The sequence below is a fragment of the Ceratotherium simum genome, chromosome 5 (genome assembly GCF_057802395.1).
Source record: "Ceratotherium simum simum isolate JZ-2026a chromosome 5, ASM5780239v1, whole genome shotgun sequence".
NCBI classification, from domain to species: Eukaryota; Metazoa; Chordata; class Mammalia; order Perissodactyla; family Rhinocerotidae; genus Ceratotherium; species Ceratotherium simum.
Genome location: NC_141904.1, coordinates 40,100,874 through 40,222,769, shown reverse-complemented (window position 1 = coordinate 40,222,769; position 121,896 = coordinate 40,100,874). Strand labels below are relative to the sequence as shown.

Below are 121,896 nucleotides of genomic sequence, written 5' to 3'. Positions count from 1 at the left end.
GGCTTGCTCTCCTTGATGTAAGAACCTGGCTAGGCCTTCTGGAAGCAGAGACTCCTTGCAGTTGGACAAAAAGAAGAGGCATGCTAGAAGAGGTGGCACGGGCCTTTCCTAAATATCAAACTGGAAGATGTTGGGAAAGCATTGGAGAAAGAATACATAAAGTCTCTTAAAAGTGGAAGGACCAATGATGTCTGGGAAATGCAAGTAGCTCCAACTATTTTGAGACTAGCAGTGTTTCCCAAACTTTGTTTCATGTTATAATCACCTGGGGAGGTTTTAAAAATCCTGATGCCCGTGTCATACCCCATAACAATTAAATCAGACTATCTGGGAGTAGGAGCCAGACAGCAGTATTTTTTAAAGACCCTGGGGTGATTCTAGCGTGCAGCCAAGTTTGGGAACCACTGGAGGACAGTGTTTGTGTGAGGAGGCTAAGACTGGAAGGTAGGGTAAAACTGTGCAGAGTCGCAAATGCCTAGCTACCTAATCTGGTCTCTAGTAGGCAATGCGGGTGCCATTGAAGGCTTTTAAAATGGAAGTGATGCAATATGATATTTGAGAAAGACTACTGCACAGAAGAAATGGGAGGAGGTGAGACTGCAGAAGCAAGGAGACCATTAGCTAGACTGATAGGCTAGTTCTTGACTCAGAGTAAGCAGCATAGAGAAGTACACGGGCTATGTGCATTAGGTGTCTCCATCTGTCACCAAATCCTCGCTGCCTCATTGGAAACTGTACTGTTCCTCTCGCTAAAGCACTGTAGTGTCCTTCTCGCCGCCACTGGGCCCGCTTGGTGTGGTGGTCCCCCAGGAGAACGCAAGAACCACCAGGAGGCAGTGTAGGCCAAAGCCTTGCCCCCAAAGAGGGTTGCAGGCTTCGCTCTCTGATTGGGCCAAATCTCTGGCGTGTAGGAATGTAATCCCCGTCCCAGAGAAGTTGAGGTCCAAACAGCAGCAGTGAGTGAGAGGGTTTGCCGCTTGTTGCGGCGACAACCAAAGAGGAAATGGCAGCCTGAGGTTGTCCTAACCGTCCCCCAACTCTTTGGGTCATCACTGCCCTTCCAGGAGTTTCCTTGTTAATTCCCGCCTTCGGTGAGTGGTTCACTCCTCCGCAAGCGCCATGAACACAGCTGTGAGCATCAAGAAGTCGGGGGCCCCTTCCCACCTGAATCCCCAACCTCCCCACCATGGAGGACCGAGCACACAGTAAGTAGTCGCTATCCAACGAATGACTGACTGAGGCAGCCAGGAAGCGGGAGCTAATGGGCACGGCGTTCCTTGACCCGCGGGCTTGTCTCCCTAGTTTCTTTGCCGGAGGGGGACGGGAGGGAAGGAGAAGAGGCGAGCCAAGGCCGTTAGCTGACCATTTTCTCAGTTTCCCCGACAATCGCGGCGGGCCCTAGCTAACGAAAGCCAAATTCACCGATGACCGGAACATGTCGGAGGGGTGTGTCTGTGTGTGTGCGCTCAGTCCCTCGAGGTCACCGGCTCGAAGCACTCGTTTTTCAAAGGTGGCCGAGAGCCACCCCATTGGAGCACTCACGCATAATGGGAGACAACGAAACGCCTCTTTTGAACACAGTGACAAACACCCCCTCCCACCCAGCGGCGACGTGCACGTGACAGTTTTCGGGCTCTCGCAACTACGTGGAAACTTGGAATAGGTCTGCGGCTGTACACAGCCGGGACGCCGGGGTCCCCGCGCCCCAGCCCCTGCGCGTCACGGCCCAGGAGCCGAGCCACCGGGAGCAGGGGGCCCCGCGCCGCCTCTGCCCAGGGCCGCGGCTTTCGGGCTTCCGCACCGCCCGCCGCGCCCTGTTCACTGGGAAGCGGCTCCCGAGGCGGCGACGGCGGCGGTCCCGGCGCGGGCCCTCCGGCCCCGGCCATGTGGGGCCCGCGGGCAATGAGGTGCGTAGCGGCGCGGAAAGTGCGGGGAGCTCCTCCAGCCTTCCGGGCCCCGCGCCTCTTCCCGGCCGGAAGCGGCCGCGCGCGGGGGCTGGCGACCTCCAAGGCGGCGGCCGAGCGGGCCATCCCCGTGGGCCCCGCGCTCCTCCAGGTGCAGACCCGGGCCTGTCGCGCGGGGTCGGGCGCTGGGGGCGGCTCTAGCCTTCCTGGCCCTGGGGGACGAGGTCACGGGCTGCTGCAGGACTGCGGCGGCGCGCGGCCTGCCTCGTCCCCACTTGGGCACCGAACCTGCCGCTCCCGGGCCCACCTCTCACATCCTCCGGGGGACGCCGGGGCCGCTAGCACGTTCTGATGAAAGGACCAGCGGACGCGCCCCGGGGCGCGCACTCGGGCTGGCCGGCGCCGGGGCGCGGGGCGGGATTTGCCGGGAATTGAGCGCTGTCCGCTTCCTGGCTGGAGGAGGTTCGCGATTCCAGCCCCGGGCAGGCCTCTTCCCCAGCCCGCCCGATCGTGAGCTGGGCTTGCCGCAAAGGGGCTGCACGGTCCACCGTCCTCGGCTCTAGGAGTCTGGGGGCGGGGTAGCAGCAGGAGCCCAAGGCTGAGAAGCGGAGTCCCCAGAAGCCCAGGGTTCTGCTTCCTAGCGTTTCAAACGTGGGCTCGGAGCCCACAGCCCGGGAGGCGCACTCCGCCCCCTTTAGCCGCGCGCCCGCTGGGAGCCCTGCGTGTTTGCAACCCGGCTGAAATAGCACCTATTTTGCGGCGTGCAGGGCGGGCCAGCTCCACTCCCAGCCTGGGGCGGTTCTGGGCGGCTGCTAGGTGCTTGGTGCTTCCTAGGGAAAATTTTCAGGGACATGTGCAATATGAAAAATAAAAAAATTTTGAAACAAGGGGAGAGAAAGGGGCTCTGAGGTCTCTAGTCCCGAGCCCAGGTGCTGTTGGCCCAGGCAACCCTTACGCTGGGGAGAAAGAGCAGGGAGCAAAGGTTCTTGCGTTCCAGCGTCAAGGTTCTCCCCACCCCGATCCCGATGCCTCATGCTGAGCTTTCCGAGTGCCAGGCACCTTTTTGTGGCAAGGCTGTTACCCGGATGGCTTGGTCTTTTGTTGAGCAACCTGTTTTGTGCCTTATAGAAAGTACTACCTTGTAGGAGAGTCAGAAGTTTTTTTCAACTGTTTTCCAGTCAGCACTGTTTCGTAGAATTGCAGGATGGGTGCTTGAGTTCTAAGTACTCTTTGCTGGCTCCTGCGTCCTCTACAGGGGATGGAGGTGCGATGGGTGTGTGTGGCATTCACCCCCAAAGTCAGATTCCACTGCCTCAGGCCTATAAGGTTTCTTAGTCTTTTTTTGACCAAGACCCACAGTAGAGACCCCACCCACCCACGTACATATGTAAGTCTAGAACTGCAACAAGAGCTTCACCATATATTATTCTCTCTGCAGGGTGAGGTATAATGATATTTTGTGTTTTCCTTTTTTTTAAAAAAAAGTTAATTATAATCCATTAACTTGATTTTATGACCAACTAACCAGTTTTAGGTGGCAACTGCAAGCTTTCTTTGGGGCACCCCCAGAGAGGCTGAGGAGAACATCCCTGGAAAACTGACTTTGGAAGGGAGGGCTTGGTGTAGGAGAGATGAAGGAGGCTGAAATTGATAGTGAGTGGTGCAAGTGCCATAGGACAGGGCTGCGTGGTTCACACGAGTAGCATTGGCAAAGGCAGGCTGGGGGATGCTTCTAGTTACTCTGGTTCGGTGTCTCTCCACACCTAGCTGGCCACCTGACATAGGGCCCGTGGGGACTTGTGTGAGTGCTGGGGAGGTAGGGAAAAATGGTTCCTTGCTATTATGCCTTTTTTCTTTCTTTTTTGAGAGAAGAAAGGGTGCTGCAAGGCTGTCACAAACTCTGACTTTATACATTTGAAAGGGGATTCTTTAAGTCTCTACTCAGAATTTTATAACTGCAGTGTCAGGAGCGAGGCCATCATCATTTTATAGATGAAGAAACTGAGGCCCATCACCTGTTAGTCGTTACAGCTCATTAGTGGTAGATCTGGGACTAGACACCAGCTCTCGTGACTTCCCAGCCCATGGCTCTCAGGGACCAAATAGAGACTTTGCCCTTGTGGAGTTCTTAAACTTCTTTTTGCTGATTAGTTCTGTTTTCCTGTGCTTTCTACCAAAGGCCCATTTCTATGGTATCTACCCTCTTATTATTTTATTTTTGCTTTGAGGATGAAGATTCTTTTAGCAGCCAGAATAGAGCCTGCAGGCCCCTTGTTTGGGTCAGGAAGGTAAAGTAATCCTGAGGATATTTTTAAGAACTGAAGTGGAGGTTAGGGTGTGGGCCTCTGGCCATTGTCAAGAATGTGGCATTGTTTTTACTGACCTTGAGGAACAAGCTCTCCTCTGCCTTTCCAGATGGGGAAGTGGAGGTGACAGGTCAGTGCCTTGCCTCCAGCTTCCAGTCAGTGACACGGCTGACCACAGGCTCATGGCTTTGTAACAAATTTCTTTGGAGTGCAGCCTGAGATTTTAAGGCCAATAAATCCTTCTTAATAAGGAATCTTGACAAGAAAGAAGAATTTGGGGGAGATGGACAGTCTCTATAGCAAAGATGACACTTTAAGTTACAGCAGAGATTGATGGTGGGGACAGTGGCAGTGGCAGGGACAACGTTCAGGTTTAAACTAAAAAAAAGTATTGAACCAGGTAAACAGGCATCTCTGAAACCCCCAAAATGCCCACAGTGCTCCTGGGAGATTATTCATTTTGCCTGATCAGACATTTTTCTTGGTCTCTAATTTCGTAAGTAATGATTGCCTTGTTTCCTTGTTTTTGTAGAAAATATGGAAGCATGAATGAGCTTTATCTATGATACCTTGACTCAGTTTACCTGAATTGACTCCATCTTTTGTCTGGGTGTTGAACCTCAGTATCAGTACCCACCTGTACTCACCATGGCACATTTGTCTGAGCTCCTATGAGCCCGGTGAGCTGGTGGGACTGCTGTGTGTCTGTTGGAGCCAAGCCAAGTCTGAGTTTAGCTATGCCTGTGTTTGAAGTTCTGATGACATTTAGATTGAGATGTTTTTATTTTTTTAGGCACTGGGTCTCCCTGTCAGTGGGGCAGCACTTGGAAAGGGGACAGGCTTGCTAGCCCTAGAAAATGGTGATGACATTTTGGAGGTATAGGGGCAGAAAAATTTTCCTTCTTCCCTTCTAGGTTCTTTGGCTGGTCTATTAATTAAATTGACATAAGACAGATTAACAGGAGAAAAGCAAATTTAATTTTGTATGTACAGGAGCCCCATAAAAAATGAGACTCAAAGAAGTGACCAAAGCAGGAAGCTTTTACACCTTATAGACAAACAGTAAATTTGTGAGGAATTGACAGGACAAAGGAGTTTGGGCTTAGGGTAGTAAATTAGTGAAGAAGTACCAGGATTTGTTTACGTAGCCTTCTTGCCCCTAAATTCCCTATCTCTAGTTATAAGGATACCTTCTACCCTCCTGGTACAGGGAGGGAACCTTTCACCTGGGAGATTTATCTCCTGCTTTCAGGGAGACAAAGAAGGGTCAGTGTTTCCTTCTTGTACCAGCTGTTTCTCAGTACCTTTAATTCAAAATAATCAATATACCAAAGTGGCATATTTTAGGGTGGCATATTTTGCTCCCCTTCACAGGAAACCAGGCCATTTTGGAGGAAACTGCAGAACACAGAAAATATAAAGTATTACAGTGCTCTATTGGGCAGTTTGATTCACTGTGACAAGAATACTCGGATCACGGCCTTGAACTGGGACGAGCTTCACGTCCAGCTGTGGCTTCCAAGGCACTTTCCTTTGGTCATCCTTGAGCCAGCTCATCCTCTGCCCATCAGGCTCCACTCCACCTGGGTGCTCAAAAATGGGTGACTTTGAGGGCTCACTCAAGTCTGAACTCACTGGCCAGGTCCTGAGGGTCTCCATTATCTGGCTCTCTCAGACTTTCTCTCTAATATGCACTTTCTCCTCCCCTCAATGTCTGACCTCTTCCCAGCTCTTTTTGCTTTTTGTTTTTCAGGTCATTTCCACTCTTCATGTGTCGGAGGGCCCTGTATTGGCCTATGGAGGATGTAAACATATTAGACATAGGTGCTGCTAATGGGGGTAGAAGAGAGTTAATGGGCAGACCCGTGAGAAAGGATTAGTGGAGATGCAGACAAACACTCCAAAAGAGTTCCAACCTCCTGAATCCTTCCCAGGAGGAAGTATGGGAGGTCAGTTTTGAGCATAGACAGATGCAGAGAACTTCTAGCAGGCAGATTGAGGGCTGCCAGGAGGGAGGGAGGGACAGTCTAGGTAAAAGGAGCAGCTTCTTATTAAGAATAATGGTGGGGCTGCCCTGTGGCTTAGCGGTTAAGTGCGCGCGCTCCGCTACTGGCGGCCCAGGTTCAGATCCCGGCCGCGCACCGACGCACCGCTTCTCCGGCCATGCTGAGGCCGCGTCCCACATACAGCAACTAGAAGGATGTGCAGCTATGACATACAGCTATCTACTGGGGCTTTGGGGGAAAAGAGGAGGAGGATTGGCAATAGATGTTAGCTCAGAGCCAGTTTCCCTCAGCAAAAAGAGGAGGATTAGCATGGATGTTAGCTCAGGGCTGATCTTCCTCACAAAAACAACAAAGAAAAGAATAATGGTGAGGGGCTGGCCTGGTGGCGCAAGCGGTTAAGTGTGCGCGCTTCACTGCGGCAGCCGGGGGTTCGCTGGTTCGGATCCCGGGCGCGCACCGACGTACCGCTTGTTGAGCCATGCTGTGGCGGCGTCCCATATAAAGTAGAGGAAGATGGGCATGGATGTTAGTCCAGAGCCAGTCTTCCTCAGCAAAAAAAGAGGAGGATTGGCACATGTTAGCTCAGGGCTGATCTTCCTCACAAAAAAAAAAAAAAAGAATAATGGTGAGCAAAAGGGCTTATACTATAAACATCAATGTAATAATAAGAATAGTTGACCCTGTGCCAGCCTGTATGTTAAGTGTGTTTCATATATTATTTTATTTAATTCTCACAGAAATATTATGAGCAATCCCCATTTTACAGATCTCCCTGCACCAGAATGTAAGCTTCATGAAGGCACAGTGTTTTTGGTCAGTCTTGCTCATTCACATATCCCAAGCGTCCAGCAGAGTGCCTGGCACACAGTAGGCACTCAATTAGTATTTTTTGACTGACTAAGGAAACAGGGAGTCCAGTCATGTAGGGGATACTGTCCCTGTTTTCCCGCAAGGAAACTGAGGCCTAGGGTTAAGTGAATTGTCTGTCTACCTGACACCAGGCCTGGAAGAGGTGAAGTAGGACTTGATCTCAGGTTTTGGAATTTCCCTTCTATGAGGAGGACACACTCATATCCTCCTGGTGCTAGCCCCAGCCTTGTTACATTGCTGTGCAAAGGCATGTGAGAGGGAGGGAGCCAGGTGAATTTGGGATTGTGTAGCTACAACATGGGGGTACGTAATGTTGGAGAACGCTGGAAAGGTAAGTTGAAGGATGTGTGTGTGTGTGTGTGTGTGTGTGTGTGTGTGTGTGTTTTAACAGCTCTGTATTTTATTTAGAAGGCTGGGAGTGTGGATGAATACATTTTTTCAGCCTGGCCAAAATCCATACTTTTTTCAAGGCCAAGTTCAAGGCCCTGTCTCAGGAAACTGTCAGCTGGTGTTAGAACTCATGCTAGACCTCACGTCCTCTACTCTCAGCACGGCTAAGGGGCCTCCCTTCAGGCATGTGCCCTTCCGGGATCCCTCTCTGGGGGAGACTCCGTTTATGGGGAGCTCCTGGGCACTCCACACCCTCCCCATACCACTGTGGATGCTGTTTTAGCCTCTCCATTGGGTTTGTCTTGCCTTTCATATTGAGGGGGAAGCAGATTGCTGTGGTCTTGGGGGTGGGAGGTGGAATGGAGGGCATTAATCAGCATTTCAAGTATTACAGTGGAGCTCAGGGAGGGATCTGGAAGAGAGGAGGACTGGGCTGCTATTATTCAGCTCAAGTTCTGCTTTGAATGAGAAAGCACCTTTGTTCAAGGGCCATCCCGGGAGGGCCTTGTGTCCTCCTTGGGGCTGCTCCCAACGTCACTACCACCTACAGCTCCCAGGTAGTCTGAGGGAGGGCGGGGAACCTCAAGGAGGGGAATACGGCAAATGTTGGGCCGCCTGGACTTAGCACAGAGACCTGAGTCAAGATTTAGGAGCAGCCTGTGCTGCCGATGCTTAACTTCTTCATTTGTCTTGAGGCAGAGTGTGGAATGCGAACTTTCTGGGTTTTCTTTTGCTGGGATTTGATTTTAATTTTAAAGGCCGTCCTTCCTGTTTTCCCCAGTCACCCTCACCCTTTGTTTACCTCATCTCCCCTGGGCTTTGTGGATGCAGATTTTGGCAACAGACTTGGGTTTGGGCCTTGCTTGGAGAAGTCCCTTCACCTTGATTAAACCTGTCTCCTGACCTGTAAGATTGCGGTAATAATGATGCCTCCCTCATCAGCATTGTTAGGGACATTCAGCGAGAAAATTCAGGAGAAAGGCTTAGCATAGGGTCTGGAAGTGCTCAATGAATTCTACCTGTTATCACACAGCTGCCGGACCACTCTTGTTTAAATAGCGAAATGGAAAAATGCCAGGCTGTGGCACATACTGAGGAGAAATGGTGCCTACCACTGGCTACCAACTGGGAGGGAGGCCTCCTTATGGCCTTCTACTTTGGAGGTCGAGTGATCGGGACTCCACTTCAGAACCAGGAGTTGAAATGGATCCCTCTTTGCCCTTTAGTGGTATTTCTTGAGCATCTTCCAGGGGCCTGGCATGGTTTTAGGGACTTAGAACGTCTGCCTTTCACGGCCTGTACCATCTGCACACTATCTAAGACTAAGGTGTGCTGTAAGGTTCTTAGCTCGTCCTTCCTTGAGAATGGCTTTCTTTAGTCTGAGTTTACCTTCTTCTTCCTTTTTATTGGAGTTAAAATATTCCTTCCTTTGTGAAATTATGGGGACAGCAGATAGTACACTTTTTTTTAATGTTCTTATTTGGCAAAATAAGAGTTGTCAACCGTATTTAGGTTCCCTTCAGTTTCTTTTCTGTGTGTGTGAATGTTACTGTTTGCCAGTTCCAAAAGTCTAGGAGCCACTGATTTACAGGATTATTCTTTGCTTTTAGCATTCCTGAATCTCCAGGACTATAATTTCACACCGGGATATGTGGCCCTGTTTGCTGGCCACATATTGAATTCTCAACAGGTGCTTATAAATCTGTAAACATCTTTCGCCTTTGTTTTCCCCAAGTAGCCAACAGCTTTCGCAGTTTTATTTTGGTTGGACTTATCTGGTTGTTTCTAGTTTGTACTTTGTGTGGTTGGCATTTATTAAATGTGTCCTCCAAGGGCACAGCTGACAGTTCAACATCTTGGCTTTCCAGGAGATAGTCAGAAATCCAGAACCACCAGTGAAATCATCTAGTTTGAATTAAACCCCCCAAACCTTTCTTTTTTTCCCATTCCTCATAAGTAAAGAAACAGCCAGAAAATCGTTTATTCATGCAACAACGCTGAGCCCTTGGATTGCAGAAATAATAAGACTTAGTAAGACTTAGTTTCTGCTTCAAGAGCTCAGTCTGCTGGGGAAGGAAGAAAACAAAGTGTGGAGCATGGAGCTTTGAGACCTAGCACAGGGGTGGGGGCAGGACACCCCTGATACAGACTCTTGTTTAATGTGAAGTTGTAGAGGGGGTGAAATGGGCAAGCCACTCTCGCTTCGTTCCTTCCTTTCCAGTGAATGAAAGAGGAAACAAACTATGTAGGCAAAAAGAAGAAAGTTTTGGAAGCTGATGTCTTTGGTAATTAGGGGAGGGGCAGGGGAGCAGCTAGGCCTCAGAGGCACTGGAATGTGTAATTGTGGGGCCCAGAAGCCCCTCTTTCTCCTCTCTTCTCTGGGTGTAGGTATCATATTCTGTTACCCCAGACTGGCTTCTTCTCAGGGTTGGGGGTAAGGCCACACCTCTCTGGAGCCTCCTACCCTAGCATCCACCACCAGAGCAACTCCTCTCAAAGTTCCAGTTCAAAAATTCCTGGGGAAGGGCCCCGGCCTGCAGGTCTGGCACACAGAGCACTCGCAAGGGTGCTTCGCACTCCCAGCTCTCCCCTGAGAAGGCCTCGGTGGGGAGCTGAGCAGCCATCCCAGAGTGTGCTTCCTATGGGCACTCCAGCTGCAGAGGGTTTATTAGGGCCTGAGAGCAGATGCTGGGCCCTTCATCCCAAAGGAACAATCACAGGAGAGAATGATGTGGGGCCGTTTTCAGACGTTACAGCGCTGACCCCTCCCACCCTTCATCCAAGGCCTTGAGGCTCACAGATTTTCTCAGCTGTAGCGGCTTAACTGACTGGCAATTTCAGGGAACCCCTTTGAAAACAGGCAAATGCTAGGGCTATGTTTTTTTACCAAATATTTTCTCTTTGCTGGGTAAACAAAGCAAAGGTTCTGTAAATGTTGCTGGGATTACACTTGGATTACATGCAGGGATCGTCTCGGCCCATACCATAACCTGCACCATCGTGGGCCAGGGGCAAGACCCGGGTTCTGGTCCTGGCTTTCCTGTCCACCCACAGGTGATGTGGACCAGGGCGCCAGGGTGGTGGCCAGGAGGCAAGCCGAGGTGTCGCGCTGCTCCTGCTCACTGCTGTGTGACCTTGGTCAGGCCCTCGAATCTCTGAGCCTTGAGTTCCTTGCTCTGGAAATTTTAGTCCACCCATCTCACTTTATTAAGTCCTTTCTATTTATATGATTCTCTGAGAGAGGTGTTGTATTAGTTTCCTAGGGCTGCAATAACAAATTACTACAAACTGGGTGACCTGAAACAACAGAAATTTATGCTCTTATAGTTCAGGAGCATTCTCCCCATTCCCATATCTACTCCCCAAAGATCACTGCTCTTATTAGTTCCTTAAGTGTCCTTCCAGAAATTCTCCTAATAGATCAAGTGTACACACACACACAAATATATCCTTAAGCTCTCCATGTTGCTCTACAAATTGTTCTCCAATTTGTTTTATGCAACTTAATTGCATATTTTGACATCTCTGCCTCTTACTCTATGTAGATCTGCCTTAACGTTTTTAACAATTGTATGGCATTCTGTATTAAGCTGTACCATTCTTTATATAAACGTCTCTGGTTGTTGGACTTTTGGATGTGTATAGTTTTTACTTTTACAAAGAACAAGCTAGTGAACATCCTGATGTACTTGAATGAAATATGTTTGTAGAATAAATTCCCAGCAGCTAAAGAGCTGTGTGGAAAGTTTGTGCATTTAACTTTTTTTTTGATTTTTATTTTTTTAATTGAAGTATAGTTGACATACAATATTGTATTAGTTTCGGGTGTACAACATAGTGATTCAACATTTATTTACATTACAAAATGATCACCCTAATGAGACTAATTACCATCTGTCACCATACGAAGTTATTACAATATTGTTGACTATATTCCCTATGCTGTGCATTACATCCCCATGACATTTATTTTATGACTGGAAGTTTGTACCTCTTAATCCCCTTCACCCATTTTGCCCATCCTCCCACCCCCTCTCCCGTCTGGCAACCACCGATTTGTTCTCTGTATCTGTGAGTCTGTTTCTGTTTTGTTTTGTTGGTTCATTTGCTTTTTTTGTTTGTCTTTTTTTGTGTGTGTGAGGAAGACTAGCTCTAAGGTAATCCATTGCCCATCCTCCTCTTTTTTTGCTGAGGAAAATTAGCCCTGAGCTAACATCTGTGCCTATCCTCCTCTATTTTGTACGTGGGATGCCGCCACAGCATGGCCTCATGAGCCGTGAGCATGTTCATGTCCAGGATCTGAACCTGTGAACCCCGGATGGCTGAAGCGGAGCATGTGAACTTAACCACTATACCACCGGGCTGGCCCCTGTTTGTCTTTTTTTTTTTTTTTTTAATTGTATTTATTTATTTTCCCCCAAAGCCCCAGTAGATAGTTGTATGTCATTGCTGCACATCCCTCTAGTTGCTGTATGTGGGACACGGCCTCAGCATGGCCGGAGAAGCGGTGAGTCGGTGCGCGCCTGGGATCCGAACCCAGGCCGCCAGCAGCGGAGCGCGTGCACTTAACCGCTAAGCCACGGGGCCGGCCCTGGCCCCTGTTTGTCTTTTCTTCAATTCCACATATAAGTGAAATCATACGATATTCTTCTTTCTCTGTCTGGCTTATTTCACTTAGCATAATACCCTCTAGATCCATCCATATTGTCACAAATGAGAAGATTTCATATTTTTTATGGCTAATATTTCATTGTATATATATATACCACATTTTCTTTATCCGTTCATCTATCGATGGACACTTAGGTTGCTTCCATATCTTGGCTATTATAAGTAATGCTGCAATGAAAATAGGGATGCATATATCTTTTCAAATTAGTGTTTTTGTTTTCTTTAGATAAATACCCAGAAGTGTTTTGGTTGAATCATATGATAGTTCTATTTTCAATTTTTTGAGGAACCTCCATACTGTTTCGCATAGCGGGTGCGCCAATTTATATTCCCACCAACAGTGCACAAGGGTTCCCTTTTCTCCACATCCTCACCAACACTTGTTGTTTATTGTCTTTTTGATAAACAGCCATTCTGACAGGTGTGAGGTGGTATCTCATTGTGGTTTTGATTCGCATTTCCCTGATGATTAGTAATATTGAGCACCTTTTCATGTACCTGTTGACCATCTGTATGTCTTCTTTGGAAAAATGTCTATTCAGGTCCTCTGCCCATTTTTTTTTTTTTTTTTGGTGAGGAAGATTGGCCCTGAGCTAACATCTGTTGCCAGTCTTCCTCTTTTTGCTTGAGGAAGATTGTCCCTGAGCTAACATCTGTGTCAGTCTTCCTCTATTTTGTATGTGGGATGCCACCACAACATGCCTTGATGAGTGATGTGTAGGTCCATGCCTGGGATCCGAACCCACGAACCCTGGGCCACCAAAGTGGGGCATGCAAACTTAACCACTATGTCACCAGGCCGGCTGCCCTCTGCCCGTTTTTAAATCAGATTATCTGTTTTTTTGTTGATGAGTTGTAGGAGTTCTTTATATATTTTGGATATTAACCTCTTATCAGATATATAATTTGCAAATGTCTTCTCCTATTCAGTAGGTTGCCTTTTTGTTTTGTTGATGGTGTGCTTCGTTGTGCAAAAGCTTTTTAGTCTGATGTATTCCCATATGTTTATTTTTGCTTTTGTTGCCCTTGCCTGAGGAAACATATCCAAAAAAATATTGCTAAGATTGGTATCAAAGAGTTTACTACCTATGTTTTCTTCTAGAAATTTTATGGTTTCAGGTCTTACATTTAAGTCTTTAGTCTATTTTGAGTTTATTTTTGTATTTGGTGTAAGAAAGTGGTCCAGTTTCATTCTTTTAATTGCATAGTTTGACATTTCCTCTTTATCTAGATCTGCCTTATAGTTTTTAACAGTTGTATGGTGTTCTGTACTAAACTGTACCATTCTTTATATAAACGTCTCCAGTTGTTGGACTTTTGGATGTGTATAATTTTTGCTTTTATAAAGAACAAGGCAGTGAACATCCTCATGTACTCGAAATACATGACATACGTTTGTAGAGTAAATTCCCAGCAGCTAAAGAGCTGTGTGAAAAGTTTATGCATTAACATATCTATAGACGGATGCTGCACCGCTTAATTCTGCCATCAGCAGTATGTGAGAGTGACTCTCTACCCATAATTTTGCTGATTTAGGGTGTTAAGCTATTTTGGGGGCTTTTTGATGTACAGAAGTTTTAGATTTTTTATGAATTTATGTCTATCACTGTGTGGTTTCTGCTTTTGGTATCATCAGAATGGCTTTCTCAAGTGTGAAGATTACATACAATTTTTTTTCATTACATTAAAACTTTTTTGAATTTATGTAATTCAAGAATCAAAAAATATAAAAAGATTACAATGAAAAGGAGGGAGTAGGTCTCTCTCCTCAGCTCCCCCTCAACCCCTAATAAGATTAAATAATTTTATTTCTAGTGGATCCTTCCAGAATTTCTTTATGCATATACAAGCAAATGCGAATATATATTATTATTCAGCTCTTCCCTCTGTTTTTTAAGATTTTGCACAAAGGGGAGCATAATGTACACACTGTTTTGCATTTGCTTTTATAAAATATATTTTGGAGATTATCCCAGATCAGTGCATAGAAAGCATCTTCATTCTTTTTTTTTTCCTTTCTTTCTTTTTTGTTTTTTGAGGAAGATTGGCCCTGTGCTAACATCTGTTGACAATCTTCCTCTTTTTCTTTTTTCTCCTCAAAGCCCCAATACACAGTTGTATATCATAGTTGTAGAGTTGTAGCTCTTCTATGTGGGACGCCGCCTAGGCATGGCTTGATGAGCAGTGTGTAGGTCTGTGCCCAGGATCCAAACTGGTGAGCCCCAGGCCGCCATAGTGGAACGCATGAACTCAACCACTATGCCACTGAGCTGGCCCCCTTTCTTTCTTTTCAAACACTGTGTAATACTCCACTGGGGGGAGGCTGCCTATAATTTATTAAACCAGTTCCCCTGTTGATGGGCATTAGAGTTGGTTCTAGTCTTTTATTATTACAAACATTTTGACAGTGAATAATCTTGTACATCCGCCATTTCCTGTGTGTGCAATCAGTTTGTAAGATTGATTCTCAGAAGTGGAATTGCTGGGCCAAAGGCCAAATGTGTGTTTCACTTAGATAGATATTGTCAAATTTCCTCCTAGAGCAGTTGAAGATGATCTAAAATTTGTACCTATATTTTCTCTTAGTGCTTTTATGGTTTCTTTTCCCCAATGCTTTTTTAAAAAATGAAATATTTGCATGTAAATAAAGGCATAGATTTTAAGTGTACTGTTCAATGAGCTTAACAAAGGTATACACCTGTGTGGCCACCACCCCAATCAAAATATAGAACATTCCCCTAGAAAGTGCACTTGTGCCCCTTTCCAGTCAATAGCCCTCCCCCCATAGGCAACTGCTCTTCTGATTTCTTAGATTTGCCAGTTCTAGAACTTCATCTAATTGGAATCACAGTCTATACTCTTTTGAGTCTGGCTTCTTTTGCTTGGCGTAGTGTTTTTGAGGTTCTTTATGTTGCTGTGTGTGTCTGCAGCTTGTTCCTTTTTATTGCCACGGTGTCTTTTTTACACAAATGTTTTTTCATTCATTTGGAACGAATTTTGGTATATGATGTGTGTTAGTTTTCTATTGCTGCCATAACAAATTACCACAAATTTAGTGGCTTAAAATGCCACAAATTAATTATTTCACAGTCTGTAGGTCAGAAGTCAGGGTTAGCTTGGCAGGTTTCACAAGGCTGAAATCGAGATGTTGGCTGGCGGGGCTCTTATAGAGTCTGCAAAGAATTCTCTTGCAGGCTCGTTCATGTTCGCAGGATCCAGTTCCCTGCAGCTGTAGGATTGAGGTCCCTGTTTCCTCACTGACTGTCACCCAGGAGCCTCTCTCAGTTTCTAAGGCCACCTACATTCCTCGTCGTGTTGTCCCCCCTCCATCTTCAAGGCCTGCAGCAATGGGTCGAGTCTTTCTCATATTTCACATCTTCTGCTGCGTCTCTCCTGCCTTCCTCTTCCCCTGCATCTCTCTGACTCCAACCAGGAAAGTTTTCTGCTTGTAAGGATTCATGTGACTAGATTGGGCTCATCCAGATAATCCAGGGTAATATCTTTGTCTTAAGATCTGTAATCTTAATTACATCTACAAAGTCCTTTTGCCATGTAATGTAATGTATTCACAGGTTCTGTGAATTGGAGCATGGAGATTTTGGGAGGAGGTGTCCATTATTTGGTCTAGCACATGATATGAAGTAGAAATTTAACTTCTTTTCCAGATATTTAGCCTGTTGTACCAACTAATTCATTCTTTCTCGATCTATTTAAAAAGCTACCTTAATCATACATGAATTCTTTTATAGTATATATTTATTTCTGTATATTCTGTTTTGTTCCATTGATCTGCTTACTGTCATGTTAGTATCACACTAAAAATTAGGTAAGTTTGATAAATGTGTTTTAAAATGTTAGAGAAGATTTTCTGTTGATACTTCTCTTTTTGTTAAAAATATCTTGGCTATTCTGGGTTGTTTTCTCTTTTAGATGAACTCGAGAATTCTCTCATTAGTTTATTTAAACATCTTGTTTTTTTTTTAACTGAAATTTTGTTGAAAATATACATTAATTGAGTAATATGGAGAGGATTTGACATTTTATAATAGCGAATTTGCCCAAACAGAAACATGTTGGGTATTTTTGAAAGTCAAGGCTAATTTTTTGAGTAAAGTTTTGTTTTTTCTCCATGTAAGTCTTGCAATTCATATTAGTGTTAGCGGATATTTTATAAGGAACTTTAAAAAAAAAAGCTCCTAGGAGATTTATATGTCTATACTTACATATTTTTTAATTAAAAATTTTCTTATTACCCTGGTTTTTCCTTGAAAATCTGTGTCTGTTCTCTCAGGTTCGACAGATACAAGTTATTTTATTCCTCTGTTAATTTAAGCCTGTAAACATCCAAGGGCAAGGCAGTGTGAATATAATTAACCTTCCCAGGAGTCTGGCTTCTGCTTTTCTTCACATAGTGAAATGTCCCATTTGTAATCTAGAATTTAACAAAAAGCATGTTTTGAAGTAGTGGTTAGTTGAGGGACAAGAGTGAGTCAGGTCTTAATATGAGTATCAGGGGACACTTAGGACTTTAAAGATGGCTGTACTGAAAATTCTGAACAGCTAGTCAGTCAGTAGGGATCAACCTTGAATACTAGAATAAAACTATTCTGTCCCTCTCTCAAACAGAAAACAAGTTGCTTCCTGAAATGTCAGAAAATTTTCTTCACGCTTGCTTTGCAAGGTCAATAGTGGTTTTATTGGGTTGTGCCTTGGTTTTGCAAGTCTTTGCTCTCTTAAGGGAGAGAGTAGGATAGAAACTTAAGGTTCTGTATTTTTGGGGAAGCTATGGAGCAATGAACTAGTTTCTAGTTGTAGTACTGTGGGCACTAAACAGGATGCTTGGAGGGGATATGGCCTGGTTTACTCAGCACGACCTGTGACCCCACATTTTGTGCAAAATATGGTGCAGAAGTAATTTCAAGAGAGCTTAGTTCCTGATTGCAGATATTATTAATCTCTATGCATTAGATGTTGTATGGGATAGAAAGACACGATGCTCAGAGGTGGGAATAGAATAGTGCAAGGAGCGTGGAAATATCCAGCCCCCAGGGCATAGACTCTGCACACCAAAATTTGGGGAAATACCCTCATACATCTACCACTCTCACACACAAGGGATTAAAGGCTAAATTTCTCACTGAGTTAGAAAAATAATATTTCAGATGTTGCGCCCAGGTTACTATTCTTTACAGAACTACACTGTCCTATAGACCTTTCTCAGTGATGGTGATATTCTATATCTGCCACTAGCCACAGGTGACCACTGAACACTTGAAATGTGGCTACAGTGACTGAGGAACTGAAGCTCTCAATTATATTTAATTTTAGTTAGTTTAAATTAAAATGTAAATAGCTACATGTGGCTGGTGGCTACATTATTAGGCAAAGTGTTCCAGATAGAATAGTACAGTGTGAAGTTCTAAATCGTGGTGCTTTTAGCTCTGAGTAACAGAAAACCTAGTATAAGCAATAAGGATATTTATTGGCTCCTTTTAGGACACCCTGTTTCGCAAACCCAGCAACCCCTGCCAACCACCCCCTCCCTGGCCACCTGCCATTATAGAGCCAGATGCTTGTTTTCCCAGATTCCTGTTTATGACCAGTGAAATACATGGAGAAGTCTGCTTGGGGGCTTGGGAAAGTTTTCCTCTTTTATAAAAGTGATGAGTGGTAGTAGGGAGCCAGATGGTTCTCTTCCACCCCTCCATCCTGCCTTAAATGTAATGCCTGGAGTTTTAGCAACCATCTTCTTCCATGAGGGCACTTAGGATGGTGTTGCAGAAAGATGAAGAGCTATGCTCTTACCCCTGACTTCTGATTATTTGAGAAAATTACTCCTCCTGGTTCAAGCCACTGTTAGTTCCCTATTCTGTTACCTGCAGCCAAATGCATCCTAACTGATGCACTCACAGAAATAGAAGGCCGGAGATAGGGCAGGCCTCAAGATTCCCTCAAACCGATGGCTCCCACATATTTTCTTGTGATTCCCTGAGCTCTGTCCTCTTCCTTTCAGTGTTGGCTTCATCCTCAGGCTAGAAGCAAAATGCAGCTGAAGTGCAGGGCTGCACACCTACACATTTCAGTGTCTAGATTCATAGCCTCACCCCTACACTGGACGGTGCCCCAAGTGACAGAGAGATTTGCTTATGGAAACTTATTAAGAAGAGTGAGAAAAAATGTTCCCAGAAGCCTCCAACAAACATCTCTTTAAGTTTCAAGGGCCAGAACTGAGCCCCACACCCATTGAACCAGTCCCTGGTGGGGAGATAGGATTTGCTCATTAGACCCTCCTCAGGAAATAGGGGTGGGATTGGCTTCCTATAATGCTAGGGCTCTGTGGGGAAAGGGGTAGGTAACAGAAAGAAAACTGGGGTTCAGTTAGGCAGGAGTGGCCGCTTTAAAGGCCCCAGGCATGGTTCATTGTAGCCAAATGAGTACAGTGTCCAAACTTCATAAGTTATAGATATCATTAATTGTTATTCAAGGCTAGCTTTCAAGTTTCTGCCATAGAAGTTTAACCTGTTTTTAGTTTTTTACAAAAACATTTCCTGGCACCGTGCTATCACCAGAATCTCACGAAATCTCCTTAGGCACTTATTGGTAAAGCATCTTTAGAAAATTTACTTCCTGAGCTTATTGTTGTTGATGTGCTGTTTAGTTGAATGATAGTTGTTGGGTGTCCAGGTCAGAGTCCACTCCTCTCCCTGCTGTCAAGTGGTGATATTAGTGGTAAGAAAATGAGCTGAAGTGGGTCTGCCATATTGTCATCTAGTGGTTACTTATTAAAAACAAAACAAACAACCCTCTACTTTTAAATTGAGTCTGGCACTTTACGAGGGAGGATATTCATATGGCTAATAACCTTATGAAAAGGCACACAACATCATTAGTTATCAGGAAAATGCTAATTAAAACCTCAATGAAATACTGCATTGGATAAAATGATAAAGACTGATAATACCCAGTATTGACAAATGTTGGCAATTTATACTCCCAACACACTGCTATTGAAAGTATAAATTGGCCCATTGAAAATGGGAGTATAAATTGGCCCACTTGAAAAACTGGCTGTATCTACTAAACTACACAGTCCATCTACCCTGTGACCCAGTGATTCCACCTCTTGGTTATGTACCCAAAAGAAATGCAGACATATACTCACTGGAAGACATGTACAAGAATGTCTATAACAACTTTATTCATAATTATCTCAAACTAGAAACAACCCAAATGTGTATCAATGGAATGGATAAGTACATTGTGGTATATTTATACAATGAAACTCTACACAGTAATAAGAGAAATTAACTACTGATGCACACAATAACATAGCTGAGTCTCACACACTTAATGTTTAAGGAAGGAAACCGGACTCAAGAGTTCCCACCGTGTGATTATGAAGTTCAAGAACAGACAAAACAAATCTATGGTTTCTAAACCATAGATCAGAATAGTAGTGAAGGTGGATTTAGACCAGGAAAGGGCAAGAGGGAACCTTCTGGGGGCCTGGAAATGTTCTCTGTATTGATCTGGATAGGAGTACATGGAGCTGAGCACCTAAGATTATAGCATGTAACACACATTACTGTGTTTTAACTGTATGAAAATGTTAAGAGAAAAAAATTGGGCCTGCTCAAGGTAATGGGTTATGACAGATCCCTACTATATATCTTTTCATTAATATTGCATGGTAATTGTTGATGTATGTTGTCTATTTGATTGTAACCCCAAACACATTAATTGCATAACGTAGGTTTTTTTTTATGGTCATAGAAATTATCCTTTGAGTACTGAAAAACACATGCATATGATGCCTGCTGGAGAATGGGGTGTTTTTTTCAGCTTTACTGAGATATAATTTACAAATGAAATTGTGAGATAATGTAAGTGTACAGTGTGATGATTTGATATACGTATAGTACATTGTGAAAGGATTTGGGCAATGGGTTTTGATTGCCATCTTGTCAGTGGGGCCAGCACCTTAGCATGGCTTTGTAAGTTATTAGTTCCTGGCTGCCCTTCCTTTGCTGGGTGTGCATGTAAATCAGTACTGCCATGAGACAGGGGCGGTTTTAATACCCTGTCATCATTTGGGTATCTTGGTGTAGCATAGTACACATAAGGAAAATAAATAATTTTTCTGTCAAACTTGGAGTAGAAATACAAGTGTGGAAAATATTCTTTTACATTCATGTGTTAGTGTTTCTTTTTCTTTCTTTCTGGGTTTTTGATTTGTTTTCTTTTTACTTTTAAAAATTTTAATTGTGGCAAAAAACATAACAAAAGTTACTGTCTTAACCACTTTAAGTGTACAGTTCAGTAGTGTTAAGTATATCCACATCGTTGAACAACAGATTCCCAGAACTTTTTTATCATACAAAACTGAAACTCTATACCTATCAAATAATAACTCCCCATTGCACCCTCCCCCCAACTCCTGGCAACCACCATTCTACTTTCTGTCTTTATGAATTTGACTACTCTAGGTACCTCATATAAGTGGAATCACATGGTATTTGTCTTTTTGTGACTGCCTTATTTTACTTAACATATATCCTCAAGGTTCATCCATGTTGTAGCATGTGGCAGAATGTCCTTCCTTTTTAAGGCAGAGTAATATGCCATTGTATGTCTGTACACGTTTTATTTATCTATTCATCTGTAGATGAATCTTTTATTTATTTTTAGCACTTCTTTTATCCCTCAGTTTCCTCTAGGGTAATGTTTCTTAACAATTTTTTTTTTGTTATAGCCACCTCCCCAACCTTTTAAGATTTTTTTTCCTATACAGCTTTCTGCCCCCCATGAAATTTTAATATCTCAGATACACTGTATATATATTTGCGTATTGTATGTGTGTCTGCTGTGCTTTGTACATAAAAAGAATAAAAATTTTCACTCCTCAAGAACCATTTTTTTCCCTTCTGGGAGGCGATATTGCCCCATTGAGAATGCATGTTATAGGGAAAATCACTTCCAGACTAAAGTCATAGAGGCAGCCCCAAATTTACTAAATATCCTGCTGATGAAGGAAATGGCACTTGGAGAAAATTTTAAACTCGCCTCTGCTCTCTCTTATCCCACTGACTCTCCAGCCCTCCCCACCGTGTATGCCTGCCCCCCTTAAACAAACAAACGAACAAGAAGAAAAAGGCAAATCCTGACTTTGGTTTGCTTGAGGTAGAGAAGTTTCTTTCCCAGTCCTGGTGTAGGGATGATCTCCTCTCTTCTAAAGTGGAGAATGGCTCTGTGACTGCTGCCATGCTCCACCCCCCTATGGCTGCTGTTGCTGGAACACTATAATGGGTTCATGATGCCATATTTGGCTCACAGGGTAAATTTTCCTATGCAATATATTTCTACTTGGTACATCCTTGACAGTCACAAGTGATCCATTTTCAGTCTTTAATGTATTTTCCAAATGTGTGCTTCATAGAGCATATACTTGACCTCATTAGATTCAGTGGCATCAGAATGGTTATTCTCAGGAGCTAGGCTGTATGCGTGTAAAAGAAATTCAATATTATATGCATTTATATTTGAAACAAAAACTCCTATTTCTGTACTGAAAAATAAAGTTTGATTAAAAGCTTTGGAGTTGATTTTTCCTGCCCTTTACTCCCATGAAGTCCATTAGCAACTCTTATTGGCTCTGCCTCCTGAATTTGTTTTACGTTGGCCCATGTCGCTCCATCTTGTCTGCAGCCAGTATGATCCAATTAGTTCTTATTAATCCCCAGCTTAAAACCCTCTAGTGCTGTACTGTCCAATATGGTAGCCACTAGTCACATGTGGCTATGTAAATTAAAGTTAGTTAAAATTAAAAATTCACTTCTTCAGATGTATTAGCCATATTTCAAGAGTATAATAGCCACATGTGGCTAGTGGCTGTCAGATAGTACAGAATAGAACATTCCCATCCTCACAGAAGGTTGTAATGGACAGTGCTGCTTTCCCAGTTGCATTTAAGATGAAATCCCAAACCCTCTGATGGCCTTCAAGATTTGAAGTCATCCATCTACTGCAGCCATTACCTACTCCTCCAGCCTCGCTTCTGTCCCCTACCCACCTAGTGGTTCTTGAACTGTGAAGCCTAGAGCCTTTGCATATTTTGCTCCCCTTGCCCTACTCTTCACTGGGCAAACTACTCATTTTTTGGATCTTGGCTTAAATGTCACTTCTAAGACCTGCTTTGCCTCCTGCAATACAAAGTTATATTCTCCTTTTGTATACTTTCTTATATCCTCTACTTTTTCTTCTTAAGAAGAAAAATCTGGTAGCTGTAATATTCAGGAAATTATTTATTTAATGTCCATCTCCCTAACAGGCAATGAGCTTCTTGAAGGTGGGGATAATGGTCCTTTCACCATCAAACCCCTGAAGCCCAGTACAGTGCCTAGCCCAGGGTAAATGCTGTGTAAATATTAAAATTGGAGTATATTCTGAAAGTTATAGATCCTCTTGGGAGGCACATATGTGTTGGGTGAGTGTGAGAAAATTTCATCAAAAGAGGCATAGTTTTAAAAACAGTTAAGAGACCCTGAGGGAGGGAGGGAGGGAGGGAGATAGTTATTTATAGTATTTATTTTTTGCTGGGAGTAGGACTTGTAGGATGTCAATTTTACAAGGGCAGTTTGGAGTTGGACTGGTCAACTGGTTTTAGAATCACCATCTTGACTCTGGTGTACATGTAGTTGGAGGTAAATGAGACTGTAAATTAAGGTGGAATACTTTAAATTTGGTGGACAAAGGGGATGGGCTGGACTGGGACAGCCCTAGGTTTCTGGCAGGCCACTGAACTGGGCTTTGGTGGGCTGGGCAGGCTGGTGAGACAGCCGAGTTGGTGACAAGGTGATCTGGTCTTTCTTGTTCCATTTAAACACCCAGGGAGGAGGGGCTTGGGCTCAGCATTTCATACTTTTCCAGAAGCCTTTTGAAAAATTTTGAGTGAGTTTCTTAAGAAAATTCCTATTCTTCTCCTCCTGCATTTGTACCCCTTACCCCAAGAAATAGGGAAAGCAAAGCAAAGAAAGCAAATTGGAGTCCCCAGAATGAGTCCTCACTTTGGATTCTTATTCTGTCTGTGGCCGCCTTCCTGTAGGGAGCGGGCAGGAGTCAGTTTTAAGAACTGTCCTTTCTGGCCTCTCTACCCCCAGCATTCCAGAGTTGATCTTGGATCATTGACTGCTTTTGGGGTCTTTTGAAAGGATTTTAATAAAAAACAAAAACAACACTACCAAAAAACAGAAAAGTAAACGAATTTGCTGTCAAGATTTTAGGTATGACCCAATAACATAGGAAGGTAAAGCCTCTCTCTACCCATTTCAGCTGCCCCCGAGCTCACCTATTTGCAGATTTTGCTCTATTCCTGTAAGTCAGTTATAGAATTTCCTGTGTATTTACACAATAAGTAATAAAAACTACAGCAACCTGGATCTGTTTTGTTTCAGACTTGCTTGTTTCAAGATCTACTCAGTGCATTTGCATTTTTGTTGCTTCCGTTTCCTTGGGTGTAGCTAGGCAGCCCATGACACCTCCCAACAACTGGACCTTGAATTCTATTGGGACGTAGTGAAACTGACTGAAAGCCAGCACTGCAGCTGTGAAACTGTCTCTAATCTCTTAGCTTTCGCACCACTAAGGAAACCGAAAGTACAGAGGAGTGAGTGTCTGGTGCCAGCCAGAATATCACATACGGTAGCAATTTAACTGGGTGCTGACCTGTTAGCCCCTGCTTGGCCCTTCCGAGGTGGTTGAGCTCCTAAAGTCAGTCCACCTAGGTTTGGATTCCAATCCACCACTGTCCATGTGACTATGGCAAGTAGCTTAACCTCTCTTTGCCTTGGTTTCCCTATATGTCAAATGGGGACACAATCATGCCTACCTCGTGAGGCTTCTTGTAAGAATGAAATGACACAATTGATGTAAAGCACATCTTAGGTGCTCAGTACATATTAGCTATTAAGGGTATTGTCATTATGGTAAATTACTACCCCTTGTATTTAACAATTTCATCCTATAAATAGACTGCCTAGTTGTTAAAAAGAAAAGACTCAGCAATTGAGCCCTCTGTGTTCTAAGGCAGAGAGATAAAGCACTCTTCCCTATAATGAGAATGTAACTGTCAATAAATCCCATTAAGATGCAAAAAGCCTTCCATGTGGTTGGCGATCCCCTTTACCTGTGATGTGACTGTACCAAGAAAAGGCAGAAACATAAGTGATGAACACGCTTGACGTTTGCTCACATAACATTAAGGGCTCACTCTTGGTTTCTAGAGGAGTATGAAAAAAACCAAAAATTCTTACCTGAATAGTTTTTATTATATTTGTAAATACAGTGGAAACGTTTTGTGTTTGAATTCTTCAATTAAGCTCTCACAGAGTCTTGTTTTAATAACATTTATGGCCTGATTATTAAGGCAGTACATTGTAGAGCAATTGGAAATTCAGAAAAGCACAAGGAGGAAAATTAAAACCCTGCCTAATCCCAGTGGTGCAGCTTTTATTTTGGAGTATTTTCAATACATTATATGTGTTTAAAATTTAATTTGGGATTATATGCCTTTTTTTTTGGTGAGGAAGATCGGCCCTGAGCTAACATCTGCCAATCCTCCTCTTTTTGCTGAGGAAGACTGGCTCTGGGCTAACATCCATGCCCATCTTCCTCCACTTTATATGGGACGCCGCCACAGCATGGCCTGACAAGCAGTGCGTCCATGCGCACCCAGGATCCGAACCGGTGAACCCCAGGCTGCCACAGCGGAGTGCGCGCACTTAACCGCTTGCGCCACCGGGCAGGCCCCTGGGATTATATGCCTTTTTATATAGCCTGTATTTTTCATTTACTGGTTTAGCCTATCATTAAATGTTCTTTTACAAAATGGCTTTTAAAATAACTGTGTGGTGTTCTACCACATGGATATTCTATAACTGATTCAAATCCATTACGCATTGTGGAACATTTTGGGTTATTTCCAGTTTTTCGCTGTGGTGACCATCCATGAAGCTGAGTCTATCCATGATGTACTGTATTTCCCTTAAGCAGTATATGACAGCCCCCAACGTTTGGGGTCATTCTTTTAAGTATTTTCCAGTGATACCTTGCTGTTTTAATTCTTCCTTTCTTTGCTCACTAGTGAGGGTGATCCTGTTTATCCACTCTCCATAGATTTAGCAATTACTTGTATTTTTTTTGTGAATGGTCTGTTTAGGACCTTACACATTTTGGTCAGGGTATTTGGTGTTTTCATGTGGTGGAAAGGTATTTATAAAAGAGGAGTATTAACCCTTTGGTAGTTGTTACAGCCATTTCCTTTTTCTAGTTGTCTGATCATGACCAGTTTAAAAAATATTCATTGGATGTATGGCTGACAATATTCAAAGGAGAAACATGTTTTTATTATGTTGTCAATTCTTGAAATTTTTTTCATGTTCTCCTCAGTCATCTCTATAAATGTGAGCCATAGAATTGAGAGATTATTGAATGACAAGTATAGGTGGACCTTCATACTCTGCCTTGTTTAGGAATCCTCTGCCTCATTCTGATACCGCTCTGCCTGAGGAATGCAGTGCAGTTCAAAAACCCCATTCCCAATAAGCTCATATGGTTTAAAATAAGCCACCACTTATGTCTACTGGGTCTGCTTCTCCTGTCCCCAAACCCCTCACCAAGATTTGAAATGATAAAAATAATAACAATTATCATCTATCCAAAAATTGTGTTAGCAAGACCCCCAATAGATTGTATGACCCCATAGGTGCATGGCATGTGCAAACACCTGAACTGTCCTCATATTTAAGCCCCTCCCACTGCCTTACCATTCTGGGAGGAGGAAATCCTAAAGGACCTCTCTTCTGACCCCTGCCTTTTCCCTGCCTCCTTGACAGCTGCCTCTCGAAGCTCTCCAAGGCACTCTCCTCTCTCCACCTCTGATCAGCAAACATTCCTGAGGCCCACCAGGTGGGCAGGGCTCCAGGCACTTCTCTCCGACTACCCAGGCCACACCGGAGAGGATCAGTAACAGGCAACTTCTCTGGGTCTGGCATTCAAATCAGTTACACCACAAATATTTAAGTACCCATTATATGCTAGGCTGTAGGGCTACAAAAATGACCAAAACAGAATCATGACCTGAAAGAGGCAGGTGCTTCTTGGCGGGTACAGACGAGTCAGCAGGCAATGACAGAGTCAGGGACAAATACTCGGAGGCTTATTTGATAGTGTTTTAGGAAGGGGAGAAGGGTGGGAGAGGCAGTGGTCATGGCCCTGTGTCCTAGCCTCTTGTATTATTGAGGCCTTTAGAACTGCACCTCTCCTCCCCTTTCCCACCTTCAAAGAGAGTGGAAGGACCATCAACTGAATTTTGCTTGTGCCAGTAGTTGATGTGATACAGTGGTTAAGAGCAGAAACCTGGAATTGGGGTCAGAACCGGAGAATGCCATTCGCAGATCCTTAGGCATGTGACTTGAAGCTCCTTGAGCCTCAGTTTCCTCACCGGAACAGTGAGGACAATGCGCCGTTATGGGCTGTAGTGATGGGTAAATGAGAGAAATAACAGTACCAGTTAATGGGAATAGCTGCCGCTTCTCGAGCGCACGCTACCTGCCAGGTTTATATTGGCTTGTGCCTGGAAGCAGCCTCTATGCTCAGTGCCTGGCTGATCATTAACACAGAATAAATGGAATCATTCTGGCTGCTTCCCCTGGGGTCAGAAAAGAGCTGGGGAAGAAATGGTCTCAGTCTGGTCCCCTGGTGGTGAGGAGGGTTGTCAGGGTGTGCCTTCTGCACGTGGGTGGGGCCAGAATGAACAAACTGCCTCTCCAGGCTATCAGCAGTGCAGATGTGAGGGAGAACGTCGTGCCCCATGCAGCCCTGGCAGCGAGCCTTTTCTCCGTTTCCTCACAGGATGGACCCGACAGCTCATGCTGAGCTGTTGAAAGAAGCTGGCAACCAGGATTTCAAGCATGGGAACTTCTCTTTGGCCATCAGAAAGTACGAAGAAGCCATCCAGGTTCTGGTGCAGTTATGCCCCTGGGGGTAAGTGGATTTTCTCTCCACCTTTTGTTTTTTTTAAAGTAAATGGGGACTCCCTCTGTTGCTTATGTTTTCTTCTCATTTCTTATCATACCACTTAGTTTCTGTTTTCTTTCTCCCCCATTTCCTGTTTGGCTTCTCTGCCTTGTCAGCTCAGAGCCTGAACAGCGAATACTAGAGTGATCAGAGAAATGGAAAGTGAAACACAGGGAACTGTTCATAAACATTGCAAAACTTCCCCTTGTGTCTGGTTACTGGATCAGAGTTCCTGGGAGGACCAGAGTCCCTGAACCTCTCAGTTGTCATTTGTTTCATTTTCTTGATTTTTCATGCCATTTACCCCCTGGCCACAGTACACAGGCTCGGGAACTGAGGCCCCCTCTTCCCCTGCCCCTTCTAGTGACAAATTATGGAGGACCCCAACGGGCTTTTGTTTCTGTAGGTTGTAGCTATCAATATGGTCTGTATTAGAACTTAAAACTGAGAAAAATTTTAAATATGTATTCATTCATCTATTTAAAATATCAATAATAAACCCATTACATGTTAACGTAAGTAACATTTTTATGAAAAATAATTATATTTTCTGAAACTAAAAATTTAGTGGGAAGAGTGGCACATTTTACATTTTTGCAAATCTCTTTAGTGTCTGTCTCAATAGAAGATATCTAGCTTCTCACATCTGCTTCTACATTCAATCCATTGTGATACCACACGTCATGTAGCCTCTGGAAAATTCTCCATACACATGTGAGAGGTGTGTGTGAGAGATGTGTGTGAAAAACATGCATGATGTCTTAGTATTATTGTTGTATTAGTTTCCTGTTGCCGCTGTAACAAATTACCACAAACTTAGTGGCTTAAAACAATGCAAATTTATTATCTTACAGTTCTAGAGGTCAGAAGTCTGAAATAAATCTCACGAGGCTAAAATCAAGGTGCCGGCAGGGCTGGTCCCTTGCGGAGGAGAATCCATTTCCTTGCCTTTTTCAGCTTTGAGTGGCTGCCTGTGTTGCTTGGCTTGTGGCCCCTTCCTCCATCTTCAAAGTGCATCATTCCAGTCTGCTTCTGTCGTCACATCGCCTTCTCCTCTGCTGTAACCATGTCTCCCTCTGTCTCTCTCTCTCATAAGGACCTTTGTGATTATATCATAATCCAGGAGAATCTCTTCTCAAGATCCATAAATTATTCACATCTGCAAAGTCCCTTTTGCCATAAAAGGTAACATTATTTGGAGACTATTATTCAGCTTACTACAGTTGTGAAAATATTTTGACCTTGTGGACTACTTGAAATGGTCTTGGGGACCCCCAGAGGTTCCCAGATTTTACTTTGGGAACAGCTGTAGTAGAGGAAGCAGAGGTTGGCATTTGTGGGGTGCATGCAGCCTGAACTTGTACTGAGAAATGGCACTGAGTGAAATTACTGAACCATGGCTCCCACCTCCTACCTCCTATCACTTTGGTGTCTACACTCTAGCTGGACTTGAGTTGAGTGTAATTGGTTTGGGTCTATAATTTTGCCCCTCCTGGTTCAGATCAGAACTGTGTCAGAGCTGGGCCTAGAACTCCTCATTCAGGGCAAAACATTCGACTTTGTTAAAGCGGTAGTGTTGTATAGTGGTTATGGCCATAGACTGACCCCACACTGAGTGCTCCGATCTCAGCTCTGCCACTTACTAACTGTGTGACCACTAATGGGACTTCTGCCCGGACTCTCTCATGTTGCCTATCACGGACCTTCCTGACACTGTTCCCTTGCCCATCTCCTCCTGCCTGCCTTCTTGCCACTGCCAGCTGAAATAGGGGTTTAGGTGCATGTGTTTACTGAGCAAGTGCTCAGGAGAAGGGACTGAGGGAAGCAGGATGGGGCAGGGGAAGGCTCCAAGCAGGGGGTGTCTCAAGGGAGTCACCTTCAGCCTGATGCCCTGGGGAGCTCTGGAGCATGAGTTGTGCTGCAGAGCTGGTCCCACTTTGGGGCAAGGGGCTGACCTTTTGATTGCCATGTCAGTCAATCATTGGTTATAGGCTGTTTGGCCCTGGGAGTTGTCCTAGGGATTGGGGCTGAATTGGTCAGCTCGGGCTCCATACCAAAATACCATAGACTGAGTGGAAAAATAACAGGAATTTATTTCTCACAGTTCCGGAGGCTGGAAAGTCTGAGATCAAAGTGTTGGCCAATTCAGTTCCTGGTGAGAGCCCTGTTCCTGGTTTGCAGATAACCACCTTCTCACTGTGTCCTCACATAGTAGAGAGAGAGAGAGAGGAAACTCTCTGTCTTCTTAGAAGGGCATTAATTTCATCATGAAGGCCCCACCCTCTTGATCTCATTTAAGCCTAATCACGTCCCCTAAGGCCTCATCTCTCAATACTATCACACTGGAGGCTAGGGCTTCAACCTGTGAATTTAGGGGGACATAATTCAGTCCATAGCAGGGACATTACTTCCTGGGGAGAGGGCAGCTCCTTTTAGGCTGAGGCTAAATCTCTGAAGAGCAGAGCTGGCGGTGGCTGCCCTGGCCAGGGTATCTGGGTTGGACACTTGCTGTCACAGCTCCCTTGGCAATCACCCTCTGACTGCCCCCCGGCCCCTTCTGTGCTTCTGGGGCCTCATCCCTTCACCTAGAGGGAATGATGGGCGGTGAGAGAAGCCAGACACACAAAGCATTGAGGGTGGGGACAATAGTAGAGGTGATTTTTACTTTGCTTTATTTTTGTGCTTCTCTGCATCACCAACTTTCCTATAGTGATTTGTATTCTTTTCACCATTAAAGTATTCAATAAAAAAAGAAGCATAAGCCTTGCTTTTTCCTCTCATGTGTCTTGAATTCAATGGCACCTGGGCTTCTGCTGACATATTGTGGTATATTTTGCGTTTTCCTCCTTCTTCTGACCTAGTTTCAGTACTAACCTTGGAGTTGTATTAGCAGAGGCCTCCTGCCTGCTGCCGTGCTTTAGAGGTCCCCTCTCCTCCCCCGAGCTGTGCCCCTCTCCATAGGCAGGAGTCTGTGGGCCCAGGAGCCTGACTTACCCAGAGCCCTTGCCTCCTCTTTGTTCCACACTGTGGGTACCAGGACCCTGGAATTCCTACCCCTGGACCCTGCTCCCAGGGCCTGCACAGACCTCCTACCCGTAGCCCATTCTTCTGAGGGCTGGGCATGGACAGAACTCGGAATTGTGCCTCCTGCAGTGCAGAACGAAGGCTGAGGTGGAAAGAGAAGAAGGAGTGGGCAGGGGCACGGGCCTGGCTCACCCTGCCCTGACAGAGTGCCTGTGGTTCTCAATTTGAAGCTTGCCTTCCAGTTACTGTAAAGTAGGAGGATAGAACATATTTATTGAATACTTTGTAAGCTGGATTTATGACCTTCAAATACTGAGACTAGCACTGTCCAATAGTACTTTCTGTGATGATGAAAATATTCTATAATATAGAATGCGGCCATTGAGTACTTGGAATGTGGCTAATACAAATAAGGAACTGAATTAAATTTTTTTTTAATTTAATTTTTTTTAATTTAATTTTTTTTGGTGAGGAAGATTAGCCCTGAGTTAGCATCCATTGCCAGGCTTCTTCTTTTTTGCTGAGGAAGATTAGCCCTGAGCTAACATCTGTGCCCATCTTCCTCTATTTTGTCTACGGGATGGCGCCACAGCATGGCTTGACGAACAGTGTATAGGTCCGCGCCTGGGATCTGAACTCGCGAACCCCAGGCCGCCAAAGTGGAGCGTGCAAACTTAACCACTACGCCATGGGGCCAGCCATTGAATTTTAAATTTTATTTAATTTTAATTAATTTAAATTTGAATAGCCGCATGTGGCCAGTGGCTACTGTATTGGAGAGTGCAGACTGGCCATATGGTGTGTGGGCCTCCATTTACACTCTGGCCCTGGGTCCTGCAAATGTTAGGGTGGCCCTGGCTATATACTAGGACTGTGATCGTCCTGCACCTGTCACGGTAGGTCCGTGGGGACGGTGTGGTCATGTGTTCTGAAAGGCCCTTCCTGTGGTAAGGTCTGCATCTATTCAGCGTGAACATGCATGTGGAGTGGCTCACGCTGTGTTTGGACTCTGCTAAGGCTCGGTGGGAACTCCCATCCTCTCCATCCTTAGGACCAGTCACCATCTTCACAGCATCTTCACCAGTAGTCTTTAAAAAAATGAAAAGATCTGTGGAGATCAGAGATCTCCACCAAGGTGAAACTATGGTGTTGAGAACATTTGTCATTAAGAGGTGGAACAGAGGATTTGGGAATGAGGAAGGGCAGATTTGTACTTTGCACAAGCCCCAGGCTTTCTAGGGGGGTAGCGGGTCAGATGTGATAGGCATACTTGGGACATTTCCTGCTAAACACCTTCATGATGGCAGCAGCCAGCACCGGAATGGTGGCCTTCAGGGGTGGTTTTCTGTATTTGCAGAAAGATAGCTTTACCGACCAGCAGTTTGTTCTTTCTCACAGGGCTCCCCGCAGGGAGTTGGCTGTGCTGCTGTGCAACAAATCCAATGCATTTTACAACCTTGGGAAATGGCATGAGTCATTCATAGCTGCCGAGGAATGTCTCCAGTGTGATCCAACCTACGTGAAGGTATGGTGACACGGGGGGCTGCTGCCTCCTTCCTCTTAACCTGCCTCTTTCCTTTCCTTCTTTTTAAAATGGAAATGCTAGGAGTGCTTCTCATTCAATTCTTTGCACTTCAGACAGATGCCCACAGGGCATGTGAGCGGTATCTGGAGAAGGTTAAAACCAGTGATGGCCAGGTGTTGAAATGCCCGTGTAGGGGAGAGCTGAGCTGGGCCTCGTGGTGGAGGGAGTGCCGTGGAGTCACGTGGAGTCACAATGGAGATCACTGTGGAGCTGCTTTTGGTCTCTAGTTACACCAAAACTCATAGTCTGTTCATGTTCCTTGCTGTTGGCAACTTTCATTTTAGCAAAGCTTTATTTCAAATGCAAGCTGGGTGGACCACATGACACTGATTCTTCAGAAAGCATTCCTTACAGTAGAAATCAGCCGCTTTGGCAGGATCAGGGAAATTGGAGAACCCTTTAAGCTGTGAACAAAAGTCAATGAATGATCATATGATTGTTTTTTCGGCTAACATGCTCTGGCACCCACCCTGCAAGGCACCTTCACGTTCTTGGTGCCTCAAGGCAGACAAAAGGAGTCGAGGATATCATCCCAGCCCTTGAGTAATTCACAGGCGAGCTGGGGAGAGGAACAGCATGTGCAAAGTCAGAGGCCTTAAGTTAAATTGCAGTTCTGGAGCCACCTGAGGCAACATGCAATTAAGTGTCAGATTAGTGGTGTAGACACTCCACAGAGAGGCTCTGCGAAAGGGGGGGAGAGCACAGCCCTTTCTCCCTCGTGCTCTGCTGTGTACTGGTTTCAGCAGCTTGGATGAGTTACTTTTCCCTCTCTTAGCCTTCATTTCCCCAACGGTAAAATGAGATAAAACCTGTGTCTTAGAGGAGTAAGGAGACATTAAGTAAAGTTGTTGGCGCTCAATAAATAGGAGTTTGTACCTTATCCTCAGTGAGCTACATTTCGTGTGTGACTACTAGAAACAGAACACAGTGGGAAGTGGGTGAGGAGGTCTGACCTACAGATTTACCACAATCTCGAGGGAGGGATTTTACATTAAACCTCTTCTATTGGAGGATGGATATTTTAGAAATGATTGAATAGTTTTGAAAATGGGAAAGCATTTCTGGGGAATTCTCCTCAAAAGATATCTTAGGATTTCCCGTCCCTTAACTGGGGCAGGGTAGGGAGTAGTTGGGGTTTGCCCACATCCCTGAGGTGGCAGCTGTGGCTGTGGCTCCAGGGGCTCAGGGTGTCCTGGATGATGCTTCCAGCTTCTTCCTTGAGTGGCCAAACCTGCAGCGGCCCCTCACAGCCCAGCAACCAGGACCACTCCCCGATTCTTACCCGGAGGTCCTGGGTAATGTCTCCCTCCTTCTCCATTCTTTCCCCCTGCTCGTCCCTCCCCCAAATGTCCTCTGTAGGAGAAGAAAAACGTTTTCCTCTACCTTCTTTTGTGGCAGTGGCCAGGGCCCTGCAACTGAGACTGACAAGAGAAAAATTAACAAGAGGAAAGCATACGAATTTTATCTGATGTTAGTTTTTATCTGACACAGGGGCCCTCCTAGAAAAGAAGCGAGGACCCCAAAGAAGTGGGTAGGCCTGAGAGCATATATACCATCTTTAACAAAGAGCAATAAGTTGTGGAGATGTGACAAGACAAAGGGAAGGGTTTTTAGGCTTCTAGGGGCTACAAATTGTGGGAAGGTAACTATATGGGGAAACTAAGGGAAGATAAGGGCTATCTTAGCAAAGTTTGCTTGTGCTGGTCCATCTTAGTGCTGACTTTCTGTCTTCTTCATGGCCGTAAAAATTCCCCAGGAGAGAGGATTTATGGCAGTTCTCATTTCTTAGAGTTTCTGCTTTTAGTCAGATAAGAGAAGCTCTGGGGAGGCTTCTTTCTACATCAGTTGAATCTCAAATTCCTTCAGCTCAAAATAATCCTTATGCCAAAGTGTAATATTTTGGGGTGGCATAATCTGATCTCCTTCCCCCCCTTCAGAAGGCAAAGAAGTGGGAAATTCTATATCAGCTTTCCTGATTGGGGGGAAAAAAAAACATTTCACTCCCTTTTTCTGATTGTTGTCTAAGGTTTTAGACTTTCAAATGAAGGTTAAAGCGCATTAATAAATTGGGCCAGCCCCGGTGGTGTAGTGGCTAAGTTCACCGCACTGTGCTTCAGCAGCCCGGGTTTGGTTCCTGGGCATGGACCTACACCACTGGTGGCCGTGCTGTGGTGGCATCCCACATACAAAATAGAGGAAGATTGGCAACAGATGTTAGCTCAGGGCAAATCTTCCTCAGCAAAAAAAAAAAAGAAAGAAAAACAACAAACCACATCAATAAATAATCAGAGATTTGATGTTAAGCAGAATTTTTTAAAATTGAAATCCGTTAAAGTTTTGTTTGTCTACGTATCATTGTTTTTTTTGTTTTTTAAGCAGAATTTTTTAAAAATTATTTTTATTTATTTTTTTAATTTATTTTTTGTTTATTGCAGTAACATTGGTTTATAACTGTATAAATTTCAGGTGTACATCATTATACTTCTATTTCTGCATGGATTACATCATGTTCTTATGTTCACCACCCAAATACTAATTACAATCCATCACCACACGCATGTGCCTAATTATCCCTTACCCTCCTCCCTCCCCCCTTCCCCTCTGGTAACCACCAATCCAGTCTCTGTCTCTATGTGTTTGTTTGTTGTTGTTATTATCTATTACTTAATGAGTGAGATCATATGGTATTTGACCTTCTCCCTCTGACTTATTTCACTTTGCATTATACCCTCAATGTCCATCCAGGTTGTCACAAATGGCTGGATTTCATTGTTTCTTATGGCTGAGTAGTATTCCATTGTGTATATATACCACAGCTTCTTTATCCATTCGTCCCTTGATGGGCACTTAGGTTGCTTCCAAGTCTTGGCTATTGTGAATAATGCTGCAATGAACACAGGGGTCCATGTATCTTTACGCATTGGTGTTTTCAAGTTCTTTGGATAAATACCCAGCAGTGGAATAGCTGGATCATATGGTAGTTCTATCCTTGATTTTTTGAGGGATCTCCATACTGTTTTCCGTAGTGGCTGCACCAGTTTGCACTCCTACCAGCTGTGAAGCAGAATTTTTTTTTTTTTTTTTTTTTTTAAAGATTTTATTTATTTTATTTTTTTCCCCCCAAAGCCCCAGCAGATAGTTGCATGTCATAGCTGCACATCTTTCTAGTTGCTGTATGTGGGACTCGGCCTCAGGATGGACGGAGAAGTGGTGCCTCGATGCGCACCCGGGATCCGAACCCGGGCCGCCAGCATTGCAGCGCGCGCACTTAACCACCAAGCCACAGGGCCGGCCCTGAAGCAGAATTTTTAAGTGCTTGTTTTTTATGAACCCTGTTGGTGAATACCTCCTCTTGTCTTAGAAATTATTTTGTTAGATCCTGATGCTGATTTATTTAGATAATCAAAGTAGAGAAAGCAGTAAGTATCATTTTGTTTCTACTCAAGACTCCTACAGTTTGTTATGTGCAAAACTAGACCATTTTCCTCTATTAATCATTGTAATTTTCCTCTCTCTACAGAAATCAAATATATTTTTTGCCTCTGGTGTGTATTGCCTATGATGTGGAGCTCAGTTAATCTCAATACTTGTCCTTACAATTCTTTTCTTGTATATACCCAGTGGAAATTGTGTTTACTTTGAAAGGAGCAGCGAACAACTTCTGTGTTTACATGACAATCTCACTCTTTTCCAGAGTGCTATAGTTGTAGGATTTTTTCATTCCTCTCTTCTTGCCTGGCCTGTGATTTGAGACATGAGTAAATAAACCACACATGTAGTTGGAACCAGGCCCACTTCCTTCTCTCCATGTCATATGTCAGATGCTGTATAAGTCGTGGATTGAATGTGATTATTTTCTTGGCAGTTAAAAAATGACAGGAAAAATGTGGCACAGAATATAACGTGGAAATCCTGCATCCAGTGCTTGTTAGAAATCTGTGTTTACATAGAAGAAGTGAATTCTCGATTCCACTTCCCCACGTCATCAATTTTTCTTTCCTTTCAACAGCAGGTTAGAAGAGATAGGTGTCCTACAGGTTTGCTATTTTTCTGTTCCAGGGCTACTACCGAGCTGGTTATTCCTTGCTGCAGATGCTCCAGCCTTATGAAGCCGCTCGCATGTTTTTTGAGGGTCTGCAACTTCTGCAGGACAACCAAGACCAGACCCAGATTGCTGATTTCCTCGTGGGAGTCCTCAACACTATGGACAGTAAGTCAGAACTGGGGGCCTCGTTCTTTCTTTCTTTTTTTTTTAATAAAGTCTTATTATTTTATTTGGATGGCTCCTGGGGAGATAATTCCAGGGTGTTTCTTTGTGGCTGATTTATGTAGCTTGAATCAAACTGATTTTCACATTAGAAAGCATTTTGGAAGCTTTGGTGGCACGTGCCTTTGTAAAAACAACTAAGTCTTTTTGCACAGATCACTTAAAGCTGTCTCAATTTTGTTTCAGACTTCTTGTTTTCTGTGTTGCTATTCATAGAGCTCTCCCTATTTATACTACTTGTTTTATGTGATTTTTTGCTCTTTCCTGTGATTTTTTGCATGTATTTCTCAAATACATCGAGAAAATATTCTTGTTTGCTATGAACATAACCTGGCAGGGCTGATGGGGAGTCCTGTGAAAGCTGACGGTGGGTGCTCAGTGACGCGGCTGCGATGCTCACGGCAGCAGAGGACCCGCACACTCAGTCTGGGAGTGACACATGGGGCCTTTTGCATTGCCCATTAGGTTATTACTCTAATGACCCGGCCATGAGATGGCTTTGTCAGTGGCCTGGATTAGGCAAAAACAGAAAAACAAAAAGGGCAACATATTATACTTCTTGCCAGTGACAAAGGGGCTCTTTCTCTGATTATCTTAGCACAGTCTAAAATTCCGCCACTAACCAGGCCATTGTTCTCTGCTATTGTGTTTGATCAAATTTAAGATTGCACTGATTTAAGATGTGCTGTTAATTTCTGTCCTGCTTTGAGAGACAACATCGATTGTAACACATCTCCCAATTCTAGAGATGTTAGAATGTGAAAAATGGCACGTGTTAGAATTGTTGAAAAATGGTCTTTGGCTTTCAGAAGTGGGGAAATCACAACTGACAATAGATCCAACTGTTATAGATCCAACTGTTCCCATTGTGATTGCGGGAAAGCAACTTCTGTGGCCTGTGGATGGAAGCCTACAGATTTTGGCAAGTTTGGCACAGAGAGGGGGTAAGAGCAGTATCAGGCAGAGAGTGGGAAGGGGCTGGAGGGGGGCACAGCCTGTCCCTTAGGCAGAGAAGCAGAAGGTCTCCAGACGGGTGCTGATGGGTTGCAGCTCTCCAGACAGCATTTTGCTGTGACGGAAGCCAACTTTCCTTTTCTCTGAACCTGATGACTTGGCCTATTCTCTACACTTCCTTATTGTCTTCTCTGTGTCTTTTTTTTTTAGAATTTGTCTATATGTGGTCTTAACTGGAGGATCTTTTCCCAAATGTTCTAGACTTTCCCCAAGTTAAAATTTCTAAACTATGGAACTTTCTTTCAGATGACCCCATTCTTTTGCAAAGTTTCTTGCCCTATTTTGATCGTATTTTCACTACTGGATTCTCAACAGAAGTATGGCAATCTGTAATAGAAAAGTTGGCAAAGAAAGAATTATGGCGTGTAAGTAAAAGGAGATGGCTTTCTTGTGGGGAAAGTATATTCTTGATTAAATGATTTCTTTCTGATGGCACTGGGGGATTGTAATTTATTATTTGTTTATCTTGATGTCAAAAAAACTTTTTAACTGTAACATCGTTAAAAATGGAGTCACTGAGATATATTAATCAGCTAGTTTCCATTTTTTTTAAGTTAGCAAAAATACTCAGTTTGTGACAACCTCACTCCTTGCTCTGTGTGTCCATTGTCATCAAAGAAATATAAAGTCCACATGCTAATGGTAATATGGAACGAGGAAAATAAACACCTTCATAATCTTTGTCATACTGCATTTGTTAGTGTGGGCCTAGATGACCTGCCTGTGCTGTTCAGAGGGTTTCTGTATAGCTTTAAGGGACCCACAGGTAGCAGTGAGGCTGTAGGACCCTAACCCAGGACAAGGAATCTATAAAATGGACGAGCAGAGTGGACTGTAGAGCCTGGCTTCAGTGTTACACAAATATCTCCTTGAATCCTAATCTTCCACTTTCTATTTTGGGCTAATTACTTCCCCACTGAGCCTCCTTTTCTCATTGGTAGGTTGCAGGATATAAACCTATACCCTCAGGGTTTTGGTGAGGATTAGCAATAGTGGACCAAGAGCACCTAATATTAATATCAGCTAGTGTTCATTGAGAGCTTACGTTCTTGGCATATGCTAAGTGCCAGTGAATAGTACCTGTCATTGACGATGGCCTGCAAGTGCTCATGAGAATGGGCTGGCCAAGGCTGGGAGTTTGGTTATAAAGGGTCTGGTGGGCTTTCTAGTTCAGAAAAGTCATGAAAACCAAGGGCAACCCATAAGGACTCTAGATCCAGGCAGGCCGAATGACTTGAGCATCTAGAATTCTTAAATTTTTGAAAAGGTCATGGATTCCACTGGAAATCTAATGAAATCAATGGGACTCTTGTTGCATACATGCACAATTATGGGTATAGTTTCAGCGGGTACTTTAGGGGAAATCCCCTAAAGTCCAACCATGGGTAGCCTGAAGCTTACCCCCATATTAAAAGGTCTTGAGAAGGCAGACAGCCAAGGGAAGGCCCAGGAATCCAGCCCAATTGGCAGGACCAATATCCTAACAGCAGTGAGGACCAGGTCATTTTCAAATATTGGAGACAGAGGCATCTTGTGAAAAAAAAGCCAAACCAGCAGTCAAGACTGTCAGAACTCTGAACATGTCATCTAGGGTTGAGTATGGGCCATGGGGCCTGTTTAGGGTGAGCAGTTAAGAGTGGGCATCAAACTGAAAGATACTGGAAGCAAGATGTGGCCATAGGCCCAGTTCCTATGGTCCTACATCCACTGGTAAGAGCATACACGAGGGGAGTTGATTCTGAGGCTGGTTCTTCAGTCATGGCCATACATGGCCAACTGGAACTCTTACACCTGTTGGCATACCTGGATGATCTCAACAGGGGCCTTTCAGGATGTGCTGTGCGACCTAGGAAAAGTTGCTTAGCCTCTCTGGGATTCATTTTCTTTAGCGACTTAGATAGAGTCAGTGGTTTAACAGCTGGCTCTCTGAGAAAAAAATTCCTGATGTGTAGCATTTGCCAATTTCTGTAGTGTAAATACTCTCACCATGGCCAATGTCAAGCTCCTAAAATGACTATAGGACTTGGAGTTGGGAAAAGATGTGCACAGTTGGCTCTCACTAGCTGATAGGAGCTGACTAGCACACCACTTGATTGGGTGTAATGGACCTCAAATACTTCAGGTTTATGAAACAATGATGTGCTAAAGAATTGATTGGGATGGGCTATTTCCAAAGCATTTGATTCTTCAGCTTGCTAAGCTTTAAGAGCTTTGCAGGGAATTACTTGTTTACCCCACTGCCACTAGACTCTCTACAGTGCTGTTTGCCATCAGTGGCTCCTGTCCTCAGCAGCCTTTGGAGAAATGTGGAGGGAGCTTAGCTCTCAGCCAGAACAGGAAGTTGGCTAGACAGAGAGACTTTGACGATCATGGCCCAGGCTATAAAGCTTGGCAAGTAGCTTAAAAAAAGAGACAGGACTGGAGGGTGTTTTGTTTTGTTTTTTCGCTGGTTGGTTTTAAAGCTTAAGATAACTCTTGCTCTAATAACCTATTTGGAGAACATTATTATCCCACCTTTTCCTTTTTCTCTCCTCTTGTCAGTCATTTCTACTTCTGTCAGTGAGAAAAGACCGACTTCCAAGAAATATCCATGTCCCAGAGTTATCACTGAAAAGTCTCTTTGAGGTAAGGTGACTTCTTGAAACATGGTTTCGAGTCAGGCCACTTCAGGCTTGTATTTGGGACCCTCCCCTTCAGCTGCCTCACCACAGATTTGTTATTTATAGTAATCTTAGGCCTGGGCCACAGCTAATCCAGGTTTTACTGATTCTAAACTTCATGGGGGAAGGGGTTTGAAGATTCATATTGATGTCGTGACTTCCATGATTCTTCCTGTGTGTGTGTATGTGGTTTTTTTTCAGAAATATGTCTTCGTTGGACCTTATGAGAAAATGGAACAGGTGCCCCCGTTAGTCCAGTGGCTCATCTCTCTTGGTGCAAGTATTGAGACTATAGGACCGTACCCTCTTCATGCCCTCATGCGACTCTGCATCCAAGCGAGTGAGCGCTCTCCCCGATATACCCTCTCCCCGTTAAACCCTCTCCCAGCTGCCCTTCCAGCTCTGAGGTCTGGGACTCTGCTGAGCTCAAGCGAAACCAGAATGTGCTCACTTGAATGCAGAATACTCAAATGATTTGATTATTCAAATGAGTGGAGACAGCAGGGAAACAGCATCATTTTTATTTCTTCTGAGACCTGGTAGCTACAGGAGGCCCAAACTGAAAGGATTCTGTGTTCCTAGACAGATCCTGGCAGCAGGTTGGAGGCCTGGGACCCAAGGAAAAGACTTAGGACAGACAGCCTTTACTGGGCAGAGCACCTGGGAGAGCTGTGGAGTGTCCTCCCGCCAGCAGAGGCAGCTATGGTCTTTTCCCCCCAGTTCATTTTCTCTCTAGCCCAGAGGGCCAACCTCTATGAGCAGGGTGGGGGGAGGTGGCAGGGGTGGATCCCTGGCTATGTAGCTGATACAATTTGCTTGTGGTTCTTTTAAAGGAATCCTATATTCATAAAATTCTTCTTCTTTTTTAAAATTAGTCTTCACCTGGCTATAGGATTTAAATTTTAAAATATTTTTATTTGATCATTAAAACACACACACACACATACTCTCTAGATAGGAGCTTGTTTTTCTTTTCCAGGCGTATGTGGCATCACTGTTTTTGACATTTATCCAGACCATTTTAGAGCCAGAAGAGGTCAAGAGAACTTGTCTAGACTGCTTCCTCTTCCAGGCTGTGTCATTTCCCCGGGAATGAGGGAGTGAGGGGGTGGCCAGGGACTTGAAGACCTGGGCCCCCGTCTTTGCTTTAGTCAGGTTGGCCCTGCTGTTGTCCATTTCATATTTTGGAGACTCCATGAAAGATTTTATTATTACACAGAGATTGGTGGGTAAAACATTTAAAAGTAAAGTCTGATTAGAAGCAATCTAATCCAGTCCTCCCAGTTTCAAATTAGAAATCTGGAACCCAGAGAAGTGTGCCTCTGGTTATGGGAGTCATGATTCTTCTTGTGTCTGCTCTTTAAGTTAGCTCCTCTGGTTACAGGCCGGTATCGATCAGATCAAGTCTTCAAGTTTATCCCTGATTCGTTTCTCAGAGGAAAACTCTGACATGGAGACAAATGGTGTCCACAGAGTTGGCAGAAGTATGGGGCTTTCCTCCATCTCAGGAGCTCCAAGGAAGGAGTCTGGGAAAAGAATTTAAAATATATGTCCTATGGATAGTAATGGAGTAGGATAATCTAATCGGAGATGCTGACTTGATTACTGACATGGGCAGTGTTGGTACCCCATCTAGATCCTCTTTATGACCACTGTCCCCATCCCACCTGCTGTGAGTGTTGGTGCTTCCAACAGAGAATTGCTCTTTGTCAACAGGGAGGGTCTCCCTCAACCTTGCGTCCCTCCCTGGGGACATTCTGTAGCTCTTGACTGACTGACATGGGGGTACAAAAGGTCAGCCCCTGCCTCAAGGTGGGTCAACGCTGTGGTGCGGTTCATGCTCCAGAGCTCCATGGGATCAGGCTGAAGCCAGCTCAGCTGAGACCGAATCTCTGCTTGCCTCCTTCCCCTGCCCGACCCTGCTTCTCTCACTCTCTTTGTCCTGAGCTCCCTTTCAACAAATCACATGTGCAAGAATTCTTGTCTCAGGCTCCACTTCTAGGGAATCTGACTTAAGAGTATTATGAATAACTTTCTAAAACTCGTCCTTTCAATTTTCAAACTCCTGTGTCTCCCACAGCTGTTTGTGGTGAGTGGCAGTGTATGTTGGATTCCCCATTTGGGTCCCTCAGTGTGATACACATTGATTTGCTTTGCTGATTTTCTGTATGTAGAAAATAACATTAGTAACTCATTTTAATTCCCTTCAGAGGAAAACCGTCTTTTCATGTGGTTAATGGACCACAAGCCTGAGTGGAAAGGCCGCATCAACCAGAAGGATGCAGATGGCTGCACCGTCCTGCATATCGTCGCAGCCCCGTCCCCAGGATACCCCATCAAGCGTAAGTAGCAACACCATGCTGGAGGGTGTGCTGTGGGTTGGATGATTAGAGAACCCACACAACTGACCACTATGTTTTACCTGTTCCATCCTGTAACAGGCTCAAAGGGCTGAACTTTGCCTTGAATTAAACATGATAGGGAGGGTAGGCTGTATGCAGAAAGAAGGTGGGGTGAGAGAAGGAAGAATTGCTGGGCTCCACATGGTCTTTTGGCTTTAAATGGATTCTTTGGGGTCGAATGTCTCAAGGACATGGGCTTCTGGCTGCTTTTGTTCCCTCCCTCATCACACTGTTACTAAGTGCTTTATTTTACGCCAAATTTGTGCTAGTCACCAGAGATACATTGTGAACCAGACAACAGACTGGCACATCATGGCACTTAGAATCTAACACTGGAATTGCATCCTCGCATACCAGCCAGGGCCAGACAGGCCATGTGAAAAAGTGAGGCTGGCCCATGCGAGGAAGAACTGGTTCTTTGACGCAAACATACCTTGTTAGCCTGTGAAACAGAAGACTGTATACTCCCACATGGCTCTCTGATGTCTCTCATTTTTCTGGGAACCCTCAGACCTTTCAGTCTGTGTTTTCTATTTTGGATGGATACAAACATTTTTTTCTATAACAAAGAGTAACTGTAATGATAAATGGTAATGTCCTCTCAGCCCCAGAGGAAGGGAGGTGACAGGGAACAATGGGGGCTTGTGCCTGATGTGATGTGGCTGCAGCCTGGTACTGATGAGGGGAACCAGGTCGTGCTGCCTTCTTCTGATGGCAAGACATGTTGAAAGGCTGGATTTTTTAAAAATATGAAAACTCATGATTATAAAATGTTGGCTCAGGGCCGGCCCCGTGGCTTAGCGGTTAAGTGCGCGCGCTCTGCTACTGGCGACCTGGGTTTGGATCCCGGGCGCGCACCAACGGACTCCTTCTCCGGCCATGCTGAGGCCGCGTCCCACATACAGCAACTAGAAGGATGTGCAACTATGACATACAACTATCTATTGGGGCTTTGGGGGGAAAAAAGGAGGATGATTGGCAATAGATGTCAGCTCAGAGCTGGTCTTCCTCAGCAAAAAGAGGATTAGCATGGATGTTAGCTCAGGGCTGATCTTCCTCACAAAAAAAAAAAAAAATATTGGCTCAAAATTAAAGATGCCTGTGGACTAACAGCCTGAAGGTCTCGAGTTAGGGACCTCTGGTCTGGTGGGTCCTCCTAGGAAACTGCAGTTTTCTCTCCTCAGCATGTCCCAGGAGGAGCCCAGTGAGATCTGCTTCTCTAATGTCTTTCCCCACTGAACTGGGTCCCAGGAATCCACATCTGGGAGAAACAGAGGAAGGGTGTCCAATGGATTTTTTTTTTGAGCTTTATTCATGTACCATAAAATTCACCTAGTTAAAGTGTACTAGTCAATGCTTTTTAGGGTATTCAGAGTTATGTAACCATTGTCACAATCAATTTTAGGACATTTTCATCATCCCCAAAACAAACTCTGTATCCCTTAGCAGTCACTCCCCATTTCCTCCTACCTCCTCACCCCCAAACAACCACTAATCTACTTTCTACCTCTATGGATTTACCTATTCTGGACCTCTCATATAAATGGAATTATACGTTATGTGGCCTTTTGTGACTGGCTTCTTTAACTGAGCATAATGTTTTTAAGGTTCATCCTTGCTGTAGCATCTATCAGTACTTCATTGCTTTTTTTTTTTTTTTTTGTGACCAAGATCAGCCCTGAGCTAACATCCATGTCAATCCTCCTCTTTTGGCTGAGGAAGACAGGCCCTGCGCTAACATCGATTGCCAATCCTCCTCCTTTTTTTCCCTTTTTTCTCCCGAAAGCCCCAGTAGATAGTTGTGTGTCATAGTTGCACATCCTTCTAGTTGCTGTATGTGGGACACTGCCTCAGCACGGCCGGAGAAGCAGTGCGTCGGTGGGTCGGTGGGCACCCAGGATCTGAACCCAGGCCGCCAGTAGCGGAGCGCGTGCACTTAACCGCTAAGCCGTGGAGCTGGCCCCATTCATTCCTTTTTATTACCAATTATATTCCATTGTATGGATATGTCAATTTTGTTTATCCATTCATCAGTTGATGGACATTTGGGTTATTTCCACTTTTTGCCTATTATGAATAATGCTGCTATGAAAATTTGTGTATAAAGTTTTTGTGTTGGGATGTATTTCCATTTTTCTCAGATAGTTACCTAGGAGTGGTATTGCTAGACTATATGGTAACTCTATGTTTAGCCTTTTGAGGAACTGCCAGACTGTTTTCCCAAGTGGCTGCACCATTTTACATTCCCACCAGCCATGCACAAGGGGTCCAATTTTTCTATGTCCTTGTCGACACTTGTGATTGTCTGTCTTTTTGTTGTCCCATGTATTTTAGTACCTTCTTAAAGATAGTGATACGCTGGCAAATGTTTGACACCTGACTCTTAAAAAGAAAAGTCCTGAATTGTAATGTTTGCCAGTTTCCTTGGTATAAATACTCCTGCCACGGTTGATTTCAAGTTACCAAGGTGATGTCCTTGAACGTGGAGCTGGGAAATGTGCAGTGCACACCACTATATTGTGTTTTCACTGTACAGATACATATTAAGATAGATGTAAAGAAACCTCATCATAGATAGTAGCAAAATGTAGTAAAATAATTAGGAAGTGGTGTTTTGTTTTTCATATAATTTATTTAAGTTTAAATAATTTAGTTTTTAATAATTGCTCTGCTTATCAACTGGCTTACAACATTCCCGGACATTCGACAGTTGGTCCTTGTGGACCGGCATAAGCTGGCTCCAGACACCACTGTGATAAAGCTGTCATTAGCCTAGAAATTTATGATTCAAGTCCGTGACTCCCGTCATTGTGCTCTCCTTACACATCCCCGTTCTCAAAATCCCCAAGGAAAATTCCAGACAGGTCTGTTTGATTTGGAAAGAAACACATCTCCAGGTCTCCTGAAATCCAGGGGGCTTGAGCAGTGTTTGTGTTCTATCTACCTGCTGTGCTTTAGATGCTAACTGGATGTATTGATAACTTGGCAAGCATTCTATTTCCCAGATTTAAACCAACACTGTCCAATACAAGTATATTGAGAGCCACATATACAGTTAAAACTTTTCTAGTCATCATATGAAAAAACTAAAACAAGATAAATGAAATTAATTTTAATAATATATTTTATTTAACCTATCTTTCCAAAATATAATCATCTCTCCCTGATTCATTGGAGTTTAATGTAAAGATCTAGTTTTTATCTTTTTCAAATGGTTATCCGTTTGTCTCAGCACCATTTGTTTAAAAGTCTATCGTGACCTCAGGGATTTGAGATGCCACTAATTCTGCACTTCCTGTTCTATTCTGTTGGACTCTTTGCCTATCCATGTGTTACAGGCTTCTTTGAAGCACCTTTTAAAAAACTAGTTTAAAAATTGAAAGTACACTTCACACCAAGATGGCTAAAATAAAAAGAGATGGACAATAACAAATATTGACAAAGATGTGGAAAAATTGGAATCCTTATACATTGCTGGTGGGAGTGAAAAATGGTGTCTCTGCTTTGGGAAAAAAGTCTAGCAGTTACTCAAAAAGGTCAACAGAGTTACCATATGACCCAACAGTATTACTCCTGGATATATACCTAAGACAAATGAAAACATATGTCAAAACAAAAACTTGTACATGAATGAATGTTCATAGCAGTATTATTCGTAATAGCCAAAAAAGTGGAAACAACCCAAATCTCCATTAACAGATGAATGGACAAACAAAATGTGATGTATCCATATGATGGGCTATTATTCAGCCATAAAAAGGAATGATATAGTGATACATGCTACAGCAAGGATGAACCTTGAAAACATTATGCTGAGTGAAGGAAGCCAGAGACAAAAGGCCACAAATTGCATGATTCTATTTATATGAAATGTCCAGAGTAAGGAAATCTCTAGAGACAGAAAGTAGAATACTGGTTGTCAGGGGCTGGGGAAGGGGGGAATGGGAAGTGATTGCTAATGCATATAAGATTTCTTTTTGGGGTGATGAAAATGTTCTGGAAATGGATGGTGGTGATGATTGCACAACTTCGTAAATGTACTAAGATCCACTGAATTGTACATTTTAAAAAGATTAGTTTCTGTATATCGCAACCAAAAAAACATTTTAAAGGTTAAAAAAAATTGAAAATACATGCTCTTGGTAAAAACAAAACAAAATAAAACCCCCAAACAAGAACAACAACAAAGCACTTCAAAAAGATGTGTAATAAAAAATAAATTTTCTTCCTCAAAGTTAACTACCAAAACATTTTTTTGTGTGTCTTGCCAGTATACATTTAAAGCCAAATGTCTTTTTTTTCCTCTTTCAGATATGAATGTGGGCATACTCTACATTCTGTTCAGCAACTTGCTTTTTCCCTGAACAATGTATCTTGGCCATCTTTCCCTAACAGTACCTGCACAATTCTTTCTTTTTTTTTTTTTAACAGCTCACAGTATTCTCTCACATGACTATACCCTACTGATGGATATTTAAATGGTTTTCAGTTATTTTGCTACTGAAAACAGTGCTCAGAGAACATTTTTCTATATCTATCTTTGTGAACTGGTGGGAATGTATCTATAGGATGATTTCCTAGTTGAGAAATTGCTTGTTCAAATAATTTGTACACTCTATTTATTTGGATAGACTCTAATTTTATTTCAATTTTAAATAGATTACATTAAAAAATCAAAAGGTACAAAAGGTATACCTTGGGAGTCTCTGTCCTACCTCTGTCCTCCAACCACTCAGGAACCGATGTTACCAATATCTTATGTTTTCTTCCACAAATATTTTATAAGTGTACAATTAAAAACATATATACAATTTTAAGATGTTAGCATATTGCTATGTATTTAGATTTTGAAAGCTGTTGTTAACCTGAACCCCAGGAAGGTTGCCCCAACAGTGTATGAGATTTTCTACCTCTTGAATATTTTTTAGTACGTGGAGAGTCAAGAACTCTCTGGATTCTTTGATGTGGTCTGAATTTCAAATCCACCATTTGAAATAATTGCAGCACATAGGGCTTTGGAAATCTTCAGTTCTGTTGGCATCTTGGTGGGGGCTGGTTGTTATGATGGTCCTCCTGGCTCTGGAGCAGAGTAGTTCGAGAGGCCCAGGGATGCGGTCCCAGGGAATCACCAGAGCCAGGCAGCAACGGGACCCAAATCTGAGAGATGGTCATCTCCTAGAATTGAAGAAGTGAAGATGGATTGGGACTAGTTGCATCTGTCTTGGTTACAAGCTACAGACACTCAAACAGGTTTAGACAAGAAAAGGAATTTATTGGCTCATGTGACTGAAGGGTCCAGAGTTTGGTCCAGGTGCTCCAAAGTGTCTTCAAGAATCTGTCTTACCTCTCAGCTCTGCTTTCTTCTGTGTTAGTTTCATTCTTAGGCAGGCTCTCTTTCAGTTGAGGCCACCAGAACCTTCAGGCTTATATATTCTGCCAATTTGTCAATCTCAGCCAAAGAGGATACCTCTTCTCAATATTTCAGTAAAAGTCCTAGAAATGAGTCTCAGTGACTTGATTTTGGCACATGCCCTCCATGAACCAATCACTAGAGCCAGAAGGATGGAATGGTCTGATTAGCCGGGGCCTGGTCAGGTGTTCCTCCTGGAGCTGGTGGGGTGGGGCAGGGCCAGAAGGATGGAATGATCTGATTGGACAGGTTCTTTCTGTTCAGGTGTTGCCCCTGGAGCTGGGGCTGGGGCAGTGGTGGAGGATGCGGTGGTGACATGTGTGTGTGTGTGTGTGTGTGTGTGTGTGTGTGTGTGTCTGGTGTTCACTCCCATGAAATCAGGTAGGCTGGGACTGGGGGAGAGGTGCTTTCTCAAAGGAAAACTGGGATGTTGTTATCAGGAAAAGGGGGAATAGACGCAAGTCAAGTGAAAAAAATAAAAAAATCTAGTATATCAGTGGTCTTCAAATTTTGCTTTCTTAGCCCTTCAAAGAATTTTGAAAACCTGTGTACCTCTTTACACATTTTTAAGTCAACACTGAGGATTTTTTTGTTTGTGAGTCTAAATAATTGTAAGAAAAGGTAATTTTCAGAATTTGGTAGATGTTGACATTTTAAAATAAAACTGTTATCTCACTCCTTGACTTGTATATAATAGAACATAAATACTACAGCAACTTGGTGTCTTCTAACATCCATTTAAAAAATTATGGACAAACTCTAGTCAAAAATATAGAATTGTGCATTCCTTTTTTTGGATCATATTTCCAGTTTACTTTTCAGAAAGAAGTTTGCCCTAATATATTTTATTCTTGAAAGTCTTACCGGTCATCCAGTGATACTCTTCTGGAATGAAAGTACTTCTGTAGCTTTAAATTTTAAAAAATTTCTGTGATTTAAGACTCTAAGGGTTAATTTTTTTCTGGATTTAATTATTACAAAATTACTATTACTAAAGATATCATCAAAACAACAAAAATAAATTAAAAATTTCTATAAATGATTATTAAAGATAAAAATTTAGGGAGGAGGTGACAAAAGGATGGATTGTAGAGCCTTTTAAAAAGGGCTTGGCTGGCACCTGATTTTCCCTTACGTTGATACCCTGAAAGTCAGGAGTTTTCACTTCCTTTGGGGCAATACACTATGGTAATTGCAATCATTCTCTGTGCCGTATAATAAATCACCATAAACTTAGGGTCTTATGGATCTTAATACAATATCCATTTATTAGCTCATAGTTCTATAGGTCAGTAGCCTCAATACCTTGAGGCTGAAATGAAGGTATTGGCTGAGGCTGCATTCTCATCTGGAGTTCCAGACCTTCTTTCAAGCTCACATGGTTGTGGCAGAATCCAGTTTCTTGTGGTTGTAGGACTGAGGTCCTGGTTTCCTTGCTGGCTGTCAGCCAGAGGCTGCTCACACCTTCTACAGGCCACACACGTTCCTTGCCATGTGGCCCCCTCTATCTTCAAAGCCAGCAGGGGAGAATTTCTTGTGCATCAAATCCCTCTCATACTTTGAATCTCTGCCCTCTTCCAACTCTGCCCTCTAGACCTTTGACCTTTAGGGTTCATGTGATTACATCAGGCCCACCTGGATAATCCCCTATCTTAAGGTCAACTGCTTTGGGACCTTTATTAGATTTGGAAAGTCTCATCACAGCAGCACCTAGATTAGTATTTGATAGAATAACTGGGAGAAGGTGTGTGTGCACCAAGGGTTGGAAATCTTGGGGGCTGTCTTAGAATTCTGCCTACCACAGTGAGATACTGGATGGGTCAGGAGTATGATTTTTTCATTTTGTCTTATTTTTGTAAAGTGGATGAGGGGCTGTTGTGACTGGGGTGATGGGAAAGGAGAACACTATGAGCAGGATGATACCTGGAGTATAGGTGCCTTGCCAAGGTGGTGAATTTTAGGAAAGCCAGGGTATGGAAGTGGGGGATCAGGCATTGATTCATTTAACTCCAGTGCCCACATAAGTCTTTGTACCCCCAGGGATACCCCTGTTCTGTTCTGAAACACCTTGATGCTTGGCGAGTAGATACATCAAAGAAGCAAATGGAGCTGGCAGCTGGAGTGTTGGGGCTGGAAGGGTGGAAACAGTGACAACAGAAAGACCCTGATGCAAAAGCAATTGCCACTTTCTTCTCTTGTCCCCAGACGGGCTTTTTTTCTGAAATAATATTCTGTTTCTTCTAGGGAATAAAGAAATCTGAAGTCACAGCTTGCTGTTATCCTTACAGCTGTAACTGTTGCCTAGTAACCCGATTCCCCCTTGCCTTGTTGTTGCCAAGGAGAGAGGAGGAAGATGGAGAGGAGCACACTTCTGAACCTCTTAAAAGCTGTTATCCTTCGTGCTCCACACAGGACTCCTTGCTTTGGGGAGTTGGGTGGACTGCTCAAGGCTGGCAGTTCAGGTTCCATAAATGGAGGGACGTTGGTCCCATTGCCCTGGGCTGCTCGGGCAGGGAACTGCGCGGAAGATCACTCATGGGGACGTCTCCTTACGGAAGGAACCATGATAATGCCCCCTTCTCCTTCTGGCCTGCCCTAGGACAAACAGAGGATGTGCAGTTGCTCCTGAGCTTTGGGGCAGACCCAACCCTGCTGGACCGACAGTCCCGGTCCGCAGTGGACCTTCTGAAGAGGAATAAGAACTTCAAAGCCGTTGAGAAAATCCACAGTCACTTGAAACAGCTGGCTGCATGTTCTAAGGACCTATCAGGTACAGCTCCCAGCGAATTAACTTTTTTTGACGGGTAAATGTGGTTCTGTGACATTAGGTACAAATCAGTTGTGTTTTCGTGGTATGTGAAGATGAAAGTGAGACCCCCAATCTTCGGAAAACTTGTTTGCTTTTTATGACAGATAGGATGAGACAACTCTTATTTAGAGAGCATCTATGACATTCTGGGAACTTCACCAGGTCCACTTTTGGGCAGTATGGGTGTTTTTTTTTTTTCATGCATGCACACAGTAAAAAAGAAAAAAACCCAGACAGAACAGAAGATAACAAAAATCAAGCCTACTCCTCAGAAACAACCACAGCCAACAATTTAAAATACACTTATATCTCTATTTCTTGATTTATCAATTTTGGACAGCATCTGTTGACTGACAGCTGTATAAGATCAAGTGCAACAAGTCAGCCCTACTTGTTGAATTTTGTCTAGTAATGTTATTTATGTCATTTACATTCTATTTCTTATCTCTAAGTTTTCTGTGCTTCATCTATAGATTGATCTAAAAACTGACAACCAGGAAATGGCATTTTCATGGTAGTATGATTATGTAGATGTTAACGCTTTCTACAACTAGTGGCATAGCTGGACCCAGAGACAAGAATCACCAAATATCCTGAAAACTTTGCTCTTTAAATGCAGTAGTCTTTAAGCATCCCAATTTAGTGAAATGTATACATATATATTATTGTATCTATGTGTATATGTACGTATGTACCTATATATACTTTTTAAACTTTATTTAGACTTTAGCCCTAGTGCATATGTATATATATATGCTTCTTGTTCTTGCACTCATATATGACTCTGTGGCTCGTGGTGTCTGGTTAGATTTCTCTCTGGCTCTGCCAGAGTACCTGCTCAAGTAAGTTTTTCATGGAGGAGACATGGATAGTAAACTTATGGAGGATTTGAAAGTGTTTTTTTTTTTTTTATATCTTTATATTTATTGATGATTTGTCTTAATATAAGCATCGTATTTCAGCAATTCCAAGTTGTACTTTTTCCCCACATTTTAACATCTTTGAAATTGGAATGTGTTTTACAATCAGTGACATGTCACAGTTTAATGGCAGTTTTCTAGCATGCCTGACAACTCATAGTGTCTTATATTTATGAACTACGCTATAAAACCTTGATCCTCACAACTTTGAAGAAATCACTGTATGTGTTCTAACCCTCATCTGCTATAGATGCTGCTTTTTTTGTTTTTTTCCTGAGGAAGATTCGCCCTGAGTTAACATCTGTTGCCAATCTTCCTCTATTTGGTATGTGGGTCACCGCCACAGCATGGCCGCCGACGAGTGGTGTAGGTCCGTGCCCGGGAACTGAACCCCGGGCTGCCAAAGCAGAGCTTGCAGAACTTAACCACTAAGCCATGGGGCTGGCCCCCCGGCTTGCCCATTGCATTTTTTAATTTGGAAAATCAATTTTAATCTCTAAGAACTTTGTTGTTCTCTGATTGTTTCTTATCTGTGGCAACTGGTGCTTGTTTTATAGTTACTACTTCTTTTTGAAGGGCATTTAAGAATATTGTGAAATTTTTTTTTTTGAAAGAATGTCCTCCTCTCTTTTATGAATTACTTTTGTTTCTTTTGGGGTTAGTTGATTCATTTTTTTGCTTCTCTCTTGTGCTATTGCTTTTCCCTAATTGTCTTCTGCTCTTTGGATGGTTTGTATTTATGAATGAAGGACTAGATTGGTTAATACTTAATAGATGGTTAGTGTGCGTTTACTGAAGTTATTTCGATGTGTTTCTCTGGAAACACTCCCTCCCTGGAATGGGTGAGTAAGTGGCAAGCTGAAGGCAGCCTATAGGGAGTGTATGTGGGTGTGGGAGTGGGAGGCAGCCTGACAGGCTGGCCACCATCACAATTGCTGGAGTCAGGAAAGTGTTACAAGGAGGACATTGAAGCTGCTTTTCATTTAACGCCCCCCCATCTATGTTTTAATTTTCGTTTATTTATTTGAAATATCTTCTGTTGCTTCCACGAGACCATGGGACTGAGGGGATAGAAATGTATTTGCAGGGTCCTTTGTTTTTCACGGATATTCTTTTAAAGCTGTGACATATCATATTTAGTTTCAGTTCACTATTTTAAGGAATTATGAGGTAGTGTATAATAAATCATTGTGAAATGCTTTCTGTAAGCTTATGCCTGTAATCTCAGTTTCAGGATCGTTTCTACTGTTTGAGAAATTGAAACTAACCAAACAGATTTCTTTGCCAATGAATTTCCACATTTTAAAATAACAACAACAAAGGACCACCAATTAATGGTAGAAAACGGCTGATTTGTTTGCAAATTTATTGTTTATTAATTCGAATGTTAATTCTTAGGATACTGTATATGTGTATGTGTGTTACAGACTTTAGCATAAGTCATTCATTTTTGTTTAGTTTTCAAAGTTTTGATTTTTTTAGTTTCCTTGTATAATCTATTATTTTAAAAATAATAGATTTTTGAATATCTTTGACTATCTACTAATCCTAAAAACACCTCATCTTCTGCGAGAGAGTCTTGCTCTCCCTTTCTCTCTCCTCCTTCACCAACTAAATCTGTGGCCCAGGTTTGGAACCAAGAGAAGAGACTCAGTAGAATCACAGCTGGTCACTTTTTTACTTATTAGAATTCAGCTGTACTTGCTTGGCAGAAAAGCTCATGCAAGAGGAATGTGCCTCGTTCCAGGCCTGCTGTTCGGCTCACTGGGTAGTTTGTGATGGTGTGGATGCAGTGAAGCCTAAAGCCCCCAAGCCTCTTTGGTAAACTTGTTGGATGTTTGATTACTTTAAAGCTTTCCAGACCATTGACCATGAAGGTTTCCATGCTACGCTAAAGGAATATTGATAGACTATAGGGAAATGCTGAGTCAAAAAAGCAAAAGAAACTGATAAAAATAAAAAAAGAGGAGGATGACAGTTCAGGAAGGGCTGGCAAGTTGGAGTCTTCCTATATAGTACTTCCCAAAGTACTCCTAGCAGCGGAACCCTTGTAGAAGTCCATCTCGGAATGTGATCTCCGTACAGAATTATGTACTGAATATCGCGGTTCCTTTGTACATCCATACGGCTATATAGAGTTGTATGTATACATTTTGTTTCTAAGATTTTGCCAATTACACAAACTTTAAAACCTAAGGTGGGGCTGGGGGTGCTTTTTAGACCAGTACCATGCAATATACTTTTCCGTAGTGGTAGAAATGTTCTATATCTGCTCTGTCTGATATGATAGCCACTAGTTACATACAGCTATCAAGCACTGGAAATGTGTGTGTCTCATGCAACTGAAGAACTGAAATTTTAATTTTATTTAGTTAGGTGTAATTTTATGTAATTAAGTTAGTGGCCACTGTCCTGGACAGTGTAGTTTTAGACTTCAGCCCCAGAACGGTTTTTCTGTCCAGAGTAGTAGTTGAGAAGACAGTGGGACGGAGAAGCAAAGGGAGGCTTGCATCCATGGGAATAGAGGTAGATTTCCAGTCATAAAAATGAGGATTTTGGGGACTTTAATCCCTCCCCCTCCTCACACATTAATGGGCCAGATGGAAGCATTATTAGCTTTGGGAAGAGCTGCTACTGGGAGGTTGGTACCCTTGTTCCTAACCTGAGTCCAACTTGTTGGGTTTTGTTTTCTGCATCTGTGGTCCTAAGTAAAGCCCCATTAGGACACTAGCTTTTTGTCCCCATATGAATGAACATTCCAACTTGCAGACTAGGATAAAAGATGCTCTCGCCCTTGGCTCCTCCTGGGGGTCACTGTGCCCCATTTTGATGATAATGGTGGTGATGGTCTCTTTGGATAGGGTGGCTTTTGCATTTAGGTGAGAAATAAAGGATCTTGCTGAAGATTTCAGCTGTTCTCCAAATCAGAGCTTCACACAAATCTTTTGGGAACCTGTGAAAATGCAGATTTTGATGCAGCAGGTCCAGGGCAGGACCTGAGATTCTGCATTTCTAGCAAGCTGCCAGGGGAAGCCAGAGCCCACTTTAAGGAGCAAGGCTTGACTGGTAAGTCGTCAGGATTGTATCAACTGTCTTTCCCGGCCTCTCACGGCCACCACCAGATGGCAGCATGTCCACCTTCTCTGGCAGCCATTGCTCAGCTCTTCCCTCTGGACCAAGAACAGCAAGATTGGAGCCTTTGTTTTTCTCTCAGTTATTAGTGATCTCTGATCCACTGGTGCAGGGCCTTTTAGAGGGAGAACAAATCCAGGCCTCTGAAGCGTTTCTCTCTGGTCCTCCAGTGGGGAGCTAGCTACTTTCTGCTCTGTGCTCGTGCAGGTACCCCTAGCACAGCTCTCAGGACACTGGAACCTTCTCTTTGTGTTGGTTTCCTCCACAGAAGGAGCCTGTGACTCAGAGGCTGTGGTTTGTCACCTCTGCATCCCTCAGCACGAAGACACTGTCCTGTTTTCATTAAATGAAGGTGTGCGGTATTGACTTAAAGGATGTCCATGATACTTTTTCCTTGTTGTAAAAGGAATATATTCTTTTTAAAAGAAAAATTTGCAAAATAAAGGAATGGAAAACAAGAGAATATTAATTCTCCATAAACCCACCTGCCCCCCCCCCCCAAATTAATATATTTGTGATTTGGTCATTTAGTTTTATTCCATGCCTTGTACATTTTTATTTTACTTTCTAAAAATGAGATGGGTACATAAATTTAAATCGATAAAATGTGTGTAATAAAACTTACCTGTTTTGCCTTTTTTAGCTTGAAAGAAAGATTTTGGGAAAAAACAAAATCTCTTTTTTGAAGTGATTTATTTCTGTTTTCTAACACTTCTGAGCACTATTGCAACTTCAGAAGATCTTTTAGTTTTTTCTTTTTATTGTGAAATTTTTGTTGTACTTTATTGTTTGTCAGTCACCATATAAATGCATCCCTCCACTCCTTGTGCCCACCCCCCCCTCAACCCCTGGTAACCACCAAACAGTTCTCTCTGTCCATGTGTTGGTTTATCTTCCACATATGAGTGAGATCATGCACTGTTTGTCTTTCTCTTTCTGGCTTATTTCACTTAACATAATACCCTCCAGGTCCATCCATGTTGTTGCAAATGGGATGATTTTGTCTTTTTTTTTATGGCTGGGTAGTATTCCATGGTATATATGTACCACATCTTCTTTATCCAATCATCAGTCGAGGGACACTTGGGTTGCTTCCATGTCTTGGCTATAGTGAATAATGCTGCGATGAACATAGGGGTGCGTAAGCCTCTTTGGCTTGTTGATTTCAGGTTCGTTGGGTAGATAACCAGAGATCTCTTTTAGTTTTAATTTTTAATTTCAAATCTGCTTATATATATGTTTTAAATATGATTATTGTAGAAAATTTGTAAAAATACAGTTTTATATAAAAACAAAAATTTATTATAGTTACACTTGGGCATATTATTATCCAGTCATTTTGTTGTTGTTGTTTGGTACTTAGTTATTTTTTTAAAAAATCTGTGATTATATTGTATAAGCAATTTTATATCCTGATGTTTCTTTTGTCTCTTATTAAGCTTATAGAAAATTCAGAAAAAAACAGGCAAGTTCAGAGTAATAAACAAGTCGCCCATACCTACCAGGGATACCATTGTCAGTATTTTAGCACCTCTCCTTTTATGTGTTTTTACGTTGTTGATATTCTCTGGTTCCTTTCCTGATGTTTGGAGCTTTCCTTGATCTATAACTGCCTTCTTACCAATCTGAACCACACAACCATGCATTTATTATACAACTGCATCTCATTGTCTCTACTGTCAAGCTTGGTATGTTTCTGTTCAGTTTCAAGTGACTTTTATACTCCACTAATTTCCCTGGTGGAAAAATGATGTTCCTGAAAAGCTTTTAAAGGCATGAGGCAGGGAGACAAACAGCAGGTTTCCATCTGCCTGATAGTGAAGGAAGATCCTCCTTTACCCAGGGTTCTATTTTTCGGTATTGTGAGTTTTCGCTGTTTTCTGTGTCTTCATAGGTATTTTAGGATGAAGGTGGGATGCCAAGTCCAGGAATGCTAGTCAGCCGTTGTTATACCACACACATGTTTTCTGTCTCAGAGTGGGCTTCCAGCTGAGGTGATTTGGGTCTTCCTTTACCAAATGGTTTCCATTTCTTTTTCTCTAGAAGATAGTGCTAGAGTGGGTCTTGCTTCTGCTGGCACCTGAAGGTCTCTTGACTAGAGGGCAGTGGCGTTTGCCCCAGAAGTTGGTGTGCATGTGTGTGTGTGTGCGCGCGTGTGTCTGGTGTGCTGACTTGATTTGTTGAAAGGTGACCCAGGTGTGTATCTGAGGGCACAGCAGATAATGTGGGAACTCTTCTTGGATCCCTTGGGTCCCTTTTACCATTGTTATGTGTTCCCTGATGTGGGTGGCCCTTTGCTTTGAAAAGTCAGGCTCTTCTCAAGAACAGTCTTTGGGCGTATGTGTTGCTCATGCTCCTTCCAACCAGAAGTGCCTGGGAATTTACATCCTCCCAAGGCAGCCTGTAGCCAGTGACAGATAGGTGTGAGAATTTGAAAGCCCATTTCCCTTGCCTTGGATGGGGACAGCTCTGAGGTGTGACACTCCAGAGCTCTCCGGTGGGATCAAGTGCGGCCACCCTCTGTGGAACTTGCCCTGAGCTCACACCCTGGCTGGCTTCCTCCTCGCTCCCTACCTGCTCCCCCGAATCTCTCACTGGTCTCCTCCTTAGTAACAACTTGGACACAAATCCTTGACTCAGAGTCTGCTGAACATAACTGAAGATAGGATGCTTTTTATTTTTCTCTCATTTTTAAATAGTCCATCTCTTTTAAAGTGTCCCGACTCTATTAGAACATGACGGTGAACATTAGTTCACCTCTTCACAACATGATAGCACTTAGGCCAGGCCCTTCTCATTGGGTATGAAAACAGATGACCAGTTTTGCTCCCCTCCCTGTTTAGTAAGATTCCATTTTAACCAAGAGTGCTTTTTGAGTGTGTAATCTAATACCAAATAAAACATTTGCCTTTTTTCAACATCCCATCAGTGGGCATTTCTGATCGTGACTGCTTTATCAAATAAATTGAACCAAGGGGATATTGTCTTCCCTTCTTTGGCCAGAGAGATGGCTCCTTACTCTTGGCTTTTTCCACTTGCCAGTAAGATGTGTGGGGGGCAGGCATGTAGTTGGATGTTGGTGTTGCTCTAAGCCATCCTGCTGTCACTTCCCTGAACTGTTATATCAGTTATCTATTGCTGCATAACAAACTTCCCCAAAACTTGGTGGCTGAAAACAACAAACATTTATTTAGCTCATGATCCTGCAGGTCAGTGGTTTAGACTGGGCTCCTCCCGTAGCCTTTACTGAACTCCTTCAGTGTCTGCAGTCTTGCTGAGTTTGGCCAGGTTCTTTCATGTCTGGGGGCCTCAGTTTGGACAGATGGGCTGATTCCTCTTTGTTCTATGCTGTCTCTTATTCCCCAGAAGACTAGCTTGGACCTATTCACATGACAGAGGCCAAGGTCCCAAGAGAGCGAATAGAACTCAACAAGGCCTCTTGAGGCCCAGGCTCAGAGCCGGCACAAAAATCACATCCACTGCATTCTGTTGGTCATAGCGAGTCATGAAGCCAGGCCAGAATCTAGGGTGGGGGTGGGGAATAAGCTCCACCTCCCACAGAAGGAGCTGCAAAGTCACATGGCAAAGCATGTGGACACGAGGGGTGGAGAATTGTGGTCATTTTTGCAATCTACCGCAGCTGTGACCTCTGTATTCAGAAGTATTGCCTGGTGTTGTTTTGCAGGACTGAGCAACGGTGATGGATCCACTAGTGAGAGTGACGTTTTCCAGAAGACCTGTGAGCAGCTGGTGAAGTACGTGAACTCGGGAAACTGGTTATTGCATAAAAATCTTCTGAAGCAAGAAGTAGTTCAGAGGTTCTTGCGCCTCCTTTCTTCTTTGCAAGGTAAGGTTTCTTACAACATTCAACTGTGGTAAAGATGATTTATGCTCATGAAAACTCTTTTCTAATATCTCTTTCGAAATTAAGTAAAAAAATAAATGTAATGATCTACATGTGAAACATTCAAATAGCACAGAACATTCTTCAGTGAAAAGTCTACCATCCACCCCTGGACTTCGGTCCCTAAATCCCATCCCAAGAGGCAACCTCTGCTACTAGTTTTTCATTTATCCTCCTAGAATATCTCTTTGTGTATACTATCATTTTTTCAGTACCACAAATGTTTCTCTCTTCTACAGGTATTGCCTAATGTTGGTGTATAAAGTTGTAGAATTGAATGTTAATTTTTTTTCATTATGGGGAAATCAGGAAAGTTCCAGAAAAGAACTTTAGATGATAAATTTTAGATAATTAGGAAAGATTCTAGAAATGCCAAGTAGGTGAAATTTTGTATTTTTAAAATCAGCAGTCAGTATGGGCTGTAAAGCATTCACTTGGACCCATTCATAGGGCTGAGATTTCTCAATGTTATGGAGAATACAGGAAGGCATGGCCAGAGGAACCAAAAATGCTCTCTTTAGGTATGGAATTTTGCATTTGAATCTTAACTCTACCACTTAGCAGATCTGTGACCTTGAGCCAATTACTTAACCTCTTTAAGATTCAGTTTCTTCATCCCTGCCTTGGCTGGGGAACTAACCTCATGAGATGATGGATGTAGAGCACTTAGTCCCTCCGGTGTCCTGCACTTAAAATGCTAATACCCATTAGCTGTTAGGGTACGTTGAGGTGGGGCAAGGTTGCCAGAGCGATCTTTCTTGCTTGGATGTGGTTGGGTCAGAGATAAAGGGCACATCCAACACTGTGGGATGGGGCCACCTTGTGTGGGATCTAGTAGATGTTGGCTGTTCTGTGCAGACCACTTCTAGGGAGCCTTTGGCTTTTGGACGTGATGTCTTCCGACCCATGAAGACTATCCTCGTTTATACTTAGAGTTGTGAAAATAAAATATGACGTATTGGTGTTTGGTAAAAATCTCATAAAAGGCCACAAGACAGGAATACTACTTCTTGACTGTTCCTTGTGTCTTGTGGTCTGTGCTCCCGTGTTTTCTCTGTTTCTCTGTGGGTACTGTGTGTGTTGGGGTGGTTCCTCTCTCTTTTACTTTGGCTAGGTTACTTTCTCTGTTCCTCTCCATCCCTCACTCTGTGTCATTCCTGAACATTTTCTCTTGACTCTCTTCTAGCATCTCTAACCCACCCAACTCTTTTGAATTTTTTTTCTCTCTTTACTGAAACCTTTTCTCTCCTTTGTCTCCTCTATTGTCCATAGAATAGGATATTTAGAAGTGTTTCTGTTGGAAGTAACGGACAGGCTCAAATGGGCTTAAACTGGCAAAAAAGTGACATTTTTGACTCTCATAATAGGAATGCCAGACTGGCTTCAGCTACAGCTGGCTTCAGGGATCTAACCAATGTCAGCAGGCCCTGGTATCTCCCATCTTTCACCTCACCTGTCCTCTGGTTGGTTTCCATCTCAGACTCTCTTTAGAGACAAGATCTAGGTCTCTAACCTCTGACTTTGTCCAGTTTTTCTGAACCTCTTGACCCATCTCTCTCTCAGTGGTTTGAACAAAAGTTCTTAACTTTTCGTCACAGTGTGAACCTCCGAACCAAAACCGTGGTCAAGGGGATGGAGAGTCCTTATTGGCTTAGGCCCAAACCTTATGCTGTCCTGACCCCTACAATGTGGAATGGAGAGTGCTGGCGGGTGAGAGCACTGTTACCAGAAGACAAGCAAATAGATTCTGGGGCACAAAAATTGCAAATGTCTATTACAGAAGTTTGCATTTTATACTTTTATTTTGCTGATTCCTGTTAAGATGATAGGGTAGCCTATGCTGAATTTTTTTTCTTGCTTTCAAATGAATATTTTATGTGTTAAAATGAACATTCATTTTAGAAAACTTAGAAAAAGAGGAGAAGCAAAAACTAGCAAATACAAATCAAATTTCTCTTAATTAGGTAACCCTTGCCTTCTTCCCTTCTTCTCTTCCTCACTGCTTTCTTACTGGTAGGGTTGCCAGACAAAATACAGAATGCCGGTTGACTTTGAATTTCAGATAAACAATCAATATTTTTTTAGTACAAGTATGTCCCAAATATTGCATGAAGACATACTTATACTAAAAATTTATTTGTTTACCTGAAATTCAGATTTAACTGGCATCCTCTATTTTTATTTGCTAAATCTGTCAATCTGCATACTTACTGAGGATCTATTTTAAAAGTTTTCCCCCTCAGCAGTATGAACTGGGATAACAGTTATCCTGTCTCCAGACGTTAGAGATCAAATGGAAACACTTATGTATCATTATACAAAATTAAGAATTGGAGGTTAAACCATCCTCTCATAATTATCCTACAACTCTGGACTTGTAAATTGTTCTATAGTATCTCCCTGTATTTCAGTATTACTTAAGCAGGATGTATTATACTTAAGTAGTATTTAATACTTATAATGCTTATATTTAATGCTTATCATACTTAAGTTGTGTTATGCAGAATTTAAGCCAGGCTCTTGCCCTTTGATCTCAATAGAATGCCCTAACTCAAGTCTTCTTCCTTAAGACACAGTCATCATTCACTTCTCCTCCTGGGCCAGGCTCTACTCTCCTTAGGGTATTTCTGACTTTCCCAAGAAGCTCACACGATCGGTGCTTACCCTGACAGTCGTGAGTGGTTAAGCAGGGTGCCCAAAGTAATTAATTCCTTGTTTATGGTTTCCCCACTGCTTAAAAATAGTGATCAGTAACCCACGTTAATTATGTATATATGTGTTGGGTTGTAGTTGGGGACAGAAATCATCTGAACCTCTTTTGGAGTGTGGTATGTTTTTATTTTTGAAAGAAATTCCTCCTGACGTGGTCTGTGACATTCATCGCGACTGTGCCAACACCTTCATCAAGTTTTTACTGGAAAAACAGAAGTGGCCAGAAGTGCTTCTGCTGCTGACCCGCAAAGTCAGCGGGGAGCCACTGCTCGGAGACTCCTTCATCAAAGACTGCGACTTCTCCGACCTCAACCTCTGTGCCATCATCCCCCAGCTCCGCGCCTGGGACCAGCGGAGGACACAGCTCCTGGGCTGCCTGATAGACCGTGGAGGTGAGATTGCCTGGATGATAAGCACTGGAGAGTGGTCTGATGGGAGTCCAGGCCACTGCCTGACACGGGGTCTTTCACTTGATTGTGGAGACTCCTTTAAATTCTGCCTCATTCTCTGCCTCCATATCTTCTCGTTTTGAAACAGTGATGGGGTTATGCCCTGTCAGTGGATGTTGCCCTGTAGGAACTCTGCATTTTTGTGAATTCCAGTTCCTCTGTTGTCTTCTCTTTCTGTCTTGTATGTGGAGGGCTCCTTGGGCCTGGTGTAGCCCACAGCAGTCGTTTCCTCCTGACCCCCTGCTGGACTTTCCCCTGCACTCAGTATGCTGCATGCGTCCTTGTCGGCTCTGTGGCATTCTTTTGTCGTCAATGGATTGGGATTTCAGGTGCTTATTTTTAAAGAAACAGCCGAATAATTGGTGGGTGGAGACACCTGCTGCTTTCATCAGCACAGTCACCCTTGGCTGGCTCTGTGTCTGGAGTGTGCAGACGTCCTCCTGGATTGCTGGGTTTTATTTTAGAACTAGTTTAGAAACACCATGCTCCTCCTGCCCCTACCTCCCACCCCTACTAATGCCGCTTACTACCTGTGTGGCCTTGCGCAGGCTATTTATGCCTTCATCTCCTCCTTTATAAAATGAGAATGATAAGAGCCCCTCTTTCTTGGGGTGTTTTGAATATTAAGTGAGTTCATGTATGCATGCTCTTGGAAGAACACCTTGGCTCTGTGGGTTTCTGCTTGTGTTGCCGTTTAAGGGGAAATGCCCTTCAGAAGGAGTGATAACACATTGATCTTCAGCTCTCAGTGCTGTACAAAGCCTTCAGGTGTTGGCTCTACCCATGGGTTTCAGGAGGCAGATGGAATGCCTCCTCTAGTTTATTTCTTTAAACCCATTCCTTGCATCAAGTGTTATTACTTTTGCCCAGAAACTATGGCTGTCATGGAATTCCTGTTTTATTCCTGATTCAGCAAGCACTTATGGAGCACCTCCCTGGAATCAGGTGTGAGGGACTAAGGACAGAGAGTGAATGCCTGGCTGCTGGAGGCATGTGCAGGGTGGCTGCCGATCTGCAGTGGGTGGAGGACAGGGAGCCTGCAGTACAGAGGGGAGGCATGGGTGGAGCTAAAAGGAAGATGACGTGGGGTGAGGGGTGTCAGGGAAGATGGCAGTTGAGGGTAGACAAGCATCTCGGGAAGAAGCTTCACAGAAGCAAAGGCTGTAGGAAGCAGTGCTCATGTCTGATCACTGACTACGTATCAGGTTTGGTGTTTGGCAAGCACTGGGTTTTCTTCTGTTTGCCGGCCCTGTCCTCATTCCAGGGCGGTGGTAATGGTGGGGCTGTTGTCCTGTGCTGGGACAAGACGGGGAGCTGGAGAGGCAGGAGAGGCAAGGTCCTTGGACACTTGAAGGAGTTGGGCTTCCACTCAGAGGGCACTGGGAAGCTCTGCCTCCCAGAAAGGGTAGTGGTAGGAGGGCCTCGGAAGTCAGTCAGCATCAGCTCTTCCCTTGGAATAAATGGCAGAAGCAGTCCCATCCTCCTTAGGTGAGCCAGGCTGTACCCCATGACAGGGCTGCAACTCACAGTGCCGTTCTCCTCTGCCTCCTCCAGCCTTGCCCAAGGGTCTCCAGGACAGCCCGGAGAAGCCGCTGGTCATGTGCCTGAAACATGAGGACTTCGAGTTGGCTTTTCTTCTCTTGACCAAGGGTGCAGACCCCCGTGATATTTCTCTCACAGAAGGCGATACTCCTTTGCATGCAGCGCTCCACATCTTTTTAGATACCAAAAGTAAGCCTTTATTTTTTTAAGCAGTCTTTTCCTTGAGGAGGAAGCTGGATATTAGAACTGATGTTATGCTTTTTGGTCTTTCCTACTGGGAAAACCAACAGTCTGGTTTTGGAAAACCAAAAGGCACATTTCTTGGCCAGGCCTGCCCATATCTGGCCCCTCACCCGTTGCTGATGGGAAGGAGTGACCATCATGGTGTGAATGGTCAGGGTGAGTTGATTGAAGAGGATACTTAAGTTTCAAAGTTGGCCATCCATACCTGACAAATACTTTACATTTATTTACACCATTTTCAAGGGTCCTGACATAAAGGATCTTATTGGAATATTATAAGGTTATTTCAGGGTTTCTTAACCTTGGCACTACTGACGTTTGGCCTGGATAATTCTTTGCTGGTGGGGGCTGTCTTGTGCATTGTAGGATGTTTAGCAGCATCCCTGGCCTCCACCCACTAGAAGCCAATAGCACCTCCCAAATTGTAACAATCAAAAATGTTTGCAGACATTGCCAGATGTCCCCTGGGGAGCAAATCGCCCCTGGTTGAGAATCACTAGGTTATCAAATACTTGGGGAAGTTCAGTGTTCTGAGATGCCCCTGGCTGGCATTTCTCTTAGATCCAGGGGTCTCTGTTCCCTGAGAAGAGTGGCTCAGCACTCATGGGGTTTTGTTTGTGTCTTTCAGCTGACGTTGGTTTTAACTTCCTTAGCCACCTGTTGGATCTGTTCTCATCCAACCGCCATGAATTTTCCTACCTCAATCCCAACGCCCAGGACAGCAATGGGAACACACTGATGCACATCCTCTTCCAGAAGGGCATGATGAAGCGTGTGAAGAAGCTGATAGATCTGCTCGTGAAGTTTGACATCAACTTGAACCTGAAGAACAAAGAAGGCAAAGATGCACGGCACCGGATTAAGAAGAACGATCCTCTGCTCTTGGCCTGGAACAAAGCTCTGAAAGAGAGCAAGCGGAGGAACCAGCAGGACCCTGCTGCCCACCCAAAGCTCCCGAGGGCTGTTGTCCCTGCTCAAACGTCTCACCTGAAGTCCCAGGCTTCATCCAAGTTGGTGCCAGGCAGCATCACTGCCAGAACTCTGCCCAAAGGAGCCGGGGTCCCTGACAGCTTGGAGACTCCCATGGATGCCCAGGTGACAAGGCAGGAGCCTGGAGCTGTCAGGCCCTGCTCTCTGAGAGACCGCCTTGTGCAGGACCTCACAGTTTTGATTCAGCAGGTTGAATTGGATACGTCCCTCCAAGAGGACTGTCCTCAGGACTCCAAGACTCAGGAGACAGGAGCTGGCACAGAAGTGAAGAAAGATGAGGTCCAGCGAGCCCTAGGGGCGGGGGGCTCTGACTATATTGGGGACAACCCTGCCATCCATGAGGCAGGGGAAGGACATGCTCAGACAGGCCTTGGGGCCTCGCAGCTCATTCCTGCTGGTCACAGAGGGAAAGAGGGCAGCGAAGATCAGGACAACTGGAGTGTGCAGGAGGTCGAGGCCTGCATCCAGGACTTCGAGAACATGACATGGGAGATCGAGTGCACTTCGGAAATGCTGAAGAAGCTGTCCAGTAAGGTAATGTCTAAGGTCATGAAGAAGAAAATCATCCTAGCCATCCAGCAGCTGGGGAACGGCGAGTGGACCCAGGGCCTGCAGAAGCGGCTGAAGCACCTGAAAGGAAGCATCCAGCTCTTCGAGGCCAAGCTGGACAAAGGAGCCCGGATGCTGTGGGAGCTTGCCATTGACTTTTCCCCTCGATGCAGCGAGAACCCAGAGAAGATCATCGCCACAGAGCGGAACTCACACTCCATGGAGAAGTCAGGGCAGGTCTACACGGAAATCATCCGGATCTGGGACATTGTCTTAGATCACAGCAAACTGTCGGACTCCATCAGGGCCATCTGCAGCGCCTACAACCGAGGCTTGTCCTGCGTCCTGCGGAAGAAGCTGAAGGGTATCAACAAAGGCCAGGTGTCAGCCAACATGAAAATCCAAAATCGGATACCCCGCTGCTATGTGGAGGACACAGAGGCTGAGAAAAGCAGGGAGCACGTGGATCCCGAGTACTTCCCCCCGGCCAGCGCACTGGAGACAGAATATAACATCATGAAGTTCCACAGCTTCAGCACCAACATGGCCTTCAACATCCTCAATGAAATGACAGCAACGGTGGAGTACCCCTTCCGGGTGGGCGAGCTCGAGTATGCCGTGATCAATCTTAACCCCAGGCCGCTGGAGCCCATCATCCTCATTGGTCGGAGTGGAACCGGGAAGACAACTTGTTGCTTGTACAGGCTGTGGAAGAAATTCCACGTTTACTGGGAAAAAGCCAAGCAGGCGGGAAGCCCACTGCTGGCCAAACAGATCTGGCGGAAGATAAGACTGGAAGTGGAAGCTGGAAAGGAGGGTCCAGGTGAGGAGGAAGAGGAGGAAGAGGAGGAGGAGGAGGAGGAGGAGGAGGAAGAGGAAAGTTCCATTGAAGTGGAAACAGGGGACAGCATAGATGGCGATGAGGAGCAGGAGAGAGAAGCTTGTGCAGGGGGAGCCACTGGAGAGCCAGAGGGGCCTGGCCAAACAGCAGAAGTATGTGCCCCGGAACATCCTCACCAGCTGGAGCATTTACATCAGATCTTCGTGACCAAGAACCATGTCCTGTGCCAGGAGGTGCAGAGGAATTTCATTGAGCTTTCCAAGTCTACCAAGGCCACCAGTCACTACAAACCATTGGAACCTAATGTTCACAAACTCCAGGACTTGAGGGATGAGAACTTTCCTCTGTTTGTCACTTCCAAGCAGCTGCTCCTTTTGCTTGATGCTTCTATGCCCAATCCATTTTTTCTGAGAAATGAAGATGGCAGCTTGAAAAGAACCATCATAGGATGGTCCACGCAGGAAGAGTTAACCATCTTCAACTGGCAGGAGGATGAGGAGGAGGCTGAGGTGGACGGGGACTGCAGCGAGGAGGATAAAGCTGCGGAAACGCATATGAGTGAGAGTGACCCCCGGGTGTATGTGACATTTGAGGTGTTCGCTAATGAAATATGGCCCAAAATGATCAAAGGGAAAACCTCCTACAACCCTGCACTGATTTGGAAAGAAATAAAATCTTTTCTGAAGGGATCTTTTGAGGCCCTCAGCTCTCCCCAGGGAATACTCACGGAAGAAGGGTATAAGAAATTAGGGAGGAAGCGGTCCCCCAATTTCAAAGAAGACCGAAGTGAGATCTACAGTCTCTTTTGCCTGTATCAGCAGATCAGGTCTCAGAAAGGTTATTTTGACGAAGAGGATGTTCTGTACAACCTGTCCCGGAGGCTCTCAAAGCTCAAGGTGCTCCCGTGGTCCATCCATGAGCTCTATGGCGATGAGATTCAGGACTTCACTCAAGCCGAGCTAGCGCTGCTGATGAAATGCATCAATGACCCCAATGCCATGTTCCTCACTGGGGACACAGCCCAGAGCATCATGAAGGGCGTGGCCTTCCGCTTCAGTGATCTGCGCTCTCTGTTCCACTATGCCAGCAAAAACACCCTAGACAAGCAGTGTGCCGTCCGGAAGCCCAAGAAGATCCACCAGCTGTACCAGAATTACAGGTCCCATTCGGGTATGTCTGGGTCTTGGGCTCGCATACAGGCAGGTGGTTGGGCCCTGACCTTGGGCTACTTTTGAAGCTGCGGCCTCCCTTTTGTCAGGCTTTTGTAGCTGAAGTAAGGATAGTATTTCAGAGTTTGTTAGTAAATAACACTCATGAACATGAGGTCTTGTGATTTCTGCCACTACTCATTCTTAGGTTGATAATTCAAGCTGTGGTTGAGTGGAAGTGGACCTTTAAGTAATTACATCTTAGGAAGTTTGCCACGACATGAGAACATTTCAGGGGAACATTTAAACTGCGTGAAAACTTTTGTTAAAGCACTTTGGAAGCACCTGCTTGTGCAATGTAAAGTAATACGCCAATTACAAGTCGTTAATCCTTAAAGCAGCTTTTGTCCGAAGGAGAAGCAAAAAAGTGAGGGGTGGGAGATGGTGGGAGATTACATACACTCAAGTGCTTTTATTTTGTACCTCAGTTGTGCCCCTTCCCTATGCCAGGCATGATGCTAAGCAGTTTACGTATAGTACCTGTGCTTAATCCTCACAACACCACCACGAGATAGGCATTGTTCCCATTTTACAAAGGAGGAAAGTGAGGCACAGAGAGTTTAAATAACGGGATACCAATGCCAGAATATTTCCTTTATGGTTTATAGAATGCTCACAAATTCACCTTCTGTGTCCTACGTGTGTCCATGAACAATATAGACGATTATTTTACACGTTTAGAAACTTTACTTAATGGGATCATGCCAGACATATCTTTCAGCAACTACGTATTTTTACTTAATGTTATGTTTTGGGATTTCTGCGTGTTGATAATGTGGAGCTCTAGTCCATGCATTTCTAACTACTGTTAGTTTTCCATTTTATGACTATACCACAATCTCTTATCCACTTTCCAGCAATGGACATTAGGTTCCTGTCAGTTTTTTACTGTGGCATGCAATCCTGGAGTGAACCTTCCTGAGCAAATCTCTTTGGGTCTCTGTTATATCCTCTTGCTTTGCTCTCCTGGTGGGTGTGAAATGGCATCTGCTGTGATTTGAATTTCCATTTTTCTGCAGTGTGGCATCTTTTCGCGTGTTTCCTGGCCGTTCTGTATTCTGTGAATTGCCTGTTCTTCTTTGCCTCCTTTTTTAATGAGTTGTTTTTCTCATTGATTTGTTGAGAATTCTCTATGGATTTTGCCTTCACATCCTTTGTTGATGATGTGTATTTTCCCAATTATGTGGATTGTCTTTTAAAGGTATACAATTAATGGTGCTCTTTAGTAGGTGGATACTTTAAATTTTAACTTATGAATCTTTTCTTTTAAGATTTGCTTTCTCGTGTCTTAAGAAATTCTTCCGATCTGGAGGTATTAAGATATTCTCCTATATAGTCTTATGATGGTTTTAAATTTTGCTTTTTCTATTTAGGCACATATTTAAATTTGGGTAAATTTAATTAATTAAATTTAATCTGTCTAAAATATATATGTGGTGTGACATGTCTTTATTGGAATAACCCTTCTGTGATCTAATTTTACTTTTTTCCCTGTGGATAATCAGTTGTGCTGCCGCCATTTACTCATAGTCCATCCTTTCCTCTGATTTGTAATGCTGCTTTTTTCATAAATCTGTAAGTCTCTTTTTGGGCTCACTATTTTATTTGATTTGTCTTATTTGTCTCTTCTTGTGCTATATTCACATATTTATGATAGTTATCAAACTTCAACAAGAACTCTTTGAAATCTCAGTTGGAATTCCATTGAATTTGTGGCTCTTTGGGAAGAATTCACATCTTTACATTATTGGGATTTCTGAACTGTGACGTTGGTATGTTTCTTTATTCAGGTCTTCTTTTACTGCCTTCGATACTATTTTCTAATTTTCCCCAGACATTTTATGCAGCTGTTAGATTTGTCCTAGGGACCTTATATTTTTTGTTACCATCATGGCTGCCCTTTTTTTCTTTTTTTACATCTTCTAATCAGTTATTACTGGTGTGGAGGAATGCTGTTGGTTCTTGTATGTTGATCTGGTATCTAACAATCTTGCTGAACATTCTAACTTTTAGATTTTGGCATTTTTCTGCAGATAAGGGCAGTTTTTAATCTTCTTTCCTATACTTGTCATTTCTTTTTCCTGTCATATTTCATTGGTTATGACCTTAAATAGAAGTGATAACAGGCATCTGTGTGTTATTTCTGAAATTAATGTGAATATTTCTAACATTTTACCATTTAAGTCTGATGTTTATTGTAGGTTTTTAATTGATGCTCTTTTTTAAGATGCATTTCAGGTAGGATATGGTTTGGTGGAAAGAGAAAACACATACATACCACACACACATATACATGCATATATATTCATACACTCATATATGAACACATACACATTTATACAGATACATATACATACACACTCATACACATGCACACACGCACATTTATACAGATACATACACATACACACTCATACACTTCCACACACACACACATAAAATTAGATTAAAGTTCTGAATTGTTTAGCCAAGGAATCAGAAAATGATTAGAAGCCAGATGGGCTCCCAGAATGTAGCATTACACCAAACAACTCAGCCCAGCTTTCTGGGGCTCTCGAAGTCCTCACTAATGTTGCCTGTGAATCAGAAGATCTTGCTGCTTCTAAGCAGCTCAACTTCTTGTTCTTCCATGGTCTTATACCTGGGACTTGTGCTTTGTGAGAAGAACTGGTGCAAAGTAATTTATACTCTTAAACGGAAATATTAGCCCATCTCTTCCTTCATCCATTCAGGAGACATTTAGAGCTTCTACGCTGCCTGGCACTATGTGGGGGCTGGGTGACCCAGATACATAGCTCACGTTTCTCTGTCCTCAGAGAGTGGCTCTCATGGCACTCCCTTTTCTTCCATTGTTGGATCCAGTACAGAGGATTTGGCATGAGGAGTTGAATGAGCCCCTCATTCTGATGTATACCCCTGGTTTAGCACCACTGATCTGGGGCCAGCAGCCTTTTTGATCAGCAAGACAGAGCATGGCAAAGGGAGTTATTCCTGTGAACAGATTATTATGTTTTTCGCTAAGTAACCCATTCAGATGGTTACTACATAAATCCCATCTCCCACCTCCTCTCTTGAGATAGAGGGAAAACTGTGTGTATATGTTTCTGTATATATAACCAGAAAAAACCCAAATAATATGTACTAGATTTTAGAGACTTTAGAATATGTACTAGATTTTAGAGACTTTAGAAAACACATTAAAAAAATTACAAACTTACAAGCATAAAGCTGCTCACTACTAGCATTTTGTTTCATTTCCTTATGATCTTTTTTCTTTATATACATTATATGTGTTTATCACACATATGTATTTATTGATTATGTAGTGAATATATACTATCTTTAGTGAACATTTTCCCCTATCTTTTAATCTTTTTTAAATTGAGATTCATCTGTTTAATTTTTTAACATTTTTATATTAACATTTTAAACATTCATCTGTTTAAAATGTGCAATTTAGTGGTTTTTTAATATTTTCACAAGATTGTACAACCATTACCATTATCTAATTGCAGAACATTTTCATCACCCCAAAAAGAAACCTCATAACCATTAGCAGTCGCTCCTCATCCTCTCTCCCTCTCCCCACCGGGAACTACTAATCTTTCTGTCTCTGTGGATTTGCCTATTCTGGACATTTCATGTAAATAGAATCCTACAATATGTGGCCTTTTGTATCTGGCTTCTTTCATTTAGCTTAATGTTTTCAAGGCTCATCCATGTAGTAGCGTGTATCAGTACTTCATTCCTTATAATGGCACAACTGTCTTTTATTCTTTGAGTATGTTCATATAAAAATTATTTACCTTGTTCCCTAGAAGGACATTAAGTGGATTCCAGTTTTTCACTGCAATCAACACTTTTGTGCCCTTTTCTGATTCTCCCATTAACGTAAATCTCTGGCCCTTGTCAGCTCTTAATGGGGAGGGAACCACAGCAGCAGCTGATTTGCTTAGATTCAGCAGTTTCCACCTGTGCTCGTGATTTATATTGTATACTTTTAATAATAGTAGTATTGGATAGTAAGATTTCCCTTTACTATTTGGTAAGAGCAATGGGGACACGTATGCCAATTTCATGGGGTTCTACCAAGAAGATAGTATTCTCTCTGGTCTTAGGCAAAGGGCAGGTGGCCCCTAAGAATAGTGGAGAATCCAACTGTGTTCAATCCAACTTCAAATCCTGTCACTTGGAGGTGTTTACTAACTTTTCGGACCTCAGCGTCCCTGTTTGTAAAAGCGAGATTGTCTGGTCTGTCTCACTGGGCTGTTGTGAGGATTAAATGGGATGATTTTTATGAAGATCCCTGTTATATGGTGGTATTCAGTCAGCATCACTGTCAGTGTTACTTCAGAGCTGAGACAAAAATGGGACTCAGGGAGAAAGCTCTTTGGAAAATCATTTCTCTGGCTCTAACAATTTTTCTTAGTATAGTCCTCTCTCAGCTGGGTATAAACCTGATGGAAAAGGGCAATGGAGGCTGTGGTTGCTGCCCCCAGCTAACATCCAGCACTGCTGTTACCATGTTACCATGGTAACACTGTCTCCAGTGCTCTAATCTCAGTGAGAGGGGAGAGGATAATTCTTATTTCCTTACCATCTATACTAGCCCCTTCTATTAGCATTCTAACAGCTCTAATTTTTTGGATTATATTTCTGCCTTGACTCTAGGAGGTAATTTTCTCTAACATAAGTATAGGTTGGGAATGAGATCCTACAAAAACCTTAGCACGACAACACATCTCTGCCTTCATCCACTGGACCCAGAGTAATATGGCTCAGAGCCCAAGTGGTAATCCAATGGGAACTGGAAATTGGCTTGCAATTGTATGTACTATCAGGGCCAATACTACTTCTCAGGAAAAAAACAGAACCAAAATAAAAAAACAAACCCCCAAAACCCAGGCATGTTGTCATGCTGTGCAATATCTGATGTGTTTTCTGTTTTATCCCAGGAATCCTCAATCTGGCATCTGGAGTGGTGGATTTACTTCAGTTCTATTTCCCAGAATCTTTTGACCGCCTTCCAAGAGATTCTGGCCTCTTTGGTGGTCCCAAACCAACTGTCCTGGAGTCTTGTAGTGTAAGCGACTTGGCAATTTTGCTTCGAGGGAACAAAAGGAAAACCCAGCCCATTGAATTTGGAGCCCACCAGGTGAGCTTCTTGGAATTGTATGTTTTGAAGGCAGTTTGTAATTGAAAAAAGGTTTGAGATGCTGAATTATTCCACAAGGTAGAAGTCAATAGCCCCTATCCCAGAATGGGTAAGTTTCAGAGATGGGTGAGTGAGTGATTGTTGTTAGTATTTCCACTGGCCTGGCTGACCAAGTCTCTGCTGACTGCTTCTCTTTAAAGACGTTATATGCCTCCCATAGAAATAGACTGAGTTTACCAGATTTCTCTTTGTAGAATTTGATGTTTTTTTCTCTGTCTCTCTCCTTTTTTTTTTTTTCCAGGTAATCCTTGTAGCCAATGAAACGGCAAAGGAGAAAATTCCAGAAGAGCTGGGGTTAGCACTTGTGCTAACAGTTTATGAAGCAAAAGGCTTAGAATTTGATGATGTCCTCCTTTACAACTTTTTTACTGATTCTGAGGTATGTCATACTGAATTCTTTTCACACAACACATGTATTACGTATGAGCTACACTTCCACTCCAGGAGAGAAAATTTGGGGTTGAGTAGAGAAGAGTTTGTCACTGGTGCCTGTTTCTGTTTTGGAGTATCATCCATTTGGTGTGGGGCTTTGCGTGTTTGGATGTGGGTTTTGGCAATGGCTGTGGATTGTTTCATAGTATGTCATGGGCTGGTTCTCCCTGTGGCCCGCCCTTCCATGCTCTCTTGTATTCATCTCTTCTCAATGCTTGGTACCTGAGTGCCAGCTTCCGGGTTTCACTAGCTGCTGTTATCCTTGACTCCCAAGGATGCTCAAGTTGGAGCAAGCTCTAAGGAGATCCTTACAAATGAAGGCAAGGTTAGCAGTGTCCACCCTATGAACACAGAAGTGGGCAAGGTCATTCATAGAAAGAGACAACTCCAGGAAGACAAATGAGGCTTGGTTCCTGCCCACTGGATCAGGTAATGCGGGGGACGAGAAGAGCCGCCCTGCCTGGGAGCTCTCTTCTGGCATAGCTTCACCACCACTGCTTGCCGCTCTTGCAGCTGATGGCGGTAAAAGAGTCCCCAGATTGACCCCCAGTGACCTCTGTGCCAGCCCATTGCTTTGACTTGGCCCCTGAGTCCTTGTGATGGTCTTTCTTCCCAAGCTCAGTGCATTGTGGATAGAGCTACCAGTTCAAGGCCATTGACCTTGGTTTTCTAGCCACTGGTTTCTCTTCACCACCGTCTTTTGGTGGGGGCTCAGACTGGCTGCTGACTGCATTGTGGGGTCTCCTTTGGGGACTTAGCTGGCTGTGTCCTGATCCCTGTTGCAGACTTCCCACTGTAAATGGTGCATGCTTGAAGGAGCTGTTTTTCATACCCAAGTCAGGAGCACTGTTAGCATTAACACCTTAAAATCTGCCCCAGAACTGACCCTTTAAATGGAGTCCTTATTTTTTCTTTCTGGTCTTTTTAATTTTTTTTTTAATTTTTAAATGTCACATTTGCCTTGATAATACCTATGACTAATACTGCTATGGGTGCTTTATAGTTTATAAAGTACTTTTTGAATGCATTGTCTCACCGCATAATCCACCAACCCTCTTGGGTTGTGTGTATTTTGATTACCCTCATTCTATAGATAAAGCCAAGGGTCATGGAAATTGAGTATATTGCCCACAGTGCTAATATAGGTGGCAGAGCCCAGAGATGAACTCTGATGCTCTGAGTTCTAAATCTCATAAACTTTCCACTGTACGCTCTTCCTTTTAAAGCCCCGCATGCAAATTGACTTCCAGAAGCTTCCACAATGAGTATTTCATTGCCACACCTTAAGTGCATTCCTTTTCCATTGACTTTTGCTGGTAAAATCAGATGCACTCTCAGTAACCCTGGAACCATTTTTAATCTCTGAGGACTAACTTTTTTTTCTCATAATACATCCATTGGTCATGGTTGGACTGAGACTCTCCTAAAAGAGGAAAGGGTAAGACTTTGTTATTCCTGTCCTTTATTAAGTGCCAGTTGTATGCTTGTGCTAGTAAGAAGCTCAAGGAGCTCTGGACTTATGGATCATAACTTGTGGTTGACTCTGTGAAAGAAAAACCCAGTTATTCTGTCTAACCTTGACCCTGGAAATGACAAAGGTGTGGATATTTTGACCCTATGCCCTCTCCAATGACTCAGTGAGTTGCACAAAATTAAAACAATCACAAATTGAATCTTTTGGTAACATTCACTTCATCCTATGTACACAATAAGACTTCTAAAAAGACTTATGATGTTGTGCTTCCCAATTACCAGGGAATGTAATTATGCATTCACTGGGACAAAGTATACCCTCGTTTTATCATTTACAACCACAAGACCAAAAAGTGTCAGCAAGTGAGAGGAAATGCTTTAATCAGAGAGGAAAGACACAGATCACATAAGTCCCCAGTCACCTGTGGTCTGGCTGCTCATGTGGGGTTTCTTTCGGGGTGACTGGCAGAAGGCTGCTCAATAGTAATTGCTGTTTGACGTGGGGGAACTGTGGCGAGCTCCTCTCTCCATCTCTTGCCTCTTCTTCCACCCCATTTATGTTCTAGCAGGTACTCTCTTTGTGTGCGTGTGTGTGTGCCTGTGTGCGTGCATGCGTGTGTGTGTGTGTGTGTGTGTGTGTGTAGGGGAGTTCTCGTTGCTTTGGTTAGTGATTCTTTTCTCCGGAGGATTTATTGTTACCTGTTCAACCACATGGTCACCAGGGCCATCTTCTGAGATGGGGAAGGAGCCAAGAAATGGTTACACCAAGTCCTTCTCTTATAGGATTTTGCCTCCTTTTGGAGAGAGGGGCAGTCATTCTCCCAGTCACCCCTAAACTCTCCTCCTCTGGGGACTCTCCTGCCCCAGTGGGGAGTCCTTTCCTTCACATCGTTTGTGAATAGTACAGGAGGGACTTTGAAAACCCTCCTGGGTTTTTATGGGTTGCTCTAACTTAGATAACACGCCCCACAAAGGTAGGCTTCCTAGCAGAATGCAAGCCCTTTTCCTTCACAATTATTAATTCCAGTAGAAGACGCTGGAGAACTTTTAAATACGTCTTCCTTTATTGCCCAAAGTACTGCAGGCCTATATTCTTGCCACAAATACATGTTCTCACTCCTAAAAGTCTCTGTCTTGAAAGTAAAATGTGTTTTGTTCATGGAAACATGTTAGTCATGTGTGTGCCATATGAGCAGCTTTTGCTTCTCATTCAGCAGTTTTGAAATACATTGTACTTCCCTAGCCCTTCCAAGGCCAGCCGGTCTGCACCTCTGCCGTCTGCCAGGAGAGCCTCTCATATGTCAAGCGCTTGTGTCTTTGCCTGCTTTCCTTGGCAAACAATTCAGCTGCGTAAACAGCTTTACAAAGAGGACAGTCATAAATATGTCCTGAAGATTTGTTTTAACTTCCAGTTACTTAAATGTTTACATGATTCACATCTCTTTTCAGAACATGGTGATTAATTCCATAATTGGTTAGTAGCATAACCATTTTTATTTACTAGATAGTGTTTAAAGCATTTAACCTAATATTTATATGGTTTAAGTTATGGAGTAACTTCAAGGAGGTCATGAACTGTATCCACTCCATGTTTTCATTATCCTTGAAAAGATACATAAGTGGCAAGTAGCCTATTTTATAAATCAAAAGGTAAAGGCTAGGAGAGTTGAATGCCCACTCTCAAGACACAGTGCGTCTGAAGTCTGAAATTTCATAGGAATTCTGGGCTCTAAATAGTGCTTGTATCTGGGCACTTTGGCTTCACTGGGGTGTGCAAACCATGACCTGGGGGCCAAATCCAGCTCATTGCCTACTTTTGTATGGCCTGTGGGTTAACAATGGTTTTTATGTTTTTAAATGGTTAAAAACAATCAAAAGGAAAATAATATTCCATGGCACATGAAAATTATATGAAATTCAATTTCAGTGTCAAAAAATAACGTTTTATTGGAACACACACTGCCAATTCATTTACATATTGATTATGGCTGCTTTTGCTCTATAATAGCAGAGTTGAGTAGTTGTGAGAGAGACTGCATAGCCCACAAAGCCAAAAATACTTATTTTCTGCCCCTTTAGAGAAGAAATTTGCTGACCCCTGATGTACACAGGCACCATGGTTTTGTGGTTTGAGTTCGGGTAAAGAGAAAAATGGTTAAAATATCAACTATTTATCAAGCATTGCATTAGACACTTGACATTGATTATCTCCTTTTATTTTCCCAACAAACTTGGGTAGTTCTATCATCCCCGTTTTACAGTGCAGGAAAATGAGACCTAGAAGAGACAAACAATTTGTCCAAGGTCACATAGCTAATAAGTGGAAGAACTAAGATGTAAATTTGTTCTGTCTGACCTTGGTTTACCTTGCACAGTGTACCCCACACCTCCTAAATTTTCCATCCTTGGTTGAATAATTTAGTTAGAAAGATTTGTCACCTGTGTCTTAATGGCTAGCCCTAAGTGGCATTTCTTAAACACGTTATGAAAAGGGGTGAGAACGCTGAATTCCCTTCTCCGTACTGCTTGTCGCAAGTCTTTCAAGCAGAAGAGCTTCTGGGCCCTTCGCCTTCCTCCTGGGAGTGAGCGCACATGTGCCAGTCTTCTCAGCTGTCTTGGCCACATGTCCGGGGGAGTTTTCGTGGTAGTTTCCCTGATCCTTGCCTGCGCAACCTGAGCCCCCTCCCCCAACTCTGAGGCCATGGGATGGCCCCATCCTCACAGCTGGGGCTGAAGGCCTGACCCCCAGACCAGGAAAAGGGGGGCTCAATTCTCCATGAGGCCCAGGGAGGCTGTGTGTACAGTTCAAAAGTGTATTCCGTTGGTCTTTGATTTGTCATTGTTGTTCAGGCCTACAAGGAATGGAAGATCATTTCCTCATTTACACCTTCATCATCTGACTCCAGAAAGGAAAACCAGCCACTGATTGAAGTGCCCCTGGAAAACCCCAGCTCCTCGGAGGGTCGGCCTCTCGCAGTGAATCCAGAAATGCACAAGGTGATTTCCCGCTGTTTGTCCACAGGCTTATTTGACAGGGTGCCAGTAAACAAGGCTTGGACGAGAAGATGAGATTAAAGATGGAGCCTTGTACTTGGCTGGTTTTCCTGTGCATCAGCATTGGAGAGGAGGATGGGAAAGGGAGTGGCAGAGATCTCAGTGTTGGCCAGCTCCCTTTTCTCAGCAGAGAGCTGGGCTTGATGGGGGAGCCACTGCCTGAAAGTAGAAGCGGGAGGGTTGTACCTTCTATTCACCTCTGGAACTCAGCTCTATTCAGAAATTTTGACATTGCTGACGGGGAACTCACAAGTGAAGTCCAGGACTACAGTTAGTGGAGACTGTTGTATACCAGCCTTGACCATTGAGGGACCTGGTTTCCCTTTCCTTTCATATCCCAGCTATGTCACTAAGAAGGAGGCCAAAGCTAAGAAGTTCTGCAGAGTTCTTAACTGAGGGAGGTTGATGGGGGCCTCAAGAGGTGAGGGCAACATCATGGGAAATTGAACCAGCAAAACCAAAGACTTTGGGAGAAACTACTGTCCTAGTTTTATGTCTCATACAAAGTATAAAACAAATAAACAGAATAGCAGTTATCAGGTTATTTCTGTAAATGCCTAGAAGGTTCCACAGAAATAGAAGTTAAATCATTGCCAACCTACACGAACCTCTAGGTAGCCACAAATTGGTTGTTATTTTGAAATGTACATTATTTAATCAAGTAGGTCCTCCCCATGTCTAAGTCCTATCCCCTTATACCCACAGTCCTCAGTCATGGAGGAGGTCATGAGTAATTCAGTACTAATGATAGTTATAATAGAAGCGTATGAGTGGTTGAATTTTTAAAAATAAGTTACAGTAATTGTGTAAGATGTAACCATCAGGATAAAGTGAGTGAAAGGTGCATGGGACCTCTGTGAACTATGTTTGTAACTTCCTATGAATCTATAATTATTTCAAAATATAAAATGACAGCAGATTCAAGGGCGGTCCTATACTAATGGTGTGCTCCCTTGTTAGAGATTTGCTTGTCTGTGCTGTGGCCACTCTGAGCTCCTCATGTCCTGCTCACACCTGTGCTATGACTTCTCTAAAATTTACTTTTTGTATTTCTCCAAAATCAGAGTAAGCCCGTTGAAGTATATCACGTTGTAGGTATAGACAAAAGACTCATCGTCTTGTCCTCAATCTTGTCTTTAGCTCCTCAATGGAGAGCTGAAGCAGCTGTACACTGCCATCACACGGGCTCGGGTCAACCTCTGGATCTTTGACGAAAACCCAGAGAAGCGGGCTCCTGCTTTCAAATATTTCATTAGACAAAATTTTGTGCAAGTTGTGAAGACAGATGAAAATAAAGGTAAGATCTCATTAAAATATTCTCGCTGTTGGATAGGAAGCATGTCACCCGCAGCTGTTCTTATGGTCGGGTACAAATGGTATAGTTTTTTGAAAGCACTTTCTTTCCTTTCCGCATTCTTCTGAGAGATGCGAGTTCGTATTTATTGCTAAGGTGTGTGGGAAAGTGGTTGTAATGGGATTGGGAGGGTTAACTCCTTCAGGCAAGATCTTTTATTTGTCCTTTAAAAGTGGTGGTCATGGGCAAGAGTTAGAGGAAATAGGCTCTGTTGGGAGGATACAAATTGCTGTGGGCTTTTGGACAGCTGATTGGCAATATCTGTCAAAATAAAGAATGCTCAGACCTTTTGACGCAGTAATTCCACTTCTAGAAATCTATCCTGGAAATATTCTTGTATAAAATCTCAAAGATACATGCATAAGAGTGTTCTTCACAGCCCTGTTTATATTTATAAGAAACTAAAAACGACCTAAGTAGCCACCAATGGGAAACTGTTTATAGTGGCTCCTCTGCTGGAACTGGTGGGCGTGGGGCTGTTGAGTAGATATGGACACCTTTTACTTTCCACCTTTAGACCCTTCTGTGCTGTTTGCAGTGTTTTAAGAAAAACCATTATCATGTATTGTTTTCATAATTTATGAGACTAGTTAATTAAAAAATAGAGTAGAGGTCTCCTGATAGGATAACTAGGAGAGAAATAATCAGCTCTTCATGAAGGAGAAAATTGTTGTCTTTCTTGTGGGTTAGCTGTTGAGTCGGCTCCTCCAGGCCATGGTTAATTTCTGTAAGGACAAGGGACAGCTCAGGGCGAGGCTGCTGTACAGAGGTCTGCTGGTTTCCTGGGCATTTCACAGCCAGTTTTATGGAGGCTATTTCTGGTTACAGCCAATTGCTCCAATGGGGACCAGGATTAGATGTTCTATTCCTGCTACCTGACTGTTGTGGTGTAATGGGAAAAGTCCAAGGCTGGGAGTTAACCTAGCTTCTCATTAGAACTTTCCACCTGTGTAGCCACATGACCCTGTTCAGGTCCCACTTTCTCTCCCGAGCCTTCACTTTCTCAACTAAAAGGAAAACGCGTGGGTTGGCCTACTGTGGTCGTTCTTAATCTTTCCTGCAGCTCACACTCCTTTTATTCTCAAAATATATTCTTAGATCATCAAGACAGGCAATTTTTTTTAATTTAAAAATTCAAAATGAAAAATAATTACAATTTATTTAATGTTTTGGTAGCATTAAAAGTGTAAGAAAAGTATAGTCTTAATTGTGTTACAGGTTGCTCATGGGTAAAGTCTTTGAGAACATCTGTTTCTGCTGTGCAAGGGAGCTTGGGATGAGTGTAGTGACTACGCAGTTTGAGTTTCTTCAACGTGGTGCTGGCAGAGTTCACTGGCCTTATGCGGAGATACTGTGGGACTTTGCTATGAGAATAAAATGTCACCAGGGCACTGATAGTGCACACAGAGTCAGGACAAGACGCTGCGAAGTCATCTTTGCACACAGTGCTGGAGGGCATGACAGAGGGCCAGCAGGGAGGGGTCAACGTGTGTTTTTGCACCTTCTAAACAAAGCTGGCACATCTGCCCTGCTCCCCTGATTGATATCCATTGGCCTGAGTATCTCTGACCTTTTCAGATCTGGCTGTCAGCATTGTCCTGGTAGTCACTGTCTTTTGTGTGCTTGATGAAGCTGTGGCTCAGACCTGCAGGGAGTGTTGCCCACTGCTGGTGATGCTCAGGGGGCCACTGAGGGGGGTGGTGATACAGTCGCCAGCAGACTAGTGAGGATAGCAGATGGGTCTGACAGCAGGTGATTGCAATAGTCTGCATCCACCAATGGGAATGTGTCAGATTGCTTACTATGATGAGGGCAAAGTCTGCACATTTGAAAATACTGTAAAATCCTGTCATCTTGTCCCTTGCTAAGGCGCCAGCATGGGAGTTTGCTAAGAGCTACATGGCTTTGGATTTTCAAGGAGGAATTAGAAATTACTCTCTGTCTTCTATTTCATAGCCGTAGAAAAGCAAGGTAGACCAAAGTTTAAAAACTCAACAACATCCTTTCTCACCCCCACTTCCTCCTTCCAAAACTCATAACAACCTGGCTTGGTAAGCTAAAATTTATCTTAAATAAATACGAGAAAGACAACACAGGTGTATTTATTTGCTAGAGCTGCCATAACAAAATACCACAGACCAGTGGGCTTACATAACAGAAATTTATTGTCTCACAGTCCTGAGGGCTACAAGTGCAAGATCAAGCTGTTGGCAGGTTTGGTTTCTTCTGAGGCCTCTCTCCTTGGTTTGTAGATGGCCTTTCCTTGGTGCAAGCCCCTGGTGTCTCTCTGTGTGTGTTAATCTCCTTTTCCTGTAAGGACATCAGTCAGATTGGGTTAGGGCCAACCATAACAGCACATTTTAACTTAATCATCTCTTTAAGGCTTTATCTCCAAATACAGTCACATTCTGAGGTACTGGGTGTTAGGGCTTCAACATATGAATTTTGGGGTGGGGGGACAAAATTCTGCCCATAACAGAGGTTTAAGTGAATGAATGCCCAGAGAGGCAAACCCACTTTTCTTTTTCGTTCTAGATTTGGATGATAGCATGTTTGTTAAGACCTCAACCTGTAAGGAGTGGATCGCACAAGGAGATTACTATGCTAAACACCAGTACTGGAAGGTAAGGGGCTGGACCAGAATCTAGGGCGTGAGGTCTTTGTGACCAGTGGCCCCATCAGGCCTCACAGGCAGGTTTCTCACCATGGCTTTTGTCACCAAGACAGCATGAGGGTAATGGCGCTTATGCCACTTCTTCTGAAACATCAGGTCACCCCATGATGAGGAGAGCTCCCTGTCCTGCTTCTTTCCCAATGCAGGCATGACAACCTTCATTTTGGCCAAGTGTCTGCATGTGCAGATAGGCAAATGCAGGCTCATGCATTTGCCCCACCAAAGAATCCCTCTGTTTATTTTCTTTCCCTCCTGTACTCTATGCTTAAAAGCTTTTGCTGTCATCATACTGCATTTTAAAACAGTGACAGATTGGTCCCCTCATTTGTTTTTTAAATTGATCAGACATAGCCTCGACTGCCAATCTGAGTCTGGTGGGCATAGGTTAAGCTTTATCACTAGACCGAGCTGACCGATTTCTAGCCACAAGCCATCTTAGTGAGCCTGAGCAGTCTTCTGGGAAATGTTATCTCTGTTAGTCCTCTTGAAATATTGAAACCAGCTTAAAGAGCCCCGTCCCTTTTCCCACAGTCAGCATCCCTATGAGTCCCATGGTCTCAGGTGGGGCACCATGGCATCTGTGTCTCCCATGATGTAGTGGTAATGGTGTCTTCACCTGCAGGTCGCAAATACCCTGTGAAAAGAGTGGTGGTGGTGTTTTTCATCCAGTAACAAGAAGTCTGGTCTCAGGGTTGGTTCTGCGGCTCAACAGTCAACATGGGCCCAGTCTCATTCCATCTCTTCCGTGCGTCATCTCCAGCTTATCAGAGATGCCGCCTCGTGGTTGCATAATGACAATAGCAGTGTCAAGCACCCATTCCCCTCAGCAGCATCCCAAGCAGGAATGAAGGGCAGGCACTTTCTTCTCACAGTCTCTTTTTTTATCATGAAGTCCCCTGTGGGTTTCTCCCTACATCTTATTGGTCTCTACTAGGTCACATGCCCATTCCTGGCTGCAAGGGAGTCTGGGAGAGCAAGCCCACTAGCAATTATGGCCCTTCATGGGAGGCAGGTTCTGCCATTAGGAAAGAAAGGGAGGAGGGAATGTTGGTAACTAACCAACGGTATCTGCCACCGCCGGCAGGACTACACAAAAATGCACGTTTTGATTCTCCCACGCACCTGGAGCACTCCACACCTGCAGCTGTAGGCAGTGCTTCCTGAGTGAAGAACTGGAGCTGAGTTTTGGGCAGATCACTTTCTTTCCTTTCCATGCCCCAGAGCTCATGTTAGACTTCAAGGTTTTGTTAGACATAGGTCCAACTCCTCAAACATTACAGGAAAAGTGTCTGCAGTTTCTCTTGCCACTTCTGAACAAATGTTTTGAGACAGTGATTTCTCCAAAGGGCTTGTCATGCTGCTTTAATAATCTGTCTTTTCATTGGCGTTTCATAGAGTTGGACCCCAGTGAAGGTACTGGAAAGTGATGAGTGTAGCGAAGCTGCAAGTCAGAACTTAATGGAAGCGGCCATTTGAGGAGTCTTCCATCTGCCGTGCCTGGGAAAAGGCATTCCCAGAGTTTTCTTATTCCCACTTCTTAGGAGAGTTTTGTCTGCTGTGGCTGGGAAAATGGTTTTAAGTCTACAGCAAGTAACTCACATCTGGAGCTTATCAGTTACTTTTTGCTACATAACAAACAACCCCAAAATTTTGTGGCTTAAAACAAGTCACTAATGTAGCTCACAGTTCTGTGGGTTGGCAAAGCTGAGTTCAGCTGAGTAGTTCTTCTGGTCTCAGCTGGGTGACATACATCTGAACTCAGCTGCCAATAAGCAAGCAGGTCTGCTTCTGGGGGTTGGCTGGCTCTTGGCTCAGGTGATGGGTATGAATGGGGTTCCTGGATCATGTGCCCGTCATCCTCCAGCAGGCTAGCCAGGGCTTGTTCACATGATGCCTGAGCAGGGTTCAAAGAGAGTAACAGAAACACACAAGGCCTCTTGAGGCCTGGCCCTGGAGCTGGGCCGTTGTTGCTTCTGCTGCCTTCTGTTGGCCAAATCAAGTCACAGCCCAGATCTGAAGGGAGGGGAAATGGGCAGTACTCTCGATGGGAGAAGCTGCAGAGTTACACTGTAAAGGCACGTGGATGGGTACAAGGAGGAGTGAAGGACTGTGGCCACCCTTGCAATCAATCATAAGGGTCAGAAAACAGAATTTGCACTATTGTGTGTTTGGGTGTGTCTGGAAAGTATTTCCATAAATTTGGAGTATTTAGCTGTAGAAGTTGACAGAGTCCCAAAACTTTATTCACTGCCCATCCTTCTTCTAACTGGAAGGAAATATGGAGCACTTGGCCGTTATTATAAAACCAAGAATTCTTTTTCTGGAGAGTGAGAGGGAAGGGAGGGTAACATGGGCAGCAGGTACGGGTGTGAATTGGAAAACTATATAAAGTCCTTCCCTTGATTCCCTTCAGAACACTGTTGGTGTCACCTAGACGTGTTGCCCATGGATTTCCAATTCTTTATCCCTTTAAAAATACCTTTTGAACGTTTGAATCTAAAATCTTTTTAGGGGAGCTGGCACAGATGAGAATGGTATAAAAAGCCTTCTCCTCACCTGACTGCGTTTTGTCCCCACTAAAGGACTTCAGGACTCAGGTGGTTTATTGACTTTTTGGCTGCATGTCAGTGAATGTTTCAGAACCACCATATGAATGGAAACCACTTGCGATTCATTCATTCAACAGATTCCTGTTGAGCCATGGGCCAAGCATGTGTTTAAGGAGGTGGGGACATGATGGTGAGCAAGACAGGCCTGCAGAAGAGTGCACAGTTCCAGCTGATGCAGATGTCATATATGAGAGACCGGCTGCCCCCAGAACCACCTCTCCTAGACAGGGAGGCCAGGGAAGCCTGCTCTGAGTAAGAGAGCCGAGACCTATAGGATGAATGAAGTTAACCAGGCAGAGGAGGGATGGAAGGGCATTGCAGTCAGAGGGAACAGTGTGTGCAAAGGCCCTGTGGCTGAAAGGAGCATGGCACAGGTCATGGGAATAAAAGGAGGCCTGTGGGGCCGGGAGGCTGGGGCAAAGAGCCTGAGGGGTAGAGATGCCATGCTATCCACTTTATCAGCAAGTGCCACTTAATCTGTCCCTTGCTCACACTGCCCTGTAGCCTGTGCTTTGAGACATGGTGTTGGCATTCCTGTTTTAGAAAAGCAGCTTTCTGCTGGCAGAGATCGGGATGCAGGCTGACTCCCCTGTGACACTTGTCTGCCCACCTTCTATTTGGTTAACACAGATGTGCATGTCCCAAAGATCTGGGCAGTTATCTTTTGGGATGTGTCGTGACGCCATCTCTATCCCCATTTCTACCCACAGTAGGTGTACTGCGGCTGTTCCACCAACACCGCCAGTTAGCCTTGGTAGTTACCAACTAGAGAGAACCTGTGTTGAGCCCAGAGAAGCCACTGGGTGACTTTGGGCCAGTGGCCGCATGTCTCTGACCTCAGGGTGCTGCTGTATACCACGAGAAGGATGAAACTTCTCCCACAGGCTGTTGAAGATTGAATGAGGGTGTTATTATGGTGGCCTGTAAAATATGTATTGTATACCTTTTCCATGGCTTCTGGGTACTTCCAAAAGGAACCTCGAGCGTGAAGTGTTAGCTGGTAACACGACTGGGCTTTGTTTGAGGCCATTTTCTTTAGCTTGTCGGCACCTTCCTGCTCCTCCCTCTCAGATCCGCTAAGAGGGGTGAGACTCCATGCCTTGTCAGTGCAGATGTGGAGTGCACACTGTAGCTCTTGGTCTGGATGTCACCTCCATGACTTTACTGAGAATAGAAACCTGTGCTTCTTCCAGGTTGCAGCCAAGTGTTACCAAAAAGGCGGTGCGTTTGAGAAGGAGAAGCTGGTGCTGGCCCACCACACCGCCCTGAGCATGAAATCAAAGAAAGTCAGCCCCAAGTAAGAGTCTCGGGGGTCATTTTAGGTTTGCTCTGAGGAGAGCAGCAGGTTAAAACTAGTGGTGTTAGATCAACATTCCGTGGAAGCTCTGTTTTGTTTCCCTCCTCCCAGGAAAAAGCAGGTAGAGTATTTGGAACTGGCAAAGACCTATTTGGAGTGCAAGGAGCCAAAGCTGTCCCTGAAGTGTCTGAGCTACGCCAAGGAGTTCCAGCTCTCCGCCCAGCTGTGCGAGAGGCTGGGAAAGGTACGTACGGCCCCAGCCCGCGGCTGCTCCTGGGAGAACTGGGCTTCACTTGGGCAGATTGAGGGGTGGCCCTCAGCCTCTGCTGTGTCAGAAAAGGGCCCCAGTCCTACGAAGAGGGAGAGATTGGCCCTGTTGACTCTAGGGTGGCCCTTCTTTCTCCCCTTGCTCAAGCGTTTAGACGGCTTCAAAAACGTGTGTGCGTACATGTCTGTGGGAATGTTTGAGACCTGATATTAACCACAGGGAGGCCAAATGTTCGAATCAAAGGAAAGATGGGTTTTAGAATATTCCTGCCTTCTCTTTCTCTATGTTCAGTCTGGAGTCTGCCTGGGCGAATGGCCTGGCAATTTTTCTATGTTCCCAGTTAATTACTCTAGATCTGCACCAACAAATCTGGCAGCCACTAGCCACATGTGGCTTTTTAATTTAAATTTTAAGTTAATTAAAATGTAATAAAATTAAAAATTCAGTTCCTCAGTCTCACTAGCCACATTTCAAGTGCTCATTGTTATAGAACATTTCCATCATTCTAGAAAGCTCTATTGGACAGAGCTGCTAGTCTAGAACACAGCCACTCACAGAGTGGTCAGCAGGCTGCTGGCGGGCCACAAACAGTTATTTGTCTGTGACAAGATTGACACAGAAGATGAGAGTCAGCAGTTAGAGTCTTTATAGCAATCTGGCATTGCTGTAACATCCAAGTGGTGAGGATTTTCTTAGGGATTCATTTTTCTCCTTTTTTTAAAGTTGAGATATAATTGGCATATAACATTATATTAGTTTTAGATATACATCATAATGATTCCATATATATATGTATTGAGAAATGATCACCACAGTGAGTTTAGTTAACCCGTCACCACACATAGTTACAAAAAAATTTTTTTCTTGTGATGAGAACTTTTAAGATCTACTCTGTTAGCAACTTTCATATATACAATACAGTATTATTGACTGTAGTCACCATGCTGTACGTTAACGTGATTCATTTTTAACGTACCAGTTGTGATAGATTGGACATATAAAACCATCTGGTCCTTCACCACAGGTAGTTTGAGAAGCTGTGCTCTAGAGCACCCACCCTGGTGTGGCTTTTGCATTTCCCCCTGTATCAGGCTTTATGACCCTCCAATAATAAGGTGGGTTTCCACATCTGTATGTGAAATATAGTAACTCCTGGATCCTCAGAGCTCCCGTGGTGTTGGGCAAGGTGGGGGTGGGACCTACTGGGAAGTTTGAAGTGTGGCCCCAAGTCAATGTCAAAGAATAAGGCGTCTGGATGCTGCCTGCCCTGCCTCATGTTTGTTATGGGATGTGACTTATTAGGATGGTAGGAGATGAGGATGGAGTAGAGATTTCAGAGAGGGTGGGAGTTTGGGTCCTAAGATTCCAAGAACTAGAATAGTTTCCAACCTCTCCATGTTCCTTAGCCCCCCCACCCTCCAATCTCCACTGCCACCACCTTGGAACCTAAACAGTGACAACTACAGGGGACAGGCCTGAGCCTACCACTTTCCTTTTTGCCTACCAGCGCCTGCCATGACTGAGCCAGAGACTCCTTCGTTGTCTGCTCACCTTGCGTCCCCCAGCCTACCAAGCTCTGCCTCTGAAAGTTGTGGGGGGACAGCAGGCCATAAGTACAGCCTGCGTTCCCTTCTCCAAGACTTTAGTGCCTTCAAAATGTGGAGGCCACCCTGCTCCTGGAGGTATAGCCCCCCTCTGTTCTTCCGCTGCCACAAGCTTGACCACTGGTGGCAGCTTCTTCCACTTTCTCTCAGCAGTACCTTCTAGCAGTCCCAAGCCCCACTCAGGGAAGAGTCTGGTCCTTTTCTTTGCTTAGGTCCCTCCCTGGAAGGGTGTTTAACCCTCAGCCAGCTTCAGACCTCTTGTGGTCATTCCACCAAACTAACCGGCATTGTTCAAATTGACCAGCTTGGCAGTAGCCTTTGTCAAAATCCTTAAGTCAAATCACTTCCCTGTTCCCAGCCCCCAAATGTGTGCTACCTCTGGGAAGAAATGTTCATGAGAGGGCTGTGGGAGTGTAAGATTGCCTTTCAGGGATTCCTCTGCCTTGCCTGCTTCCTGCCTTCTCCAGAGAACAAGATTGGTTTCCCTGGAAACCTCTCAAGGCCCTTGCTCTGGATGGCAGGTGGGGACCTCCTCATGGAGCAGAGCAGGCTGGAGTGGGGAGCTGCAGCTTAGAGCCAGCCCTCTCTTCTCTCTCTCCAATTGGGCGCACACTTGGCACCTGCATTCACTCTGAGAGATTTTTCTTCTGAGTAATCAGCATTGACGAGGAGAGGAAAAGAGACGGGGTGGTTAGATGTTCTGTTTATGGGGTTTTATTGATGTGGCAGGATGGGTCTAGTAGCTCCCTGGTCTGTGACGTCTGTGGATATAGAAGAACCTCACACCTGAATCTTGTTTATATTTTGGCATTTTGTATAGCTTGTCTCATTGAATAAAACCCAGCTAAGATTTATTAGAGGGCCTGGCATATGTAGTTTGTTTTGTTTCATTTTGATTTTGTTTCTGGTTTCTCTTTAGACCTCAAGTGCAGCAAGTAGAGTTATGAGATTAAATATTCAACAAATAGATGGACCCCCTACTGTGTGCCAGGCACTGTGGGTGCTCGGTGACAGCAGGCAACAAAGCAGGGGTCTCTGCCTCTGCTGAGCTTCCCTTTCTAGTGTGGGAGAGAGATGATAGACAAGCCAGTGGTACAGAAGATGTCAGCGGTGATGAGGGCTAGGTAAGGGGAGAGAGGGTGTCAGATGTTGCTATTTTAGACAGGGGTGGGGGTGTCAGGTAGCTGACTTTTGAGCAGAGACTCTGAGAACAGCTGCTGGAGGGCATCACAGGCCGAGGAAACTTGCAGGCAGAAACCCCAAGGTGGGAGTGTGTGGGCAAGTTTGAAGAACAGCAAGGAAGCCAGTTTGGTTGGAGCAGAGTGAGCGGGGTAGAAATGATAAAGTGAGCAATAGAAGATGGCGGGAAAAAAATCATGTAGGGCCTCATTGTCCATGGCAGGGACTAGATTTTGTTCCGGTGTGATGGGGAGCCAGTGGAAGGTTTTGATTGGAGGAGTGATGTGAAACTAATTATTTGGATGCTCTGTGGAGAGGTCTGTAGGCAGCAAGAGTCAAAGCAGAAAGGCCAGTCAGGAAAGCCCAGCAGTGGCTTAGGCTGAGATGATGGTGGCCTGGATTGCCACGATGGTGGTGGAGGTGCTGGCAAGGGGTCATATCTCGGAAATGTTGGGAGAGCCAAACAGACAGGATTAACTGATGGGCTGGATGGGAAGTGTGAGAGGAAGAGGAGTGGGATACACTCTTGGGTTCATAGCAAACCTACCATTAGTTTTATTTTATTCGTTCTCTTCCTCTTCCTGGCCAGTCTCCATTCCCATTCTCTTCTCACTGGCAGCCATTCCAATGCATTTAATATATGTCCCCTTATGCATACATAATAGAAGAATAGATAGTAGTATTTTCTATACATATATGTTTTAAGCTTATCTAAATAGCATCTTGTTCTGTTTTTCACTTTTTCCACCCCCTGCTGTAGTGTTACAGTCTGGCCAGGTTTCTGACTGCTGGTAGTATTCCAGAGTGGGCATCCACTGCATTTGACTTATCCATTTCCCTAGTGGTGAACGTCCAAGTTGCCACCACCTCCTGGCTGTCGCACACAGTACTGTGGTACAACGCGTCTCCCTCCTTCCTGTGTGAGATCTGGGAGGTGTATTGCTTGCTGGCCCCAGGGTGTGCTTGTACTTACTAAGTGAAAGTGAAAGCCATTTTGCTTTTCACAACAGCTGTACCACTTTGTGCATGAGGGTTCCATGTTCCACATTCTTGACCACGTTCAGTGGAATCTGATTTTCTAATTTTTGCAAACTGATGGATGTATCTCTCTGTGATATTAATTTGCATTTCTCTGTTTGTTAGTGAGATTGAGCATCTTTATTTATTTATTAGTCATTCAAGTTTCCCCCACTGCAAACTGCCAGTTTATATCCTTTGCCTAGTTTCTGTTGTATTTTCAGGAAAGTTTTCTTGTGGTTGCAAGAATCCATTTTATGTTCTACACCCGCCCAGTCTAGTCGAGTAGCCATATGTGGAAATTAAAATTAAAATTAAGTTAAATTAGAAATTCATTTCCTCAGTAGCGCTACCCACATTTCGTGTGCTCAGTATTCACATGTGGCTAGTGGCTACCATATTGGATAGCATAGATATAGAACATCTCCATCCTCACAGAAAGGTCTTTTTGACAGTGCTGGTATAGATGTTAATGTTTGTCTTCTCTCTGTTAACTTTATTTCATGTCTCCTTTGTTGAACTATTTGATGTAATCAAATCCATCAATTTCTCCCCTGAAGTTTGTGCGTTTTGGGTTTTGTTGAAGACTTTCTTTACCTCAAGGTCACAAAGATTTTCTCATACATTTTCCTCCAATAGCTTTCACATTTAGATCTATAATCCATCTGGAGCTTACCTTTGTGTATAGTGTGAAGTTGGGATTTACCTTTATTTTCTTCCTATAAAGAATTAGTTTTCCTAATATTACCTACATTTTAGTGTTTTTCACTGGATTCCAACAAATAGCAGACGTATGATCATCCTCTTTATTATTCATGGTGTCCGGTTATTTTTAAGATAAAAGGTTATGTTTTGAATACTTTAAGAGTAAAATTTCACTCCATCCTAGATAAAAGATGCCGCCTATTTCTATAAGCGAAGCCAGTGCTACAAAGATGCTTTCCGATGCTTTGAGCAGATTCAGGAATTTGATCTAGCACTCAAAATGTACTGCCAAGAGGAGCTTTTCGAAGAAGCTGCTATTGCAATGGAAAAGTAGGTGATTTTATTCTCTCCCTTCCCCTTCCTCTCCATCCCTCCCTCTGCTCAATGGGGACAACCTGCCCTGGGTGGTGTCATCCTGCTCTTCTGAAGTTGCTTGACCATGTCACCTACCTTCCACTTGAGTGGTGGCCTCGGTGCTGGGTCAAGAGCTCCTTGAGAGCAGGGCTCTGTGTTTTCCACTCTCTCTATGAGCTTTGACACAATGTCATGAAGGAAAGGGACAGAAAAAGATGAAAGGTGTGTTACGAGTGTATATATAACATGCATGGCAATTTTGTGCTTAATGACGGTTCTGTCCTCTCCACCTTTACCTGCTGAGTTGACAATCTCGCTGATGTGTGGATGGATGAAGGTGAGAGCACTAGTGGGCAGTCAGGATTTTGCTTCATCATTATCTTCTGGCAGATGCTCAGCCCTACACTTATATGTATATTTATGATATGTATGTACACATACCCTCAGTTCTAGGACACATAAGTTTTATACATGACCTGTGGAGGCCTCCTTGAACTTTTAGCCCAGCTGATATTCCACAGGTGAAGTGGAGATAGGTGGGGTTAATGGTTGGCAAGGAATCTAGAAACAGCCTGTGGTTGATGCCCCTAGATCTTCCTGGTGGTATGAGACAGCGAGAATGGCAGAGTCTGCTGTCTGCATTTCTACTCAACAGGGGTTTGGGCGTGCTCTCAGCTCCTGGAAAAGTAGGCTATGGGTTGGTTCTATATTTTCTTTGCTTTCTACCAACTAATACATGTGACAAAACGAACGTAATTGACCTACATGTTCAAATTTGAGATTTTTATTTTGAAGTTAGCTTTTATTAAAGTATAACATCTATTCGAAAAAGTGCACATAATTTTCACAAAGTAAATACACTTGTGTAACCAGCATCTAGATAAAGAAACTGAGTTTTATTTTTGGAACTGGCAAAGTGGATGTCCAGTACCATGGTTGGTAATTGAGCATATTCTTTTATCCAGGTCTTGGGTACCGTCATATGTATGATATACACAATGACTGTGTGTTAGTCAGCTCAGGCTGCCATAACAAATGCCACAGATTGGGTGGCTTAAACAACAGAAATTTATTTTCTCTTAGTTTTGGAGGCTAGAAGTCCAAGATCAAGGCTCCGGCCAACTGGGTTACTGGCGAGAGCTCTCTTCCTGGCTTGCAGATGGCTGCCTTCTCACTATGTCCTCATGTGGCCTTTCCTGGGTGCTTATATTTGGTATGAGAGCGTGTGCTCACTCTGGTGTCTCTTCTTATAAAGACACTAATCCTATTGGATCAAGGCTCCACCCTCATGACCTCATTTAACTTTAATTACTCCCTTAGGGGCCCCATCTCCAAATACACCCACACTTGGCCTTAGGGCTTCAATATATGAATTTTAGGGGGCACAAACTGTCAATCCATACAGGGTGCCAGCTGTGACATTTATTGGGTACCCAGTCAGCTGGGTGCTATGTAGTGGTGTTGTGAGTAATTGACCAGGCCAATTCCCTCGTGAGTTCATATGACAAAACTGACTGCGAGTTGTTTTTTTAATACTTTCAATTATTTATTGAACCTGCTGTTCTCACTTTTCCAGAAGAGTATTGAATAATCATAAATTTTCCCAGAAACATTTTTTTTGGTCTTTCATTACTATTTTAATTTTTTTCAGCTTTATTGAGGCATACAACTGAGAGTTTTTAGTGAAGTGTTGAGTTGAGATCTAAGTGTAGTCTAAGTATTAACAGGAGCCTCACACTAGATGTATCTGAGTGTCTTTTGAATGCTGTGCATACTGGTTGTAGAATTCAATTGCTAACTGGCCTGACTCAAAATGCACTGAGAACGTTTTAGATTTGAAAAGAAAATATGTAACTAGTTCCTTAAACTTGCTAAAAATACTCCCCACTCCATCAGCCAGTACTCACATGAGAAGTATATTCCCTTCCTTCAGCTTTATTTACACCTTTTCACAGAGAGCCTGTTATACTAGGAAATCTGATGTTTGTAGGATAACTCTGGGGCGTCATAAGGGCCCTGGCACTTCTGTGTTTGTGAGGAAATGTATTTTGTCCTGTGAGAGTTCAAAAGTAAGCATGTTTTATTGGATTGTTCCAATGCCTTGAAAATTGGTAGTGTGGAATATACTGACTTTGATCAGCAGAGTAAAGAGGAGCCCTTCAGAGCTTCATTAATTCACACTAACTCAAGCACATGCTTACCTGGCAAAAGAGAAAAATCACAGGTTGGATAAGAGGGGGAAGACTAATACACTCGCTGGTGTGTGTGCAGACTCCATATTCATCCTTTCTCATTAATCACATAGCAAACTGAACAGTGTTGTATACCCAAAATGATTGTCATGCTTTTATGAGAGTTTAAGGGATTTTTGTTTTCAAGGATAATTTTGACTATGCCTAATTTTTGCCCTACAGATTGACTTTCAAATTTAACTTTCACTTGCTGAGATTGCAACTCCACTATATTTCGTTAATTAAACATACTAATGCTTGGTTTCTTTGGAGAATAAAGAATTAATTTTATCAGTGTAAAATGAAGCATTTGTAAAGATGCTGGATAAGTTGAGGTCCTATTTTGTAATTTATATCTACATGTGAGAATTTTATTTAAGTTGCTCTGTGCTGTATTTTGGAAGAAATTTTCTATTGGGTGATAATGAGTTGACATTTGTGTTGTCTATCATTGCAGGTATGAAGAAATGGTAAGGGCCAAGACCCTTCCAATATCCAAGCTCTCCTATTCTGCCAGTCAGTTTTACTTGGAGGCTGCAGCAAAGTACCTGAGTGCAAATAAGATCAAGGAGATGATGGCTGTCCTCTCGAAGCTAGACACAGAAGACCAGCTGGTGTTCCTGAAGTCTCGGAAACGGCTAGCAGAAGCTGCAGACCTGCTCAACAGGGAAGGTCGGAGAGAAGAGGCTGCCTTGCTGATGAAGCAACATGGCTCCCTCTTGGAGGCTGCCAGGCTCACTGCTGACAAGGACTTCCAGGCCTCATGTCTGCTGGAGGCTGCCCGCCTCAATGTGGCCAGGGATTCAGATGTAGAACATACCAAGGCCATTCTGAAAGAAGCCCTTGATCTCTGCCATCAAACCCATCAGTTGTCCGGCATTGCTGAGGCCGTCTTCCTGCAGGGGGTAATCCTGAGAGACTTTCAGAAGCTCAAGGATGCCTTCTTCAAGTTTCACAGACTTAACCACTCAGCTGGAGTGGTGGAAGCGCTTTACAAAGCCACCAGCCTGTGTGAGGCAGAGCCCGAGAAGGTCCTGGCCCTGGCTCCGGGGGGCTTGGAAGTCCTCCTCAATCTGGTCAGGGCTCTCAAAAAAGTGACCAACAATGCTGAGAAGGAAATGGTCAAGTCTTGTTTTGAGTTTTTTGGGATTTCTCAGGTGGATTCCGAGTATTGTCAGATAGCTCAGAATGACCCTGGACCCATATTAAAAATAATTTTTGACCTGGATTTGAACTTGAGAGAGAAGAAAACAAAAGACCATTTCTTGATAATGACTGACCAAGTGAAATTAGCCCTAAACAAACACCTTTTGAGCAGGCTGTGTCAGATCACGCAGAGCCTGCTTGGGAAGACCTACCCCGGGGTCTGCATGTGGTTTATTGTAGGCTTAAAATGTGAGAATGAAAACTGTGGAGATTTCCACAGGCCTTTGCGGCGCTGTGAGGCCAAGTGTTTGGTTCAGTCAAAAATGCAGCTGGTGGCAATCAATGGACTGCTTTTGGAAGCCAAAAAGGTATTCCCTAAAATTTTAGCTCAAGAACTTGAAAAAATCGATCGTATTTTGTCTACAGATGTGAAGGGCCTTTGCGAATCCTTCCTGAATGTCCTCTTCCCTAAGCATTTCCATCAGAGAGTGTTGTCAGAAAACCTCATGGCATGCAAAGAAATCCTCAAACCGAATTACAAATTCTTCAGATTCTACAAGTTTGCTCTAGAAGAGTACATCCGTTTTCTGTTTCAAAACGCAAGTGCACGAAGCCGCCGGGAGTCTACAGACCTGTGGCTGAGTGCCATGCAGGCTTTCCTTCTCTCTTCTAACTACCCGGAGGAGTTTGAGAAGCAGCTCCACCGGGAGGAGGACAACTACAATAGGGAGCTCAAAGCTCTGGAGTCTGAAAAAGAGGAAAGGGGCAGGGGGCGAGGCAGCAAGATGAAAGGAATAGAAGGGAAATTCGGCATGCTGGCGCCCGACAAGGATGATGAAAATACCGAGAAGACCTACCTGTGCTTCATGCGGCTGCTGGAGAATTGCATCGACCAGCTCTACGTTCACAGGAACCCAGAAAACTGCAAGAGGCTCTTTTTCCGTTTCATGAATGTCCTTGTCAAGAGGTGCAAGGAACCACTCATCCCCAGCATTGGAAACACAGTGGCCATGTTGGAGTTCCAGTTCATTCACTGTGGGGCAGTCCTGGCCTGCCTGGGGAAGAAGACCATCCTGTGCCTCCCCAAGAGCTACATTGCGCTCTTGCACTACTGGGAGTTCCTGTTCAGCAAGAAGAACAAGGAGCTCGGGCACGTGTTCTCCATCATTCAGGGATACAAACCTAAGGATGTGACAAGGGCCATTCAGAATTTCCGGTACCACCTCTCCTACCTTGTCAAGGTGCTATGCGGTGAGGAGAATGAGAACTTCAACGTTCTGCTCGATGCCTTCAGTGAAATAGACTATGTAGTTTCCGGTGAGGCAGAGCGGACCCTGGTGCTGTGCTTGGTGATGCTGGTGAATGCCAAGGAGGTTCTGCAGCCAAACTGCAAGCCTCTTTTGTACCACCACTTCCAGGAGATCGACAGGAGGCTGCAGCAGATGAGCATGGACTGCCGGCACCTGGTGCCCGAGAGGCTCCTGAAAGTGGTGAACCGGGTGTTGATGGCGGTCAATGAAAAGTCGGTCAATGAAAAGTCGGTCAATGAAAAGTCGGTGGCTGAGGCACTGCAGGACCTGCTCTTTGAGCGGGATGAAGAGTACTTGATGGACTGCTACTGGAGGTGGGACAGCGGGCACACCAAAGGGATCCGTGGCCTCTATCACGAGGAGGTCAAACTAAACCGCCTGCTCTGTGTGGACGCCGTGGACTACTCTGCCGAAACACCGTATGAGTTTGGTCAGGATGAGATGAATGAGCTGGCATCAGAAGACCGAGACTACTTCCTCGCCGCCATCCTTTCCCAGAAGCAGCAGAAGGCTTCCAGGCAGCAGAAGTTGAGAATAGTGTGCCTGGTGGTGTTCTTGTACATCCGCTGGAGGAGAAGGGTGAGTGCCCAGAAGGAGTGCTTCAGGGAGGAGACCAGGGAGCCCAGGGCCGGGAACTTCAAAAAGGCCGATGTTGACAGGACCCAGTGTGACCTGTGTGGAGTGAAGTTCACCCACTGTCCTGAGAACTATTTCACCCCCGACAAAGCACTTGAGGGAGCGGATTTAGAGGCTCTGGCCCTTTCCAAGGCTGAGCTGGAAGACAAGGAATGTTGGGAGAGGAACAGCGAGTCTTATGAGCAGCACATTCGCCTAGAAGGCCACCAGAGGCAGCAAGTGGCCTACCGGAAATACTCTGAATTTTTCTGTGAGAAGGTGGACCCAGCCATTGAGGAAGGCAAGCTTGTAGTACAGGACATTGAGCAGAGCGTGTGGATCCCCAGTCACCCGGGCTCCAAAGAGCACAGCCGCATGCTGCAGAGGAAGGTCCAGGAGAACATCAAGAAGGTTTTGGATACGGTGGAGGACCTCTACAGACGCAAGACCTGGGCTGATGGTAAGGGGCCCTCAGAAATGGGGGCCTAGGTAATGTTAGAACCCGGACTTTGAGAACACATGTCAGAGTCAAGTCCTTTGTGGTGATGTCTGACCTGGGGATGATAGAACTTGGCATTAGCAGAAATACAAGTGAGGACTGTGTGTCCTCAAGTTACAGCAAAGCCTCATTGTTTGGACCACCCCTCCCCCAATTAAAACTGTGATTATCTTGGGCCGGGATGGTTTCCTCTGGCACTACAGACAAAAAAAGGGCTTTCTAGCTAATTCTATGGAGAGGATCTTGAGGAAACTCTTTAAGCTTCTGATTCAGTCATTCAGTGATCATTTCTTGAGCACCTACTTTGTGCTGAGCCCTTGACTAAGATCTGGAGATGTGTAGCTGTTCTCATCCTTTTAGGAGGGTCCCTAAACCATACCCAGTGTGAGCCTTTAATAATAATAATTCTTATGTAGTCTTTGAATCAAATTTCCTTTAATTTCTTTATTAGCTACTTCTTAGCAACACTGAGTGGAAGTATGTTATGTGTAAAATTACATAATTTAAGGTAATTCTATGATTCAGACACTCTAGTTTAAGGTTTAATAACATTTTGAACAAAAGCTTCCTTGAAAGATTTGCTATTGGCAGTCTCTACAGACACACAGTAATGGCGTCAGGCTAGCATTTCATTGTAGTTTATGTTTGTGGCGGCAGAAGGTGGCTGTGGGTCCTTACTGTGTTGTTCTCCTCAGGGGAGGCACAGAGACAAGTTCTTGGGAGGTGGGGGCTTTGGCTCTAGTCCTAGGTGTCCAAGTCCCTACAGCGACCCTTTCACTCAGAGCGCTTGTTCTTTGGTTCCTGTAGCGGAGGAGGTCATGACTCGGCTGGTCAGTGTTCTGACCCTGTCAGTCAGAGATGCGCGGGAGTGGCTGAGGAAAGCAGAACTCCACTCAAAGGAGGAAGGTAAGGAGTCCTTTGTCCCAGGGTGATGCTCTGGGTCTTGTGGTTCTTGGTTCTGTTGACTCCCAGGTCAGTTTGAAGTGGGGCTGCCTATGATGTCAGTAGAGGCCACTCACTGTCTAGGAGCATTGCCCCCAGTGAGTCAAATTGTTAGCAACGTGGCATCTGAGTTTCCCCATTTGACTGTGAGGGCCGTCAATCTGGGCTCATGTTAGTTGCTCTTTCAAAACACCGCTTTGCCACTCATGAGCTATTGTCAATGACATTCAGTCACTACGCACGCTCAATACAGTGACTCCCAAGGATAGACAAGGTATTACAAAGCCATCTCTTGATAAATATGTTTGCCTGTGTCAACCATTCATGTAAGTCAGTGAGTATTTATTGAGTGTCTAGTATGTATCAGCGCTGTTCTGGGCTTGGGGATATAAAACAAACAAATTTGTGGACAAAACAAAATCACTGGGGAAACTTGCGTGCATCTTCCTCCAGAGGGTTAAAGGCTTGTGCAGAGTGAGTCAGGTTTCTCTCCCGATGTCAGAATTACCTTGTCAAGTTCTGCATGATCTGAAAAGTCCTCCCTCTTGCCCATTCCAACTACTGCCCCCTCTTGGCTGGACCTCATTTCCTCTTGCTCCAACTGTTTCACCTGCCCCAGATTGCCCTTCTGTGAATCCTCCTAATCCGGATGCTACTGGAAAATCCAGACCCCGGAGCCGGGGAAAACCTGAAGGGCCTTGGCACAAATGTCTATGCCAATAAAAAATCTTTAGAATATAGTCCCTGCTGGGACTTTGATTTTTGTGATTGTTTCAGAAGGAAGATAACTGGTATTCCAACTCAAGTCTATGGTTGAGTTTAGGTCTTGTTTGATTTCTTTGCCATTTAAAGGGTCTCTAACATAAGGCCAGAGGAACCAGCCTGTAAAAGAACTTAATTCTGGAGAAGAGTGTTTACATTGGCTGTGGCTCAGCCTATAAAACAATATCAGTACTCAAGGAAACATCCTTTCTCTCTGGCACCCTGGTGGAAGGCTTTTTTTTTTTCTTTAATTGATAGCAATGATTACAGAGACATTAGGTTTTACTAGGATGTTATATTTTGCAATGGAGTGAAAAAAATCACCATTCTGCACTTTGTTTCTGGCCTTTGCTTTTTAAACAGGTGTTGTTCAGGAAGATGATTATGAAAATGAAGTTGAAGACTTTGTTGAGCTCCGTCCCAGAAAGCGTCTGTGGAAATGTGGAAAGCGGAGAAGATACTAATGTCCACATAGCTGCTGCCTTCTAAACCTTCAGAACATTCCATCCTGACTTAGAATTCTGTGTGCTGGAGCGGAAGAGAAAAAGAATGTCAGTTAGCATAAAATAGTGGAGGAGTCTACAATCCTTTGCTCTTTGTTCCTATTTCTCTTTCAGTGGTGGTTAAGGGTCTCATTGCTCCCTCACTGCAGGGACCTCTTAAGTGTTTTCCAAGTTCAAGTCTAGCAGCAACAGTTCCCCCTAAGACTTGTTCAGATGAGAGGAGTCATAGCTGAAGGGAACCTTAGGACTCCTTTGGTTCTCTGGCTCATCATCATCATGACGTGAGTCAGTAGCAGGGACACCCCTCACCTAAGAGTTGCTGCTGCCCTGGGCGGGGAAATCCCTCTGCTGATTCACTCATCTCCTTTCACGTGGCTGTGACCTCGAGTAGTACGAAAGCTGTGTGTGCCCAGGGCCCATGTGGGCCCTACTCTGGCTACCCCTGACCCCAGGCCACACTCTGGCCCTCTCTGAGCCTACTTGTAGCGTGGTTCCTTCCATTATATATTTTAGCCTTTTCTCTTTGTGGCAACTTTTCTACGCTTCTTGCCACCATTTTTTTGTGACCATTCTCAGCCACCTGTGCAAGTCATGGTTAGACTACCTCAGAATGTAGTCCAGAATTCCCCCAGTGTCCAGCCTCAGGACCTTCCCCCAAGAAGGGAAGGCTGGGGAGTATTGCTGGGGGTTCCTAGCCAGCCTCTCCAAGGTGGTCCTAACTCTGCCTTGGCTATGGTGCAGACATTCCAAAAAGTGTTTTGTATGTTGCCCTATATGTCTAGTTTTCTTCGTTCTCCCTGGCAAGTTTGCCATCTTAGCTTACGTTGACATTCTGATGAGTTTCCTCCTGCTGAGCTCACCAGGGTGGGACAGTGACCTGCAGAGCTACAGGTTAGGGACAAGTGGACAGAGGAGGAAGCCAGCCTTACAGTGCCAATCCATAGGGATTTGGCTGTGAATCACTGCCCCGTGGCTGGTAGGCCATGTAAGAGGAGCGGGGGCTTGGGCCTGTTTTGAGGAGGCCATTGTTCCACCTACTCAATTGGTCCCATTCAGGAAGCCTTCATGCCTCTCATGATTATTGCCCACCATTTCCCTGCCCCTCAGCTCAGCCTGGTGCCAAAGGTCAGGTTCATATTGGTCCTTCATTGTCGTGTCATCACAACAGAACCAACCTTCTCCCCGTGTTGCCGCTGCTTTTGCTACTTGTTGTTTCCTCTTTATTGTCTTTCTAAATGACTCTATTTCCTTGAAATGTTTATGCTTCTAATTTTTATTAGGTTATGTTTCTAATTTTTATTCCAGGTGTTTTTTATAAACTTCACTTGCCAGAAAAAAAAAAAGGAAAAAAATCCCAATCAAATCTTGCTGTATTATCACATTTTTATAAAGTTAAATCATTTCTCTTACATGAAGCTGTCCTTTTGTTTATTTCCAGTTTATGCTCAGAGAGTAAAGGGGTCAATCTCGGAGCTGCTTCTTTCTGGTCAGCTTGTGATGCTGACCCAGGGTAGAAGCTTGCTGTGCCTTCTGAAATGAAGACATCCAGGGACAGAGAAATGAAGCTCAGCCCAGGGCCGCCTAGCTGGTTGCAGGGGCTCTCGAGGGCCTGCCTATACCAGTTCTTTACCGTTTGGATGCTCCTGAGCACACAGGGTGTGGACTGTAAGGGGTTTTGTCAGTGCTATCTGTTGGGACTGCTCCCCAATAAGAACATGACCCTGGGGGCAGGAGACCCGGCGTTGAATCCTCATCCTTCCCCTAATGAGGTGTGTAACCTGGGGTGAGTTAGATCCGTTCAGTACTCCCTGAGTGCCTAAGTGTGGCACCACCCTTGGGGGATTCATGATCTGGTGTAGGAGAGAGATGGAGAGATGGAGAAACAGCAGCGATAGAAATATGTATCACATGGGGTGGTAGCAGCATTAACATAACGCAGCTGGGCCTCAGTTTCTCCTTTTGGGAAATTAAATGGTCTAAGATTTTTTCCTGCCCTTACAGAGATGGTTCTGTAGGCTGTTGCCATGGGTTTGAACACCCTCAGGAGTCGGTGATCTTGGTGTTTGCCTGTATTGAGTGAGCAGGACCGCTGAGTTTTAGAAAGCAAGGTGTCCTCCGATCCTATGCTTTAAGGTCCAGGAGGCTCAGAACTGGGATAGATGTTCGATCCTGCTACCTTCTCTATCAGCACTGTCTAATAGAACTACGTCTAGAGAACTGCTCCCGAGAATCCACCTCAACTCGTAAGAGTCCTCAGAGTGTGGGTGTGGAGGTTGTGATGAGGAGAATGGAATTAAGCAGCAGAATCAGTAATTCCCATTGTTGACCTGAGTCCTGAGGCCCAGTCCAGAAGCAGGGGCTTTGGTGTCCCAGGCCTTGCCTGGAAGTCCAGGATGGGGGTATTGGCAGGGGTCCCCAAGAGCACGCTCAGGTTCAGTAATTCACTAGGCGGGCTCACAGGACTCAGCATGTAGTTGTATCCATGGCTCTGACTTATTACAGCAAAAGCATACCAAGCACTGTCTGCAAAGGGAGAAGACACATGGGTGGAGTCTGGGGTGTACCAGGTGTGAGCTTCTAAGGGTCCTTTCCCAGGGGAGTCACACAGGACACGCTTAATTCCCCCAGCAATTAATTATGGCAAATGTGTGAAATGTTGTTAATTAGAGTAGCTTATTAGAGATTCGCTGCTCAGGGTTTTTACTGGGGGCTGGTTATGTAGGCATCTTCTGCCTAGCACATATCAAAGTCCCAGAGTTTCAGAAGGAAAACAGGAATTCAGCATAAACCAGATTGTTTATACAGTTTAGGCACTGTGAGCCACTCTTATAATTTCTGGGAATGGTGGAAACCTTCCTGAAAACCAAGTTTCCAGGCACCAGCCAAGGGCCAACCTCGTAAGCAGATCTTTCAAAAGATGGCAGTCAGGCCTGCTGTGTTAACTCTTTCCTGCACAGGGGAGTTCCCCCAAGTTGGGGCTCTGTCCTGATCATCCTGCTAGCTTGCCTTCTGGGCGCCCCTGTGTATCCAGCTGCTGGATGAGCACGTACATACCAACTGTCTATCTCCCCAGTCAAGGGAATGAATTTTCAGGGACAGTTCATCTTCTGAAAACCCATCATGGGGGCCGACCCGGTGGCGCAAGTTGTTGTGTGTGCGCTCCGCTGCGGCGGCCCGGGGTTCCCCGGTTCGTATCCCGGGCGTGCACCGATGCACTGCTTGTTAGGCCATGCTGTGGCAGCGTCCCATATAAAGTGGAGGAAGATGGGCATGGATGTTAGCCCAGGGCCAGTCTTCCTCAGCAAAAAGAAGAGGATTGGCAGATGTTAGCTCAGGGCCGATCTTCCTCACAAAAACAAAAACAAAAACAACCCATCATGAAGAATCAACTATTTTTCTAACTGCCTCAGACATTGACTCCACTTCTTTGCAGCCAGTGTTAACCATTCAGAATGCTGTTTGGGTCCCTTGAGGTCTGCTGGGGAAAGGGAAGGGGCCTGATGCCTATGGGGGCGGTTTCCTCCCCTCCTCCCACTAACGCACCCATGCCTTGGCCTGCCTTTTCTTAGGTTCTTGGCCAAGAGCCCTTGTTCTCAAATTCTCTCTGGGGACAAGAGTCCAGTCTTCCAGCAACTGAAGCAAGGAAGGACACTGACATGGGAGCTCACAGCATCCCCAGATCTCTGCTGGCACCTGAGTGCCTTACCAAATCACTGGTGGGGAAACTGAGGTCTAGATGCTCTTTCTTACTCTAGATTGCAGGGCCAGTCTGGGGCAGGGCTGAGACCTGGATCTGGGTTTTCTGATGCCAGCCAGCACTCTTTCCACTGAGGACTCAGACACCGAGGTCAACAGCAAATGCCAGCAATTCTTTTTGGAGCCCATCACCCCTGCCCAGTAACAGTGCACAAAGTGAGCTGACCAGCCCCTGGGCATTTACAGAGCTCATCCCCTTCAACTTCTCACAGCTTTTTGGCAATAGTGTTCTCCTATGGGAAAGTGGAACGCCTGGCAAGGAAACTAATTGTGTTCCCCCGTCACTCGTGTGGGGCAGCCTAGCCTCTGACCCCCAAGGACAGGACAAGGTAGCTGCCCCAAGTCATTTCCAGTGGATAGCACAGCACAGCACAGCAGCTCCCAAAACTGCGGGTATTGCTCTCTCCTTAGTGCCCTCACCCTCCACCCTGAGTACTGTGGTTCACACACAGGGATCCCATTCCCTGCTCCCCTACCTCCAAATCTAGGGCTGGAGATATTGCATTCACCTTTCCCAGCCAGCCTTCCTCAGTTTCCCCAGAGTGGTCACTTGCAGCTCAAAATGAGCCCCAGGTGTGCTGGGCATCCTGCTCAGCACTGACCACCGCAAGAGCACCTGCTCGTGGAGCTCTGTGTAACTTACAGTGTATGTTACACCTGCTCTCAGCATGGAAAGGGGATATTAGTGCTCAAAGCTCCTGGCTGTCACCAAGGTCTCCCGCTGGCCAGAGTGCATCAGCTCTTAATTTCTCTAGTGCCATGGAATGGGCTCTTCCAGGCTCCTCCCAAGGGGTGATCCATGCTGCAGGGTGGGCACATGGCTCATGGGGATGTGAGAAGGGTGAGGTCAGGAAAGGGATGAGGCTTGTACTCCACCCTCTGGAGCTCACAGAAGGGGCTCTCCAGGCCCGGATAGGGGAATCACTCCTCTGGTCCAGGAAAATGACCAAGGCTATAAACACCCAATGTTAAAATCCCAACAAAGCAACTTCCAGGTTTTACCCAATACACATATGAGGTATTTCATTTTTATTTTTAAATGTTAATAGCATTGAACATGAGCTTCCTATGTTTCCATCTGATTTCAGTATGACTTTGATAATCCTGGGGTTTAATGGTCTAACAATAGTGCAATACACACGAATCTCAGTTGTACAAGAAATGTCACATTTTACTTAAATTAATTCAAATCCTACTCTGAGCTCTCTTAGGTGGGAAAATTCAATCCAAGTCATTACTGGGGGACCCTCTACTTCCTTGGGGTCTCTTAAGTCTTAAGAGGCTTATGTGGTGTGGGTAAAATGAGGGAGGCCCTCTCTCCTTCAGTTCATCATGGCCACCACTGACATTCTTTGTCCGAGCTGGCAGGGTGTTAGAGGAGATGAGCAGCTTTTCTCCTGAGCTGAGCTTGGCGAGGCTGGGAGCCCTGGGGCGTCTGGTCCAGCCTCTGTAGATGAACCACTGAGCCATCGCCCTTGAAGTTTTCCTACCTCCCCATTGCATTGCCGTGAGGGTGAGTTCAGGTCTTTATTGGTCATGACATACCTTGGTCCCTGCCTCACCCCTGAACTGAGGGAGCCTAAAGTCCTAGCTACTTCATTGGAAAAGGGAGAGGAAAATAGAAAAAGAAAATCACAAATTCATAGCTGAATAAAGAGTTGAGGGCTATGGTAGGTACACCTCAAAGATGGGCACTATCCCTTCCCATCCCTGTATGTGTGTGTCACTCCACATATGGAGAGGTGGAATCTGTTTCCACTCCCTTTATAACTTGCTTTGGCCAACAGAATGCAGCAAAAGTGACATTGTGCTGATTCTGATTCTGAGTCTGGCCTTTAAGAGGCGTGGCAGCTTCTGCTTTTCATCAGGGTAATCTAGCTGCAAGAATTTGACCACCCTGAGACCATCATGCTGGGAAGAAGCCCAAGCTAGCTAGGTGGAGAGGCCACATGAAGGGGCACCCAGGCACCATTCATATGAGTGAAGCCTTCTTGGATGTTTCAGCCCAGGTGTCCACTGAATGAGGCCAAGTCAGTGACCCTAGCTGATGCCACAGGAAGCAGAACCACCACCAGCTGATACCTGCCCGAATTTATGAGCCCCAGAATCATAAGAATTAGTAAAACGTATTGTTTTGAACTACTAAATTTTGGGGCAGTTTGTTACGCAGCAATAGATACCTGAAATGAGGGCCTACTATGTGTCAGGTACTATTAGGCACGCTGCATCTGTGATCTCTAAATCTTACAATAACTCTCCAAAATGTAGAGTGATAATTACTAATTAATATACTATGTGTAAAGTGAGGAGTTTTTCTGAGGTCAGTGAGCATAGCTCCCTATGGGATCCCATGTTATTACAGTCTGCCATTGGAAGGAAAGGACTTCATCCACCTGTTTCCCCAGCCTAGTGGAGATCCTAGTACCCCAATATGTAGTATTCTAGTAACCTGAGGGATTCTAGAATGCATCCTTGGAACTAAGCATTTGTCATCTAAGCTACCTCCCCTCCAGACCCTGACATCTAGCTAGCCGTGCAGGGCTTCATCAGCAGCTGAGACTTGGTTGCCAGGGCAACCTGCAAGAGGAATTACTCTGACCAGGTTACAGGATTCTCTCCACTCAGCTCCTGGATTCTGGTTCCCTTGGGACACTAGCAGCCAGCACTGCTGGCTGGCACATAAGGGCAGGCCTGCCTCTAACATTTTTGGGGCCTGGGGTTAGAATACAAAGAGAGACTTCTCCCCTCATCCCTTCTCTTTCCACCCTTTGCTTCATCCTGCACCATGAAGGGCCTCCCTTGCATGTATGTGAACATTCCAGCCACACACCCAAGCTCATTACATATCTGCACCCCCTCCTCTCCAAATAGTCACCATTGGCCACCCCTTGGACCCTGCACATCAGTGGGGAAAGGCTCAGAGCTATTTGAGCAGGGCACTCCTGAATACTGGAATGTGATCTCCAGGGGACATGGATATGAAGTCTTTTTGCAGGTTTGGGGCACAATATTTAGCTAATAACACAGCATTTTGCCACTCTTCTTGGTCATTTTATCCTCATGCACCTCCTTCAGGGTCCCTGCAGGACAGGAAGCCGGCATTCACAGATTCTCCATGATACCATCTTAATCTTCTCAATGCCTAACATCTCAATCTCTCTCTCTCTGTCACACACACACACACACACACACACACACACACACACACTTCTCCCTGGCCTTCTCTAGCAGGTTGATCTGGTGTCTGGGATGCCTTAAATATGTTCCTAGATCAATACCACAAATTACCAAAAATCTGTGTCCCTGGGGTCATCCTTAAGATCATGATCCAGAGGATGGTTAAATCAATGCAGCAGGTAGCTGCTCTCTCTTCTGCCACAAATATCTTTCCTAAGCAATTGAGACTGGATTTACTTGATCTTGTCACTCTAAATATGATTTGGAAATTCTGACTGTAGGACACAAGGCCAGGTGAGCGGCATGAGGAGACATCTCCCCACCCAGCAACACCCCTCAACAGCACAAAGGTTAAGAGTTCATGGGAAGTCTTCCTGTTTAACTTGATAGACCTGCGTTTCTTACCAAAGCATTACTACAACAGTGGGCAGCTGATCCTCACTCCCACCCCCTTCCCAGAAAAACATGTCTCTCTGCTTGCTAAGGGAGAGGGAAAAGCCGTCAGCAAGGTACCAGGCATTCTTTAGGTGGGTTGTTGTTTAGAAACCTGTCTCCTGGTGCTGCAGAATTCTAACTCTATTCAGAATTTGATGTTCTCTGCTGAAGACACGTCATCTTATCCTCCTCAGTGGTGATGTGACCTGAATATCTGATGGGACTTTTGGGGGATGAGTTGCGTTGAGGAAACAGTACCGTCACTACAGTCTCTTTGAAGTGAGCCGTAAGACTGAAATTTGGCTTCTTATACTGGCTGTGAGAATTCAGACATGTTATTTAAAATCTCAGCCCATTTGGGCATTTATAAAATGGGAATAATGACACAAGCTTGTAGCTTGGTTGTAATTGCATTATCCTCCCTCCTTCCCTGCCTCCCTTCCATAGACGGACCAAGAATGTGAAAAGCTTTCAGGCAGGGATCTGTTCCAGGGCAGGGAGTGGTGGTCACGAGCAATGACGAACTCTGGGGACAAAGCTGGGTCAGCTTTTGTGTGCCCTTTACGGAGGTGGGGACATTTCTAAGAGGGCTTTGTTCCCAGGGACCCAACCTTCTTTTAGAGACAAGCTATTTTTAACCCAAGTTTTAGTGATTCTGCAGGACAGCTGTTTCAGGGAAATATGTAGGCCAGTCTGTGATATTTGGAGTCATCATTTTAAGGTTAAGGAGTGGGATGGGGGAAGAGAACTAGAGTAACACGAGTTTCTGGAGGCATCCACAGAGATCTACAAGTACCCTGCAGAAGACTGCAACCCAAATTTACTTTGGGCCACTCTTGAGTGTCTGGAGGGGCCGAGCTGATGAGCATTCTTTTGTTACGCTCCAAATTGAATGTCAATTTCTGCCCTGTTTCTGTCCCCATTTGCCATCACCAAATCGCGATGGAGAAAGATTGACAACGCCTGCGTTGGAGGGGCTGTGGGAGAAAGGCACTCACATGGCAAGGGGAACAAAACCAGGGCAGCCTTTCTGGAGGGCGCTTCGACAATACCTATTAAAATTAAAAATGGACTCGCCTTTGGACCCAGCATCCCACTTTATATTATTCTTATTTTTAATAGTGGTAAAATACACATAACATACAATTTACCATCTTAACCATTTTTACTCATACAGATCAGTAGTTTTAAGTACATTCATGTTGTTGTGCAACCAATCTCTAGAACTTTTTTATCTTAGAAAACTGAAACTCTACCCATTAAACAAATCCCCATTTCCTGGCCAACACCATTCTGCTTTCTGTCTCTATGATTTGACTATTCTAGGTACCTCACATAAGTGGCTTTATATGGTATTTGTCTTTTTGTGACTAGCTAATATCACTTAGCATAATGTCCTCAATGTTCATCCATGTTGTAGAATGTGTGAGAATTTCATTCCTTTTTAAGGCTGAATAATATTTCATTGTATATATAGTCTCAGCATTCCTACTTTTAGGGATTTATGTTAGAGAAACATTCCTACAGATGCCCAAATAAACGTTTACTTCAGGAGTGTCTGGGAGAGTGCAAAATTGGAGACAACTCAAGTATTAGCAGGGGCATGGCTGAATACCATGAATATGGTTCAGTTTTTAGAAAGATTGAAATGTGCTGGCGTGGAAATATGGCAAAGATCAATTGCTCACTGGAAACTCAAGCTAAAGAGGAGGCTCTATGGTTCAATCCACCTTTGTAAAAATGAATAAAAATTGAATTTCAATTGTTATTGGTGGTGACTTTGAGTACTCTGTGAGAGCCAGATGTTTAAAAATAGATTGCAGTACATTTGTGGTCACAAAAAACAATAAAGATATGTTTAGAAATAAAAATGGAGAGATGCAAGTGGGCAAATATTTGTTGCTTGAAGAGGTGGTCAGAAAAGAATGTGCTCCACCTACTCAGGTGTTGACAAAGTGATATTAAGACGTAATGTTGTGTGTTTCATGGCCATGGTAATCCAGTAGGAAAAGATGCTCTTCTAGATACCCCCTGAGGTCCCACACAGATCTAGCTCAGTCCTGTGCTTCTCATCCAACAGACCCCCATCCAACTGGTGTGCATCTGCAGCCAGCAGTAAATAAGAGTGGACCACAGCTTCTAAGCTTGTCCATCAGTTACACGTTGAACTTTATCACCTGATCCTTGTACATCCTGTTCTTAGTAGTCTTGGCTCTAGATCTTCTATCTTAATCCCTGAGGGCATTCTTGCCCTTGAGTCTCACTGATGATATCCTCCTGCTACCTTCCCTGGCTTCTTTCCTAAGCTATAAAGATACACTCATCTAGCTATGGGCTTGAGACAATGCACATAGCAACAATAATAACAGCAGCTATCTTTTAGTGAATGAGTACTTCGGTACTGGCTCATACAGGCACTACCCTAGTGAATACTCACAACAACCCTGTGAGAGAGATGTAGTGATTACACCCATTATACAGATGGAAACTGAGGCTCTATCTAGCCATGTCCCTCAGAACTGCTTCCTCCAGCCTAGATGAGGATCACTAGGAAGATTATTTGAACTATAGCGAGATAGTGGAAGTTTTCTTGAGAATAAAAATACTTTTTTTCCATCTTTTACTCCATGAATTTCCTTCTCCCTTCAGTTTTCCTTCAAGCAGATGTCAGCATGTTTCCAATTTTCTGGAGTCCTTTGGCTATTTTGACTGCTGACTTCGCAGGTGCTAATTTGGCAGTGGGAAGGAGGTGGGAGCATCTGTTTTTTGTCACAGCTCATGAAGTCCATCTTCCTGAGTGACAGCTACAATGGTGAGCCCAACGTCAGAGTTTCTTTCCCACCATGTCGCTGGTCTTGTCAGCCTAGGAGTGGGACCCCTGGGACAATACAGGGCTCAGCCGCATCCAAGGAAGGAAAAGAGTCTCTCACACGGCATGTTCCTGTTTTCACAAGGGAGGAAACAGAACAGACCAGGTTGGTGACTTTTCAACTTGACTCAGAGCTTCTGGGTCAGAGCATGGGGGAAAACACTTCATCCCTTCCACTGGGGCTGTGAGATGTAGGAACCGCTGGACGAAAGGCAGAAGATGCAATTGATCACCCTGGTCCTGGACTTTACCTACTGCCAAACATCTGAGTCCTTGGAACCAACCACAGTGTTGCTGACCTTGATCATCAATTCTCTTGGCTCATCAAAACTTAGGTCTTAAGAACTCAAGTTGGGTTAGAGTTTTTAGGGAGACCTGGGTTTGCAACTGAGGTACTTTCCTGGAAAAACTCTAGTCTTCCTCCTATCACGAGGTTTTAAATAAAAATTTTAGAAGCAGACATCCTGTTAGAATACAAGTAGACTCTGGAGATGCTGGACTGTCAGGCTGCCTGTGCTGGAGGAGGGGAAATGTGGCCTGGGCCCCAAGGGTACAGTTTGTGAGTAGGCAGGACGCTTGCCTGGAGAAGGGAATGGTATGTATGCATGTGTGTGTGTGTGTGTGTTTTTGTGTGTGTAGGGGGACTGGGGTGTGGAGGAAGAGGGTGCGAGTGGCTGAATTTCTCATCCCTTCTGTTCCTTCTTTGCATTTAATTCAAAGGAAAAAAATGCACAGGCTGCCTGGGGGTGTCCAGGTGGAATTAAGCCACCGCAGTCTAGTCCAAGTGAACTGCAATCTGCCAATAAATCTGAGAAGGAGTCTTTGCCAAGGGACAAGCACTGTTTTGTCTACCCTTTTTACAGGAGATATTTTAAAAAATAAAATGGAAGCCGGCAATCTGAAAGAGTCTACAAATCATTTTCTTATCCCATACTGATTGGAGTAGGTGTGTGTGTGTGGGGGGGGGGAGGTTGTGCAGGGAGGGCCAGGGAGAACTCTGTGCAGTGGGGAGGGGGCTGCCTGTTTGGCCTAATGAGAGGAGAACTAGAGGCCTCTTGACTAGGCTGTCATCTACTAACGATAACCAGGTCTCTTAGTCAGCTAGGGCTGCCATAACAAAGTACTGCAGACTGGGGGGCTTAAATAACAGAAATGTATTTTCTCACAATTCTGGAGGCTAGAAGTCCAAGACCAAGGTGTCAGCAGAGTTGGTTTTTCCTGAGGCCTGTCTCCTTGGCTTGTAGAAAGCCCCCTTCTCCCAGTATCTTCCCATGGTCTTCCCTCTGTGTGTGTCTGTGCCCAAATTTCCTCTTCTTATAAGGACACCAGTCATATTGGATTTGGGCCCACTCTAATAACCTCATTTTAACTTAATTATCTCTTTAAAGGACCTACCCCCAAATACAGGAGGTATCTGAGGTTGGGGGTGGTTAAGACTTTAGCATATGAATTTTTGGAGGACACACGCAGCCCATAACAGGTAAAGGCATCAGCTTTTCTGAGCAACTCTTGAGGAAGAATGAATTTGGTTAAATCCATTAGTCCCAGTTGTCAAATCACAGAGAGCGAGCCTGTGGTGGTGAAGTTTTGGTTGAGCAAAGGGGACCAAAGGATCTATGTCATCTGGTTGACTAGAATGCTGCAGGTACCCGTGGAGTTTGGACAACTGGCCGGCTATTGGGGGGTGGGAGGGGAGTAAGACTGTTCTTTAAGCTCTGTCTTCTGCCTCCCTCTTGTCTTTTCTGATCCTACTCGCTGGACGTCTCCATCACTCCTGCAGCCTCAGTTTCCCTGGTGTGCTCGTGACTTCACAATCAAGTCTTCCTGCCCCAATACCTCTTCCCAGGGCCTACTGGGCTTCTCCATCCTGATGTTTCACTGGTACACTAAACTCAGTGTGCCCCAAGCAAAATGCTCTGCTCCTTGGGCCAGCTTTCCTTCCTGATGTTTCGATTGTCACAAAGGTCATCATCCCTCAATCACGAGCCTCAGAAGAAGCTGGTTGCATTCCTCAACGAGACAGTGATCTCCCCGAGGGCAGGACTTGGGTTGGTTTACTGCTGCGTCCCCCATGCCTACGTGTGCAGCCCTTAGCAGACACCCAATAGCTACATGGAGATGGAGGGAATGAATCTCTAACCCAGTTTTATCCCTATGGCTAATTTCTAATCAATCACCAAGCCTGAGAGACTGCTCAATTTCATCCATCCTTCCTGCAAGCATTTACTGGGCACCTACTATGTGCTTTGACCCCCTGTTATCAACTGAAACTTAGCTGGGTTTTAGGGATATAAGACAATAGGAGATGCCAGAGTGGTATCCAAGGACAAGCTCGCACTCACCTTCCCTCCGACACTTCCCTCTATCCTGACTGAGGTCTTCGTTTCCCCTCATCTGGACCATGGCACCCACCTCCCAGGGCTGCTCAACTTTCCCCTCATTTGTGTTTTAGCCATGGCTGTCTGCTTCTCAAAGCCCGTGTTGGTGATGTGGTTCTGTTGCTCAGAGGCATGTGGACACCCCAGGCGCCTAGCCTGCCGATCAAGCTCCCACCAGCCCACTTGTCCAGCCTTATATCCCACTTCCCCTCCTCTGCCCCCAAGGAACTGATGTCCCAGCCTCCTTCTTACCTAATTATCCCCTGAATGTATACTGCACTTTCCAGCTTCTGCACTTTTGCACAGTGCTAGGTTCTGCCTGGAAGTCCCTTTCCCATCCAGATTCACCTGTTGAAATCCTTTCTCTCCTTTATTTCTCTGCTCCCAGACCACCACCTCCAGGAAGCCTTCCCTAATCCCCACGTGGAAATTGACTCTGTTTTTGAGGTGGGGGCTGATACTCTGCTCCCAAGTGTATGATCTTCATGCCCATATTACAGCCCTTTAGAGCAGAAGGTGGAGTAGAGCTTTTGTGCACGTGCCTGTCTCCTTCTAGTCTGCATGGTCCAGTGTAGCAGTCACTGGCCTCATGGTGATATAGATTAAAATTAGTTAAAATTAAATAGAACTGAAAATTCAGTTCCTTAGTCACACCAGCCACATTTTAAGTGCTCTGTAGCTACGTGTGGCTAGTGGTTCTGCATCGGACAGCACAGGTATAGGACATTTCCACTGCCACAAAAAGTTCTACTGGACAGTGCTGCTGTCTGATAGAGAGCTTCTGGATGCCTGTCCTGCAAGGAAGCGCGGGGCTTGGCCCATAGTAGACGCTCAATAAATGTTTGTTGAATTGAATTGGACATGTGTTTTGGAGGGAGTAAGAGAACCAGAGGACCATCAAAAAAAAAAAAAAAAGAATCTTTGGTGCCCTTGAACCAGCTTTGCAGTCATCCAAAGTGAACTGACCACTGCCCCTGAGGAGCAGAGGGACCGGGAAAAAGGAAGAGATTGTCCGGGAGCCGAACATCTACCACTTGCAGACCTAATGCATAGCCGCCAAATATGGTGGGGCTGGTAGGGTGTGTGTAGAGGTGCAGACAATTGCTATTCTAGACACATTTTCCCGTCTAGATGAGACACATTTTTGGATTACAGCTTAACACAGAATCAGGGCCAAGAGTGTGCACTTGAGTGGGTGCGGCTGAGACTGTCAGAATGTTTGCGCGCTGCCTCCTTTGTTCCCTGTTCCACTGCGCTGCCTTGCCCTGCCAGCCAGCCAGGTGGGCTCGCCGAGGGGCCAGGCCACCCTGAGCAGAGCTTCAGGGAGGGGACACGAGGAAATTAGGAAAATGTGGGGACGCCTGTGCAGAGAGGGCAGAACGACCCTCCTGGCCTTTTTCCAGCCTGAACCTGGGGCTGTGTGTCAGTTTTAGCTTCAAACAGAGGCACCTCCCTTGCAGCGAAAGCGAGCTGGTTTCTCTGGGAAACCCAGTCTGCAGGTCCTCCGGCTGTGAGTGGGAGGCTCTGAGCTCTGTCAGGCTCAAATCAAGAAGTGGATATTCTTCCCTGTTAAACTCGGTTGCCTTCCCCGTAAACGCTCCCAGGTATTAATATCACAAGGTGATTTTGACACCCAGGACTCAATCTATTCCTGGTCAAAGAATTGGCACTTAGTTCTTTTTCCTTTACGAATGTTCGTATGTTATCCAAGCATAGCAATCATGGCCTCTGTGTGGGGCACCCACTAACAAGCATTTGGAACCAAGTATCTCACGGATATCATCGCTCTTAGTGTTCCTGGTAACCTTGAAAAGCAGGCAGTGCCCATTTTACAGATGTAGAAACTGAGGTGCAAAGAGGTTAAGCTGCCTGCCTGTGCCTTTCCCCCTTCACCTCTCGGTGCACTGCTCTACCCCTCACTAGCACAGTATACAAATGAGGGGTGTTATTTGCTGCCCCCATCATATCCATGAGTGCTTTCAGATTTGCCCCTCTTGCCAGCCAAGACTGAGCCAGTGCACCCATCTGGGACCTGATGCAGCATCAGGTATCACTGACTCCCACAACTCCACTTAAACCCTTAACCTGTCCCGCCACACCCCAGAATCATTAGCCCTAAGCAGCACCCAGCACAGATGTCTCTAAGGAGAGATGACAACTGTCAGGTGGGACATGAAAGCTCCTTTGCCTACCACCGTCTCCCAGCTGGGTCTCCACCACAGGCAGGGCATCGATTGCTTGCTTCTTCTCTCAGGCTTTTTGCAGCCAAGATTAATCATGCCTCTACTCACTGTCTCCCCTAAGAGACACCTCCTACCTCATCTCTCCTGAGCTCCCCTATTGTCTTCAACTTTTCTTCCCCCATTCCTTGTGGCAGATTGTGTTTTCCAAAAATTGGCACAGCAATATTTCTAATCCCATATGCTCTACCAGCACTTCGAGACTTCTCAAGAGATAGAGTCTATTTCCCCTGCCCCGGAACTGGGTGGGACTTTGTTAGTTAAGGTGGGACATTAAGGAACAGAATATAGCAGAATGAAAACTGCATTGTTTCCAAGGCTAGGTCATAAAAAGTGATATGGCTTCTGCCTGGCTCTCTCTTGGAGAATCCAGCCACCATGTTGTAAGGCAGCCCAAGCAACCATATGGAGAGGTCCCGGGTAGGTATTTTAACCGACAGCCACAGCTACGGTCTCAGCCAGCATCAGCCACTAGCTAGCCTTCAGATGAGTCTAGCTCCTAGCCCTCAAGCTGCCTCATATAACGCCAAATGGAGCAGAGCAGGCTATGCTCACTGAGAACTACCCAAATTCCTGATCTGTAAGCAAAACAAATGTTGTTTTAAGCCACTATGTTTTGGGGTAGCTTGTTATGCAGCCATAGTAACTGGAACACCCCCAATGGACTTTCAGTCCTGATAATTAATAACAATGGATGCATCCCTTTTCTGATTTTCTCCCCTCAGGACTGCTGCCTCTGGCTGCTGCTTAGTACATGCCATGTAGGATAAAGTCCATAAGACCAAGGGACTATGACCTTGTGTATTATAGTTTTTTAAAATACTGTCTTGATCCAGTTTTGAAGTCCTGGCTAGAGTTTGGTAAATTCTACTTCTTGAGCAGTCAATTAAGTTCATACATTCCTACCTCCTCTATTAGGATTTCACATTCAGGGCCACTATACACTGCCCTAATGCCCCAGGGCAAGGTACTAGACAAGTAAGGACAGCTCCTATACCCCAGAAATTATTCAAACTAGCCTATTCAAACTTGCTCACCCTGCTTTGCCTGTTCCTTTCCTTGGAAACCACAGTAAAGGCTCTTGCCCACAGCTCACCATTCTCTCTCTGCCTCATGACCAACACTGGTGCCTCCCTGAGTGGCCCTGCATGGTGACCTGAGAGTCCCTGTGTTCTCCCAGGGAACTGTGATTAACAAAACTGAAAAATCTTTCCAATTTCTCTCTCTTAATCTGCTTCTGGCCTCGCTATACCTCACCCAAGGATATATGGTTAAAACACCTTGACACTGCCCCTCTTGGTTGGAAATTGTTATGTAACAAAGCACCTTAAGAATCACTTAAAACAGCAGTCATTCATTATTAGCGATCACAGGTCATGAGTCTGGGCTTGGTTGATCTTGGCTAGGCTTGCTTGTGTGTCTGTGGGTCACCTGGGGGTTCTGTTCCAGGCTGGGCTTTGCTAAGCAATTTTAGCTGGAATAGATTTGCTCCACGTGGTTCTTTTCCTCCTCCTGGGACCAGTGGGCTAGCCTGGGCATGTCCTTCTCATGGAGAGAGAGCAGAAGCACAAGAAGCAAGCCAAAACTCAGAAAGTCTCTTGAAGCCCAGGCTTGGAACTGATACCTCATTACTTCTGCCTCGTTGTATTAGCCAAAGCAAGTCACATGGATGTCAGGCGTGGGGAATTATGTCCCACTCACAGTGAGATACCACTGAAAAAGCTCCCTGAGAAAGGCAAAGGGCACAGATACAAGGAGGAGTGAAGAATTGGGGTCATTAATGCAAATCTACCATTTTTCCCAGCAGTGCTGCATCTGGAGAGTTTATTCTGCTTCTGGTTTTGATTGGCCCTCAAATAACCACCTTTTATCGTTTATCATTGAACTTAAAACAGCTATTTTGGGTAATGTATTTTGAATTTAATTATTTTTGACTGGGCTTTTACCTGTAAGCAGTCCAGTTATGCACATAAGGTAAAACATTAAAACAACACAACAATATACTATGAATATTGTCGTTTCCTCTCCTGACTACTTACTTCCTAGTTTTCCTTCCAACACTATTGTCTTTTCTTTTTTTAATTTAATAACACACCTTACATATCAGTGCAAAAGGATCTGTCTCATCTTTTTTCACAACTACAACATATATATATGTTATAACTGAACAAGTCTCATGTTGATGGATATTTAGATTGTTTCCAATCTTTTCCCATCACAAACAATGATGTAGTTAGTATCCTTGTCCATTTATCTCTGCATGCATACGAGAACATGTCGATAGGATAAATTCTTAGAAATGGAATTCGTGGGTTAAAGTGTATGTGCACCTGAGATTTTGATAGATTTTGCCAAATTGCCATCCATTGATGATTAATATATGCTTCCTTTTAGAATGTATGAGAAACGTGTTTTCCTGTATTCTTGCCAATGTGTTATTATACTTTTTGACCTTTGTCAATGGAGTAATTATATCCAGTAATCTGAGATTTAATATTCATTTCGTTTTCTTGTGTGTGTGTGAGGAAGATCAGCCCTGAGCTAACATCCATGCTAATCCTCCTCTTTTTGCTGAGGAAGCTCTGAGCTAACATCTATTGCCAATCCTCCTCCTTTTTTTTTTCTTCCCCAAAGCCCCAGTAGATAGTTGTATGTCACAGTTGCACATCCTTTTAGTTGCCGTATGTGGGACGCGGCCTCAGCATGGCCAGAGAAGCGTGCGTCGGTGTGCACCCAGGATCCGAACCCGAGCCGCCAGTAGCGGAGCGCGTGCACTTAAACCGCTAAGCCACAGGGCCGGCCCCTAATATTCATTTCTCAGTGAGTTTTCTGAGAACTTTTTCAGATATTTAAAAGCCATTTGTATTTACTTTTCAGTGAAGTGTCTATTCAGATTCTTTGACTTTTTCTATTGGATTGCTGCTGTTTTTCTTATTTATTTGTAGGCACTCTATATGTAAAAGGAAATTACCTTCTTACTTATCATGTCTTGCAAATATTTCTTTATAGTTTGCAATTTGACTTTGCTTAGTTTTAATTTTGCCTTGCAGAGTTTTCTTCATTTTTTCCAATCTCATAGTTCTATCTTCCGTGTTCCTTACTATGTTTTTTGGTCCTTCCAAGTTGGCTTATATTTCTGCTATTGGTTTATTTTTTCTTTCCCTAGTTTTTATATCTTTTCTCATCTCCTTATGTTATCCTTGTATGTTGGCTTTGAGCTCTTGTTTTAAAGGGATGATTGTTTCATCAATTTCTTAGGTCGTGGTCAAACCTTTGGTCCTGATTTTCATTTGTTCCATGGCAACATGCTTCCGTTGTATGTTATTTATCCTCTACTTGTTTTTTTCTTCTCCTCTTCCTCATTTCTCTTGCCCTTTCTGGCAGCTATTGTCAGAAGAATCAAATGAGTGTGGAGTCAGGGTTGTGTTCCCAGTTAGTAGATTCAGAGTGAACTGGCTTATGATACAGCAGTGTGTGTGTGTGTGTGTGTGTGTGTGTGTGTGTGTGGTATATGCTGAATTTGTTCAGCTGATAGAGACTAGAGCTGAAGAGATGCTCATAATTAAGTCTCTCCCATACCCAACCTTGTAGACAGAGTTCATCTTGAAAGACGGTGTGTCTCCGTGTGTCTTGTCTTCATATTCAGCCTATTTCCCATGCTAATATATAGTGCCACGTGGGACCCAGAGAATCTCCTATAGCTGTCTCACACCTGATCCCACTGTCCAGGTAGAGAGTGTTGATTCAGAGAAGTGTGCCACCTGCCTTAGAGCTCTAGGTCTTGCAGAATTTGTCTGGGAAAGCAGTAGCAGTGTTCCTACTCAGTGTCTTTCCAGGGTTAAGAAAAGTAGAACTTCCTTTATTTCCTATATTGTAACTTAATTACCAGTACAAGCCCCTATTCCGCCAGACTAGTATGAAAATTCAACTTCAGCTTTTTCTATTTTTTCTTTACATTTTCCTGAGGTTGTGTCAAGTTTTGGACTTCTGTGTATGTTGGATCCATAAGCAACACTAACTGAGCCCCAGCACTTATTAGAAGAAAATAGTCCTGAGAATAGGTTGAGGCTTTAGAGCAAGTGAAAATCATTCATGAAACAAGCTGCATTTTTCTGAGGTCTTCTGATTCTGTATTTTTGTATCCTGGACCATCAGAGACTGCAAGTTGTTCCTCAGTATCCATTTTCCCCTTCTTTTGCAGAAATAGAATCCCTGATGTCTATCTGGTTACATGGACACCAGGAATAAAGATTATATTTTATGCCCCCTTTTTAGCTAAGGGTAGCCAAGTGGTTAAGTTCTGGTCAGAACTAGATGGAAACAGGATTAGTGTGTTCAGCTTTTGGGAAGTACTGTAGAGAAAGAGAGCATGAAATTTTCCTTCTTTTCCTCCTTCCTACTGCCTGAAATATGGACGTGATAACTAGAGATATGGGGCCATCTGGATCATAAAGTGGCATTGGAACTGAGGGCCATGCATGGTAGAGTTCTAGATACCAGGAAACTGGATACCTACTGAGGAGTGTCGTTCCAGCTCTGGAACGCCCACTTCTACACTTCCATGTAAGAGAGAAATAAACTTCTGTCTAGTTAGTAAGTTAAACTTACTCTTAATTATTATACTGGATTCATACTTTCAGCCTGTATCAGTCTCTTTTATCGACTCTTCTGTAAAGGGTACAATATTATGTGCCAGGGAACCTAATGGGAAAATTTGATGTCCTTATTTCTTCTGGGCTTATCAAAAAGGCAAGCAGGGCCTTGTTCTCTTGGAAACATAGGATTTTCTTTGGATAGGAAAAGGTTTTATTTTCAAATGGCAAACTAGGCCCTAAATTCAAATGCCTATAGAAGCAGCATAGTTAAAGTCAATGAGGCTGGCCGGGGGTGGGGTGAGGGATGGATTGTGGTGAACGGGAGAGCATGTGACCCTTCTAAGGATGATAGCCATGACCAACCTTCAGCAGACTGTTGCCAAGTAGTAACCAGTGTGGCCAGCTTGGTTGATCAAAAGAAACCAGAAATCCAGGATTGTAAGTGAAATCTCCAAATTATAAAATCTTGGCACTAGTTGAAATACATTCAAGGTATAATAATTAAAAAAAGCTGTCTGAGGGCTGAAACTGGTGCATTGTTCCAGATTCATAGGGGAAACAGAGGGAAAAGCAAGAAGGTAAAGGGGGAAGGAAATGGCTGGCTTAAGCAGAGAGAGATGATAACAGGATCTTTTAGTGATGGGATGTATTCCCTTCTCACAGAGCCATGTGGAAGGTGGCTGGACCTCTGTTGTCTTAATTGAGAGTTAGGGAATGGATGCAATGGACTCATTTATTTATTAAGTCAACACATATTTATTAGAATTAGAATTCACTACGTGCCAGGCATATGCCAGATAATAAACATGAATAGCATGGACACAGGAGTAGTTTATATTCTGATGAATAGGATAAGTGAGAGCTAAGTAAAGAGAAAATGAGCAAAATAATTTTAGCGTGGCAGGTACTGTGAAGAAAAATGAACAGGTGATGTGATAAAGAGTATTTAGGGTGGGACTTCTGCTTCTGGTCAAGATGAAGTGACAGGGACTGGATTTACCTTCCTGCTTTAAAAACAACAAAAATAACAACAAATATGTAATAGCACCCAAGACTCTGAACATCAGGAGAGTGATCCTTAAGAGATGGAAAACAAATGGAGTGAGCCTGTGACTGCCACAGCTTACTGCCCAGAGGCAGTGCTAGGGCCATGATGCAGGGAGGGGGAACCTGGGTAGAGACCAGTAGTCTCCCTGAGTGGAAACGCAGCTGGGAGTCTGGGAAGCCAAAGTGGCTAGAAGAGTCTCAGGGCACAGTACCAGAGATGAGTGAGTTGCACAGAGAGAGAACTCCAGAGATTTGCAGAGGGTACTCCTCAAGTATTCAGCCGAGTACAGTGAGTGAGGAAACTACCAGGGGCTGGAGAAAGAGCCATTCAAAAGGACTAGAGGGAACAATGCATGGAGCTCACCCAGGGCTTGGAATAGTGCCTGTTCTCAAAAACCAGAGTGGAATACCTCGTAATTCATAAGGCATCCTAAGAGTACTAAGAAGGTCTTGCCTCAGTAGCAAGAAAAATTAACTCTAGACTAGATGAATCTCCAGTCCCACCTAACAAAGCTTAAAAGCAGGACATGAAAGGATCAAACTGTTTCCAAGTGACTTAATTGTGTCCCAGAACAATGTTCAAGAATATCTGTAAGAATACAAAATATCCAACAAGTTAAATTCATAATGTCTAGCATCCAATAAAAAATTATCAAGAAGGCAAAGAAGAAGGAAAATACAATCCATAATGAGGAGAAAAATCAATCAGTGGAAACTGACCTAGGAATGATAGAGTCAACAGAAGTAGTAGACAAGGATATTAAAACAGTAATTATGACTGTACTTCATATGTTTAAGAAACTAGAGGAAAGATTGAATATGTCAAGTAGAGACACAGAAGATATAAAAAAAGGTCTGAACTGTTAGAGATGAAAACTACACATGTAAAATGAAAAATACACCACATAGGATTAACAACAGATTAGACATTACAGAAGAAAAGATTAGTGAACTTGAAGGTATAACTATAGAAACCGTCCAAAATCAAATGCATAGAGGAAAAAAAGAATACCAAGAAACAAAGAATGGAGTGCCAGTGAGCTATGGGACAACTTCAAGTAGTCGAATGTAACTATATTTGGAGTCTTTGAAGGGAGAGGGAGCCAAAAAAAAAAAAAAAGAAGAACTAACAGCTGAGAAATTTCCAAAGTTGATGAAAATGACAAACCCACAGATCCAAGAAGCTCAACAAAATCCAAGCACACACACACACACACACCACCCCCCCAAACCAAACCAAAAATGAACTACAGTGACAAAAATCACACACAAAGAAAAATACACCAAGTCACATTATAATGAAATTTCTTAAAATCAGCAATAAAGAGAAAATCTTAAATGTAGCCAGAGGAAAAAAGACACATTGTGAACGGAGGAACAAGGATAAGAATAACAGCATATTTCTTGCTGGAAACAATGAAAGCTAGAAGACAAGTGTAATAACATCTCGAATGTACTGAAAAAAAATATCAACCTGGAATTCAACATGCAGCAAGAATGTCTCTCAAAAATATAGTGAGGATGTCAGCAAAAATGGTGGAGTAAGGAACTTCAAATTCCATCCCTCCACAAAAGTGACAAAAATGGGCAAAATCTGTGACAATCAACTTTTTGAAACTCTGGGAATTAACCAAAAGCTTGCAGCAACTCAGAGAATACTTATTCAAGAAAAAATGGCTGATTCTCAGTAACAATAGTGAACTTTGTGGTGTTTTGACTTACCCTAGTTCCCTTCCTCACTCCCCCTTTCAGTAGTACCCATGAAAATAGTAGTCCACATTCTTGGTACCAGAGAGAGCAGAATGGGCCTTATTCACAAAGAATTGTAATTAAATATTTGTTCTCACCTGTATGGTTGTTCCCTGGAAAACTGTTCCCTGAAAACTCAAAAAGCTTGTTTTTATTTTGCCTAACTTAGACCTCGCCTGGTGCTAAAGCTGCTTTTTGAGAAGCATTTGTTGAAAACCTTTACAGGCTAAGAAGCTAACATCTTAGTTGCTGCTGCCTGAGATGTTAGATAACAGTTGGAGGAAACAATAGACTAGCCTAAGAGCTTGGGAGGAAAGGCTGGGGAATGAGATATCTGTAGGGATTGTGAAAAGTTGTGACATATTTCTGGAAAGATAGAAGTCCACATGCACGCTCCTGGCTGTGTGCATGATTTTGGGAAATACTTGAGAGGGCCCTAAGCAATCACCTTCTCCTGACCTCAAGGCTCTGAAGAAGCAGGAAGTGAGGGTTAAGGTAGAGTTGTAAAGTGTATGGCTGAGTGTTGAACACATACCTCGACACACACACAGAGCTCCTCGGTAAAGACTGGAAGATTTTTTGGTTCTAGGCATTCAAGGAAATCTCTGTCCAATGTTAGATGACGACTAAATTATTGGAACAGAGAATTCAGGCCATACGTGACAAATAACACAGACTATAGAATTAATTCAGGAAAGTCACTAGACAAACAACAATTACAATATGCAGCCACAACAAAAAATATTGGTGAGGGGAGAGAATCAGATTTTCAGAGTTGCCACATTATAGTATTAAAAGCATACAGTTTTCAACAAAAAATTATAAGACATGAAAAGAAACAAGAAAATATAACTCATTCATAGGAAAAAGGAAATTGATAGAAATTATCTCTAAGGAAACCCAGACATTGGAATTACTAGGCAAAGAATTAAATCAATTTTCTTAAACATGCTCAAAGAGCTAAAGGAAACCTGGACAAAGGACTAGAGAAAACCAGGAGAACAATGTCTCGTGACACAGAGAACATTCATAAAAAGATAGAAATTATAAAAGAGAAATGAATAGAAATTTTGGAGTTGAAAAGTACAACAGATAATGAAAAATCACACCTAAACACACTGTAATCAAACTGTCAAAAGCCAAAAGCCAAAGAGAGAATCTTGAAAGCAGCAACAGAGAAGCAACTCATCACATACAAGGGATCCTCAAGAAGATTAAGAGCTGAATTCTCTCAGAAACCAAGGATTGGGGGCCAGCCAATCCTTAGCGTGGCTTAGCGGTTAAGTGCGTGTGCTCTGTTACTGGCGGCCCGGGTTCAGATCCTGGGTGCGCACTGATGCGCCGCTTGTCTGGCCGTACTGAGGCTGCGTCCCACATACAGCAACTAGAAGGATGTGCAGCCATGACATACAACTATCTACTGGGGCTTTGGGGAGAAAAAGGAGGAGGATTGGCAATAGATGTTAGCTCAGGGCCAGTCTTCCTCAGCAAAAAGAGGAGGATTGGCATGGATGTTAGCTCAGGGCT

The 121,896-nt window shown here is 44.1% G+C and overlaps 1 protein-coding gene across 4 annotated transcripts; it reads left to right on the top strand.

The window, feature by feature from the left end:
* The first annotated feature begins 941 nt into the window (after nt 1–941).
* TRANK1 (tetratricopeptide repeat and ankyrin repeat containing 1) lies at nt 942–99,532 on the top strand. 4 transcript variants are annotated; one of them, XM_087430689.1, is made up of 25 exons: nt 942–1,205; nt 27,055–27,186; nt 31,642–31,768; nt 35,888–36,038; nt 36,947–37,039; nt 37,356–37,474; nt 39,651–39,734; nt 39,971–40,109; nt 41,980–42,111; nt 50,181–50,351; nt 58,128–58,289; nt 61,196–61,450; nt 63,062–63,238; nt 63,921–66,842; nt 71,836–72,035; nt 72,337–72,474; nt 76,851–76,997; nt 78,195–78,351; nt 80,944–81,032; nt 84,885–84,988; nt 85,100–85,232; nt 89,946–90,091; nt 92,804–95,877; nt 96,724–96,822; nt 97,984–99,532. In XM_087430689.1, exons 1-25 carry the CDS (start codon nt 1,120–1,122, stop codon nt 98,082–98,084), a joined length of 9,138 nt encoding a protein of 3,045 aa, XP_087286815.1. In that variant the 5' UTR covers nt 942–1,119; the 3' UTR covers nt 98,085–99,532. The 4 variants fall into 4 exon arrangements, with proteins under 4 accessions (XP_087286815.1, XP_087286816.1, XP_014645946.2 ...); XM_087430690.1 differs by lacking the exon at nt 942–1,205 and adding an exon at nt 1,469–1,907; XM_087430691.1 differs by lacking the exon at nt 942–1,205 and having other exon boundaries at nt 27,114–27,186; nt 31,625–31,768.
* Nucleotides 99,533–121,896: the final 22,364 nt, after the last annotated feature.

Coding starts and splice junctions, on each gene's coding strand:
- TRANK1 (XM_087430689.1), top strand. CDS start 1,120: ATGAACACAGCTGTGAGCATCAAGAAGTCGGGGGCCCCTTCCCACCTG. Junction 37,040..37,355: donor AAGTTTGGCACAGAGAGGGG/GTAAGAGCAGTA, acceptor ACTTTCTTTCAG/ATGACCCCATTCTTTTGCAA. Junction 85,233..89,945: donor TGTGCGAGAGGCTGGGAAAG/GTACGTACGGCC, acceptor ACTCCATCCTAG/ATAAAAGATGCCGCCTATTT.